The sequence below is a fragment of the Anastrepha obliqua genome, chromosome 3, assembly GCF_027943255.1.
Source record: "Anastrepha obliqua isolate idAnaObli1 chromosome 3, idAnaObli1_1.0, whole genome shotgun sequence".
Taxonomy (NCBI): Eukaryota; Metazoa; Arthropoda; class Insecta; order Diptera; family Tephritidae; genus Anastrepha; species Anastrepha obliqua.
In genome coordinates this window covers 127,805,985-127,950,163 of record NC_072894.1, presented here as the reverse complement: position 1 = coordinate 127,950,163, position 144,179 = coordinate 127,805,985, and the positions used below count along the sequence as shown (strand labels likewise).

The 144,179-nt window shown below is 36.2% G+C and overlaps 7 protein-coding genes and 1 pseudogene across 18 annotated transcripts; 2 read left to right on the top strand and 6 right to left on the bottom strand.

The window, feature by feature from the left end:
- Positions 1–3,209: 3,209 nt before the first annotated feature.
- On the bottom strand, positions 3,210–15,496 carry LOC129241662 (putative mediator of RNA polymerase II transcription subunit 26). Of its 4 annotated transcripts, none has more exons than XM_054878115.1 (4): positions 14,439–15,496; positions 5,995–6,774; positions 5,410–5,558; positions 3,210–5,321 (listed from the first exon to the last, which is right to left on the bottom strand). In XM_054878115.1, the coding sequence occupies exons 2-4, from the start codon at positions 6,644–6,646 to the stop codon at positions 4,362–4,364; spliced, it is 1,761 nt and encodes a 586-aa protein (XP_054734090.1). In that variant the 5' UTR covers positions 6,647–6,774; positions 14,439–15,496; the 3' UTR covers positions 3,210–4,361. The 4 variants fall into 4 exon arrangements, with proteins under 4 accessions (XP_054734090.1, XP_054734092.1, XP_054734091.1 ...); XM_054878117.1 differs by having other exon boundaries at positions 5,410–5,486; XM_054878116.1 differs by having other exon boundaries at positions 6,013–6,774.
- Positions 15,497–36,262: 20,766 nt separating this feature from the next.
- LOC129241661 (protein O-mannosyltransferase 1) lies at positions 36,263–41,881 on the top strand. The gene is made up of 5 exons (XM_054878114.1): positions 36,263–37,201; positions 37,262–37,827; positions 37,891–38,480; positions 39,647–39,833; positions 40,987–41,881. The coding sequence occupies exons 1-5, from the start codon at positions 36,345–36,347 to the stop codon at positions 41,742–41,744; spliced, it is 2,958 nt and encodes a 985-aa protein (XP_054734089.1). The 5' UTR covers positions 36,263–36,344; the 3' UTR covers positions 41,745–41,881.
- A 123-nt stretch (positions 41,882–42,004) lies between these two features.
- LOC129241365 (uncharacterized) lies at positions 42,005–48,849 on the bottom strand. 4 transcript variants are annotated; one of them, XM_054877637.1, is made up of 4 exons: positions 48,569–48,579; positions 48,474–48,507; positions 42,206–43,330; positions 42,005–42,133 (listed from the first exon to the last, which is right to left on the bottom strand). In XM_054877637.1, exons 3-4 carry the CDS (start codon positions 43,328–43,330, stop codon positions 42,056–42,058), a joined length of 1,203 nt encoding a protein of 400 aa, XP_054733612.1. In that variant the 5' UTR covers positions 48,474–48,507; positions 48,569–48,579; the 3' UTR covers positions 42,005–42,055. The 4 variants fall into 4 exon arrangements, with proteins under 4 accessions (XP_054733612.1, XP_054733608.1, XP_054733610.1 ...); XM_054877633.1 differs by having other exon boundaries at positions 48,474–48,849; XM_054877635.1 differs by lacking the exons at positions 48,474–48,507; positions 48,569–48,579 and adding an exon at positions 46,381–46,731.
- On the bottom strand, positions 46,966–48,474 carry LOC129241364 (uncharacterized). The gene has a single exon (XM_054877632.1). It carries the CDS (start codon positions 48,399–48,401, stop codon positions 47,034–47,036), a length of 1,368 nt encoding a protein of 455 aa, XP_054733607.1. The 5' UTR covers positions 48,402–48,474; the 3' UTR covers positions 46,966–47,033.
- A 1,173-nt stretch (positions 48,850–50,022) lies between the features above and the next one.
- On the top strand, positions 50,023–51,797 carry LOC129241791 (uncharacterized). 4 transcript variants are annotated; one of them, XM_054878301.1, is made up of 6 exons: positions 50,023–50,235; positions 50,399–50,464; positions 50,955–51,008; positions 51,061–51,131; positions 51,384–51,402; positions 51,475–51,797. In XM_054878301.1, the coding sequence occupies exons 2-6, from the start codon at positions 50,450–50,452 to the stop codon at positions 51,493–51,495; spliced, it is 180 nt and encodes a 59-aa protein (XP_054734276.1). In that variant the 5' UTR covers positions 50,023–50,235; positions 50,399–50,449; the 3' UTR covers positions 51,496–51,797. The 4 variants fall into 4 exon arrangements, with proteins under 4 accessions (XP_054734276.1, XP_054734275.1, XP_054734277.1 ...); XM_054878302.1 differs by having other exon boundaries at positions 50,059–50,077; XM_054878300.1 differs by having other exon boundaries at positions 50,023–50,464.
- A 277-nt stretch (positions 51,798–52,074) lies between these two features.
- On the bottom strand, positions 52,075–53,095 carry LOC129241790 (ER membrane protein complex subunit 4-like; annotated as a pseudogene).
- A 3,500-nt stretch (positions 53,096–56,595) lies between these two features.
- On the bottom strand, positions 56,596–59,842 carry LOC129242214 (uncharacterized). The gene is made up of 4 exons (XM_054878767.1): positions 59,816–59,842; positions 59,476–59,760; positions 58,652–58,901; positions 56,596–56,626 (listed from the first exon to the last, which is right to left on the bottom strand). The coding sequence occupies exons 1-4, from the start codon at positions 59,835–59,837 to the stop codon at positions 56,596–56,598; spliced, it is 588 nt and encodes a 195-aa protein (XP_054734742.1). The 5' UTR covers positions 59,838–59,842.
- A 13,233-nt stretch (positions 59,843–73,075) lies between these two features.
- On the bottom strand, positions 73,076–142,175 carry LOC129241132 (tyramine/octopamine receptor). 3 transcript variants are annotated; one of them, XM_054877316.1, is made up of 3 exons: positions 141,635–142,175; positions 101,151–101,443; positions 73,076–75,987 (listed from the first exon to the last, which is right to left on the bottom strand). In XM_054877316.1, exon 3 carries the CDS (start codon positions 75,782–75,784, stop codon positions 74,009–74,011), a length of 1,776 nt encoding a protein of 591 aa, XP_054733291.1. In that variant the 5' UTR covers positions 75,785–75,987; positions 101,151–101,443; positions 141,635–142,175; the 3' UTR covers positions 73,076–74,008. The 3 variants fall into 3 exon arrangements, with proteins under 3 accessions (XP_054733291.1, XP_054733290.1, XP_054733292.1); XM_054877315.1 differs by having other exon boundaries at positions 101,155–101,443; XM_054877317.1 differs by lacking the exon at positions 101,151–101,443.
- Positions 142,176–144,179: the final 2,004 nt, after the last annotated feature.

The window sequence follows — 144,179 nt, the reverse complement described above, 5'->3', positions numbered from 1 at the left end:
GTATAAACGAAAAATTTTAGAATATTAAACATTGAACTTTTAATAATATTAATTTATTTAAAACAATAATTTTTGCTATACATTTCAAAAAATCAAAATTTTCCTCTTTAATTAGCTAGGAATATTTTTAACGCATTCACCAACTTTATATAATAAACTTTAAATAATAAAAAAAAAAATATTTTTCAGTAGTACAAAAAAATATACTTAACATAGGAAAGGAAGAAAACGAAAATTATTTAGTTAGTCACTATCTGAAATATTTTCTAAATCAAATTGGTTTACATTTTCCTCTAAAATATAGGTTTTAATATCCGAAAAATTAAAAGAATGCGAAGTAGTAGTCTTTCTCAGAGAAGATATAAAGGGGTCTGATGTTACTAACAAATATGTCATAATATCTTTATTAGTGTTTATTCTAGAATTTTTTCGTGTATGATAAAGACGACTATTTCGTACCTCCTTATGCCTAGCTTCAAGTGCGTCTTCTGCCAGTTGCCCTATTGGTAAATCAAAATGTTTAATGATCTCTTCGCCATGAACTAATAATTTATGGACACTGGAAGGCATATAAAACCAGTCATATAATTCAATATAAAGCTCTCTGGTATTATTTAAAAGTTCTCGAAAATTGTCGATGTTAATTTGCTTTCCAGAAGAGAACACCTAATATTTGAGAAAATTTAGAAATCAAATTCTCATCAATGCTCGTTATTTCAGAGCTTATTTTGGGTTTTTGAAAAAACCTTCTTGCCGTATTCCCATCATTAGTGGACCCGTAACCTGGCTTAGGTGTATCCACAACTAAGCCTAATTTTCTTTTAATGTCGTTTTGAATTTTTTTCTTTTGAATATCAAATAACGCTTTTTTCTGTGCCTTTTACTTGCCAGCTTCTAAAAGGAAGCTTATAAGCAATATGTAATAAACATTCGAAACTACGGATCCACGAATGAAGAGATGGCATCCCAAAATTAAAATTTTCGATTTTGACTGGTTGTTTAAGAACTTCTTTTGTATTCATTTGTTTTGGTGTAGCTCCACAAATGAAGCAAGTTTGAGTAGAATTAGTCTCTGATAAGGTATTAATGCAACTTCCATCAAGCATTGTAAAGTGAAATTTAAAATTTACAGGGTAATTTTTGTTTTGAAAATTTATAATTATAGGTTTTAAATCGTTTATTTCTTGCTGCAGTCTCAAGCCTTCTGTTTTAACTAAATCGGAATTTTCTTTAACAAAAATAAATTAAATTGGTCGACAGAAAAATGTTGACGAAGAGCGAGGATTATTCCAAAAACTATAACCTTTTTCATCTGACAAGTTAAGGGGTGACATAGCAACCAAAAATAAATATTCGTCAGTCATTTCTGTGGAGCTAAATACTTGTTTGTACGTGCTATGCCCAGAGCTTCCATCGAATCCGTATTTACATGTCAGAGTTAAAGTTTCACTTTTTATATATTCTTTATCTAATATTGATTTCAAAATGCTTTTTAATGTATAATCAAGAAGTTGTTGTAGATTTATTTCAGATTCTTGTTCTGTGGTTATAATATCTTTTGGTAATAAACTGCCTCGAAACTGTCGCAGTTTATAGATGCTAGGTAAAAATTCTGAATGCACACTATTAATAATTAATCTAAGTAAGTCATATTTTCTCTGAGAAAGATCTAACTGAAGATAAAGCGCTAAAGTTTCCTGTAAAGTCAATGAATGTGTTTTGAATTCCTTAAACTCAACCTGACTATTACTTTTTTTAGATAATTCTTTTACCGCAAAAGAAAGCTCCTCCAAGGTGTATTTTGAGACCAGTTCTTCAATTCGCCTCGTTTTAATATAGTCTTCTCACTTGACTCCCCAAAAGCTACATAAGGTCTTCCACGAGAAGTGCTTTGTTCACCAAAAGTGTTACCTGGAACAGCTGGTTTTCTTAAAATAGCTTTTAGTGATGAGGTCATATATATTTCAGAGTTCAGCCATTTGCTTTCTTTGGCTAAAAACTGTTCTTCTCTGCGAAAATTTTTTTGCCATTTAATATTTATTTTTCCACAAAAAAAGCCAACAGATTTTCCAAATTCCCGCTTAGTTGCTTTCGTGGCAGTCTGAAGTCTCATTAGGTTTAGAACATTTTCAACTAATTTATTTTTCCTTTGTTTTTTGGGCAATGAAATCCATGTATCCACCAAATCTTTATTTTTTATATATGACAAAGTACCTAAAAAATAAAAATTCGGAATAAAGTACAACTTTGCGCAAAAGAAAACAGAACAATTTAAAATATCAAATAACAACAAATTTGGAAAGGCACCTTTTTGGACCTTTTACCAAAAATAGAGTTTTCTAAAAATAATGACTACTTTAGAAAAAAAATTAAGAAAAATACCAAACATATATTAAAATATTTACATACCTTGTTGAATATTTGCCATAATAAACGAGTAAAACTATAAAATATCGAAACGTTCAGAACGAACTACCATACAATAATAAATGTTGATCAAATCTAAAAAAAACAAAATAGGATTTTATTTAGGTAGACTTTATCATAATTTTACTGATAGGGAAACCAAAAATAAAAATAAACTTAAGGTGATTTTATTTGAGCAATATAATGAAGATTTTATTTCCATTTTAGTTTTTCTAAAATATTGCTTTTAATTTTTTGATTTTTGTCTATTGTTTAAATCACTGTGCGGCGGTTAGACTTCATTTTTGACAATTCACACTATTCGTAGCTCGTGAGAATTCTCTATCATTAACGTTCTCTGAGCTTTGCCATTAGCTTAAAAAATTTCCTTTTCTACTGTTGCCAAAGGTTTTCGAAATATTGGACGCAAGTTAACAAATCACAATACCGACTAATCGCCTATTACTGCGTCTGATAAAACGAAAATGAAAATTCAAAAATTTTAATATCTGCAGGTAATGAAGATTTGGCCTCCACAAGCAAGAATAGAAAACCATTTGCTGACTGCAGTGAGATTGGTTGTGGACAAGCCTCGAAGTGGAGGCAGCTCTAAATTTTTTCCGAAACTACTATTTCAGCTGAAGTTAGAGGAATAGACTAGTCTCTTTATTATTGCCAAATGCTATCACATCCTGCAGTGCCTCTCGCCGGGTATCTTCAGCTAGTCGTGATTATAAAATAAATTAATTACGCTAAATTATCTACTCATAAACTTGTATTATTAAAATATTGGTTTCCTTTATTTACTTTTTGTACAATAAGAAAATAGAAAATGAAAAATTTTATAGAATTATGCACACTTTTTACAATGCCATTATTGTAGGAATATTGTGCCAACATTCATACATGCATGGATGATTGAGAAGGGGCTTTGTGTACTACATGACTATATTTTATGTGTATAAATTATAAACAAAAACACGCTTACATTTTAAAATCGAGTACTCTAGTTTTATGCTATAATTTACAATTATTATTTTTCTTTAGCTTGGTTGTCTTTTTTCTCATCAAACATACAAAAATACTATATATATTTTCTTTATTCATCATACTACGGACTTACCAGCTAAATTTGTTTTTTGTATTTCTCTTTAATTTTTTAGTTTCTCTTTTGAACTTCACATACAAACGCTTCTAATATTATATGCCATTAATTTGTAATTTATAGTTCAAGAACAATGAATTAAAAACTTGCCATATTATAATTTGTATATGTGTATTAAATACATACATACGTTCTGCATATGCTTGTGAGGCGTGATCTATATATACATATATACATACTTATAGATAAACGCGACGTGCTCCATTTTTACGGCAAAGTTTAGTCTAAGCCGTTGCTTCATTCAGTATGTAAATGTTTTATTCCTATGTAGTCTTAGTTATTTTTTCGGCGGCGTATGATATTTATCATTATTTGCATAAGTCATTCTCGGCCTAAAGTATTGCGAATTTCTTTCTTCACCGTTTTGAACCATTTGATGAATGTTTATTTTGTTTGTGGGCAGATTTTAGCAAAGGGCAATTCAATGTTTTGAAGTTTTAAACGAAATATAATATGTTTTAGTAAAATAATAATATTAATTCCATGTATGTATATATGTATGTAGATGTACTAGGCACAGCAGAGCAAAGGGATACTGTGCCCTGAAATATCTGTTATATGCATACATATGCAAGCAGGTAATAAAAATAAAAACCAAAAGATTCAAATGCATTCCAAACAACTCAAATATTTATAATTAGGAGTAACATTAAAAATTAAAAATTTAGAAAGTGCGGGACGTGTCGTATGTGTTGTTCCACCTGACTCCTTACAGATTTAGCTTCCACCAAATATTGATGATTGATTTTGAATTTCAACTGACTTTACAAAAATCATTGCCGCCACTGGGCTAATTAAGCATTTGCTGTTGTTGTTGTTGCTGCTGCTGTTGTTGTTGCTGCTGTGTGACAACAACATGTTGCATTTGCTGTGTATGCATTTGCTGCTGAAGCTGCTGCTGCTGCTGCTGCTGTTGCTGTTGAGTGCTCTGCTGTTGCGCACTAGCCTGCTGCTGTTGCACCGGATTTGTGGATTGTTGTTGTTGCTGCTGCTGCTGCTGTTGTTGTTGTTGAACCTCAGCGATTGTCGTCACCGTGACAGGCTGCAACATGCTTGTCCCATGCTCGCTCTCGTTCTGCATGCTGAGTTCAGCCTTTACCCGGCGGGCTATGTGAGAACGTGTGTGCTTGCGTAGGTGATCTTTGCGATAGAAACCCTTGCCGCACTCGTGACACAAATGTCGCTTCTCTCCCGAGTGTATCACAAAGTGCAGACTCAGTTGTTCTTTCCGTTTGAACGCTTTCAGACAGACGGTACATATATATGGCCTTTCTGGGTTGTGCGATTGTTTGTGACGCGTGAGGTGGTCTTTGCGCTTCAAGGCCGCTTGGCAAATGTCGCAAATGTAGCGTCTCTCAAGATTGTGTCCAACCAAATGGATCTCGAGTAAATCGGGCTCAGGATATGCGACCTGGCATTCGGGACACAGGTATAATGGACTTCCGTCTAGTGCTGTTGTTAACCGAATTTCTCCGGGCCGCAATTTCGGTTTTCGGTCCTTCGGACGCTTTTTGCGCTTCTTCTTTTTCGACGTTGAAGTTGCGTTGGCAGCTGCAGACGTTGAAGCTACTACAATTGCGCCACTGGACGATGCGTTTGTTTGCAGATGTACCGTTGACGCTCCTTGTTGCTGGTGTTGTTGTTGTGTTTGTTGTTGTTGTTGTATTTGTGCTGTCGTTTGCTGTTGAGGTATTGTAATGGTTGTTGTCCCGCCTATCGTATTGATGCCAATGGGTGGTCCCGTTTGTACCTGTAAAACATGTTGGCCCAAGAACATCTCTCTTTTATCAACTACTGGGCCTCTTAAAATATTCCATATGTTTGTAAAGCATACTTACTACGCCTTGATTTTCTTTTTTTATCGTCTCCGCTGAATACTTGAGGAAATGATGTAGCGACAATGGCAGCGTGTTGGCTGGAAGATGGGAGAGGTAATCAGCTACTGTGGTACCTGGTGTTAGCGATTGCCATGAGGTATTTTGTAGAACTACAGAAATATATAGGCAAAGAAAAGAATTATTAATCTTAATCATTACATTAGTCTACAAAAAGAAATTACGAATTCACAATTTGTCGGTTTCAAATTTTGTCTGCGAGTTTTTCAAATCCTTAGTGAACTTTTGAACTCTTGGAAGTGAAATTAATTACTGCATATGATTGGAAAATATGACTGGTAGTCACTGTACTGGACGTAAGCCTCTACTACCAAAATGTTCTACCAACATGTATGTATATGTATACATATATAAAACGCATACATATAAGGCATTTGTTGGTTAGGCCTATCAAACCTCCTCTAAATTCATAGTTTTTTCGATCCGGCACTAAATGCGTATAAGTATATCTATTGAATATTAAATTTTTCATTCTTATTGCAAATCTTTTAATCAACCAATTTTAGTTCTGTCCCAATTTTAACTCACCAAGCTTTGTATCCACACCTTGTTGTTGCAAAATTGCGTTACACAAGTCCTGCGTTAATTCCTGCGGCGCCGACACCTGCTGTTGTTGCCCTTGTAATTGCTGTTGCTGTTGCTGTTGTTGCGTGGTGCTCGTTCCCGCAACAACTGCTGCTGCTGTCGGCGTTGAGGCGGTAATCGTATTTTGTGGGTATGCAATTGCCGCAGTTATCAAGCGCTTATCTTCCGTCTGCTGTGTACCGTAAGCTGGTATGTTAGTATATTGTGACTGTTGTTGCTGCTGTGTGCCATTTGCCCCAGCTGTCTCTATGGTTACCAAGTGCCCATTATACTTATCTCCCTGTGGATCGTCGACCGTTGTGCGAAACTTTGCTTGTATAGCGGTGACGGTCGCACCAGTAGCGATCGGTATGGTTGGCTGATTGAAGTGTGTCATACTGACGTTGGCGGCAGCTTGTTGTTGTTGCTGTTGTTGGTAACGAGCACTTGTGGAGGCAGTGTCTTGCTGCTGAGTGCCGGGTTGTGCAGTAACAGTTGCAACTGCTGCCGCCGACGTCACGGTAGATACTAGTGGCGCCGCTGTTGTTGTAAACTGTGGCAACCCAGGAATAGTGGTTGTACCGGGAAAGGGGCTTCCGAACGGTGTAAAGTTCATTGCGTTCTAAAGATACCGATATTTCTTTCTAACTCTAAAAAATCTTTGCGACTTTGCTGTTGAACGGTAAATGCCTTCCAAATACCTTCTTTGTGGAATAAAAGTCTCAGTGCCAATTGAAGAGAAATCTAAAAAAAATAATTGACAAATGCGTGGTTCAAAAAGAAATCATGTCAAGCATCAAAATACGACAAAAAAATACATGCCTACATACTTAAGGGGTAACACCACTGTAGAAATTTCAAAAAATTGATTTTTTTTTTATAAGCTTAAAAAATTCTTTAAACCTTTTAAAATACAGAACAAAAAGTTTTATGCGTTACCGAAGTCTATTTCATAAATATTTTAAGCTTTTAACCAAGCGTTAGTGACTGCTACCTAACGACTTCTCCAAATTTCCAAACTTTAAACGCGTTTTTCTCAAAACACGTTTTCTGAAATTGGCACGCAGCATAACTCAAGCAATTTTAAATATTTTTAATCAGGTTTTTCACTACGTCTGTATAATAACCTTCTTAAGAGAAGAGCGTAGGGGATTTTCGATAGATTAATTTAAACGATTGTTATTATTATTTAAGTGCCGTTTTTTTAGAGTTTTTTTCTTCAAATGCTTGCTAATTCCACAAAAATAAATATTTTTTAAATCCCCTACGTGTTTCTCTAGCTATTCTTATCTAGATTAAGAAAAAAAAATGTTTCTTTGTCCCAGATTAAAATTTGCACCCTCTGTGCTGCGTGCCGCGGAGCTCCTTCAAGAGAAACCACATTACAAAAATGTCTCCAGTGCCGCCATTTTGTAAAATTTTTCGATCAAACTTTGTAGTTTTGTATTTTAGTATATAAGTAATAATTTCCCAAATCAGAGTGATTGTTTCCCCTTTCCTTCTATACAAAAAAATTCTTTAAAAATCGTGTTTATTTTACGCGTGTACAGTGGTGTTACCCCTTAAGTACAAGGTGGCGCAAAAGTTCATCACCCTACGGAAGATGTATAATTTTTTCAAATTGCGTCTTGTGGACTAGACAGCTGCAGAATGCAAACAGACAAGCATTAGAACGTGTGTAGCTCAAACAAGATTTCCATCGCTCAAAATCAGTTTTTTTACTCAGTAAAAAAGTTATTCAAAACCAAGATTGGATGACTGATTTTGCGCAACCTTGATCTACAACAAACTTTCCTTCTAAACAGAAAATATTATTTTTACATGCACATCTTACTTGTATCGCATTGTTCGCAATCTAAGCAACTTTTTCTAATAAAGTATTTGAATAAAAAAATAATCCTTTTTTTATTACACTTAGTACATACTCTACTACAGCAACAAAAACCGTTTTTATTGCAAATACTATTCTGGTTTTTGACGTGATAACGTCTTATAATTCGATTTAACAGGCTGCACGCACGAAAAAATGTGTCGTTACCTTGCTCATTAGTGTTACCTTGCTCATTGCCGTTACCTTGAATGAACTGCAAGCGAAAGCGCGGAACGAACGACAAAGCAAACAAAGCAAACGAACGGCAACGTTCGACATCTTGCTCTCTCCTACTTAAGTGAGCGTATATGTGTATGTATATGCGCATATGTACATATATAAATTCACGTATTTGTATTTGCTTATGCCTTCTTATTGATTTTTATTAATTTGATTTACGTGAAGAATTTAAAATAAAACCAAGTTTGTTAATAATACCTGTTGTTTTAATGTTATTATTATTTTTTGACGTGATAACGTCTTATAATTCTATGTAGCCGGCTGCACGCACCAAAAAATGCGTCGTTATCTTGCTCATGCGTCGTTACCTTGCTTGAACAGCATGTTATGTTATGTTATATGTTATGTTATATGTTATGTTATGTTATGTTATGTCATGTTATGTTATGTTATGTTATGTTATGTTATGTTATGTTATGTTATGTTATGTTATGTTATGTTATGTTAAGTTATGTTATGTTATGTTATGTTATGTTATGTTATGTTATGTTATGTTATGTTATGTTATGTTATGTTATGTTATGTTATGTTATGTTATGTTATGTTATGTTATGTTATGTTATGTTATGTTATGTTATGTTATGTTATGTTATGTTATGTTATGTTATGTTATGTTATGTTATGTTATGTTATGTTATGTTATGTTATGTTATGTTATGTTATGTTATGTTATGTTATGTTATGTTATGTTATGTTATGTTATGTTATGTTATGTTATGTTATGTTATGTTATGTTATGTTATGTTATGTTATGTTATGTTATGTTATGTTATGTTATGTTATGTTATGTTATGTTATGTTATGTTCTGTTATGTTATGTTATGTTATGTTATGTTATGTTATGTTATGTTATGTTATGCTATGTTATGCTATGTTATGTTATGTTATGCTATGTTATGTTATGTTATGTTATGTTATGTTATGTTATGTTATGTTATGTTATGTTATGTTATGTTATGTTATGTTATGTTATGTTATGTTATGTTATGTTATGTTATGCTATGTTATGCTATGTTATGTTATGTTATGTTATGTTATGTTATGTTATGTTATGTTATGTTATGTTATGTTATGTTATGTTATGTTATGTTATGTTATGTTATGTTATGTTATGTTATGTTATGTTATGCTATGTTATGCTATGTTATGCTATGTTATGTTATGTTATGTTATGTTATGTTATGTTATGTTATGTTATGTTATGTTATGTTATGTTATGTTATGTTATGTTATGTTATGTTATGTTATGTTATGTTATGTTATGTTATGTTATGTTATGTTATGTTATGTTATGTTATGTTATGTTATGTTATGTTATGTTATGTTATGTTATGTTATGTTATGTTATGTTATGTTATGTTATGTTATGTTATGTTATGTTATGTTATGTTATGTTATGTTATGTTATGCTATGTTATGCTATGTTATGTTATGTTATGTTATGTTATGTTATGTTATGTTATGTTATGTTATGTTATGTTAGGTTAAAGTATATTATGTTATGTTAATGTTAACTCCTTCTCTATATCCATACAAAATATCTATCAAACAAATAAAATTAAAATTTTCTTTTGAAAAATGCAACCATTCAATCAGTATTTTCTTATGACGTTATCACGTTAAACTATCGTCAGTAAACCGACTTTAGAGACAACCTCTTTTTTAATAAAAAATACTAACAGTATTTTTTGAGGCGGTTCCTTATTTTATTCATCAGAACTATGTACTTATATGTATATTAATTCCAACCCCAAGCTAGTGAAATGCAGTTTTGTTAGCAATAAAATAATATGTGAAATTTGAATGGAATGTTTTGCATGCGCAGAATGAAAGGCAAACTATTAGGATTTCGTCATTTTAACGATACAGTAAAGAATTGAGGAGACAGTCTAATGATAGAAATAGGGTTTTAAATGATTGTATCAGCCCTTTGGGTGAAATCAATACGAAAACAGGTCTTAGCAAACCACATGCTTCAGCGGTGGGTTGGTGCGTGACTACCGTTCGGTAGTGTTCGAAATGATAATGCAGTTTTTACAATGTTAGAAGCAGTTTTTTCTAATAGCGTAACAATGGCAAACCTCCGAGTGAATTTCTGCTATGGAAAATGTTTCTCATAAAAAACCGTATATAAAACAATGGGCGTGGTTTTTCCAATCTCAACAATTATTAAGTCGGATCTAAATGAGTTGGAGCCAAAAATACTCCTAACAGAGGTTTAGGTAAGGATTTAAGAGGCAAAATATACCAAAAAATAATTTTTTACAAAATCTTGCTATAAATCGTTTAATACAGAAAAGCTCAAACTTTAATGTGGCATACAAGTTTGTATTGTTTTTCAATGATGACCAGTATACTTTTGCATTCGTTTGAACCAATTTTCGAAGCACTCTGCCCACTCTCGCGGTATCTCACATGACAACTGATTTTAGACGATCTTGCCGGAATGCGTCGGTGAGCGAACAGCGACGACGAGCAAATTTGTTGCAGCATTATTTACAGTGCTAAAGGATGGTATTAGCTCGCCGTATGACAATTTTAGTTTATCGATGCATTGTTGTCCTTCTTCTTCTTCTTAATTGGCGATATAACCGCTTACGCGATTTTGGCCGAGTTTAACAAAGCGCGTCAGTCGTTTCTTTCTCGTGCTAACCGGCACCAGTTGGGCACACCAAGTGAAGCCAAGCCCTCTCCATCAGATCTTTCCAACGCAGAGGAGGCCTTCCTCTTCCTCTGCTACCACCAGCTGGTACCGCATCAAATACTTTCAGAGCCGGAGCGTTTGTATCCACTCGGACGACATGACCCAGCCAGCGTAGCTGCTGGATCTTACGCTATGTTTATGTCGTCGTAAAGTTCATACAGCTTATCGTTCCATCGCCTGTGATATTCGCCGTTGCAAATGTGCAAAGGTCCAAAAACCTTGAGCAGAATCTTTCTCTCAAACACTTCAAGCGTCGTTTCATCGAATGTTGTCATCGCCCACGCTTCTGCGTCATACGTAAAGACGTGCACGATGAGAGCCCTGTAGAGTGTTAGTTTTGTTCGTCGAGAGAGGACTTTACTGCTCAATTGCCTACTTAGTCCAAAATAGCACTTGTTGGCAAGAGAGATTCTACGTTGGGTTTCCTGGCTGCGATTGTTATCGGTGTTAATGCTAGTTCCTAAATACATGAAGTCTTTTACAACCTTGAAATTACAACTGTCACCAGTGACGTGGGTGCTGATACGCGAGTGCGCCGACTGTTTGTTTGATGACAGGAGGTACTTCGTTTTGTCCTCGTTCACCAGGATAGTTCCATATGTAGAAGCCCACGCAAGTGGGGAAAATTACTAATCGCCATTCACTTGGGAGTGGCCAGAACGATTCTTCTGCATATGGTTCAAGCAGCTCACAACGTCCGGGATTAGCCCACGTATCCCCTGGGCAGCTTTCAAACACCCGTTCAGGAGTGAGCTAACGTGAGAAGGCGAAGCATTCCAGGATATCTGGTTGTGCGCTGGGTTTGGGACCCGCCACTTAAAAATCCCCCCAATGAAAAGATTAAAAAAAGCATTGTTGTCCTATTAATCGAATACTTGGAAAAAATACTCGCACGAAAATGTACTCGGTTTATATAATTCCCTATCTTGTCGAGATGAATTTTTAAACATTTTTAACAAATTTTTTCTGAGTGTGCTATGTTCAAATATGTTAAAATTTCCAATAGAAACAACAAACAGCGCCCACTAACACTAGAAGTGCCCAAAGCCAGAAATATGAATACCAACTCCAGTTTGACTTAAGGTGTTTCGGGTGTTTGTCTAAAAATCAGGATACCAAGAAAATCACTTGAACTTTTTAATTTACTATTCCTATTTACATTATCGGCCGTTGTAAGCGAGATGTCACGGCTACGTTTTCTGCTATCGAGAAGGAATCATCACGAGTGGGTCTGGCGGTGAACGAGGGTAAAACAAAGTATATGCTGTCTACAACGCGGAACACATGGCGTGTAGGAACGCACGTCATTGCGGACAACTATACTTTCGAAGTTGTGCCAGAATTTATTTATCTTGGCACCGCCGTTAACAGCAACAACGATATCAGCCTGGAGATCAAAAGGAGAATCACTCTTGCTAATAGGTGTTACTATGGGCTAAGTAAGCAATTGAGTAGTCGAGCCCTCTCTCGCATGACCAAACTGACACTTTACAAGACGCTCATCATACCCGTGTTGCTTTATGGCGCAGAGGCATGGGTAGTGTCACAAAGCGATGCAGCCGCTCTTGGGGTGTTCGAGAGAAAAGTTCTTCGTAAGATCTTCGGTCCTGTGCGCGTTGGCGAAGACTACCGTTCAAGAATGAACCACGAGCTGTATGAGCTCTACGCCGACATTGACGTAGTTCAACGCATCGCCATCCAACGCCTGCGTTGGCTAGGGCATGTCATGCGTATGGATGAAGAAGCCGACGTAGAGGAAGACCATTGCTCCGGTGGAAAGATCAGGTAGAGGAAACCCTATGCTCGCTTGGTGTACAGAATTGGAGAAGGCGCGCGCGGAGCAGAGGCGCCTGGAGAGAGCTAGTGAGATCGGCCGTAACTCGGTAACGGGTTGTTATGGCCACCTAAGTAAGTAAGTAAGTATTCCTATTTACAAAAATAAAGACATAATTTTTTCTAATGAGATGGCGTTAATATTTAAATAAAATATTATTATATATAATATATATTTTTTTTTTTGAATTGGGTCGCTTTTCGAGAAGCGCGCGATAGTATGTGTAGATGTGTTGTGCTTACATATGTACAAGTGCTTGCCGGTAATTTCGAAAGTAGTGTAATAGAGAGACAATACGATGTATTCAATACTTACAAATACCTATTTTTTGGGTCTGGTCAGATGAAATGTTAGCAATGAAAAATGGAGAGCAGTGAAGGATATTTACAAAAGACGCAGACGCGTCTGTATATAGGAGTGATGGCATATTAAATTTTCATATTACGGGTATTTTCAAATTTGTTCATCCTAAAAAAGGATTTTCCTAGTTGCATGTTGAAAATCAAAAACGGTGGTGAACTACAATTTAAAATTCTGAAAATTTCTGAAATTAAAGAACTGAATTAGAGAACTGGAATAGCTAGAATTTGCTATCATTGATCGTCTATATTTTCTTCTTCTTTGAGGGACCTATAGAAATTTTCAAGAATTTTCACATACAATTTATTTTTGGCCGCTCGTGCCAAATATATATTACAATCTCTCGTTTGCTGGAAGAACGTCATAACTCAAAAGATAAAAAAAAACTCTAAAAAAGCGGATTCAAAGTCTTCTATTTAAATTGTAAAAGAAAAGACATATTTCCATCTAATTATATACAGCTAATAGACGTCGCCACGCATTTTTTACACAATATAAAAGGGTAGCTAGTGTCTTTCTATATACTTAAGTATGACATTTTTTCACTAACCAGCTATATTTACATACATAAACAATACACTTTCGTTCTGCGCAAAGAGTTGAAAAGGTCGCACTTCTATTTGAAAGTTTTGAAATTTTTTCGGATAACTCAAAAATAAGTATTTATATTAGTTTGATCTATCCCACTAAAAACAAACTTTGAGAAGTTTGTAATACTCAAGATGACGTCAAAGCAAAACAAAAAAACACTCTCGTTCATATGCAGTTGACAAGATGTGACAATGGAATCATGTGGCTTTTTGGCAAACACGAAAAATGCACCAATCAAAAGAAGCAGCATTTCTATGAAATGAATAAAGAAACAATCAGGGAGGCTCTCTAGCTCAGTAAAGAGAATAAGCAGAGTTGAGGCGCAGGGCATGACGCGCAAGACTGCTACTAAGGGTTTGAAAATGTCGCACTGATAAGGGAAGAACCACTTGGTTTGCCGATAGTTATGATATGGCATGAGTTGGAAGCTAGAATTAGTTTCTTTAGCCATATACCCACACTTACAGCAAGTGAAAATACGAGGCAAGACCGAGTATTTATAACTGCAAAACTCAGCGTAAATATTAAATACCGAAGTGCAACTTTTTTTCAAATATTGTCAAACACAATCTTGCCTAATTCTGAGCAAATATATTTACTTGAAGAGTGTAAAAAATTAACACATATTAACATATAGTTATATATATACGTGCATACATATGCATGATTTTAAAAGGAAAAATCCCAAAGAAATATCGATTTTTCCACAACAAACCAAAAAAGGAAAACAATCGTATAATTCGTTTGGTAAAAAAAAAAAACAAAAACAAAAACAAAAAATTTGCAATTGAAGTGGTTATTTAACCAACCTTGAACCGCACACTTGCTCCAGGTGGGACAGCTACTTCACACAAAGCACTGCACGAACCTGTAGATGAGACTTTGAGCGCTAAGCCAGTGAAGCAGCAAGTCGTCATTGTGTGTGATGTAAGTAGCCAGGAATTAAAGCGAATTCTAGCTTTTCCCCCTTATGTGTGTATGTTTGTAATTAAGAAATGCCGTTCAGCTTTAGCTTTTGCTGTATTTTTCACTTCAGCCTTGAAAAATAATATTTCTTTTTAGTGGCTAAATTTTCGTTGCACTTTTTCCTTGAATATTTTTTTTACTATCGTCTATTTCACTGTTCCCCTTCCTGTACTTATCAGCAATTTTTAAATTTCTTTGCCTTCTTGCCACCTCTTTTAATGCACTACGTTCATTTACTCTCTTTTTTAACAGGTTTTTATAATTGTTTTTTGTACGGTTTTCGTCGGCAATATTTGCGTAAATTTACGTGGCCAAAACTTTGCTACTATTTTTAATGGTATTTTTTTCTTAGTAAATCCTCTTGCCTTTAGCAAACGTTTCATACGAATTGTAGCAATGCCGATGCAAACAAATAAAACGGCCTCCAACACCACAAACAACCACTCGGGAAGTAACATTGCACTTTTTAAGCGAAGAGCGAAGGTGGCCAACAGCACAGCAGTGTTGTATCCGAAATGCACCCACAAACCTGCAAATCGATAGGCACGGCAGAAATTGCTCGGTAAATGGTTAATGGAGTGTGTTGGGATATCACTCATGTGACCCTTTTGACTGTGATACAAATATGCATAAGTTTCTGCCCCGCCGATATTCTTAACGTAACCGCCGCTACACTTGTGCAAACTGAGGCTATTTTACTTCAATGTGCCCCATTGCCACTGTATAGACAATATAAGCCACCGTTGCATTCGTCGGGCTGTCGCGATGTGGAACCTTCCTTACTACTCTTCGTTCTCTTTTTTAACCTTTATTGTTGTTATCCTTTTTGATATAGACCCCGTTTCGCGAAACGGAAATCCATTTGCCATTAACGAATAAAAAAATGCCAAAACACCTACACACACACACACGTCTTGCTTGTTCCAACCGAAGCAACAGCAACTAACGACGTGCGGCGCACGTATGGAACTGGAAGCTTGGGGCATCGGAAAATTGGTTTGCCGTTTTCAATTGGCGAGCACGCATGAAATCGGAGGAGGACAACCGCCCTCAATAAGCTACTCAGCCGAAAGCATATTCCGAACAAAAAGAGCCACACAAAGAGAGAGAGAGACATAAAACAAAAAGAGAAATTTTATAAATTCAGTGTGAACAAGTTGAAGTCGTTTGTTGTATGCGAAGAAGAGAGAAAATGGTAGGAGATTCACTAATTTATATCTGCATATACACACAATACAAACCATAAATATATAACACAGGCATCACTTAGTTTTGCATTTAATTGTTTTCATCAATTTCCCCTGGCCGTTTGCATGTGTGTGTATGCCTGATTGACGTAAACTTAGAAGTCAGTGAAACGAAACTTACTACTGAATATACGCCATAGCAATATGTTTTTCATATATTAAATAACTTTAGGGATAAATGTGAGCTTGAACTTTGTGTCTGTAAACTAATCAGCCACAGTTAAATACAAATTTAATTAATTACTATTCTCACAGTTACCGAATTTTGTTCGCAGTCGTTCTGCGATTATGAAATTCTCTCTCGTGTTTGTATAATACTTGGCTTTCTTTGCATGCTCTCTTGCCTTTGCAAAACCTACACATACTCGTATATAAATTTGCGTCTGTGTATTTCATCGCTTGTTCTATTCCTTCCTAACTCAGTACGAATTGTATTGTTCCCTTCGAAATGTTTTACAGTAATTTTTCATCCTTACTATCTATGGCTTGCCACTGATTTCAAATGAATTTTGGACCTGAAGGCATTCTACGTAATTCATTACGAAAAATGTTTAATAAAACATTAAATGCAAAACTCTAAGAGCAAAGGGATCCATTTTAATAGCAGACTCTTATCTATTTAAAAATATATCTATCTATCTGCTTATAATTATCTATCTGTGTATAAGTCAACGATGTACTATATGTTAGAAGATAGTTGAGATCCACCTTGAATTACCCTTTGCCTTAAGGAGAGCAAGCTGTAGTTCGAACATAAATACTTGCATAGAAGTGATCATGAAAGTCTTAACAAAATATAAGTATAAATATGCTTTCAAATTTCTATATACGTATACATATATGTGGCTGTGTATGAATGAAATTGGCACAAAGTGTGCTTTGAAGTGAAATTTCACTTTCGTCGTCTCGTGGATGCTTGAATCGCGTGGCCTTGATACGAATTGCTACAAATGCAACAAATATCAACACCAATAATACTACACCAACTGTGCAACACCTATTAGGGACAATGCCTTCCTCCGCAACACCAAATACCCAACACCCCACACCCAACACCCAACGTCATCATCCACAATGACAGCAAAAGCAGCGGCAACGTAGCAGGCGTACTCAAGGATGTTTGCAACACCGCCTAGCACGAGTAAATTTACTTGCATGACAAATGAATCCCAACAACCACATTAGTATCGCCATTGCCACTGCATACGACCGTCGTGTCCGCCGCGTCTACACAACCACAACCACAACCATAAACAGTAAAGCAACAGAAACAGCAGCACCATCGCCATCGCCATCGCCATCGCCATCGCCATCGCCAAATGTTCAGCATCACGGTCAAGGACAACAGTGTAGTAAATGGGAACAACCAGGGGAGTTTACTCGGTCCAACAAACTCCAGAGTCAAACACTTCGCATGTTAGCGCAAACGGCCTCTTCGTTTATCTCTGATGGCCTCTGAATGCCATGTGACCAAGCAATGCAACGCAAAGTGGGGAAATGGTATTTGAGAGGATGGAGAGGTGGTCCATTTGGCATGCATCTGCCACATGCAACCACGCTGCAATGCATTTCAGTGTGCCGCCAACGTTGTCGTGCGAGCGTTCAATGTTCGTGGAAGTAACTGTCGCACAGTGATTTCTGTTTCCGAATTAGTATACAGAAATATTTATCTATTGCACTCGTTCATGTACCTACATATTTACGAAGCGCAAAGCTGAAACCGTTTCACCCACAATAACTTTATTTTTTGGGGAGTGAGTTTATAATATTAGGCCAAGTGAAATGTTCTGACCAGTTTTTCGCTTCATTTCGACTATGAAATTAACACAGTTAGGCTTTAGGATTAAAATACTAAATTTCAAGACAAATGATCGAAAATCTAGTTGACGGGCGTTAGTGAGTCTAGCTGATATATAATATTTAGTTTAAGGTTCCATTTAGGTCTACAGTGTTCGTTAACGAACTGTTGCGGCATTAGGCAGCCGGGTGCTAGATCAAGCGACTGGGCACAAAAAAGTGCAACATCTTCTGCGGTCTTATCTATGAGTTGGACTCTCTAAAAACTGCAATAATAGTAGTAGAATAAATCTATATAATTGATCAAATGACAACCCAATAGTTAAAGTAGTCCACTGTTGCTCCAACAAAACATTTAATTGTTTATTTTCTGTAGTCGCAAAACTCCATGCGAACGCACTTGCACGATGCTCTCAACCCAGCAATATTGCTGCAAGTTTGTAAAAGTGTACGCTTCCGCATTGAGATGCACGTGAATACACGCAAAATGTATTACAGATGTGCTTATATTTTTTTCAGAAAATTGTGTGTGAGCAATAACGAGTTCCTCGTACACACGTACTCTATCTCAGCCTCCGTCTCGTCATCAGCATCGTCGGCAATTGCATCTGCGTCATCAAAGCCAATTTAGCCACACCAAGCAGCACCGCACAACCCATTGCTACAAACACGAGCAAGAAGTAGCCATCGTAGTGGCTGACAACGCCATTCCAATCGTCGCTGAATCTGCCACGTCATCGTCTCTGTTGCATTGCCCTCGCAAATAGTCGGTTTTTGCGTTGATACGTTACGGGAACATTTTATGCACATTGCACTTTACGTCGTGTCTATGTTACTATCATTGTATCATTGTATAAGTGCATAACGCCTGTGTATAGGTATGTTCGGATTGGTACATCTACATGTCCACATTCCCATCCTTGCAGACGCAACTGCCGCGTTCGCATATTGCATTCTTCCGTTACTGGCAAGTTTGTCGTGGCGAGTGCATTTACCTCTGTGGTTAACACATTCGCACACACTCTCGTACTCCAAACTTTTTATCATACATATACAAGTACATATAAAAACACACTTGCACATTCAATGGCCTCTTTCACGGGCCCTGGTCGCTGGATGATGGGTTGTTGTGGGCGTTTTTCGCGTCATTCTGTCCACCGTCGTTGTCGTCGTCGTCGTGTCGGCGTCGGCGTCGTAGCCTGGTTTCGTCGTCGATTGGCCTTGGAGGTCGCGAGCGCAGTTGCAACTCCTGGATGGCTAACTTCACTTGGTGGATGTTTATTGGAGGCTGTTGCGTTGCACGCATATACGAGTATACAACTGAGTATGCAGATTTGGCGGAAATATGTGTGTGCTCGTAAGCACGTATGGTGGGGATGCTGCTGTTGATGCAGTTCAGGCGCTGCCTTCTCCAGGATATACCAGCTACTCGCCTTCTACAAGTATTCGCCAGTTTTGATGTAATTTGGCACTGCGTGACAGGGCCGGCCTCTGTTCTAATAACCCCACTGCACTTATACATATTACCGGTATTCTCGTCGTGGCCGTCGTGTCGTCGGCCTTGCATCCTTGCAATGTGCAATGTACTTTCATTGCAGCCTTGTAGCCTTTCAACGTGTTGTTGCCTTCTAGCCATCGCATCGCATCGCATCGCATCGAAATCGAAATTGGGTTGCCGTGAATTTTCCCTGTTTGCTGATGAACGACCTACTCCTTGTTGCTGACGTCGTTACTGCCTCTGATATTGTGTATGTTTTTTTTTCATTGTTGCTTCTACTTCTGTTTCTGCTGTTGCTGCTGCAGCTGGGGCTGTGCACTTTGGTGCAAGTGACCAAATTTCGAGTGGATTATTTTTGTTTTCCGTTTTTGGTTTCGGTGTTTTGGTTGCGTTTCGCTGTTTCGTGTGTCCTTGAGCTATTTCGTTGTTCTTCACGTTTCGTATACAATTACGCGGGCGAATTCCATAAGGGTGAATGACTTTTATAGTGGAATGTCGCAAGGTCAGGTTTATTTTGAAACTCCTGCAAGGTGTGAGTGTACAGTGCCATTAGTTCTTTAAAAAGTTGTGAATCTTTATTCGGCTCAAGACGAAATAAAAATTTAAGCCAATAATGTATTTTATAAAAGCGGTTCTCTTAGCGCTCCCTTTAACATAAGCAAAAATAGTACGTGCATTAGGTGACAAAATGAAGTTGTCAACGTAAGCCCCAAGAATAAAATTAACCTATCACTCGCTACGTCTAGACAAACATTGTGGCCACCGTAGCCGAATGTGTTGTGCGTGACTACCTTTACAAGTGCACAGGCTCGAAGCCCCGACACGAAACACCAAATGATAGAAAAGATTTTTCCTAATAGCAGACACCCCTCGGCGGGAAATAGCAAACCTCCGACTGATTTCTGTCATGAAAAAGCTCCTGATAAAAACATCTGCCGTTCGAAAACGGCTTAAATCTGCAGGTTCCTCCGTTTGTGGCAAACATCAAGACGCACACCACAAATAGGGGCTCGGCCAAACAACCAAAACGGGTAAGCGTCAATATTTACATAGATGTATATCAACTGAAATAGAGCAAAAAGAGACTGGGGAAAAATAAGTTGGCTTTCTGATAAAAACTGGTTTTCTCAAAAATGGTTCAGGTGGATCGGTTTAGATTTATAAAAAGGCAAATTTACATTTAAAGGTGTTGTTAAAGGCTCGTTTATCCTATGAGCTTTGGAGTACAAACAATTAGAATTACCACTCAAGTTCTTTTGTACATTTTTGTTCGTTAAATCCCAGCAAAAATACTTAAATTCAATTGGCTACCGAACCAGGAGCGTTTTGCTGAAATTAAGTTACATCAAGACGGTCATTCCCAAATATTTATTCCAAATCTTTCCGATAAGGCTCAGACTTTGATCTGGAATGTAGTCTCATCTTACAAAAAAAATGGCAACCCCATAAATATAGATTTCTCTAAAGCTAAGACAAACGCATAATAGAAATTTTTCGGTGAAGATCCATTTAAATCTAATTCGATATCAGCTCATTAATCAGGGGAAAATCGTACCTTCAATTTCTATAGCACGAAGACGATTACAAGAGACCCAAATGCAAATAATCTTGAAAAAATTCGTGAATTTTATGCCTATAATTTAGCAAAGTTTGATCTTTGAACAGATTAAAATACTCTAATGGTTAGTGCATGTATGGCGTCGACCTACCGAAAAACCCTGCCCACTGTCAAATCGGCTGAGCGGACTTTAATGGTCTGGGCATGATCGTGGGCTCACGAAACAGGAAATATTGTAATTTTAGAGGAAAAAATAATGGCTGCTGTGCATTTAAAGAATACTTTAAGAAAATGCCATTCCGGAAAGAAAATGGTTAACAGGGCCAATTTTTGTTCCACAAGAAGACAACGAGCCGATCCTCACAGCAAAAACACTGCGAGAAAATTTGGAAAATAATAATATGAACGTACTGAATTTGCGTCCACAGAGTCCCGATCTAATTCCTATCGAGAACGCATGAGCAACCTTAAACACGCATTTTGCTCAGGATAAGCCGTCTTAGAATTAGCAGATTTAAAGCATTGAATCTTTCGACATGGGCCAAGTTTTACTATGGATGCATGCTTGACGTTAATGAACTCTATTCCACACAGCCCTGACAAATGGATGCTCGTAACTATGGATATTCAGTATATGACAACACCACTTTGTAACGCAATTTTCTTATATTATTTTTCGCTCTTAATATTAATATTTTATCAAAGTTTCTTATGAAACTAATTTTAATTTCAAATTGTATACCACTTTGGTTTGTTGGATGCAAGTTTTAGTGAAATAAAATACCTAGCCACTTACTGTATGTGCATCGGAATGAGACTCAAATGAGCTATAGAAATTTTCTAGTTAAAAGATCGAGAACTAAAATGCTTGAATTTTTTTTATAGATTGAGCTAATAAAAACAACCACACCCAAAGCGTTTACATCTTCTATGCTTCCCAAAACAATTGTTTTAAGATTTACATGGCAATAAATTCCTCAGGGCACCGTTTTTCTTTGAAAAAGGAGGAAATTAATCAATTTTTTCCACTTTTAGAAAATACTCCCTGTATTACTCACAAATCACATTTCATTTAATGTTAATTAATTTTATTTGCATTCTTCTGACTCCATAACAGTGCATTTCCCTATAAAAGTGCTGGATAAAAGACTTAGGCCTCTTAACTATATATTAACTGCAATCTTTATATGTTTTTAATTGAATTTCGCGACATCGGCAAGAAATAGGCAATCGTTACCGGAGCGATCCAGTACCCCTAAAAGATATATGGGGAATTTTACAATACAATAACGACAAAAATTCCGAATCATATAAGTTTGCGCCCGGATTTTCTACTTTTTGGGCAAAGGTTTTGATTTAATTGGGGTTTTTAATTCAATAGCATCACTGCAATAGCATCGCTGAGAACCCATTCAGAAACAACCTTACATCATAAAATTTGAACTCGTAAACCAGTTAAATCCTTATTAGATATTAGAATACATATGTATATTTATATTTATAGCATTTCTTTGCTATTATTTATTTGCCAATATTTCGCCTCCAATTAGAACTCATCTTGAGGACTACAAAGTGTACATAAAACAAGTTTTACATTTCTTACGCATTCATAATTACAAACTTACACACAGCTCACACCGCTGGCTATGCTTGGGCGAATAAGGACATTACACTGTGCGACAGTGAAATTATACTTTTATGGAGACCTAGTTCAACTTGTAGGTATAATAAAACTAAGAAAAATGGTATAGGAGAAATTTCCAATACACCCCCAAAATCTGGTTTTATGGCCATAAAACCGTTTTTCAGTAGGTTGATGTGAAGAATCACTCCTAACTTCGCCAATTTTCATCCGATTTCGAATTTGCTTTTTTAGTTCGAAAGAACAAAAACAAGCCTTTTTGACAGTGTGTTGACAATTTTTCTGAAATGACAACTGACGAGACTGTAGGCGGAAGTATTTGGAATTTTTTTATTTTTTCTCTATTTTTCAACTTTGACATAATTTTTACGATATTATCCGATATTGAGGATCTTTTTTAGTAAACTGCTGTTATAGTAAATTTAATTTTGCGTCGAATGAGCTTTATTTGACTGTAATTGAATTAAAATTAATAGAGTTGTGTGAGTTTTAAGATTTTTTCTTTTTTTTTACTAATTTGGTATGTAGGTATAACTTTACGCTAAATGGGAATAAGGACGTGTTTTGATGCGTTATTATAGATACGTAATATTTATTGGAGTATATATGTATACATAAGAGTACACTGTACTGCATACAACAGAGCTGGTTAGAACTTACGAAAATATCTGACATATTATAGCACTTTTTTTTTTCAATGGAAATATGAAAAGGCTCCCAAGTGTACCAAAGTCCACACTGTACATTGATTAAGAAAATAAGTTTGTTATTATAATTTAACCTTATTAAAACGTCAAAGTTTTATTGTTTGTTTCATTGAAATTCAAGAGATATAAATCAAAACTTTGCCAGAAAAGTCGAATTTCTCAATATTCTCCGATGATGTGGCATCATCAGCCTTATCATAAACCAGATGATTGTTATTTTTGTAAAACGGACGTAAACGGTCATCATTATAAAACTCGAAAGCACATAAAGTATGCTGATGTTGCAACTGTTAAGAACCCCGTAGTCTTGGACGATATGATTGACTCAACTGCAGGTCATGAACTGAAGGAAGTTCAACTCATTGCTGATGATCAAACTGATAACAATAAACCTGATGATGAAGAGTACTTTCCGTCTGGTTCTAAGTCTTCAGAACGACACATTTTATCAAATTCAGATTTTCAGGATCTTTCTCGTGATCTACTTCTATCGGGAACACAATCTGAAACGCTCGCTTCTCGATTTAAACAATGGAGTTTAGTTGATGACGACTTCAGATGAGTGATGATGAGCGAATTTCTTACAGAGAAGTTTTCAAAACTGATGAAGAGAATGACAAATGTACCGTACCATACTAAACTCCAAAGGGCCATTTCCAATGCATTTTTAAGTTTGGAACCAGTTCCGTTGTGTACTGCACCGTACCGCACTGTACAGTGCTGCACTGCGCAATACTCCAATAAATATTATGTGTTTATAATGACACTTGTTATCATTTTCATGCTTCGAAACGCATACCAAATCTCGTAGTAAAAAAGAAAGAAAAAATCTTAAAACCCACACAACTCTATTAATTTTAATTCAATTATAGTCAAATATAGCTCATTCGACGCAAAATTAAATTTACTATAACAGCAGTTTACTAAAAAAAAATCCTCAAAATCGGATAATATCGTAAAAATTATGTCAAAGTCGAAAAAATAGAGAAAAAATAAAACAGTTCCAAATACTTCCGTCTACAGTCTCGTCAGTTGTCATTTCAGAAAAAATGTCAACACACTGTCAAAAAGGCTTGTTTTTGTTCTTTCGAACTAAAAAAAAAATTCGAAATCGGATGAAAATTGGCGAAGTTAGGAGTTATTCTTCACATCAACCTACTGAAAAACGGTTTTATGACCATAAAATGAGATTTTGGGGGTGTATTGGAAATTTCTCCTATACCATTTTTTTTAGTTTTTCTATAGCCACAAGTTGAACTAGGTCTCCATAAAAGTATATTTAATTTTTTTTTTTGTCACACAGTGTTATAATACAATAACCGTAATTCTCGCACAAATACACATAAACATAAATATCTTAACGAACTAAAGAACAGTAAACAAAGACACACAAACAGCAGTATGAGATTATAATTTAGTTTTTTTTTTCTTAATTTCTATTCTGCTACAATTTTGCACAGCACTGTTTTTTGGTATAACCTCTTTAAAAGCTCCGAAAACGAAATTTTCCAATACCGTTATTTCGAGAACTGGAGCTGATATTGAAAAAGGGTCACCATTGACTTTTGGAGGCACCAATAAGGTACGACGAACTATAAGAATGGTTTCTCCAATTTTAGATTGCACAGAGTAAATTATTATTGTATTACTGCAAAGCTAGTTAAGGAAATTCCATTTTATTCCAATAAAATAAAAAGGGACTATAAACACATATGAGAATTTAGGAAAGCAAAGCTAATTTCACCAGATGTATTTTTCAATGCCAGCGTTTCGGTCTGTTCGACACGCGCCATGAATTTCCCTTTGTATGATAAATACATTTCGCAGTTACCGATAAAACGATTTGTATGGAAATTGACCGCGAAAGTTGACCGTTTGCTCAATTGTTTTCTCAAAGTAACTCAGCAAAACGCGTAATTAAGCTTTCGCATAGGTTTTCCCACAAACAAATACCAAAACAGATACATTTCAACATACAGACACAGTAACTTTAAAATTTTACGACTCTACTTACTACAGTTGCATACTTGTAGGGGCTACTATAGCTATTAGCGCGCAATGAGGAATTATCGGTAGACGGCACAGCTTAATTTGTTACGCCAACTGGGGCTGCGAGGTTGCAAAACGCGAAGCTGATACTTTAAATGTGATGCACTTACGAATCAACTTTTACTTCATTGTATTGCCGTCATTTTGGGGCGACAGCAACAATACGGCTGACGGTTGCGAATGCGAATGCGGCGACCTCACGATTACAACTACTACAACTACTATAGTACTAAAGCGGCAATTCTTGGACAGTGTCAATAATATGCGGCAGCGAGATTTTGATGACGATGATGCCGACACGATACAAAACAACAAAAAACGATGATTTCAAAACGCCAGCTATGCCCATGGCGCCAGGCAGACACGAATAACAAACGTAAAACCAAAAAATCAGCAAGCACAAAACAACAACAAAACAAAGTGCACATAAACGCAAATTCGACTATGGCAGACTACGCAACAACAATAACAACAACAGCAATGTCACACAAAGCTAACAACAAAAATGCATATCAAAAAACAGTAGCAATAACAATAACAAATGTTTTAAATGTATATGCCTATGTGTAAATGCACATACGTGCTCAGACATCTAGCTAAACACACATTCTCACGCTGCAAGTGTCTGCACTTTCATGCTCCCACAAAAGCTACTCTTTACTTGCCTCGCCTGTGCAGTTAGCAAATTGCTCCTCTATTTGACCGTCGCTTATGTCCATTCGTGCCGACACTCATATATTGTGCATATGTATTCGCACTCATCCTTAAAATTTTCAAATCGCCATTCCTTTGTTTTTGCACAGATCACTTCGGCGATTACTCTTCATTTTCGTTAATTTCATATGTATCACATATTTGTACCTTTCCTCTTACACTTTTGCAATCGTTTTTATTCGCACAGACACATTTTCATTTTCCTCACTTTCATTTCGTTTTCAGCAACCCCATTTTACGCGTCTATTGCTCTCAAACATTTTAGAAGCCTAACTCGTAGGCGTATCTCTCTTTCCAAATTTCCTCTCAATGACACTTCGGTTATATTTTATGTGCGTGACGTATACGTAATTTCCTCATTTCTCACACTTGCCGCTAGGTAACAGTTTTTATGCATATTTACTCTCCATATACACAAACATGCACATATGTACAAATGTATGTGTATATTTTTGTTTCAATGCATCGAATACAGTGTATCGATATACAGTTAGTAACATTTGTGTAGTGCCAGAAAGGAAAAGTCAACTTAAACAGCTAACAATTGTAATAAGTTCAAGAATGGTTGGAGGAGTGAAATTTGGATTCATATTAAAAATGAATGGGCCTACAAATGCCTACTTTTATAAAACCCTTTTTCATGTGGAAACGTATCCAGAGGTTTCCTGTTGTCTTTCGAACGTAAAAGAAATTAAAAAAGTCGCCAAAATCATAATACCCGGACCACTATCGGATACTTCTCTACTACTTTAAGTGATCTACAAATATTTTGAACTTTAAAGTCCGAAAATTCAGCTAATGCCATTTACTATTCTTTTGTTCTTAAAAAACATTTATTAATATACTCCCTATACATATATATATGTATATAATACTTAATTACCACGTATACCCTTTTGTTAAATGGAGAGGATAACAGTTTTATAGTTTAGTTTAGACGTCACTGCCTTTTTAGATTCTGCCAAATACACCGTCAATACAATATTTCCATCCATGTTTGGTGTAACTTTGGGCTACTATAGATGTTCTACATTTCGTCATTTTCTCATAGTTCCTTGAGCTCGACTTTTGTTGAAAGCTACTTAAGTGACAGTTATTGGGCGAATATAAGCCCAGGCCGCTGTGACAACTCAGACCTGATTGTCGTGTGAAAGTGCGTTTTATTGCAAATCGCTTTATTGTCCGGTGACTTAGTTTAAACTTTTCTTTACTTTGGAGCTAAACATCTTGCCGGTGTGCGAGGTATGCAATATTTTCTTGCCGCATTACCGTGGCCACTGTTGGGATGTGCACTGTGATGCACTGCAATGTATTCAAAGACACGAGTAGAGGACGTTTAAGTGCAGAAGACCTCGAATTCCTGCGTTTATTGAAATAAGACTTGCATGGGCTGAAGCAAATTCAGAACGGAATTGGGCAAGCGTAATATTCACGCATGAATCTTCCTTTTGGGCGATTAGATGCATACGTAGATTCTGGCGATCTGCTGATAGTCGATAAATTCACGATCTGTTAAGCATCCAGGTAAGGTTCAATTAAGGTTAATGGTGGTAACTATATATTTTATTGAATATATTCTTCGTCTTAGTTTGGCGCGATAACTGTTTACGCGATTTTGACCGAGTTTAACAAAGCGCGCCAGTCGTTTCTTTCTCGTGCTAACCGGTGCCAGTCGGGCACGCCAAGTGAAGCCAAGTCATTCTCCACCTGGTCTTTCCAACGCAAAGGAGGCCTTCCTCTTCGTCTATTACCAGCAGCTGGTACCGCACCAAATAGTTTCAAAGCCCCTGGATCTTTATTCGCTGCACTTTGTCTATGTCGTCGTAAAGCTCATACAGCTCATTGTTCCACAGCCTACGATACCCCAACGTGCAAATGTCCAAAAATCTTTTGCAGAAACTTTCTCTCAAACACGGCATGGGACGCCTCATCGGATATTGTCATCGTCCAAGCTTCTGGGCATGATGAGAGCCTTATAAAGTGTTAGTTTTGTTCATCGAGAGAGAATTTCACTACTCATTTGCCTACTAAGTGCAAAGTAGCACTTGTTGGCAAGAGAGATTTTCCGTTGGATTTCAAGGCTGACATTGTTATCGGTGTTAAACCGGTTCCCAGATAAACGAATATATTGCGTATTATATCATAAACCCATACAATGCAGTTCGCTAGAATCGAATGGGTTAAATAGTTTCGAGTTTACGGCGGTCAGGCTTCTATTTTTTTATTTTTTTTTTATTCCTTGACATTTTTCGATGAAATGTTTAAGAAGAAATAAAAAGCCACTATATAAAAAACATCTCTATGCACATATTATGGCTTCTAGTCAGAGCATAGGGCTTCTACTAGACAGGCTGTATAAACAGAAATATAGCCAAAATTTGCTGATTTCCATAGTAGCCGCCTCAAAAACGGTAACTATTGACCGTACCGAAGTTTTTTCTTTACATTCGATATATAAATTATATGACACGGTAACCCAAAATTCCATATAAATCCAGTGGAAAGAAATACATTCACACACATCCCCACACGTGTCTAAGTATGCATAGTAAGCTCCAAATATTTAAAGCCCACTCGAAAATCTAATACGAATTTCTAATCAACGAAAATCTAAACAAAACTCACTTTCAGTTGGAGTAGTGAACTAAACATCCAAGGGGATTTAGAATTAGTGTTGGAAAAGGGAGTGCACTGAATCAACTAAGCCAACGCAATTGTGGAAAAAAATGAAACAACACCCCTTAGCATATTTGGGCACAAATGCATGCCTTTTACATTGTACGCCTAAGCGCAAGCTAAATATGTCTGAATACTAAATTTTATGAACTAAACTATTCAATGGAAACTAGCGGCATACATGTGCACATATCTACATATTTATATACAAATATGTATGTGGAATAATATTTGAATAAAGGTTTCGAACTCTCATTTTCCCTAGTCTTCGTTTGATGGGATAGAGCCCCCGAGGTGCGCTATCCTGACAAAATCAGCATGACAGAATTTGTGTATGTATGTATCTAAAAATATGCACAAATTTCACCACATACACATACAGAAATGTATGTACTTTTGTATGTATGGCATGAAAAATGTAAAACCAATGACAGTATCCAATTTCAAAGAGGTAGGGGTGATAGTTTTTCTAACAAGAAGCAAAAATGGGCTCGCCTACTCGAAAACTCACTGCCTGACCCACGCTTCATTCACTCCCATTAATCGGTAGCAATATAGTACCTCCACCAGTAGCATGCCTCTGTTATGAGGTGTATGCAAAACGTTCATTCATAAATTGCAGCTCTAAGCGCCAAAATCTAAAATTCTAAACAAACCCAATGCTTCTACTTCAAAAACAATATGCAGTTTGTTTTTTCTGCTGTTGTTGTTGTTGTTTCAGAGCTACTATGGGTACACCATCAAGCCCACTATGCTCAGCAGGCAATGGTAGTAGTCTCACTCACTCAGTCCCAAACACAGAAAAATGTGCAACGCCATTCTCCAATGGGCCATGCCATGTTAGCGATGCAACCTCCAGTGAGAGTTAGTGAACGAGAGGCACGGCTGGCTGTCTAAATTACAAGTATATTCAACATATGAACACCTGTTTGTAGATGTTACTTTCGAATGCACTATACAGCGGGGTTGGGGCGCCCTTGGAGTGCACCGTTCACGAGCAGCAAAGTCTAGTGGCGGCTTTTAAGAGTGCAGATGTATTGAAGCCAGCATTTGTTTATGTGTATTTGTACGTGTAATTGTACCTTAGGGCACCTCACGATTAAATTTAAGTATGCGCCTAAACCAGGTGTCTTTTGAACCCTCACGTATTTATTCAAATCTCATTGTTTCCTGCTTAAAAAAAGCATTTTTTCTGGATGTAAGTAAACTAAAGTATAGACGGGCTACTTTGTATTTGATAACTGCATATTCTGTGCATTTCCTCATAAATTCCAAATGTATTTCGATTATGCGAGTTTTAGAAAAAGGTTCTTGATTCATCCGTGTTTGATTCTACTATTCGTGGCTTGTTTATTTAACCAAGCATAGGCTGATTGGATACCTCGATCAGGTAGGCCATCCACAGATATTCCGAATTTAAAGAAGTCCGCAGTTTGGCCAGATTTGTACAAAATAAATGCTGTGGTATTTTTATTTCATATTTATTTTCCTTTTAAATCTCCCATCGCAATATAATTGACATTTTTATGTATTTTGCGCAACATCGGAATTTAAGTGCCACGCACTTGCAACTTAATGCGCCATACCAAATTTATTTTATTTATATTCTATAAACGTTTGAATATAAAATTCTTGAAGACTTGGGGAGAAATTAACCCTTTTTGCAGACAAGTTTTTGTTTTGTTTGTCATGAGGTTGCGGAACACCACACCAGCTGTCATCCTTTGATGGGGTTCCCGAACTATTTCCAAAACTGTTCATTAGACGCTCGCAAGTATAGTAGATACTTATGTTCAATATGTACATACGAGTGTAACAAAATCGTGTATGTATTTGCATAAACACCTTTTGTAGCGACTGTACATTTGCACTAAAACTGCATAAAATGCATTTTTGTGGAAATGTTTGTGCGGCGTACGGCATATGGCTTATGGCGATAACCCAAACATGACACATACATATATACGCATGTATCTGTATACTCCTACACACGTACATACATGCACATAAATTGATGATGAATTTTTTGTTGTACGTGTTGTTGTTGGTTGTGTTTTGTCTAGACTGTACGCAAAATTTATTGTATTAATTGCCAGCTCGTTTGTGTTATTGTTGTTTCTACGGCAGTTACTATCCGAACGGTAAATCAAAAATAAAGAATGACGCATAAAAACCATTTACTTTCATATATAAATTAATATAAAATAAAATAAAATAATATATGCACACAAGTACATATGCAAATGCACATCTGTACATGACTATAAACACACACGTATGTACATGCATATCTCTCACATGTGTATGTGTATTTGCATTTGTGCAAAAACCAGAGCCAAACGCACCTACACATCAAACAGCATCTACATTTAAATAAAATTGCACTAATGCGCATACCCAAATTTACGAACAAACCAACACACACTTGGTCACTAACATCCTGCACTCGCACACATACGAACTGACTTACAAAGCTTTGGCTTGTTGCATTCACTTGCATTTGAACCTAACTTCGTTGCACGCCTCAACGGCAAAAACAAAATGTTCTATGACTGCTCACCACTCACTTATGAGCAAAATAAATCGTTGCATTATTCGGCCAGTCGATAGCAGGGGCCTTTACCGTCTCTGTCAACTGGCCGACCAACTGAGCAACTAGCATTCACATCATCGGCTCAGGCATTTTGAAAAACCAACAAGTTCCACAAGGATTGAGGAATAATAATAATAGCTTTTGGTTTTTGGATAATGTAATATTTAACACATTCGATATCGTATGAACAGCATAAAAGTGCAAGGTATGCGTGTGTGGACAAACACATTTACATGACGGTTAGTAGGTTTTAAACATCAAATCAAAACCACCTGCCGCAATTTTAATGGACTAACATGTCTTTAACAACTTTGTTGTGGAAAAACGACATCCCTCCAACCACATCAGGGGTAGTCAAGTCCTGTAAATCCAGGCTGAACTATGCCGGTAGACATAATAGCCTGATGCTAACATGGGTCCCGGGACACGTGGGTATCGCGGGTAACGAGACCTCTGACTCCTTAGCTAAGATGGGCTCTGAGGCCAACTTCTTTGACCCAGAGCCCGTTTTGCCACTCCCCTCTGCGGCCATCATGGTTAGCAAAAAATGGGTAACTACCACCCACAAGCGAGCTTGGCAGGCTGAGAGAGGCTGCAGATGGACAAAACTGATGTTACCTGTCATGTCCGATCGACTGTCGCAAACCCTTCTGTCATTAGGCAGAGGGGAGTGTAGACGCCTGGTTGGACTGATGACGGGCCACTTTCTGTGGGCAAAGCACATGGAAAGGTTGAGCATCTCAGACAGTGTACTCTGCCCAGCTTGTGAAGAGGAGGATGAGACGGCGGACCACTTCCTGTGTGTCTGCTCCGCCTTCGCTCAAATTAGGTTTGAGGTCTTTGGCACTGATGTGTTAAGAAGCGACCATCTTGGCTCCTTGGCACCACAAGATCTACTCAGATTTCTTCGGAGATCGGGTAGATTTAAAGAAAATTAAAAGGGAATCCAAGTGTAGTACAATGGACTCAATTAATGTCTGAGTGCTGCACTTGCTAGTTGTAAAAAAAAAAAACATGTCTACGCATGATCTTAAACTATTTCCAGTATCTAACAGCTACGTTCACTTGTGTACGCGAATCGAAAGAAAAGAGGCGAGTAGTACTGGTAGTAGAACATTTCAAATCTTTGACCCGACTGACCCGTACGGCACCGAGTGAATATATCAGTTCTCTGAGTTCCAAAGTAACGAAAGTAACATACCACCATTTGTGGTATATGTAATCGAGGGCCAATTAATTTACAACTAACCGCTTAGAGCAGAATGCCAAACTGTTGAATTAATCACAACTGACCGCTTGACAGTAAATAATGAGCCGGCCTTTATTGAAATTATAAAATAATGTGGATAAGGGTTTAGCTTTGCTGGATTGCATCTTTAATAGTATGTCTTCCATGATGGATTTCTTTTAGTGCGGGCTCTCCATTTGATTGCTGCAGACGGTCGACATACCTATGTATGTCTGACAAAGTTAAATACGTCACTCTTTTCTGTTCACTTGTTATTGTTATTATTCCCGGCGGGGCCCATTTTTACCAAGCGCAACGGCAGTTGCGGACTGCAAATCGTGTCCGCACTTTTATACATATTTATTTGTTCGTTTTGGTTTAAAAATTTTCTAGTTATCCGTGTCGCTTGCGTGATTATCGCTCTTTGAATTTTATGGCGATCGGAGTATATTCAGAAATTTTTTCTTGTTCTTTTTGGGTTAGATTACACAGTCCTGCGAGGTACATTTTCTAAAATGGCTATGGGTGTTTCTTGAAGGTTTTTTTTATGCTGAAAACGAATATGACCTTGAAAATGCTCCAGCATGTCAGGATTTTTGGCAACTTGAGGTTAAATAGTCAAAAAATGCAGATTTTGGCCATTTTTAAAATTTTTTTTGAGCAAGGTAAAGTTTTTTTTTTAATTTTCCACAACGGCATCGCAAAGTACTACTCTTTAGCTTTAAAATCCATTTTTTTTAATATTTTTGCGATTAATATTGTATAAAAAAAGTTATACTATTTTGAGTTCACCCTTTACAGGGGCGTTAGAGAGTTAGAAAGGTTGAATTTGCATATCTAAAAGTCTCCAAATCAAAATAGAATAACTTTTTTTATATTAATCGTAAAAATATTTTTAAAAAAGGACCTTAAAGCTAAAAAGTAGTACTTTGCGATGCCGTTGTGGAAATTTAAAAAAAAAACTTTACCTTGCTCAAAAAAAATTTAAAAAATGGCCAAAATCTGCATTTTTTGACTATTTAACCTCAAATTGCCAAAAATCCTGACATGCTGGAGCATTTTCAAGGTCATATTCGTTTTCAGCATAAAAAAACCTTCAGGAAACACCCATAGCGGTTTTAGAAACTGTAAAAAAGCGAGATTTCGCAGGCCTGTGTTATTATCATTAGAGACTGCAACATCAATCAGGTATATTTGTTTTTGTTTTTGTTTATGTGTGTGATGTCTGGTCTATTGCTTGTAACTATTAAATCCGTAAGGATCACTCTGTCCCAGTAAAGCTTTACTTCCTCGTTTTCCATTACGTTTTGAGGTATTATACATATTTGTAGTAAGGTTCATTGGTGTTGTTTGTTAACTTATATTTGATGGTCAGTTGTTGATGGATTATTTTTGCTGCTATATTGCGCCTCTCAGTGTAATCGGTGTATTATTGTTATTATTAATTTTATTATTATTATTTTTATTATTTTTATATTAAAACGTATGGCTGATGCTAGCTAATATTGAGTATATCGATGTGCAATCAAAAATGGATGGCGTACTCATAAATGTCACTAGCGCATTCATTCATTCCATTCCATTGATACGGTCGCAGTCACTACGAATACACCCGTCTCGTGCACTTACACCAAAATACGACCTACATTCCTAGTTTACTCACATTAGGTTTATTGGTTCTACTGAAAATCAGTGTTATTGGGCCGCGTGTATGCCAGGCAGTCCTCTGGAAGCAGGATGAGGCCAACAGGTCAAACTTACATGCTACTTAAGTTACCAGTAACATCTGAGCCACCCCAAATCAGAGCCGCGCAGCTTTCTCTATTGAAGAGAAGGCAATAAGATTGGATGAGTTTATGATTTTGTAATTACGCGCTTTGGCTGGTTGTGGGTAATCGTCATCAGCCCGGCTCAGCCCCTGTGGATGGCGGCTATGTCCCCACTGTGTTAGTTCGCGTACAACGCTTTTGCGGTAGTTGCATCTGGGTGTTGGGAGGCGATTTTACGTGCTTACGCAGTTGCCATAAGACAATTGCACTCACCTTTCACATACACACTGTAATAAACTGCCATTGCTCGAATTTTGCACTGTTATAAACTAACAGGTGTATACGCACATATGGCACTAAGCATTTTGCTCGTATCTGAAGTTGTTTCCCAACAATTATGAATACTCTTACCACACACAGGACGCGGCTTCTGCTACGTTAACCTAATTCTAACTTTTCGTACATTAACATAAATAAAAGAAATAAAATAAAAAAAAAAAAATATTAAAACAAAGCGCAGCCCAATGGTAGACCCTCGATTTGGACCCCACTGCAGTTATAAAACATCAAAATTATTTAAAAAGTTTGGCTCTTGTTCGGAGGAGGCATACAACTGTATGTATACCACTTCAGGGTTATAAGCGTTTAAATTGTTCTTGTTTATTATTAATAAAAATAGTATTCTTTATTTATTCAAATATTCAACAGCTAAGTTGTTTGACTAACGAGTCTCAACAAAAGAGGCATAGCACTCGAGAGATACACCGTACCACCATTTTTATACTCAGACGAATTAATATAACACTTATTTGAGACAGTAAGAAGTTTGTCTTATTGAATTTAGTAGATGCTTTTTACATAAGTATGTATGTGTGCATCACAGGAACCCGATCCGATGTGATCTTAATAAAAGAGAACAAAACAACAAAAAGAAAAACATCTTCAAAGTACCAGCGAGATGCTGACTGCAAAAGATGGTTTGGTCAGTGGAAATGGACTAACAATGAGAAACTTGAAATAGATTTGTTTGTATCAAAAATGCGAAGACCCAATATCGACTTTTCAGGTGGTAGAGAGGGAAATGTGAGAGAAACTGTGCTCTGCTACTGAATGCGTGCATATGTACATTATTTTATTCAAGGAGAGAACTCGGCCTCGGAAATAAAATATTTATACATCAATATTATTTCTGTTTTGAGGTGTGGGTAATCAACTTATTTGCATACAAATTTAAATTGATTACTTTCCCCTTCACGGCTTGATCTTTCTTTGTCTGAACAATTTTGATTTGAACCACTCATTTGGCTAGTTTTCTTGGCTTGCAAACTGGATAGGAATATAATAATTCTGAAGAATAATAACAATAAATATTATTTTTATTAATAAATATAACGTTATAATTATTTAGTGAAAAAGCATACAAATAAGCATATACATACATACATATGCAAGCGGTAGCAGGTGCAAGCACACACTATCGTTGTGGTGTGCTTACTGAGCGCACCGGAGAAACTCATTAAACCGCTTTGGAGAGCCCTCAACTAGCCGCTTAGCCATATTGGCCAAAAGTGCGCACAATCAAATGGTTGACTCTTGTGTTTAGTTGTTAAATCAGAATACGTGGCGACGGTTGTACTCGCAACGCTTACGGTACGTGTGGTGGGAGACACGCATTGACAGTGAAAATCTTACAACATTCCAATGGACTGGTTGCGCATGCGCGACTGCATAACAAATTTAATAAGCGCAAAGTTGTAGTATTGTGTTAAATAATATTTATTCACACGCAAAATTGGACTATACGATTGCATGTTTGTTTGAGTAGAATGTGAATAGAGACATGTGTGGGAATTTCGCGAAGTAAGAGTGTAGCAACTTTAATAAAAGTAGATCAGGTGTAGCAAAACCTAAAACTTAGTTGTCCGGTGTGTGCGATCAACCGAATTGAATTTATATCTAGCAGTCTTTGTTTTTGTTCGTTTACTTGAGCGCCATACTATTCAAGGTGGCACAGTACAAGAGAGAAAGTTGAATTTAAGTGAAAATTTGTTAGCAACTTTAGCTGGGATTGAAGGTACAGGTGCGTAAAGATTTTGTACTGCGGTTGAGTTAAAGATAATAACGGAAAAACAAACAAAAAATAAAAAAAAAACTAAAAATTTATAATATATGAATGAATAGTTTATAGGTTTAATACAAATGTGAATTGTGGAACAAAAAGCTACAAATAATTCATTGCTGAGCAGCAATAACTGTTTTCCGTGTTTCGCCATGACCAGCTATGCTAGCACCGTGCAGCGTCGCAAAACAACTACATCAACCTCTAAAGTATCAACAAAACCTAAATCAAAGCATGCTGCTGTAAGCACAGACTCAGCCGCCGTTAACTCTAATGCCGCCACTACAAGAACAATAACTGCCACAATTATAAATTCTACAACAAACGGCTCAAACAATCCATCAACGATAGCGGCCACTTCTCCAAACGAAAGACTTCAACAGTATTCGTTAGGCGACATACTTGTTGGAATTATGCGGAGAGGAACGAAGAAGCAGCCCACCGCTAGCAACGGCAACAACTACATATCTCCTAAAACAACCAATAACACCACCTCTGCCCTAGTTCTGCGCGCCACCACTTCCACACTATGCAATGGCAGCATAGCTTGTTGCCGCGATGTGAACTGCCGTCTGAATGCGCTGAGCGAGCATTTTAGCGCGCTTGCGCAACACCAGCAGCATCAAAATATGCAGCGCGCATCAGTTGCTTCAAACGCGTTGTTATCGTCTTGTACGCCCCACTCGCAGAGCAGTCGTCGCAGCCGAAGTTCTACTGCTGCCAGTTTGAGACAGAGCGCATCAGACGCAGCGCTTAACCTGCCTTCTGTGCAAGCAGCAGCAGCTGTAACGGCTTTACGTGACAGTTCGCCCGATTCAGGTGTCGGTAGCGATGCTGTAACGACAAAGATTCACCATGCCAGTGTGAAATCCTCGGCCCCAGATTCCGTTTTGTCTGCGCCAGAACGGCCCTTCACCGTAAGCCTGCAACTGGACTTGTGTACGTGGCTTCTATTTGTTTTGTCACTTTGCACACGCTTCTATAAGCTTTCAATGCCGCGGCATGTCGTGTAAGTGCAATTTTTCCTTATTCCGATAATGCAATAATCCATCCATTGCTTCCTCTTCAGCTTTGACGAGATTCATTACGGCAAGTACATATCCTTTTACATGCGAAACATTTTCTTCTTCGACCAACATCCGCCATTGGGCAAGCAGCTAATAGCCGCAGTTGCACATGCCGCCAGCGGCTACGATGGCAATTACACTTTTCAACACATTGGAGCGGAATATAGCGAAAATGTTCCAATATTTTGGCTACGTTTTGTCCCAGCGTTGTGTGGAAGTGCCTTAGCTCCTATTGTATACAAACTGCTTCTGGCCGCACGACTTTCGGAATGGTTTGCTTTCTTGGGAGGCCTACTTGTAATTTTAGACAATGCGTTACTCACGCAATCACGATTTATATTGATGGAGTCCATGCTTTTGTTCTTCGCTACCTCTGGTCTCTACTACATGTTGCGCTTCCAAGGTGGTCGTTTCGGAAGCCCTCTTTGGTTGGTGTCAGGGTTAGCTGCGGTCTCGTGCTTCACGTTCGCGGCGAGCGTAAAATATGCCGGATTCCTAACGTACGGTCTTGCCATCTATCTGTCTTGCCGATTCCTGTGGGATAAATTATACGATTATACGCTATCAAGCAAGTTCCAGATGTTGTAAACTTGATTTATCCTTCACTGCTAAAGCTATATTTTCTCCACAGATCTTCATATCATTTTGCAAACTCTTAGCCGCATAATTTTGTTCACCGTTGTGCCACTCGCCTTGTATGTAAGCATTTTCTATATCCATTTGCAGACATTGTATCGCGCTGGGCCGCATGATAGTGCTATGACTAGTGCCTTCCAGGCTTCTCTTGATGGCGGGCTGGCCTCCATCACCAAAGGTCAGCCGGTAAAAGTTGTCCACGGTTCACAGATAACTCTGCGTCACACTCATGGCCGCACTTGCTGGTTGCACTCACACGCTCACGTCTATCCAGTGCGTTATCCAGACAAGCGTGGTTCTTCGCATCAACAGCAAGTCACTTGCTACTCTTTCAAAGACGTAAACAATTGGTGGATTGTGAAGCGTCCGAAGCGCGAAGATTTGGTCGTCGGAGATGAATTGGATGTTATACGGCATGGAGATATTATTCAATTGGTGCATGGCATTACTAGTCGTGGACTGAACTCCCATGATGTAGCTGCACCCATGACCCCGCAATGTCAAGAGGTCTCATGCTACATCGACTATGAAATTAAGATGCCTGGTGAACTATTGTGGCGAGTGGAGATTTTAAATCGTGACACGGTAGGTACTCAAAAATATTGAAATATTTGATGAACATGCATACCATACATATAACTTGGTAGAAGACTCATGGCGATATGCGAACAGTCCAAACCCAAATTAGTATTTAGTAAAAATTAGTCTTCGCATCTAAGAGCTTTTGATAAGGATATTAGTTAAAAAATGGAACAATTTGAATTAAAATCTCTTTCGTCTTTCAGTCATAGGGCCGTTATTAGGCTTACATTTGTGTATAACACCGTCTGACAAAATTCACATTTTGCGTACAAACTCGAACGAGACCTGTTCGGAAAGTAGGGCTGAAAAAAGGATACCCGTACCTAACGGTTTTTCTGGATTATTTGGTTTACGTTTTTTAAATGCAAAATGGTTCTTCATTAATATTACTCATACGGGCTTGTTTTATACAAGAACTTCTTCTGAGTCACAAATTTAAATATTCCAATTTAAAATTATTTGGAACAAATCAGAAATAAAATGAGTAGAAATGTTTTCTAGCAACTTTCTAATTTTGTAATAAAGTTTGAGTACTTATTCTGACGATTGAAAGCTTCAGGAATATATCACGGCAAAGTGACCAGAAGTACTCAGCGAGAATACCTCCAATATCGTTTCCTTTATATCGTGGCCCTGGTCAAATTTCTGTTCGCCTATCTGATGTTATAACATATAACTTCTGAAAAAATTTACATATACCACCCTTGATACAAGGTAAATTTTTCTACAAAAAAATGGGCGAGGCCAGTCAATAACAGAGCCCACCTCCCATATAATTTTAATTTCCTAAATGCAAGAAAACGTGATATTTTTGTAGTAGCAAAATTACTGAAGCATACGGAGGAACTGGTCCTTATCTCTCCTCTGATTTCAAAAGCTACATATAATTCTGATTAGCTATAAGTTTGTTGGATTATAAAAATGAACAGCCAGCCCAAATTAGAGTTTAGTTAAACGTGCGCGGGTATGTAAGGTTTGGCCGGGTTCCTTACTTGTTTTATCAATTAATTTCTTCTTATGAAACTTCCAATATTTCATGAAAAAACAGCTTACTAGAAAGTGTGCAAACATGTGTCGGACGGTGTCATATATCTTTGAGATTGTACCGATTAAACTCACGCGTTATTTGTTAATTCACCACATAAATATTTGTGTAATTTATTTGGTAGGAAGGACCTATTTGGCATGCCATTAAATCAGAGGTGCGACTTATCCATCATACAACTGGCGCAGCATTGCGTTACAGTGGACGCCAGCTTCCCGAGTGGGGATTTAATCAACACGAAGTGGTGGCTGATCGGATTGTGGAACACAAGGATGTAATATGGAATGTAGAGGAGCATCGCTACACAAAAAGTAATGAATCATTGAAAACCATTTTTTAATATGTTTGCAATTTTGCCGCGGAGAATCAGTTCTAGAAACGGGAGAGTAATGATAGAAATGCATTTGAAGTGATTTTGAGAAAACTTTATTAAAAATAGGTTGTCTGTAAAGTCGGTTTACTGACGATAGTTTAACGTGATAACGTCATAAGAAAATACTGATTGAATGGTTGCATTTTTCAAAAGAAAATTTTAATTTTATTTGTTTGATAGATATTTTGTATGGATATAGAGAATGAGTTAACATTAACATAACATAACATAACATAACATAACATAAAATAACATAACATAACATAACATAACATAACATAACATAACATAACATAACATAACATAACATAACATAACATAACATAACATAACATAACATAACATAACATAACATAACATAACATAACATAACATAACATAACATAACATAACATAACATAACATAACATAACATAACATAACATAACATAACATAACATAACATAACATAACATAACATAACATGCTGTTCAAGCAAGGTAACGACGCATGAGCAAGATAACGACGCATTTTTTGGTGCGTGCAGCCGGCTACATAGAATTATAAGACGTTATCACGTCAAAAAATAATAATAACATTAAAACAACAGGTATTATTAACAAACTTGGTTTTATTTTAAATTCTTCAAGTAAATCAAATGAATAATAATCAATAAGAAGGCATATGCAAATACAAATACGTGAATTTATATATGTACATATGCGCTTATTCATACACATATACGCTCACTTAAGTAGGAGAGAGCAAGATGTCGAACGTTGCCGTTCGTTTGCTTTGTCGTTCGTTTCGCGCTTTCGCTTGCAGTTCATTCAAGGTAACGGCAATGAGCAAGGTAACGGCAATGAGCAAGGTAACGACAAATGAGCAAGGTAACACTAATGAGCAAGGTAACGACACATTTTTTCGTGCGTGCAGCCTGTTAAATCGAATTATAAGACGTTATCACGTCAAAATTATTATGTCAATTTGAGATCCGATATAATCGTCGTCGTTACTCATCCGTTAAATAAAAGCGGTCAAAATGCTTATTGTATTTATAATATGTATGTAAAAATACAATAATAAAATTGATTTCATTGTTCTTTACGTAGCACAAGATCAACGAGAGCGTGAGCGGCAACTCCTTAAAGCCGAGATGATTCCCACGAAAAAGATAAAGCTAAGCTTTTTATCGAAATTTTTTGAATTACAAACGAAAATGATTTGGAACACGAAACAGGTGAATTCGCACATGTATAGCTCCTCACCACTCGAATGGCCCTTGCTGGACAAAGGCATCGCCTACTGGGTTGATAGTAAGACGAACAGTCAGATACATTTGCTTGGTAATGTCATCATTTGGTACACTGGAACTGCAGCACTCCTGTTCTACATCGCACTAAACGTATTCTATGTGCTGCGCCGTCGCCGCCTGCACTTCGATCTTCCCGAAAGTGAATGGAAACGGTTCCGTGAAGTTGGCGATATATTCTTGGTTGGTTATCTTATGCACTACCTGCCCTATTTTACAGTGGATCGCGCACTATTTTTGCACAACTACCTGCCTGCCTTCCTCTTCAAACTTTTGCTATTGTGCTATGTTTTGGAACACATCGACTATCTGTTGCGGCTGCGCTGTTATTCTGATACCGACGCCTCTGGGCAAGGTGTTTTGCATCAGAAGTGGATTTGGTTAGCGCGTAGCTATAGGCTGGGTATTATAGTTTGGTTTATGTCCGTTGTGTGGGTATTTTTCAAGTTTCTACCGCTTACATACGGAATACAGAAAATTACTGCACGGGAAGTGATCAGCTTGCGATGGAAGGATACGTGGGACTTCATATTGCAACGACAGCATATACTCAAATAGCTGACCGAAAATCGTGTCAATTTTACAATATATATAAAAATAACGAGATTATGAGTTGAAGACATTGGAACATGTATACATATGTATTTATGTAAGCAAGGAAAGTGACAATGGTTTATATGAATTTTTATGAAATCACTCACAAAGTAGGTAAAGTAATAAAAAAGATATAATATATTTTAAAATAAGTTGATCTATTTTTCAATAGCCGCATGGGGGTTTTTTATGGAAACAATATTAATTTTGTTTATTAATTCTTCAGCTTTATTTACATGCATGTGTATATACGTACATATGTTTTGATGTAATGATTACCATTCGCATTGGAAGCAACGTCCACAAGGCAACTTCAAAAGTGGTTCCTCAATCGTAACAAGTAACTGCTCATTCTATCGCAAAGTTTTGATAAAAGAAAAAATTTTTAATTCAAATATTTGCTAGAATTTGAATTAATTGCTTACCTCTAAGATGAGTTCATTAGCAATCGCTGTCTCGCCGCAATACAATTTCAAAGGACCATCTCGCTTTGTCTCACTCAGAACAGCATCTATTTTCTGCAAAAAGTTCCCACTAATATTCGATTTTGTTAAATTTAGTACTTCTAACTTTTTGCACCGCTTCACAATGTCCAAAATTCCATTATCACTTTCTAGGCGGCTGCTGCTGAAATGGAATTCTCGGAGTTGATTCAAGCACTGGGCCAAAATTTCGAGCTGTTCGTCCTCAATGTCATCATCCTGCAGTATGAATCGTTGCAAATTTGGCATCAGCCGTATATATGCGACATGGCGATCGTTTGACCAAAGAACACTGTTAAAAATAAGTGTGTGTATGCGTACGCCGTGCGCCTGAGCCAATTTTCCCATTAAGAAGACGTCATAATCACGTGTATAGCAAACGATCTTACGCATGCGTGGCATTCCCAGCAGTTCATCGATGAAGAGCAATAGGTGGTGATCGTCGATCTTCAGCTCTTCGAGCGTATGACAATTAGCGATCGAGGACAATCCATCATCTAGCAACGTGTTGTAGCCATAATAAAGTAAGGAAAGTTTTCGCAATTTCAAAGTTTGGCAGATTTCCGCCAAATAAGCTGTATCCAGATAATTGCAACAACTCAGATCTAACTCAGTGAGCAGGTGCAAGTTCACTATGTATTTGCCTGTTGTACTACTCATTAGCACCAATTTAGTAATATAAGGACACATTTGCGTAACAAAACGAACGTCGTCATCATTGGCCCCATTCTCGTTGTGAGAAATATTACATTCTAAAAAATTTAGCTTAGGAAATCTTAAGTGAGCAACCCATCTTAGTTGCGCGCTTTCGATATTGGCGATGCTTAGCTCTTCCAAAGAGTCACAAACACAAGTCATCAGATCAACAAAATTCTGCTTTCCCTCTTCTTTGAATGTCATCATTTGGGTGTATGTTATTGAAAGTATTTTACATTGATAACGCCATAACAACTTTACTACCAAATCCAGACGCCTACACGCGTTTTTCATTGATAACTGGTCATCCAGTTCAAGGAACGCACAAATACTATAGAGGCAGTCATCATTCAAATTCAGGAGCTGCAACATCTATGAATTAAAATTACAAATTTACAAATTGACATACTTATAATTTAAATTGTAACTAAAAAGGTTTTTAGAAAAATATATATGTATGTATATGTTGATCGCTATATTGTCATAACTCAAAAACTATAAATATATTTTTTACGATATTCATTAAGTAATGTCTCTAGGGGGCGTCCATAAATTACGTGAGATTTTTAAGGGGGGAGAGGGTCGAGTCTGATTGAAACAAAAAAGTTATACTAATTTGGTCCATTATCCAGACTGTACATGCTTAAGGGGGTGGTAGGGTTTAGCGCTAAAACAAAAACACTTTTTTTTTTGAATTTTTTACAGAAATATGGCTTAAGATACTTTAATAAAATCAGTTGCATGTTATTGTACATCTTTTCAATAAGTTTTTAAAAAATATTAATAATAAAATATTGACAAATAAGCCCATGACAGAGTTTTTTTGGAGATATGTTTTTCGAGAGGTGCTCTGCGGTGCCAATCGGCATTCGTCGTAGAAACATCTGAAACCAAAAAAGTCGAATTTTTCAGTTAAAGTATGACGTAATGCTCCCCGTAATGCATGAATAAATTTTTTTTTTTTTTCATTTTTGTAGTTTTGGTGGCAAAAAAACGTAAAACGAGCATTTTTGGCGAAAAATTTCGCCATATTTGTAAGTGAAAAACAACCTTAAAAAATAAAAAATAAAAAAAAACAGTGTGGGGGGGGGGGGGGGGGGAGGTATTTTTGATTTAGAAAACGTGTGCCAAATTTGAAAAGAATCGGTTCGGGGAATAGTTTCGGAGTTGTGATTGGCAACGACTTTTAAGAAGTCGTTTCGGGAAAAACGCGTTTGAAAAAATGACTCTGAAAAATTATCTATGCTCCGCATTCGAGGTAGAGTGCCTACAAAGGCTATAACTTTGAGAATTCTGCTCCGATCCACTTAAAATTTTGACACAACATTCTTGAAATGATTTACTATAAGATGAGTGAAGAAAAAAAATTTCGATTTTGTGTTAAGATTTAATCTTAAGCGTAATCGTAGTATGATTAAGTTCATTGACTAATTCGTTCGAAGGGAAATAATTTCATTCATACTTCGACGTTATATGTACATTACTACTGTCAAACTACCATATTTTTTTTATACCAAATAGCTCAATTTAATCTGAATTTATTGTAGTGTAGCCCGTCGTTTGTTTTCGCGCCACTATCAGCCGAACGCGCGACTCAATGAACAAGAGCGTACGAGCTGAGTGGCAGCGACACACGGACAGGTTCCAACCTTCTTTGTTTATTCTTGTAAATGTTTTACTCGACTCAGTTCATGCTCTTACTAATTTAAAATGAGCTATCAAGATTTTTATAACGCATACGTCAAAAGATACGTCTATAAGGCGAAGAAGTCCTGCCACGACGATGTGATAAAATTATGTAATACTGCGAAGCAAAAATTCCCGAAGAAAGAAGAGTTAATACATCGCATTAAACATGAGATTGAACGGCTTCTCAGGGAATCCACTGAGAGAAAAGTTCGGTCTACTTTAGCATTCCTTCAAAAGGTAGGTTAAATATATAATTTTTTAAGAAAATATTTTTTTTATATAAAGTTTATTGTTACAATTAATAGCATAAAAAAAAACTGAAACAGTGAAATTCTTGATAAAATATGCTAAAATCATAACTACAAAATATTAGCGCGGTCATTTCCTTCACTGTTTTCACATAATTCAAAATCAGCTTCTTGTTATCAGCGATGATGAGGATGAAGCTATGTCGAACACTACACCATCTAACGTACGTCCCACTCCAGCACAAGATACTATGAAGAAACAGATTGCTAAGCTGCATATGGAGCTTGACCTAAGTGCTGCAGCGCACGCCGGAGTGATCTGCATATGATTCTTCACGACCGTTTTCTGCCACCTCCATACCCCATCACTTAGGTTGATTGACGTTTGATAATTCCGGACTTTAAAGAACATGACGGAAAGTCATTTGCTCCATTTCTAATACGCCTACCGATTCAACCGCTGAATGCCTTCATCAGCACGCCTTATGATCTCTATTGCCCAAGTATACGTGATGATTTAGAGAAAATATGCTGCAGTACATGCGGTATTTACTTCGCATCTATCACAAGAGCTGCAGAGCACAGGCGAGCAGCTCACATTGCACCAGCTAAGCAAACGCGTATGTACCGCAAAGTGCGACCCTCACGGATTGTCGCAAGACGAGCTAATGAGTTACTGTGCGCAAGCGTCAACGGCTTAGAGTGGCTAGATCAGAACGAAGTTGAAGGAGCAGATGATTTTACTGAAACTCATACGGACATGTTGGTCCTAATAGTCTCTCTTGAAACAGCGCATGATTCTCCATGGACTGAATTAGAGTAGATATTCTTTTTTTAATCGCAGTAGTTACGATTTAAGTCTTCTACTCGTATTGTTAAATTTTTATTACACTTATATTTTAAATTTTGTTTTCTCTTTTTACAATAACAATCCAACGCGTTTACATAAGAAACCCACATTATCCCCCAATCTCACGTGAGATTGGGGGATGGGGGAGGGGGTTGAATAAAATATCACGACATCTCACCAGGGGGGGAGGAAGGTATAGAAAATTAAAAAAAACACCTCACGTAATTTATGGACGCCCCCTTATAAAAACGGTTATAACATAAAGATATGAAATTTAAAAACGCGCTTTTCTCTACTTGTAACACTGGGCACAGAATTGAGTTTACCATTAGATTAAATTAAACAATTGCTTTAATTAACATTTTTCAGAATAACGAAAAAATACTGACAATTTTTTCGGAGAACTAATTTCATAACAAGCGGCAACGCTTTCAATTCATACAACAAACCATCGACAAAAAATTAATTGTGAATGGTATGCGGTACAGGCCAGAAACCATTGGCATTGCAACACTGATAACAGTGGCATCGTCATCCACCAATATTCATTCATTATATACTTATTTTTATTTAATATTCTCGTTACATAAATAATATAATAACACTTTGTATTATCACTTCAGCTTTATATTAACCTTTTAAGCACGCGATGTCAGTTAATCACCAAATTGCGCGACTGAATATTGCGAAAGGAATAAATTCTTACACCACTGATGGTATTCGCACTAATGAAAAAATGTAGCAATTGAATGTGAACTAAGCAGAAATAATGGGAATTTTTGCTCACCGTATGCACTTTGTATATTTCTGTTTAGAGTCTTAGAATTTTATTTTATTTTCCACACTAACTTGTTCAGAGTCTTTAAAACATTCCTAATTAGCATTATTTTAAATATTTTTGTCTGTCAGAGAGCAAAATTAACATCAGGTACCAATTCTAAAGCCTTTACCTCGCGCGTAAGAGATACGACTATACCAATAGTAGATTACAAATTGTGAAAGTAACTTGGCTGCTGGTCATAGCGCTGAAAGCCGATGAACGATTTGGTGTTGGCCAGATTTCCTCCTTTACCTATAAACATCATATTTCTACTGAAACTCATTTGAACATTTTTGATAAATCTTGAGATACTAAAAGGATAACGGAAAGTGCTAAAAATGCAATTGTTTCATACACGTTAAATACATATATGTATATGTAAATATATTTATTTTGAAATCGATTTAGCTTTTTTGATTGTCAGAGATCAAAACATTGCGTTAGGCTCTTAATCTAAAAACTTTGCGGTCACATATCATTGCAAATGAAATCAAACTCATAACCTCGATACACATAACTCAATCCCTTTTCCGAACCGGGCGGAAATTCCGTGGATAATTTCACTAAACGCCAAATCATCGGGTCATACTTATTCACCATTTTTTCCACTTCATGTTCGAGGCCACTTCTCAGATAATAGAGATGCAATGGATATTCCTTATCCTGCATTTTGAGTACGTCCAGTATTTGATAAAGTAACTTTCCATTGATGTTAGGACAGTAACTAATGTCCAAATGTTCCAATTGTGGACATCGCTCAACGAAATGTACTACATGTTTGTTTTCCAATTGTTCCCAATGGCGACAGCATAGAATTTCCAAGCAGTTCATCGTGCTTAAGTAATTTATCAGTTCATCCGGATTAAATTCACAGTTACAAAGGCAAAATTTTTTCAATTTCTTCCCACCTTGCCACAGAGCTAAATCTAAATCCAAATTGGAATCCATTGGAAAATAGTAAAGATCTATTGCTATACCGTTTATACGCTCCTTCTGAGTTTTTAATATATCACGAAATTCAACTGTTTCGTATATTTTGAAATCATGCGTATCTACGTTCTGTATGCTTCCAATATCGATTTCAAAATCCAGCATTACATTAAGACAAACCAATTTCGGTAGCCGCAATACTTCTGAAAGGATATTTTTAAGTGGATTTAAATTAACTTTGAGCGTAGCCAAGTTGTTACAGTTTAACACAGGTTTCAAATCAAGGCAACTCTTTCCGTCATATCTGCGTACATCTAATATTCGCAAATTTTTTAACCGCAGGCATATCTCCTCAAAATGGGCATTTTCAATCTCGAAGTGAGTGTTCGATGGCACGTATAAATACAATTCCTCTAGTTGTAAAAAATCGGCAAGATGCTGTCCACTTAGGGGTTCCTTTATATCCAGTGATTTTAGATTTGGAAATGTTTGTGCTAAAATTTTCATATCGCTATCTGTAATCATGGTATCCATAGATTTTTCTGCATCTACAAAATGTCGTACCCCTCTCAGAGAGAGACGGTTACGTTCACTATCAGCTTTATTCCCAGTTGCATTCAAAAAATACCGCATATCAACCAAAAATGTATTTAAAGTTTCATCAACGACGACTATTGACATCAAGCCATCGCGTGTTGCTTGAAAGAAATATGAGAAATCCTGTGCGTCTGGCAGCCAATTACGCCATTCTGATAAATTGAGAGTCCGGTAGGTATTCTGACGGCGCCAAATGCCTATGAAAATCTCTCCAAAACGCGAACAAACTCGCGCAATGTGTACCTGATCACGGATGTCTGTAACATGCTTAAAAATACTCACCAAGCAATCATCATCTAAATTATCCATTCCTATATACTTTCAGGATAAACAAACACTAATAAGATTAGCATTATGTAAGCCGTCCAGAAATATATTTACTTGTAACGATCCAGGAGCTGCGTATCTGTGTAATCTGTGAAAAATAATTAATACATAATAGGCGTTACACAATAAATTGAACATTGCTGTCAAGCCTTATTTGAGTCCTTTTGTTCCAAGTTCCATGAACTGCCGGTTTTATTTAATCAAATCTATTGTATACATATGCAACTTTCTCGTTGAGCGTAAATATTTTAAGCTTAGTGTTTATTTATATTTGACAACAGCGATGGTACTCGGGTACCATCTGACATTTGTCGGTACCTCTTTATCTGACATTTGTTTTGTGGTTTAGTGCTAAGCACTTGTGATGCTAAAAAAATCGGATGTATAAAAAACCGAATTTTTTAAATTACTTAATTCAGTTTGTTCACGATACGATTTATTTGTTACGAATTATCAAACATTTTATGAAAACGCGTTCACAATGTCCAAAAATCGGTATTTATCTACTTTAAGTGGCACATGTGAAATTGCTAAAAATGACAAGTCGATAAATTCGTATTCGCCTCAAATTAATAATCTGAGATAGCGAATTAATTTTTTTCATCATTCAAAAATTATCAACAAAAAACACTCATAGTTTTACTCTTGTATATTACTAAATACACGAGAGTAAATACTCTCAGGGGTCAAACTTGACTTTTTCTTTACACAGGATAAAGTCTTATATACATTTTCTACAAAAACTCAGTAAATATTGGCAATAACTTAAATATGAAAATTAATTGTTATTTTCAAGTACAAGAAAAACGGGAAACGGAAAAAAGGAAAACAGGTGGTATTATTTTTAATTAATAGATACTATACACATTGTTTCTGGTTCTCGGCTTTTGAAGTTTCGGATAATAAAATGAGTTTTTCAAAATAAATTCTTTCTACTTATTGAAAGAAAATAAAATAGCCTTTTAGTAACTTTTGGTTGCAACTTTAAAGTTTAAGGGGTTCTAGAGATAATACTTGTCAAAGACAAAACCCTTTGGCGTACAGGTTTTTTTTTTGGTTCACACGTACATCAAATGCTAACGGCGTTAAGAGTCCTAGTTTTTGTGTTCAATGTAAAGCACAGTATGTTTCCTGAGTACCTCTCCAAGATGAACTCGTCTATGTCAGAGATATTCAACCTTATAATTTGAGAAGAGCAAATGACTTCAGATTAGGAAGTTTTAATAAGAGAAGCACTCAGAATTCAATAATGTATAATGGCTTAAAATTATTCAACACTTTACCTGATGTAATAAAAAATGAAAATAATTTGCTTCACTTTAGAAAACTTGTAGTGGATTTTATAAAATTAAATATAAATTAAATGAATTTAGAATTTTATATCATGTAAAATAATAATGTAAAATGAATTATAAATGTAAAAGTTATATATAACTAATAAAGAAATAATAATAATAATAATAATATGAATAATAATAATAATAATAATAATGATCGAAAATTTCGAAATGTGCATGCTTGATCACTTTCGATTTTTCTGCAATATTCAAGCCTTTAGCTGTTCGAACCAAGGGAACATATTTTAGTAAGCATTTCAAGTTTGATCAATTCTATTCCGCTTTTTTTGATTGGTTCTAAGTTTTTCTTTCTACTGAATAGTAGGCTTCTAGTGAATTTACGCAAAATTTAAATTTCATACACTGTGTCCATAAAAATTACTACCTTCTCTAAATTATAGAAAAAATCACTCCAACCAATTTAGTCAGTGATTATCTAACCTACATACTAGCATACTAGAGCTAATCACAACAACAAAGTACCTATATTAATATCTATAGAACTTTCGATTCACTCCGCAATCGTCTCACTTTCTATTTGCCCCGTTCATCATTTCCCATTCGTTATTGTCTACGCCAGCTGGTTTCTTTTACAACTTGTTATTGTTTCCGTCTTTGCTTTCGTTTCTTTTTTGTGCTCAGCTGTGCTCAGTTTTTGAGAAACTCTTCAAAGTGGCGTTTGATTTTTCAGACATGTTGAAATTTTTGGTAAGTTTTTATTTACTTGGCATACACATATACATCGCAATTTGTTTTTGATATTGCATATTAGAGTTTGGAAGTTGCTATGATGACGTATAAAAAACATCAGGCGAAAGACGCACGCAATTTTTGACGATTTGCACACATTCGCGAATATCTTTCTGCTGTGATTCTTTGTGTCTAAATAATTATATTATATATGTATATTATTTTACTACATTTGTGAATACATATAGTTAAATCAGTCTACTTGGTGGCTTTAAATCATATTTGTATAAATTAGGAATTATATAACTGGCTAAAATGATTTTAAGAGAATGCGGTTTAAATCGACAAAATTCATAGCGCAATCGAAAAAATGTATTTGTGCTCGACTATAGTGATGCTCATTTTAATATCAGTAGGTATGACACCAACTGAATATGTCTGTATACTAATTTAATGAAGCCTGAATTTGGCTATGTTATAATTTATTAATTGTTATCCTCAATTTCAGATAACTTTTGGTGCGGGTATATATACCGGAATATACATAAGTCAAAATTATGAGGTAAATATACATATTTCATTTTAACTATTAATTGAGCCTGGCATATTTTCAGGTTCCTCGTGTTGATGAGCCTGGCAAGCTGGTGGATAAAATAAAAGAATTTGCCGACGAACACCGAAAAAAGTAATAAAGAAATATTAAAACACACACTAATTAAGCATCACTTTTTAATAAACTATGATCGTGCCGTTAGTTTTAAATCCCGGCAAATACAGCTGTATGATATATAGATAAAGACAAAAGAGGAAAGCCCATAAATATTAAAAACAAAAAATACATAATTTATGGCTTTCTCCTTTTCTTATGAAAAATATTTATTAACGATAACAATGCAATAAAATGTCTAACTTTGTTTTATCCTATACGCAAATGAAGCTCTTTCGCCCATAAAAATGTAAGCCATAATGGCGTGACGCCTAGAGATCGCCACTTAAACTAACTTTCTCATTCGTAAAACAATTTGCAGACGCAAAATGTGCCCAGATAAAAAGTCCAAAATACCCTGATAGCAAATTCAAACTTTAGAACTCAAATTAACAACAATCAATCACACAACTTGCCAATTTTATGGGTCTTCAAAACTAAAATTGGTATGCAAGCAATAATCTATTAAAGCAGAAGAACTTACAAGGGGAATCAAATTGTTTATATTTTCAACAAGAAAGTTTATTTAGTGCAGCATCATTGAAATTTAGGTTCGGAATGATCTGTTACACATACATACATACATTTACTATTATGAACTTCAATGATATGGTAAAAATAAATATTTCACGTTTCTAACTTTAAGTTCAATTTCGAATACTTTTCGGAAAAGGTTTGGGTTAGTTGTATTTAAAATTAATGTACGAGCCGAGAGAATACAACATGACAAAGAGAATAATGTATGTTAGCGGTTTTGATCAATTCAAACTTTTTCAAATAAAGTACTACTAAAATAGCATAACATTTCTAGCTTAAAAATTCTCTTGGAAATTACTGCTTGCAATTATAATTTTAGACAATCTCACACTGATCGTTTAACTTTAGAATGTTTATATTTTCAGGTCTGTGGTCATTGATTAACTTATACACGGCTCGTTCCTACGTTGATTTCATATAAATACTGGAAAGCTATAATTGTTTTAATTACTTTACTTTTATTATTTTTATTTGCATTCTACCACTTATATTTTTATTTCCCCTTTAGCATTGCCGAGATACTCACATAACTTAAATATAGTATACTGAATTTAAGAAAATAAAACTATTGCATTCAGTTGACTAAAAATTGTAGGTACATCTTGTTATTTATCTTAAACAAATGATACTCCACCGCCATAGTATTCTCGACGCGTTTGTGGTTCCACGAATGCTAGCCAATCAGATGCATGTGTCGGTAATAGACCCATGCTGTGGCACTTGTACAACGCGACAGCAACGTTTGCCAAATTACCCAACAAGTATTCAAGTTCCTGACCGCTACCTTGGGTGCCTTCTGCCATTTTTGAAGTCACTGACAGTCGGTTCTACGTTACCGAAACGACCCGGATTTATTTCCGGCCAAGGACACTGTCACTCCAGCAGCATTCACCGTATATAAGTATGGGGATGTTCATGCTGCTACAACAACAATAATATCGAAATGGAGACCTGTACATGATGAATATATTCATTGGGATCTATTCAATAAAATGTAATTGATTTGGTATAGAAAAAATTTTTACGTATATTTACATGCCTGTTTCAATGGACCAAGCGCTAGATCCCACTATTTCTTAATGACCAACCTCTGGTCTCTTACAACTTCAGTGTGATTAACTAGTACCGAGGCATTGTAACCTGGAGGTGAAGGCAAATCAGAATTTTTGCTGAAAAAATTTATTGAACGAGAGCTCAGTTTATCCAAACGCATACACATAAAAATGTTTACTGTATAAAACCAACCTATTGTTGAATTCCAATGCCCAATTAAACTTTTCCGCTGATTGCTTCGATGACATTTTCTTTTCTTTTATTAAACAAATTTTCTTAGAAAGTAGCGACTGCAATTATTGTATTTAAAGTTTAATGCTAAAAATATTAAATACCTGATAAATGAGCAGAAGTCAGCTAATTTGACAGCTGTCAACAGTGCGCTATTGTGAATGAGGGATGGTGAGTATACCTATTTGTTGAATGATGGCGAAAAGTGGGATGACTTATAGTCTCTGGCTCCAGTCCAGCATTGCTTGTCCAGCACTTTATATGTGTGCGTGTCGGGTGCTTGTCGTTTGCCCGGTAACGTTCAAAACAAAAAGCGATCAATCCACAGTTGTATTTAGAAGTAAATATGTCGTCATCGCACGATGAATTTTTATTTATGTAAATTTGTATTTATATACGTAATTATTCTATAGCTGAAAAGCGTAAGTAAGGGAATTAAATTTGAGTTTGGGATATTTTACAAAAATTAAAGGTTTGAGAATTTTTTTGTTACCCACTTTCTGTGTTATATTAAAAAATCGCAATATGTCATGTTTTTAATTATAACTTATGTTTTTCGGGTTCATAACTTTATTATTATTAAATTACTTATGTATATCAGTTTTAAATAATTTCATTTACATATACATTTTTAAATTTTTTGCTTATTTATGTACATATTTCATTCGGATTGTGCTTATTTTTAGTATATGTAGATGTTTACTAGTAATATACTATTGGGCAACCGCACACTAAATACTAACCTCAATGTTAAATACAACCCTGCTGTTTTGTCCATCAGACTTCGACACGATCAAAAAAGTAAGCGTCAAACGAAAATATCAAAAATTTTTGATTTTCATTAAGCATCGTACGTGTAGCCGACAACAAATACGTGTGTCACGACGCCACCCGACTGCACTAACACATACAATGCGCAGTCAAGCATGCTGGATGGTAACCAGGGGCTAATTATGAGCAACATTGGATCTTCGACTATAGTCGAAAGTGCTGATCAAGGCGAATTTATTACAGGTGACAGCAAACACATATAAGTAAACCCCTACATGTATTTGTTGTTGCGTTTGGTGCAAGCATCATGCCAAAATCAGCAAGCAAATGTAAACATACGAATGTAAACATACCAATACATACAAACAAAGCATATCATTTCGACGTAAGCCATCCCTACGGCGAAAAATTCAGCTGGGTGAATGCTGTCACCTTATTAAATCCACCTTGGTGCTGATCGAGCGAATTTTCATTTGGTATTATGGTGCTCATTCGTTGAAGAATAGGACTATTGTGAATTTCGATCGCTCGACGCATTTACAATAGATAATTTTTTCTCAGCTGATACAGCAAATCAAAATAAAAGAAAAACCGATTGTGTTGAAATTCATTGCTAACAACATTTTTAAAAGTTAAAAAAAGTATTTTTTGCGAAAATGAGTACAACGGAGTTGTGGTTCGACGATTCATCGTTCGATGAAAGATTAGTGGAACTAGCTAGGTGTAGAAAACAGCTGAGGGGCTCATCCAACCCCCTAGACATGGCTTCCACTGAGTAAGTTTAGTATTTTCAAAATGTGTTGACGTACTTAATATTACAGAAATTTCCTTACAGTTTTTTAAAGAACTTTAGATTATCTAAAGAGGCGTTTATGAACCTACTCTCCAGTACAGAAAACCAGTTGCAGCAGTGCACCCGAGCCAAGAGCTCTTCACTATTCTCCAAAAAAAGCAACACAAATTATTAATGTGTGTGCAGCTTTGCACAACATTGGCTTGTTTTATAATGTTCAACTTCCGGATGAAGAGTTATCCGATGAGACCCATAACGATGATGCTGAAGATATTGAAGTGGAGCCAAATAACGGAGAAGCAGAAAACATAAGAAATGAAATTCTTAGAATATTATACAATAGAAAAATCTAAAAAGTATTAAATAGAAACCTTTACGCCACAGTTTCTGTTTTATTTTTGTTATAAATTTTCTTTATTCAATTATTCGTAATTCGAAAAAAATATGTATTTCAGTTCCTCTACGTATTTCAGCCCATACCTGCCAAGGGAAAATAAAAATGTATTTCTATAAACATCACAAAAAAAAAAACATTATTAACCTTAATCCATTTTGCTGCCGTTCTAACTGGTGGTCCCAAGCAATTCAGCTCCGTTCTAAATTCCTCCCATTTTTTTGCTGCTTGTACTTTGGTGGAAATCCCTTTTGCGAATTGTGGATTCTCTTCCATTAATGCAACTAGCCTTTCTAATTGCTGTTTGGTACTCACGGCTTTCGAGCTGCATAATATTAACAAAATTAGTATATATTTATTATTTGGTTACTATAAAACAATGAATAATCGCAAATAACTTACATTTTAGCAAGTTTTCCCACAATACGCTACACAATCGAAAGCAAAATTGCATTCGACTCTAAATTCGGTATACAACGAAAATTTCGACAGCGTTGCACCGCTTATAATAAAGGGTGTTTTTTTAGAGGTTAGGTTTTCAAGTTGGCACTACTTTTTTCGTAGATGGTCTTTATGACAGCTGTCACTTGATTTATGCTCAGTTTGGTTTGCCATTTCATAATGAATAGACTTACACCTGAACAACGTTTGCAAATCGATACGGACCGGTACGGTCCATTTAACAAGCCGTCCCGTTTTGGGGTTATGTGAAGTCATTGGTCTACAGTAACAAGCCGACGACGATTTGTGAGCTCAGAGCCAATATTGAACGTGAAATTGCTGGAATTTCGGCCGATTTATGCAAAAGAGTGGTCGAAAATTGGGTTCAACGATTGGACTTCGTAAAACGTGCACGCGGTGGTCACGCAAAAGAAATCGAATTTCATACTTAAATGTGTATGTTCAAACTCGATAATAAAAAAAAATATTAGTTCAAAAAGTCAAACCGTTTGTGTTTTATTCAAAAAAGTTCAAAAGTTGAAGCGCTCTTACTGAAAAACCCTATATATACCCACGTTAAGTCCTAGCATGCATACATACACACGTACCTACTTGCCTTCTAAACTTCCTACAAAATTCCATGCACGTTCAAACATAGATGCATATATGCGCGATCACAGCGCTCCCTTCTTGCTTCCGTGTACTTTTGTTTTCCACCAGTCGATATTCCGAATATTGTACTTACAAAACCAAAATAGCTTGATTTACGCAAAAGCAGCAGCAAGCGCAACGTGAAGGCCGCTTTGGCACCACGCCGCATTCACTTTATGCCTCAATATGCCTACGTCGTCAAAGCCCAAAATCTAAGCCTAGCGACTACAAAAACAAAATACATTCGTAGACGCAGTCGCAGCTGCCATGATTCTTGTAGTCGCGACGGCGCTGAATAGAATAGAATATTATATGGTACAAAAACAAAAAAAAAGGAGAGGTGAATAGCCTAAAGTGTATCTAAGATATATATAAGGTATAGCTCTCTCCTTTTCCTCTACGTTATATTTTTTTTCTCTCTCGCGGAACGAAAATGCCCAAAACGTTGCATGGCCTTGAAATTTTACTCTCCATTCTCGCTCGTCCATCGACGCCTCAGAAGTTTCAATTCAAAAGCTAAATAAAAATAAGTTTTCGTGGATCTTTTGCGAACTCATATCAAATAATATCTTTCATTCCGACTCATTGTCAGCAACCAACTTTCTGTGGGTATTCATACACAAACTTTAAAAGAAAAAGTATATTTATAACCATTTATATATTTAATATATTTTTGGTAAAAAATATGTTTTAAAAATTAATTTATTTACCATTTAGGCGAAACTCTGTCATCATGTTCGTTCTCAACCAAATTGTCTTCTTTTTGGTTTCTGAAAAAACGTTCCACAGGGCATTGCAAGCAAAATTTCAAGAGCGTGAATGATTTTTGGGTGAAATTCCGTTTTTCGCGAACAGACATCCGTTCACGAAATTGAATTCGGGTGCGTGCAAAAGTTGACAAAATTAAAAGTTGAAAAATTAAGATTATATAAAGGGGTTTTCAATTGGCGCGGGTCGATTTTGGCGCCTTGTGGCAGCCATTTTGTTTTGGTGACATCTGTCAAATCTTTTGTTTATTATTCAGTTGTTTATGCCAAATCATCATGGCAAGTTACACGATTGAACATCACGTTCAAATGATAAAACTTTATTATCAAAATGAGTGTTCATTAACGCGAACGTTGCGCGCATTGCGCCCATTTTTCGGTAGACGTGGTGGCCCTTCCAATTTCTTATGGCCCATATTGAACCATATGGACCTAGACGACATGTGGTTCCAGCAGGACGGCGCTACGTGCCACACAGCAAACGCCATTTTATTCCATTTCAACATCTACCCGCCCTTATTGAAAAACCCTATATAATTATATTGGCGCTTACACCCTTTTTGGGTGTTTGGTCGAGCTCCTTCTACTATTTGTGGCGGGCGTCTTGAAGTTGTTCCACGAATGGAGGGACCTACAGTTTTAAGTCGACTCCGAACAGCAGATATTTTTTATGAGGAGCTTTTTCATGGCAAACATACACTCGGAGGTTTGCCATTGCCTGCCGAGGGGAGACCGCTATTCGAAAAAACGTTTTCTTTGGTGTTTCACAGAGATCCGAACCTATGTCTTCCAAATGGTAATCACGCGCCAACCCTTTCGGCTACAATAAATACAAACGAAAATTTAGGCAACTGAAATCATTGTAAATAAATTTTGCAATTGAGCCCTTGATTTTGAAAGTCGACTAAGTCATATTTTCCTTGTTTCGAGATAATTAGAGTTTTGCGTTTTAAAGGATTAAAAAATATTTTTGCACTATGGAAAATGATTTTTCGACAGTAAAGTAGTGCCAACAAACAAGAATTTATTATGGTTGTGAAATTTATAACCATTTTTAACTGGATATGTGCTTTTGAAAGGTTGCAAATGACTTAGTCGACTTTCAAAATTAACAGAATGACTTTATAAATGACTTATTCCAAGGAAACATTTTTATTAGTAATTAACATTTTATTCAAACTCATTTCATTCTAACAAAGTAAATTATTTGTTAATACATATTTAGGGAAGTAAAGTGTTTGTGAAAAATTGGTGGGATATAGGGTAGTAAATCCATCATATCTTTATGTTTTTCTTTTGTTATTGGTCTAATAGTTGTGTACAATGGAGGCAAATCAATATTTTTGTATATTTTAGGTCTTCCTATTTTAGTTGAGAGGTCTAATATTTTGAATTCGGAATTGTCATCCAAGGAAGTTTTATAAAACATCTTATATTTTTCTGAGCCATTTGTACCACCAAAAATGGTTTTTTTTTTTTTACATACTTCTACTAAATTATAATAATGCTCAGGTATGTATAAATAATTCGATTTTTTAATTTTAGTTTCTATCATACCAAAATCGCGATCATTTGGCAAAAAAGAATGGCCGGATACCATAAATTTATGATCAACAGTTTCAACATTGTTATCAGATGACTGTACAATTTTTAACCAAACTAAAGCTATATTGATGTTACGATTTTGTCCTGTGCAGGCATCACTGTAAGCTATGACGTGCTTTTGAGTGGCAATGTCCTGAATGTGCTTTAAGATGCAGGACGCAACTTCCTGTGATCCTCTTGAAGCGATTGTTTCATCCCATACATACATTTTAGCATTTCATTGTGGAAATTATGAAACCCCAAATTGTATACATACATGTTGCGCTTATAATAAGCTACCGAAACAGAAAGTTTTGGATACGCAAGTGCTTTCTGTAAATCAAATGTGAAAGCGTAATATTCACTCGGGTTATCTTTTGCTTTTTGTATGTCATCTGTTAAACTTTTTCTGGCCTGTTCGGCACTGATAAGATGTGAATCACGAATTTCCATAAGATGCAACTTCTCGTCTTCGTTACTGGATGCTTCTATTTTTAGTTTTAGTGAATCACACTTTTGGCAAGTGTCTTTACGAGGAGTATGAAAATTTAAGTTGAACTCCGTATTGAAAATTTTCCTGTAAGTCCACTCCCTCACACGTGATATATTATTTTCATCACATTTTTTCACATACAGCTCATACATTTTTCGGATATCTAAGTCAGCACTTAAATACTTTCGACCTGAAGTGTGATGTGATCTCGTGTAATGGCTCTCACATGCTGGAAAACTCAGAATATGTTCTCGTACCACTTTAATTTTGTCTTCATCTGTTTTTCTAGATGAACCAAGCATTTTGCCACGTAAATCCATTCCAGGTGATTTGGCATTTAAGGCACCGTTTAATCTTCCGTAAGATATTTTAAAAGTATCCAAAAAAAAAGTTCTACAAATGGAAAGTTCTGAATTCCGTAAATTTATATGATACTTATAACTACATTTTCTCATATATCCTTCTTCATTTCTGGGTCGTCTTTGCTTTATTGATAGTTTTCGAACCAAACCGTGCAGAAACAAATTCTGTTTTTCAAAACTTGCTAATTTCCAAAAAAAAAAAATCAAAATTTGCTTTCCTATCTTCATATCCAATTGCATTTATACATTGTTTGGAACAACGGCAATCTTTATGTTCGAAAAGTTTACCACTCACAAGCTTAGACTTTTTTGTTTCATATTCCTCTCCACTATTTCTCTTCATTTTTCTTATATTTTGTGCATAATTAAGTTGATTTCGGCTCCTCTTTCTTGATTTCATGTTGATTTCTTCCATTTGTAGGGGTTCCGAATTCACTTTCACAGTATCAGTTGATTCATCTGAAGACGATATTGCTCTTATTCGTTTCCATTTCTTGGGAGCATTACTTAAACTTCTTCGCAGTACAATGTCTACAATTAACTATAAATAGTACGTTTTTACATTTAAATGATTACTTGATCATACCTGAATCGTTATCTGAAGGCATTACAAAATTATTATTTATTTTCCAAAATTTCTCAACGAACTGACTTAGTCGACTATCAAAATGAACAGTTTCCGTATTTTGTTTAACAACCAAAAAATACACTCAATTTTACGAGTTAATTTTCATGGCATACTGCTAATCTCTTCAGATTATGTTAGTTCATTAGGATTAGATAACAAGTAGCTGATAAACTCGATTTTTAAAAATTTTGACTTAGTCGACTTTCAAAATCAAGGGCTCAATTGTAGTACTAATTATAACAATTGGAGCACGAAGAAATACGAGCTACAGAACGGTCGATATTATGGTATTTCACAGCCGGTGCCAGGACATAATCTAAGGATATAATCATTGCCTACTGAGTGATTGCTAATTGTAGTACCGGACGCAACACCTTGACACCTGAATATTTCAAATTAAATTCCTCCAGAATATATCATCTGTCAAAAGAAAATGTGCCGCGGAACTTAAAAGACATTACGATCCGTTTGCATTCGTATGTCATCATCCCATTCAGATAATACGAAACTTATCGCCTAATTTTTTTGCACGATTGCTAATACGGATGTGACGATTCTAAATTTGATTGCTTTTGATAAGTATTGTACCTCAATTCTATTCCAATTTGCATACCTTCCAAAATAGACCAAAAATTGGGCATCCTAAATTTTGGTTGCTAGATCATCAAAGACTCAGTTTTGCAACGAAATTCTGGTGCAATGCATCTAAGAAAATTGCTTCGAAAACCAGATGTTTATTTATGGATATTAAGAATTTATACCCATCATCATTAGCATCGTATCTTATTCGACATGGACCTTGTATTGTTCGCAGTATCTTTCTTTCAAACCTCAGCATTTGGTCGATGTCTCTTGTTTTAAGTACCCTTACTTCGCTGCTGAAGTTACGTGTATTTTATCAATCAATACACGATCTCTCTCCTTTCGGGCATTTCCTAGGTTTGCTTATGAATTTTCTTATGTGGAAAAGAAATGCTGTTTAACCACAGCCCGCTGCTAAGTCATACATTTATTAGTCGTGTATTATTTTTATTCGATTCCTCGTTTATAGAGTGCCTTCCACTAACGTCCTTGCTAATATCGACGTTTCCCACCTTTGAATTTTAATCTCTGAGTAAAATTTCTATGCCATATTTACATGATTTTGACATCACATCTTTCAGTTTTGTATAGAAAGTGTATTTTGGAAGATCGACATAAACATCGGTAGGCGCGTACACAGCTTCAATTGTAAAGTTTTGAATATTTGAATTAAGGTATCCAAGTAAGGCAAAAAAACAAAAAACATGGCTCGCTGATAAAATACGGATGCAGTTGTGAAGGGAACATTTGCTCTAGGATCGAACCGTGACACACTGGGCCAGAAGACCCGAGTGAGTGGCCAAAACTCATTTTTTTTAGGAAAAGGCCATAAAACCGATTAAAACCACGTTTATTATAGTTTTTTAACTCTATGAATGCGAATCTGAAGTCAAAATTAAAAAATTCCAAATGGCGGACATGAATTTTAAAAAATCCGTATTTTTGCTTCAAACTCAGAATCTAGGGGCTTAGAACAATGCACATTACGAATATAATGTCAACTTTGAGAAATTCAAAATGGCGGACATAAAATTTAAAAAATCAGTCTTTTTGTTTCAAACTCAGAATCTAGGGGTTTAGAACAAAGAAAATACGTCTAGAATTAGCTGTACTCATACACCCAGGATACACCGCGAGGAGGATTCTAGTACGATTTAGTATCCCAATTTTTTTTTGTAATTTTTGTAATTTTTAATTTTTTTTTTTGTAATTTTTGTAATTTTTAATTTTTTTTTGTAATTTTTAATTTTTTTTGTTGTAATTTTTATAATTTTTAATTTTTTTTAAATTGACTTAATTTTTGAATCTGCATTTAAGCTCAATTTATTCAGAATCAGAAGTTTCTTCTTCTGTTCAAGTTCATCTAGAAGTTTGTGAACGTCATTAGACGCAATCATTTCATGATCGCGTTCGGCCTCTGTTTCATCTTCCGATTCATATTCGTCTTCATTTGCACTGGCACTGCTATGATCATTTTCCATATTTTGAGTATATAACAAAAGTAACTGTTTAACTTCTGCTGAAAGTGGTAAACGTCTTCTGTTATTAGCTCTAGACAACCTGTTCATACTAGACAGTAATGGATCAGAAGTATCTAGTAATCGATTAAAGAGATCCTCTAAGTTTGTTTTCCTATCACATTGTCTACTGTGCCTGAGTCTGAAGTTTCTTTGTTTCTCGATTCAGATGCCTCTTCTCCATATACACCAACTGGTAAAGTACAATGTCTTATTATTTCTCCAGCATGAATCAAGATTTTATGAAGAGTTGCTGGCATTGGATACCAAGGATACAAGGTAACATACAAGCTTGCAGTGGTTAAGCAGAATTCTTCAAATTTTTCTGTGTTGATTGGTAGCTGACAAGAAAGGCAAACTAAAATAATTTTCAAATTATTTACGAACTGGCAATCAATCTTTAAGCATCAAAAATCTCTGCATTTTGAAATGCCTTACGTGCGGAATTTCCGGCGTTAGTTGTACCAGAACCACCTGCTTTTGGTATATCAACTAATAGTCCCAACTTTTCACGTAGAATTTTTTGAATTTCAGCTTTCCGATCTGCAACAAGTTTTTTATCCTGAGGCGTACTTACCCTCCATTTCTTAATATTAATTCTGTAAGCTATATGCAAACAACATTCATAAAATCGAATCCACGCATGTAATGGGCTAATACCATATTGAAGTGCATTTTTATCTGGAAGGAATACGCTTGTTTTTTTACTAATATTTTTAGATTTTATTTTAGTGACTATGAGCTCCTGTGTAAAACTACGACGCAATTATTTTTCTACTATGACTCTGACTGTTGCGCAGTTAGAGTCATAGCTTGGAGTCCTAGTTTGACTTGTGCACTATCAGCTCTACTCTGTAGCTGACAATGTTTAACTACATAGTTAGAGCAGAGCATTATTTGGGGTACTACTGCTGCTCTGAAGTAGTAAATGCAAACACTGAATTAAACTCGATTTTCCCTCGGTAGTTTTGGCTCAAACATTAATGGGTCAGAATTATTTGAGATTTCTCTCACACTAATATCGATATTTCAGACATGTTTATGAAAAGGCGCAAAAAGGCGCATATATACCTTATTTAATACTTCTTTACGAACAATTTGGCATAAAATTTAACTCATTTGATAGGGGAACTTCGGGGAACTTTGTTTTCAAAGTAAGTCAGATTTTGTTGATTAAATGTTAAAAAAAAACTTATTCAACATAAATACACATGGTTTCAATTATAAATTATTTTTTGATATCCATAAAGAAAAGTTATGGACGATAATAACATCTTGAGTAGTATTTTTCACAACAACTTATTGATAAACATTGTTGGAAAGTGTTAAAAATCGAACTAAAACTTTGACTTTGAACTGTTACATAAAAAAAACTAATTGATAAAAACTAATGAAACTTCATAATTTGGTGTAAAAAATTACTCAAAATAAGATTATGTTATAAATTTCCTGTTTAAATTAAGTCGAAAATTTTTATTTTTGGCCACTCACTAGGGTCTTCTGGCCCAGTGTGCGTGACGTCAAGTTATTTTCGGATCGTTTTCAGTGAGTTTGAAATGTCATTCGGACTTTAACAATCAGTCGAGCGCCAACGAATTCAAACAAAATTGTGAGTATAGGTATAGCTAAAATAACACATGGGCTCAAAAGTCCCTGCCCCTGTTTTTTTTGTTCAAAATTAGTTTTATTCATCAACTTAATTTCCACCAAAAACAACGCAATCATTCCAGCTCCGCTCTAACATTTCAGAACCTCTTTTGTAGAACGATTTAACTTTAGCCTCAAAATAGGTCTCAGTTTCATCGATAACCTCTTGATTCGAACGACATTTCTTACCGGCGGGAGCGAAATCTGGCGAATAAGGTGACTGTGGGAGCAATTCAAAGTTCAATTCATGTACGAGTAGTTTTGGATTGACACGGTGTGTTTTCTTAATGAAACAAAACAGTGAGCAAATGCAGCAACCACTTATTACCTAAATTTATACATACATATATGAAATATATATGCAATTGTCTATAAAATATGTTTGTTGCATTCAAATATATTATTAATTTATATCTAGTTTTTAAACCGTTCGCAGTTCGTTCCCATTTAACTAGAAAACCTGTTTTACCAAAAGATATTTCATTTTTTCGAAAAACCAGTTTTGCCAGACACTCCTTTTAAAACGAAATTACATACCTTGCAATATTTTAATTCAGCATCATTAAGTTACGACTTCCAAATCCCCCGCAGACGTTTTCGTGGAACCTTAAAAATTACCTGTCATGCATTTACGCGGTGTGGCGAGTTTCGATTTTTTGTTTTATTGTATTGGAACTCATGGGCTGCACATATCGCTCATTTACTTCAGTATCATAATCTAAAAATCTGTTGCCCAAGTGTATTATATCTGAGTGGAATTACTTTGACGAGGATATATTGATGAATATTAAATACTTTCCGAGAAAAATAATATTCTTTGAACACATATCTTATATACTTAAGAATAATACTTTGAATACTTACAAATTCCTCATTGGGTGCATTCAAAGGTGCTCCTTGAATGAACCTATCTAAACTACGAATGACAAACCTTAAATAACAATTTTACACATGCACATAAATACACCTCGAACCTCACTTAATTCCACAATATAATTTCCATTTAGATTTAAATTGGTCGCGCGCAAATTTCGATTTGAGTGGCTTTGACATCTTGTTAGCGTTGCCCTGCTGCCGAAATATAAAAGCGAATGTCAGCATAAGTCAGTTTCAAAACAGTATAAAACATCTAACAGACAAATATTTATTTATAAAAAATTCTAAAATCGTAATTAATAAATAGTTGCATTCGATACAGCCATGTTGTTGTTGTAGCAGCATAAACATTCCCCATACTTACATATGTATATACGATGAATGCTGCTGGTGTGACAGGATATAAATCCGGGTCGTTTCGGTAACGTAGAACCGACTGTCGCGGAAACGGTCGATACAGCCATAGTTGCATTCGATTCACTCAAAAATTTAGAGAGCAAAGCGACAATTCGAAGTAAGAGAGACGTTCACTTTGTGCTGGAGAATTTGTAGTTAGGAATCTTGGAATCTTGTTCTCTGTGCACGTCTGCCTGTTGCCTGACTTGTGCCGGCTTACAATTTGCAGGTTATACCATACATATAATACGTTCACATGATTCAATTACACAGGCCGACAGCATCTCAGACCCAGAAGCCGGACTATATATTTTCGAAGGATTTTGATGCGATGAATCGAAATCTGGCCTCAGAATTGCTTTATCAGCTCTGGTTTTCGAGATATTCTAACCTAAATGTGCAAAAAACACCGTTTTTGCCCATATTTGAGGTTATGTAGCCTTGCAGATGTTTTCTTTCACCAAAATTAAAGGATGGCATCTTTAAATACAAGCCTTCTTTTTTCAAATGGCGTTGAGTTTGCTCAAATATCATTTTTTTCGCTGAGATATCGCATTTTGAAATTTTCATGTTTCTATACTTCGTACGCTGCAGAAATCGAATCTAATATAGAAGCGTACATTTACACCTTCGGAGATATATAGTCTGGTTTCTGAGTCTGAATGTTGGTTAAATTTTGTCGGCCTGTGTTATAGAAGGTTAGGTAAGTAAGCAGCTTTATCGCTTCCTCTTGACAAATCGGCTCCCTTATTTGAAAACGTGTTGCTTCTTTATAAAAAACTTTTAAATTGTAGTAAAAATTAAACTTTTTGTGCAAATTATAGGGTCGGCAACACCGTTTCCACTTTGACGCTTTGCCTTCTTATTATTCGTTGAAAATCATTTATCTGTCTGTAAACCTTCAAGTAAGTATAATAATAAAAGCTAATTATTTTGTAAATTAATGTCGTTTTTCACTATTTAGGTCGATTATGTCTTCCTTATGGTGGTAGTCGATTATTTGGAGTCGCCTTTCTGCTGCAGGAAAGCACCGGTTTGTGAATTTTCATACACGTAAATTCAGATCAGACATTTGTAAAAATTCATATACAACTTTTTCATCCATAGGTTTTTGGAACAGCGTTTTTGCAAATATAATAGTGACCACCTTACATACAATACATAAACTACAGTTAGTAAGTTATGTTAGAATATTTGCTAATCAATTGTTTTTAAAAGTTTTTATTTGTAGGACTTCACAGAGGAGCAAGTGCAGCGGAAGGTGTGTGTTGAAGAGCTAGGCGTGCTGTGTATGATGGTGCAAATACCTAGTTAAGTGTTTGACATGTGACGGTCATTATGTGCCTAGTGCTGCTCCCACTGAAATCAATTTGGTTTCCGAACTGGCAGTCCACGTCGATACCTTACGCGGCATTGGAAACAATTTTAACTCTTCTAACTCCAATTTTTTTCTTATGTTTAGAAATGATCGACTGAACTTCTGTTTTCGCAATGACTTTACGGTAACATATATACATGTATTGTTATGCCCGAAATACAAAATAAAACTTTCTGTTTTATCCCATTCCTGTCGTTTAAATATATTTTGACATTAATATTTTTGGTGTATTAAATGACTTGTAGTATTATAGAATTGTATTGCAAATATTCCTGTAGTAAATTCAACACACTATATTCCTTTGATGACTATTTTTTGTTGTTTCCCACAAAATATACACAAATCTATTGTGAGATTAGATTCTTAAAATGCTCCTCGGAAATATTCCTGGTTATTTTTAACGTATCATGGCAGCCACATCTGTATCAAATTCAATGCATTTCCTTTTGACGTGATAACGTCTTATAATTCGATTTAGCCGGCTGCACGCACGAAAAAATGTGTCGTTACCTTGCTCATTTGTCGTTACCTTGCTCATTTGTCGTTATAATTATAATTTTTTTATTATATTGTATATGAAGGAAAAAATGTATGGTAATATTTACCATATACCTTATAAGATATGTTGTATACTAATATATGTATATAAACATGCATACATACATATACTCTGATGCAATTTTCCTAGACTAATATACATAGGTTCTATGACAAAACATATAAACATGCATATACTATACATATACAATTTCGCGCAATTTTCAAAAAGAACAAATCTATATGTAAAGATGCATACAAATCATATGGACATATCAAATATACGAATCTATTCCGTACGCAAGCAAATGTAAGCTAATGTGCTTGAACTGCAAGCGAGAGCGCGGAACGAACGACAAAGGGCACAATCGACCCCCGCGTTCGGCAACGTTCGACATCTGGCTCTGTCCTACTTGAGTGAGCATACATAAATATGTATGTATATGCGCATTTGTATATAAATTCACATACTTGTATTTGCATATGCCTTCTTCCTGTGTGCATGGTAATGAACCATTTCTCTGTTGAGAATAGGTCGATGATAGAAAAAGTAGGAAATGAAAGGGAGTGTTTCGAGTGTAAAGTGTCTTGAAAAAGGCAAATCGATGATGGTGCCTCTTAGTGTTGTTGACTTATTAACGTCTGATGCACAATCGAAATTGAACATATCTTTCATGAATTTGATAAATGTTTCGTCATTCTTCACGTTTGTGTAAATGTAACTTGACCTATTCCATTGCAATTCCATTTACCTCCTCCTCTATATCCATACAAAATATCTATCAAACAAATAAAATTAAAATTTTGTTTTGAAAATTGCAACCATTCCATCAATATTTTCTTATGACGTTGTCACGTTAAACTATCGTCAATAAACCGACTTTACAGACAACCTCTTTTTAATGAAAGGAAAATACTCCTTTAGAGACTCCATTTTTTACTTTTGTCTCGTTTCACATATAACTAATATTTGTTTTACAACTACGAACTAACTTAAAACACATACATAAGTAACATCACATAGTTTTGCGTGCTCTTGTGTTAAATAAACATCGAAAATATTCTAAATAATTATTATATTTGCTTTAAAAAAAAAAAAAAATATATATTTTTCTGTTATTTTGTTTTAATGTAGATTAAATAACCAATATACTTAGTTTTTCCCTATTACAGGACTAATTAGCTTCTTTAAGTACTTTTTTACTACCTTCAGGTAAGAAAGGGAACACATTTTTCCCTCTTTCTCCATCCTTCGTAAATAAAGCCCTAAAATAAGAGAGTGTCAAAGCGCCCTTGTCATTACTTACCTAACCTTCTATAATTGAATCATGATACGTTCACATATGCATTAATCATCTATAAATCCACCAAATTAATCTACCCGTTCACATATGGCAGATTACCCGCAAAATTGACAATCAGCTGTCAATACTGTTGGGAAAGGTTTTTCTTCATAGTCTTCTTAGTTGCAGATTTTGAGTTAAGCACGAAAAACGCGATTTTGGTCGAGTTTAACAAAGCCCGCCAGTCGTTTCTTGCTCGTGCCAACCGGTGCCAGTTGGACACACCAAGTGAAGCCAAATTCTTCTCCGCCTGATCTTTCCGACGCAGAGGAGGCCTTCCTCTTCCTCTACTACCACCAGCTGCTACCGCATCGAATACTTTCAGAACAATAGCGTTTGTATCCGCTTACCCACTGGATCTTTATTCGCTGCACTATGTCTATGTCGTCGTAAAGCTCATACAGCTCCGTGCGTTAACTTTTTGATTTTGCCCTTGGAAGAGAATCTTTCCTTATATCCTTAATTTGGTGCTGGGTAATTTTGTTAACGAACAATGGTTATAAAAGCGTCCACTCATGATTTGACGACTACGTCGTCCCAGTGTCAACACTAGGCTAATGCGTATGAAAAATTACAATTATAACAATTAAAACTACACATTTTTCATTTCATTCATTTAAATGAAGAGTATTAAGGTGTATTTTTTACATAAATCAACCAATTTTGTTGTTTTTTTGGGTCCAGATGGGGGAAATTTTCTTTTATAATAATTTCGAAAATGCTAATTTCATAACACTTAAATATAACTCTTCAATTTATTAAATACATTAAGAGCACATTGTTTATAATAAATTTAGCAACAGGTCTCTATCAGTAATGTAATATTTTTTACAATAGAATTATAGATATACATACACTGCGTACCTCATTGAAATTCGTATTGATTTACTAAGAATGGCTTTACCATTTTCTACCACCTATGGTTTTTAAGTAATAAATTAAACTCTTATAAAAACTCTGCGTGTGTGTAAATGAAGAACTATTTATTTAGTATCCACTTCTTTCGTTTAGCCATGGATAAGAGGGAAAATAGTATTAACTTCTAATTTAATCACATAATTATATAGACATCCTTTGTTAGATGTTTGGACGAGGTTTTCATCTAATTCTCTACGGCATTTAACTAATTTCTTCCGATAGTTGCATGATCATGAACCTCTTTTAAATTCTAACAAGATATAAAAAATCTTAAAACATGTACATATAACTAAATGATAACAACAACAAATTGAATATAAAATTTCAAACTCCTCTTTTAAGCTGTTGGCATAAAAAGTAGGGTATTCAATTTGTACTAACAATCAAAACAATTGTGATAAATCGAAGGAGAAGCGAGAGCTAAATCTGTGAAGGCCGTAAGTGCTAACAATTTTTATTATTACATAGATATGACTATTTATTTTCATCATTTGGTGAGGTCTGGAAATCTGATGAATACGGTGGATGCTCCAACAATTCGAACTTTAATTTATGGATTTTAGTCATTGTCAAAATGCTCTTGTGACACGGTGCATTGCCCTGATGCAAAATAATTGTTTTCCTTTGCAAACTGGGTATTTTTTCACGAAATTTTTCCTTCAGCTGCACAGTGCGGCCGATTCCCGAAAAACTGGCCAAAACTCAAAAAATTAAGTAATTGATTCAAAATTTCTTACTCGGGGGTTGTCGGGGTCGCTGATTACGAATTTGATCTTCAGGGTCGCAAGGTAGCAAGTGGTAGCAGCTGAATCTTGTTTTATTCAGTAACCATTACTTTTTTGAGTAACCTTTAATAGGTTTCAAAGCAGCATATGACGGCGTTGTATTACTATACAGTTTGAAAACTCAAATTTTATAAAAAAAATTGCAAAAAATGTATCTACGTATTGCTGCAGCTAAAAATTTTGTGTCGAGGTATTGATATGTACTAAAGATTTCTCGTATTTTACTAACCTTCCGAAGATGATTCCATTTGGTTTTGTTCAATTTACTCCATTACAAAATCTTTCAAATGCGTACAACTTTCACTATTCATCGACAGTAATACGATGCTCAAACGAAGGCCACGATGCGACTGAAAATACAGAGGATACTTAGGGTACAGGACGTTGCTATGAACGGTTTTCACTACTCAAGGCATTACTGTAGCCAACCCAAAGACAAAAGAACTCTATCTAGAAACTTTTTTTTCGACTTTTGGCCAGCTTTTTGGGAATCGGCCGCACTGTGAGCTGGTCTCAAAGGTTAAAATAACATTCAGAACTTATTATTTAACTAGTTTGCAAGTAATCCACAAACAAAACTCCTTTCGCTGCCCAAAAAAATTATGCTAAAATCTTCTTGGACGATTAGACGATTGAAATGCCTAGGACTTCTACTAAATCTCTTTCAGTCACTTGACGGTTTTCCAATTATATTTTCTGTATTTTTTCTATGATTTCTTGTACGAGTACTGCTGCTGTTTTTGGACGTCCTTGACGTGGGTTCTTCAAGGGTTGCACGACCACGTTTAAACTCAGCAACCCATCCTTCTAGTGTACTAATTGATGGCGAAAACTCCTTATACACTTTCAACATTCGTTCATAAATTTCCGTTGGTTTTAAACCTTCCTTGCTTTTTTCCATTGCACATTGTGATACGTCGGTTCTTAATGGATTGTAATCAAAGAATGAATTGTCAGATTGAAATTAAACTTCACATACGTTTATATGAAGAGTGTACCAACAAAAAAAAAATTTAGCCTGGTAGCAATAGTTAAATTCTTTTGTTGAGTTGCAAAAGAACACTCGTTTAGATAGCCAAATACATGCAAAGCAACAACACAAACTTGTGAAAAGAACGTGTTGAGCCAAGGTGTGTTGTTGATTCGCATGTATTTGACTAACTCACAGAGAGTTCTTCAGCAAACTCGGTAATCATAGAACGCAGCTAATATTGGTTTTGTAAGTACTATAAAAAAACTCACCAAAATTCTAACCAAGTGGTAGAATAATAATGTAATCGTGGAATCAAGTAAGCAACACTTTTCGATTAATATATATAAAAAATATATGAAAAACTAATAAACCACACAAAGAAAAAAAACCGTATACTAATTGCTGATTCTAGCGTTTTAACAAAGAAATCTCTCTTGATAACTATTTAACTATCTTGACTGTGCTTTTCAAGTTGACACTTTCATTTTTATTTTAAACTATCTTATGCTCGGTGCGCGTTGCCACTACTGTTCTTTACTGACTTAAAAGTATAAAGAATTTAATTTAAGAAAACAAAAAATTCAAAGCACTCTTTTCGATAATTTCGGAGTAAAAGTCGATCTGTGTCTGCAAGGTCACGGTACAAGCAATACAGGAAATGTTGCTCGAAAATGTCTAAGACAACCCGAAAAATTTGGGAAATGTTTGGAGCTCGGTGGAGAATATGTCAAAAAATTAACAAGTATTTTACTGTGCTTTAAAACCAAAAAAAAAAATTGACTTGGATAAATTAGAAAAACTTTGTTTTAAAACGTATGAAGACCACTACACAATATATCCATGGGCCAGACTAAGTCCACCAGTACATAAACTTTTAAGGCATGGATGTGAAATTGCCCGTCAATTTAGTCTTCCTATTTCATATTATTCGGAGGATTCAAGCGAGGCGTGGCATAAACACAACCGTAGAAACATGCGAGATCATGCTCGACAAAGCAGCTGCGTAAACAGAATTACCGATGTCTTTAATTACGCAATATACTATTCTGACCCAAAAATATCGCTAACATTCCTCAATAATCGATTAAAATTTCAAAAGTTAATGGAAATCCCTAATGATCTGGAGGAGTACATTTTAAGGTAACATACCTAAGCTTAAGAATGTAATTTTTTCAAAGATTATAACTTCTAAAGAATTATATAAGATAGTTTTGAGAGAAAATTCAATTTTATGTATATTTTTAATATTTTTTTCAGTAGTACCAGCAATATAGAGGATTTAGAAGATTAGTCATAACAAAAATTTTGAAATATTTATAAGAATTTTGTTGATATTTTGATCGCATATTAAGCGTTGTGGTTCAGTTTTGGATAATAACGAAAAACAAATTAAAAATGAAAAAATCGACATCTTTAAAGTATCATAACTTTGGGTCTTTAGCACCTAAAGACATGAAAAAACTATCAAATTAAAGCTTTTTAACTGAACTTTAAGAAAATGTCATCATTTTTTTCCAGAACTTCCATTTCACTAATACTTTTCTTAAAAAAAGAAAAAAGGGCTAATAAATCGTCACTTTGGGAGAATTTTTTAACTGTTTCTTTATTAGAAACAAAAAATTCTATAATTTTCCATAAAAGTACATTTAATTACCTTTCAAATGATATATCAATCATATCCGTAGCTCTTCTCTAAGAGGCGGAAATTAGATATGTCCCTCGCAACCCCGTTTGAGACTACTGTGCGGCATATGTAGAGATATACTTTGAACGACTGACAAATCAATCCGCAACCGTTTTTTTTTTCATTTTTGTAATCACTAACCTATAATCTAGAGCAGACTAAGACAATATAATAACATTTCTTTTAATGGCTCAACCCAAGCCAATCCATCTGATGACATTACAACTCGTTTGACTAGCTTGGAGTTTACTATAGAAGTCTATTGGATGAACCTGGAAGTGACATTTACGATACAGACGCCTTTGTTTAACAAACTTTTCATGGTGTGTAGCAATTAAATTCGAGTACATTTAAAGGTTAGTGAAAAAATATCAAGAAACTGGTTCTGTCGAGGCTGCTGAACCACTTTTAACATCGATATATCGAAGTTCTCAACAATTAGACATTCGGGAATCGACGGATTTGGCGGATTTCACCAGTAGAAGAGGACATTCAAATGATTTTTCATCTGCGACCATTTTTCACATACGAGTATATTTGTTAAGAGCCGTATTTTGACAAAAAAAAAAAATAGTGAAACTCGAAAGAATCTAAATTTTTACACTTTTTATTTTAAAACATAATCTAGGGGCGTATTTTGAAATACCCTTCACAATTAAGGTACTGAATACTTTATTATTTTCAGACATATCATATTTGTATCCTCTTTCAAATGATCTATTATATTGGAGGTAAAAGTAGTTGTATTTAGATTTCGTGTATTCCCAAATAATGATTACAAAAGATCAAATAACATGAGATCAGCAACTTCTGATCAGTTAAATAAAGTGTCATTTTCATATTTACTTAAGTGTACGTGGAACATGTTAATTTTCTAAAAATATTAAACAATCATGCTTCTCTCTTCGTTCGTGACACCAAAACTGAGTAATTTTTTTAATTAGATTATTGTATATACATATATATATATTTTTAAATTACCGCAACATGGAGGGTATGCATCGCAAATAACGAATTTTCGATGTTTATTAAGCTACGCTACGAATATTTAAATTTTTACTCGAGTTATCTGCTGCACAAACGGTCGAGCAGAGATGGCTAAATCGGTTATAAGTTCTTAGTGCGATAGTGCGCCGGGCATTAAAAACCGTCCGAAAACGTCAGTTAATGTTGCGACACCCAATATGTATCAATGCAAAATAACGGATTCATTATAATAATTCGTTTTGGCTCTTTACTTACTATGCACATAAACAATCTCGATTACTTTTTTGGTACATATGTATTATATAATATGTTGAGTTATATTAAATGCTATTATATATTAAAAGCTTATGAACTATTAAAGATAATGGTTGATAATATAATATAAATACATTTTGCTATTTATTTGCTATAAGTTTAACTCATTTACAATCCACATAATTTTTTAGTTATATACATACATATATTTGTGGATCAACAACTTTCACTTATCAAGAATAACATCATCAACGATCACAAATAACACCGTTTTCACTTAAATCCGAGAAGTCTTTTGAACGCTCGCCTGTAGTCCAAATTAAATATTGTGTAAATGACAGGATTTAACCCTGAATTTATGTAGCCCAGCCAGGTAATAAAGTTCTTGAATTTATTCGTGGGGCAGCAAGTTTCACAGAAGGGCAGGATAACGTACATAAGGAAGAAAGGAAGCCAACAGATAACAAACACTCCCATTATAATGCCCAAAGTGCGTGCAGCTCGGCGTTCCTTAGACAATGATATCCTCTGTTTTTCCTCTATGAACTGGTATACACCGGCAGGTTTTTTTTGTAGTGGCATAGCCACAGTCGATGTGGCGCCTGTCGATGATTGTGGTGGTGTTATTTTTAATGAAGTGTTTTCGTCATTGTTCACATCGACTGGTCCCATTCCTCCTGAGGCTCCTTTATGATCACTGTTACTACCAGTAGAAATTTCGCAATTTTCCAAGTCTTTATTTTCGGCCACCATGAGCAGTAATTGCTCTGTCCCAATTGCATCCATAGAGACGGTTTTTTTTCCACCACTCGATTCATCATCAATTTTTTGCTGCTGTTTCTTCCGCACTCGCATTTTGCCGTGCTTAATAGAGTCTTTTATTTTCGCACGACGAGTTTTCTTTCGTTGCGCCACCACTACGCGCTGTTCCAATTCTTGTAGATTATCCCTACTCAGCGCTTCGTTATTACCATGTGTCTCACTGCTGATGGAGTCCTGATCATTTGATGTTATAACTGCAGACGTTGATTGAGATGAGGCCTTACCACAACTCAATATGGTCAAACATAGAGAACTCATAGCATAACTTTCTCGCCTTGCATTGATGTTGCTCATGACCGGTGCCTCCACATCACCACTTTTCATTCCGATGGTGTTTATTTTCGCAGCTTTGGCTCGCTCCCGTAATCGCCGTCTTGTTGCAATATAGATTTCGAAGTATACGAGAGTCATTATTACTAAGGGAATGAAGAATGATCCCAATGATGAGTATATCACGTAACCACGATTTGACGTTAATTCGCAAGGTGTAGCACTCGTAAATTCATCTGGCCAGTCGTTCCAGCCCACAAGCGGTGGCGAACTGATTACTAGAGACAGAATCCATACACCGGTTATTAATAGTAAAACTCGACCAACTGTACGCTTTTGGGCATAGTTAATGGGGTCGGTTATGGCCCAGTATCGATCAAGGGCAATTGCGCATAAATTAAGTATTGACGAAGTACAGCATAAAATATCACATGTTAGCCACATCTTGCAAACATGAATACCGAATTCCCATCGTCCAAGAATCGAGTATGCTACGTTGAATGGCAATACAAGTAATGCAACTGTGAGATCTGCTACTGCTAGTGATACAATAAAGAAGTTTTGAACTATTCGCAGAGGTTTATAGGTGAATACGCTTAAAATGACTAGAATGTTTCCAATTATTGTTAACACAATTATTATGGAGAGTATTATTGTAGTGAGAATGGCTTCCCACTCAGGAACGGCCAACTGTATGCCAAAATGGCTCCAGTAGAGCTTTTCAGCGACTGCAGGAGTGCCACATCCATCGACGGTTTCCACTTTGCTATCGTTAGCTCTAGCTGTAGACGTAGAGGTAGTCACGAAAGCGGTAGCTGTAACAGTAGCTGTTACTACTGTGTTGATTGAGTTGGAAATGCTCGTTAACTTAACATCGGTGCCATAGTTCTTCGGTGTTGCGTACATACCATTGGAAATGTTTAGCAACAACAATGCGTGTTGCTGAGTTGGCGGCATTTTGCATAATCCTGGATTTCTATTTATTCGTTTCAAACTGTTACAACATTTATGATTTATATTTTAGTTTGAAGGAAAAGTCTCAGCGAAGGGAAGACACCTGATTCTGAACTAGACTCTGATGAAATATGGATGACCACATCCGGTGAGTTGATGAGTATTGAGTTGATCAAGTCTTTGCCGTCTATTACTGAGACATACATCTGCAAAAGAAAACATCAACAGAAAATAAATTAAAGAATCATCACGTCTATTATAGGGACAAATACGTTCATTCAATTTAATATTTTTGACATTTCAAAGCAAAATTATTCCAAACAAGAAGTGTCATTATTAAACAATCGCAATTCTTTATCATATAATATATCATATTTAAGCCTTAGTATTAGTAATCTATTTGAGTTGTACTTTAATAGATGAATAAATAAATACGAGTAACTAATACTAAAATGCTAATGAGCTCTACGACGACACAGACATAGCGCAGCGAATAAAGATCCAGCGGCTACGCTGGTTGGGCCATGTCGTCCGAATGGATACAAACGCTTCAGCTCTGAAAGTATTTGATGCGGTAACAGCTGGTGGTAGCAGAGGAAGAGGAAGGCCTCCTTTGCGTTGGAAATAACAGGTGGAGAAGGTGGTGTGCTCAACTGGCGCCGATTAGCACGAGAAAGAAACGACTGGCGCGCTTTGTTAAACTCGACAAAAATCGGGTAAGCGGTTATCGCGCTAATTAAGAAGAAGAATACTAAATTCAAAATTAAAAAATGTTTAATTTGGAGGTTTTGTATTGCGAGGATAGCTTCAAGGAGCAGACCACGGTTAATTTGCTACGACAACGTCGACTTATTAGGGATAAAGTAAAGGGAAATAATGGATTTACTGCATCGTCGTTTCGGTGAGCAATTTATCTCTCGTCTCGGATTTGTGGATTGGCGACCAAGACCGTATGTTATCACACTTTAGGACTCATTTTTGGGGGGCTGTGTAAAGTCGGCCGCCGTAGCCGAATGGGTTGGTGCGTGACTACCATTCGGAATTCACAGAGAGAACGTAGGTTCGAATCTCGGTGAAACACCAAAAAGAAGAAAACGTTTTTTCTAATAGCGGTCGCCCCTCGCCAGGCAATGGCAAACCTCCGAGTGTATTTCTGCCATAAAAAAGTTCGTCATAAAAATATCTGCCGTTCGGAGTCGGCTTGAAACTGTAGGCCCCTCCATTTGTAGAACAAATATTCAGTATTCATTGATACCATCCAGATTAAACTTTTTTATCGGAAAAAATTATCTGCAAATGGAAATTTGATAAAAACTTCAGTTAACAATTTTGTCAAAAATTTGTTGTTGATTTTTACGAAATCTAAATGCTTGTACTCGTATTTGTGTCACTGTGTCTGCTTTTTTTAAATGTAAATAGCCTCATCTTTTTTCTAAATATTCCAAACAGACTGCCTACTATTTTGCCGATGTTCTACGGCTTGTATTCGTATTATTACCTATTTTTCAGCACCATAGCTAATTTATACACCTTGTGAAAGCAGTGCTTCATTTTGTCCTCTTTCATATTCAGTATGAAGGGTTCCATGAGGCATTAAAAAAAAAATAAGTCTTTATTAACTTTTGGAATACACACTTTTAATCACATGACTTGAAATACGCCGAAACAAATCGTTCTATAGTTATTTTAAAAGCAAAAAAAAAAAAACACGACAGACAGTTCTACATTACCGGAACGACCCGGATATATATATATATATATATATCCGGCCAAAGACTGTCACCGGCACGCATCACGGAAATTTTTCCCTTTGGTGGAAGCCAAGCTGCAGACTATCGGACGGGTCACATCAAGCCAAAACACAAACTCCACAGTGTATGTTCCAGAGAGAGCGGCTGCAAACAGCGTCTGACTTGTAGCATGTGACTGAATTGTAACTGTTGCTCTCTCCAGCTAAATCAAAGATGGGGCTGTCCATCGTGTGGGTTGGGACACTGTGCTAACAACTTATCGCTTATGAAACTGAAAAGAACAGCAGAAAATGGAACAAATTTGCGACTGGCAGCAGCATTATGTCCTTAGATTGTAATCCACAAGGCTCACGCCAGAGAGGTCGGCCCAAAGAATTTCGGAGACGAAGCCTGTACGATGGATTCACAACAGCTGACCACTCGCTGATATGTCCGCCAATAAAGCTCAAAGCCAGATGTCGAGCCTAATGGAATTTATTTGTTTCGGCACTTAGCGCCCCCAGCCGACGCGATTGGGCTGTCAGTTCAGCAGCATTCCCCATGTATGTATTATCCATATCGATGACTCATCATCGTCTCGTTAATTGGATGTCTCATTCATAATTATCACTGCACTTTTCATTTGGTTCCCTGATAGTTATCCCTGAAAGAAGCAACACTCTCCATGTCAATGCGAACTGGAATTTTCACAATTTGCAGCAACGCGCTGTGAAAAAAAAGAAGTAATATTGGTTCTTGAGGTTTCTACATCTTCTTATATAGTAACAAGAAAGGGGCTTGGCTACTTTAAAGAACGAGCGAAAAAATGTTTACTGTTCAATCGAACAATTAAATTGTAGCAAATATGTAGAAGAAGAACTACAGATTAGCAAAGAATGAATTGAAGAAATTTAGAAACATAAGCAATTGCCTATGACACGTAAGGCAGTTGTATATATGACGGGCGAAATGCTGCTTCTGCTGTTCACACCACTCGGGTTGCGAGGAATACCTGCGGGACTCACAGAAAGGAATCATCTACCCTAAAGTCCGAACCTGATTCCCAGTGACTTCCCTTTTTTTTAACTAAAAAAACGGAGTTACAACTACAAAGACCGACCGACAGCGAGATACAGGCGGCTAAAGGGAATCATTATGCGGTATATACGTTCCGCAAGAAACAGCATAAATAAATAAAACGTGTGTTATATTATTAATCGCTAAAAAATATTCTATATTCAAAAAAAAGAAAACTTTTATGCCTTTTAATTGAATATTGTGTTCCTGAAAAACACTTGCATACACGTAAATACACTTATATGTACACAGATGGACAAAAGTCACCGTCATTTTGTATCTAGAAGATTCTAACATTTCCCGTACCCAGAACATAATGGAAACATAAAAAGTACTATATTTAACAAAAACTATTATTTATTTAAATTCTATTTCAGTTTGAACATAAGGCTAATTCAAGAAGTATTTATAAAAAATGGCATATAATGGTTGCTGTGTGTATTTCAGGTAGACAAAAGTCACCGTCATTTAATAAAGTACCTACTTAATCAATTTAAGTGGTAATATTATTTTAGTATGATGTGTGTTTGCCAATTTTTTGGTAACATCCGGGCGTATTTTGTGCCATTCCCGTAGCAGCGTTTGCTTAAGCATATTTTTTTAGGTAAAGTGATGCTCCCGAATGCGCTGATCTAAATGGTCCCATAAATGTTCTATTGGATTCAGGTCGGGTGACTGTGCCGGAGTTTTCAGGGTATGGGGAGTGGTGTACAAGACCCACAAGCGAACTATTTCTGCGGTGAGCTTGGAGCCATTCTAATGTCGAAAATAATAGTCTAATTCAATGCCAAGCTTTTGAGCACTTTTTTGGAGATTTTCTTTAAGGATATTCAAATAAAGTCCTTTGTCCATTAGTTCTTCGCTAAAGACGAGCCCTCCAACACCAGCCGCCGACATGCATCCCCATACCATGACTCCAGCACCACCGTGTTTCACAGTTGTTTGTATATGCTTCTCTGCTAATTCAACGCCAAGCTTTCTCCACGTTAAAACACGTCCGTCTGATTTATATATGCAAAATTTACTTTCATTAGAGAATATCACTTTTTCCCAGAAATGTACTCTCTTGCTTAAATGCTCTTTTGCGAATGAAAGACGCTTCGTTTGGTTGTCCTGGCTGATCTGGCGTTATCGCCAGCGGAATTCAGCGCCCTGCGTGGGTTAAAAACCGTACCAGTGTTTTCGTTTATCGATGCAGCAATTTCTGTTGACGGAGTTTTTGGCTCTTTTTTAACTGGCCGGCGGTCGTCCTTGCCAAATATTTGCACTCTGGTTCATCTTTAAATCTTTTTGTTATTACAGTAATAGTGGTGCGTGGACGATTTACTAAAGGGCATATCTTCCGAATGGTCTTGCTTTGATTGTACGCATTTAAAATAATTATTCTCTTTGCAATTGTGGTTTCTTTCCTTTTTTGATTAATTTTTAACAATCACGCGGCGTCAGTAAAATTTTTTAATTAAGTACCGTTATAAAATTTATACAGATCGGTCTTAAAGCTACCATAATAAACGAACTCACTGAAAAAAGGAGCCAGATTGGCTTAAATTTTTGTTAAAATTATTTCAAAATGCAAGCCGAGCTGACCTGACGGTGACTTTTGTCCTCCAAAAAGGTGGGCAAAAACTATTTTATTTTTCATTTTTATAAAAATTAGGCTAGTAAGAAAAAGATATTTAAACTGAAATAGAAATTAAATAAATCATAGTTTTTGTTAAATATACTACTTTTTATTATTCCATTATGTTCTGGGCACGGCAGATACATATTAAGCTAAATACACACCAGGCAACCGTTGCAGCAACACGGCCATGTTGAAGCAACTGTTGCCTCGTGTGTAGCTGTGTTGCCAATTGATTTTCGTGTTGCTGCAACCGTTGCTTCGTGTGTATCATTGTTTACTGCTTTTACTCGTTCAGTTCGTTGAAAACAAGCGAAGAAGAAGGTTCGTGCGGAGTAAAATAAAGTGAAAAAGGAAAAAATGGCAATTGAAAATAATGAAAATTATGTTAATTTTATTAACGAATATGAAAATTTGAGAGAGCTGTAGGATATAAGTAGTGAAAAATATAAAAATAAAAATTTTAGAAAAAAAGCATACGAATAATTAAAAAATGAATACAATAAAATTGATCAAAATTTCAAGTCCGCAAAAGAGTTTCCTGTTGCAGGATACCGCAAAGTTATTGCCAGTCTAATTTCTGCTGATATTGCCTCTCTCATTATGGTATCTTGTTTCGTTATTTTGGTCTTTACGAAGTCCAACAATTTTCTAAACAGGGCTTCGTCCATCCTCATGTAATTTTTATAGTCCGCTGGCTCATTTTCCTTCAATTCTTTCAGCAGCCTCTCGTTCGAAAATTTGATTTTTTTTAAAAGCCAATTTTTGTACCAAATTTTCTTTCCCTTCTTTTGTTGCATCTCTTCTTCCTCATTTTCGTACAAAAGTTCGTCAATTATAATAAGAGAAGTAATTTTTCGTATTTCGTCGATCATTTAAAAAATTTAATTTTACGTATCTTCCGCTTGTACCTTTCCTGCACCACAGTTATACACAATACTGAGATTGAAGCAACGGTCGCAACGTGTTTCTTAAACAAAGGCAGCACGTTGCTGCAACCGTTGCTTCAACGGTTGCCTGGTGTGTATTTAGCTTTATAATCTTCTAGATACTAAATGACGGTGACTTTTCTCCATCTGTGTATGCATGTTAATTGCCTTAGATATATAGCACTCGCTAAACAAATATTTTATGATGTGGAGCATATGAAAGCATTTTGAAATCCCTTTGCGTATACAATTAAACGTTTGCAGTTACATACATATGTACATACATACTCGTATGTATGGGTTCTTGTCTGTGGCACATCATAATACAAACGAATTTTATCGGAGCATCATGACTGTAGTTCATTAAGAATGGGGAAACAGGGTATATCAACAATGAGACCATCTGTATTCATTCATATGACTACATTAGATGGCGTTTGACTTAGCTATGCAATAGAGCAGATTTGAAATACATTTATGAATGTACATATGTATATATGTAGTATTTTACTATTGTTTGTATTGATTAATCATAATAAAAGTCGTGGCAACAATTAATTCCTTCCTCTTCAGTTTGCTTTATTTTTAGCACCCAAACACTCTTCGCAATAATAGGTACCTTCACTTAGACATCAGAATTAAATATTCACGGCATGTGTACGAGTACGCGGAAATGTGCATATGTATGTATGCACGTAGAAGTACACACAAGTTTCAAATCATAATTTGAGTGCAGTTTTTGTGCTTTCACTTTTGTCCGACCATTAAAAAGATTTTCCACGGGGAATATTCGAAATAACACAAACGAATACTGCATCATACGACACAACGCAACACAGCTACTTCGGCCTACTAGCATCAGCATCAGCTCGCGAGAAACATCGCCGGCGTCTCTACTAGTACTATCAGTATGCGGTGCCAGAGTTTCCTCAAGTAGGTGCCCGCGCAAGCGAAAATTGGAAACAATGCCCATGTACATTTGTACGTAAATATGTAAGAACTTTCCCATAGCTACAGTAAAAATCTTTTAATTTCGATATCCACAACGTATTTCAAATTTTGGCCACACTTCTTGCACAAAATCACTTTCAATGGAGGAAATTAAATTTCACACGTGTATCATACATTGATTTTTTTCCGGTTGTTTTTAGTTTTGAATACAATTTATGAAAACTTTTAAATGCATTTTTTTTACGAAAATTCAAAGATTTGAAAGCAGGAGCAGATGATTCCCATGAAATTATTTTCAAATATTTGGTAGAATTTCTTAAACCTTCTACTTAATAATAAAAACAATATCTTCAAAAAACTGCGCAATATTATAACGAGCAATTTTGCAGCCCCTGTAAACTTCTCTTCTTCTTAATTGGCGCGATAGCCGCCGCGATTTTGGCCGAGTTTAACAAAGTGCGCCAGTTGTTTCTTTCTCCTGCTAGCCGTCGCCAATTGGACACACGAAGTGAAGCCAAGTCCTTCTCCACCTGATATTCCCAATGCTGGTACCACATCAAATACTTTCAGAGCCGGAGCGTTTGTATCCATTCGGACGACATGGCCCAGCCAAAGTAGCCGCTGGATGTTTATTCGCTTTGCTAGGTCTATGTCGTCGTAAAGCTCAATTCGCCGTTGCCAACGTGCAAAGGCCCAAAAATCTTGTGCAAAATCTTTCTCTCAAGCACTCCAAGCGTCGCTTCATCGGATGTTGTCATCGTCCACGCTTCTGCGCCATACGTTAGGATGGGCATGATGAAAGTCTTGTAGAGTGTTAGTTTTGTTCGTCGAGAGAGGACTTTACTACTCAATTGCCTACTTAGTCCAAAGTAGCACTTGTTGGCAAGAGAGACTCTACGTTGGATTTCAAGGCTGACATTGTTATAGGAAAACCCCCGGTCTTGAAACCTTCCGTAAGCCTCCGAACTTTCTGGTAGAATTTTCGGGCGTTCTTCCTATTGGCCAGCATCTCAAGCTACTCACACTCTCGTATTTCGGTCTCTCGTTTCTTCTGTCGGATGATACGTTTCTCTTCCTTTCTTAGCTCCCAGTAGCGATCAAACATGGCTGCAGTTGCGCCCGATCGCAGCGTGGCTCTATAGGTGGCATATTTTCTTTCTGCGGTAGCATGACATTCCTTGTCGTACCAACTGTTTTTTCGGGCTCGCCGGAATCCGATTTCTTCTTCAGCGGCGGAACGTAGTGAACGAGAAATGTTGCGCCATTGTCATCCGAGTCGATGTTGGGTCCTCGGATCGTGCGTACATCTAAAACACTGGAAGCGCATCTTCCATCTATCACAAAATTATCGATCTGGTTTCTCGTTTTCCGATCAGGAGACAGCCAGGTAGCTTGGTGTATTTTCTTATGCTATAATCTGGTGCTGCAGACTACCATGTTTCGGGCTCCGGCGAAGTCGATCAGCCCCTGTCCGTTACCAGTTGTTTCATTGTGCAGGCTGAATTTTCCGACTGTAGGACAAAAACCAAACCCAGTGCACAACCATATATCCTGGAAGGTTTCACCTTCTCACGTTAGTTCATTCCCGAACGTGTGCTCGGAAGTTACCCAGAGGATACTTGGGCTAATCCCGGGAGTTAGGAGCTGCTTGAACTATATGCAGAAGAATCGTCATGGCCACTCCCAAGTGAATGCGTGGACTTCTACATATGAAACCATCCGCCACAATACTTATACATACATATATGTATTTTACAAATTAGAGGAGGCTGTATATTCAGTGTATATCACTTTTTTAACTTTGCTTTTTATATTTACCGTTAATGAGCCTTTATAGATAGTATTTAGAAGGTATTTGGTACTTATAAGGAACAATTTTTACGAATGAATGTCGATTTTGTTAAAAACCAGTGCTCAAGGAATCTCTTCAATTGAAAGTGAAAACAAATGAGTTACAAATTCCCTCTGCAAAAGAAGCTTTTGCAAACAGCAATAAAGTCATTACGTATGCTTTGTCACATTAATGTACTTTACTTATTATGTTCTTGAAGGTTCTCTGATTTTAACAAATATCATCGAGAAATCACCGTATTCACCTGGTATGATTCTTCCTAAATCACAAATTGTCATTTTGCGGCGAAAACTGAAAAACCGGAAAATGTGTTTGAAAGTAGTTCTGATGATTGCAGTATTCGTTGGCATAATTTGACCGAATAATAGATATTTATATGTTTAATTTTCAGTACTTTTATGACAGAAATGTAGACAGTAAAGTACCCATAGTCGAGAACGTACTGTACTCTCGTAAATTTTGCTTTTAATTGTGTTTGTTATTGTTTGCATTTCCATATTGTATACTTTAGGGATTTCTTATTTTAGTTTTTGTTTTCGGGCACTGGTAGATACTATTTCTGTTGTTTCTTGGCTGTCCGGTCTGCTTTTGAGTAAAAATGGTATTTGCTTCCGCCAGTATCGATTTGCAATTATAAATTCCGTACACGTACACAAATAAATACACAACTGCTTTTACTTTCAAAAACCTTGGTGTGGTTTTATCGAGATAATTATTGATAATATTTACAAATCATTAAAATTCTGACGAGTAGTGTAGGAGATTTATTAATTGAAAGAGTCTATCATTATGTGGAGTAGAACGGAACCCCTATATGGGGAAGTAATATATTTGTTTTGCCTGTATTCACAGTCCCTAACCAAAAATTGTTAATGAAATATTTAAATTAAGTAAATATTACTTTCAAAAATCTTTCAAATTTTATAGTTGCGTGAGCATTAAGGTTGTTTCTCCTATACATTCGTGTCATTATGGCAGTTAATTTGGCAAGCATCCAGAATAGCTTGAGCATTACTGAGCAAAAACTGAGCCCCAACAGCTTTTAAATGCTTTGAAAAGTAATTTCAAAATTTAAATCCAAAAAATAATTCTTACATGAACACGGAAAAACTCAATATTTGTGGATTTGACTTAAAATCTGGTTATGCGTCTTCAAAAATAAATTAAAACGAACTACCAACTACAAGCATACCGACATGCTCAAAGGTATTTCTGTTTGTAAAAGGACGAGTTCTGGCCTTTCAAATCTTTGAGTTCAGCTGAGCTGTGCCATATGTCAAGCTGATCGTGAATCCGTCGATTTATTGAATGAAGTATTTGGTGCTGAAAACGTGTTTAGAAATTGACTTGTACACTATCCCTCTAGCCTTCTTTGCATCTCTGGGGTATTGAAAAGGATTGGTTTACGCAAACAAACCAAAACCAGTCCTTGGAAATAAAAAATTGTGACTTGCCTCTAAGCAGAAACTCACTTGTGGTCTATGTGAGATCTTATGTGAGATCTTTTCAACCCTGCGGTTTTTTCTTCAAGATCCCTCAATCTTGACTTAAAGCTTTGTATTTGGGGGAGTAATGAGCTTGGAAGTTAGAAACTGGAACAAAACAGAATGGCAGATGTTGTATCAAGGTGAATTCATACAAGTTGGTGGGAACAGTACAAAAACAAAATTTACATATAATATATTTTGCTTTTGCTGTTTGGTGGTTTGAATGTACAATAAAAATCGAATTACCGAATTCTACGAGTTTCAATCAGAATGTAAACGAAATATCAATATAACTTTGACATTCTGCCACGAAAACAAAAGTAAAAAACTAAGTTGCTCTAGGCGTAGGTACCACTTTGAATAAATTCGCATTGGTCAGAGAACTACTTTCAAACCACATGGGCAGGCCCAAATTCGAGTAGAATACACCTAAAATTGTGTAATACACGTTTTTCATTATGAAATTATTAACGGAAATTATAAAAAAATTACAAAGTTGCAAAATATACAATAACACTGTGCGACAGTGAAATTATACTTTTATGGAGACCTAGCACAACTTGTAGGTATAGTAAAACTAAGAAAAATGGTATAGGAGAAATTTCCAATACACCCCCAAAATCTCATTTTATGGCCATAAAACCGTTTTTCAGTAGGTTGATGTGAAGAATAACTCCTAACTTCGCCAATTTCCATCCGACTTCGAATTTGCTTTTTTAGTTCGAAAGAACAAAAACAAGCCTTTTTGGCAGTGTGTTGACATTTTTTCTGAAATGACATCTGACGAGACTGTAGACGGAAGTATTTGGAATTTTTTTATTTTTTCTCTATTTTTTCGACTTTGACATAATTTTTACGATATTATCCGATATTGAGGATTTTTTTTAGTACACTACTGTTATATTACAATAGTAAATTTAATTTTGCGTCGAATGAGCTATATTTGACTGTAATTGAATTAAAATTAATAGAGTTGTGTGAGTTTTAAGATTTTATTTTTTTTTTTTACTAATTTGGTATGTAGGTATAACTTACGCTAAATGGGAATAAGGACGTGTTCTGATGCGTTATTATAGATACGTAATATTTATTGGAGTGTATATTTATACATAAGAGTACACTGTACTGCATACAACAGAACTGGTTAGAACTTACGAAAATATCTGACATATTATAGCACCTTTTTTTTCAATAGAAATATGAAAAAGCTCCCAAGTGTACCAAAGTTCACACTGTACATTGATTAACAAAAGAAGTTTGTTATTTTAATTTAACCTTATTAAAACGTCAAAGTTTTATTGTGTGTTTCATTAAAATTCAAGAGATATAAATCAAAACGTGGCCAGAAAAGTCGAATTTCTCAATATTCTCCGATGATGTGGCATCATCAGCCTTATCATAAACCAGATGATTGTTATTTTTATAAAACGGACGTAAACGGTCATCATTATAATGCTCGAAAGCACATAAAGTATGCTGATGTTGCAACTGTTAAGAACCCCGTAGTCTTGGACGATATGATTGACTCAACTGCCGGTCATGAACTGAAGGAAGTTCAACTCATTGCTGATGATGATCAAACTGATAACAATAAACCTGATGATGAAGAGTACTTTCCATCTGGTTCTAAGTCTTCAGAACGACACATTGTATCAAATTCAGATTTTCACTATCTTTTTCGTGATTTACTTCTATCGGGAAGACAATGTGAAACGCTCACTTCTCGATTTAAAGAATGGAATTTAGTTGATGACGACTTCAGATGAATGATGATGATCGAATTTCTTACAGAGAAGTACTCAAAACTGATGAAGAGAATGACAAATGTACCGTACCATACTAAACTCCGAAGGGCCGTTTCCAATGCATTTTTAAGTTTGGAACCAGTTCCGTTGTGTACTGCATCGTATCGCACCGTACCATACCGTACCGTGCTGCACTGCACAATACTTCAATATATAATATATTATGTAACACTATTAATGACACTTGTTATCATTTCATGCTTCGATGCCTACATACCAAATTAGTAAAAAAAAAGATAAAATCTTAAAACTCACACAACTCTATTAATTTCAATTCAATTACAGTCAAATATAGCTCATTCGACGCAAAATTAAATTTACTATTGTAATATAACAGTAGTGTACTAAAAAAAATCCTCAATATCGGATAATATCGTAAAATTTATGTCGAAGTCGAAAAAATAGAGAAAAAATAAAAAAATTCCAAATACTTCCGTCTACAGTCTCGTCAGATGTCATTTCAGAAAAAATGTCAACACACTGTCAAAAAGGCTTGTTTTTGTTTTTTCGAACTAACAAAGCAAATTCGAAATCGGATGGAAATTGGCGAAGTTAGGAGTTATTCTTCACATCAACCTACTGAAAAACGGTTTTATGGCCATAAAATGAGATTTTGGGGGTGTATTGGAAATTTCTCCTATACCATTTTTTTTAGTTTTTCTATAGCCACAAGTTGTGCTAGGTCTCCATAAAAGTATATTTAATGTTTTTTTTGTCACACAGTGTAATTTATTTGAAAATAACAGTAGTTTACACCCAAACAACCCAAGAGCCCATCCCTATGCAAGAGTGCCGTAGTCCAAAAAACGGAAATGCCGAGAAAAAGAGTCTAAAGCTTACAATTTAATCTGCCTGAATAAGATACTCTTAATTAATATGGCCTTGAATATCTTACACACGCATAAAATAGGAGATTGTTGTAATTTTTGCCTGCTTATCCAAAAGGATGAATGTCAATAACACAATATTTCACGCAAAATTAATTAATATCACAGAACACCGTCAATGCATTTTTTCAATATAAGCCCCCATGCGATCTGAGCAAAATTTCTTACCTTCCATAATTATCCTCTTTGTTTTTCATAAAGAAATGTTATTTTTGTAGCGATTTCTTCAAAAATAGCTCATTTTGTGGCTTTAGCCATTGAATCAGTAATTAACTTAACTTATTACTTATTCAATGCTTTAACACTGTTTTCTATAAGAGCGCAATCTCCCAACACTTTGTCTCTCACATAAATAAATACATACAATACATATGTGTATATATATAAATAGAGAGGTGCTGGTCTCCAGTTCGCTCATATATTATACACCGCATACTGTCAGTTCAAAGTTGTGGGTGGGTTGTTGGGCACAAAAATTTCACGACATTTATTTATTGAACAATAGAATGATTCTTATTACTAAATTAAATATATGCATAAGTCAAGACGTTTATGGTATATTGGAAAGGTCCTGCTATTTCACCTGTTACGTATGATTTTCTGAAATAGCAGGAAAAAATACAATGAGCGAAAATAGTTCGACAAACTTATGCTAATGCTGTTGATTATTGGGCAAAAACAATGCATAAAGGAAGGTGCGAAGATAGTGGAAGTAAGAAAACGGGAGCTCCAGCGAAGACGATAGCGACGTTAGAAACAAGGGCAGTGATGAGAGAGTGTTAATGTAAATTTGATAGCTGTAACGACAATTGGAAGTACAGGGGCGGTGACGATGAATTATAAAGAGGGGTGCGAACACCATTCTTACAACAAATGAGCGATATGTACTCAACATACATATGTACATATATCCAACATGCGAAGAGCCCTTTACGAAATGAGGAAATAGTTACACTTTCTCCCTTAAACCAACTGGTGTAACATTCCTTCTCTTGAAGACAAGCTATAATCCCATATGACTCTTCAATTTACATATGTATATAGTAGGGGAAAGTGGGGAGTTGTGAGACACAGGGAGTTGTGAGACATTGTTACCTTTCGGCATTATTCATTTGTTTACATTCGATTTTAAGTGTCAACAAGTGTTCTCGATGCGATCTCACTTTTCAGCTAGCATTGGTCATATTTACACGCATTCGACGCGTCTCTCCAGTTACTGTGTTTCGGAATTTCTCGGTAAGTTTTTTTTATCATTTGTTTTGCGATACATTCGATCAGTTGTTGAAGCAAATTGCAAATGTTAATATATACAAATTATTAATTGTCCTATTAGCTTTGAATTTACACATTCACTTGGGCATGAACGTTCGATGTGTTTATGACTACGCGGCCATTTATAAAAACAACGATTTGGGGAGTTGTAAGACAACAAATGTGGGGAGTTGTGAGACACCGTTTTTTTCGACGTTTTAACGCATCTTTCAGCAGCAATAATTTCAAGTTCATCAGAATTTAAAGAAGAAGAAGATTTTTGCATCATCTGCAAAGGTGCAATGCCGAAAAAGTTAAGCAGAAACAACTCCATTCATTGCAATGTATGCGATCTAGTTGTGCATCTAAAGTGTGCCAATTTACGAACTGGTATTACACATGTTCTCACTGCGAATCATCAGATTGATGGCATTGCATTTTTTATACACTTTTTTATAACAATTGTCTTTTCTTTTTTATTTTTCATCTTAATAAAGAACTAACAACTAAAATAAGTCATTTTTATTGATTTAAACCATGGTGTCTCACAACTCCCCACATTTTTGTATTTTGTATTATATTTTATATTATTATATACAATTTTAATTTTAAGGAAAATTGTAGTTTTGTTAAATAGGCCATACCAATAGCTTCCAGTATTCATTGACTAAAGATTCCATCGTTGACATATGCAGAATATTAAGATTTTGAGTAATACGGTCCAAAAACAAAACCCGTCTCACAACTCCCCATTCTCCTATACATATAAAGCATTTTAAATTTTTTTTACATTTTTATGAACTCCATTGTAAGGATATACACATATGTGCATATATATGTACTATGTTAGTTTACATACACTTGGTGTCATAAGTCTACGTCCTTTGTGGTTAGTTGAAAAAGTAACACAAAAAAGTTTTTAAGTGTTTGAAATAATTTTTTTTATATATAACGACATTTAAATTTTTAAATAAAACGCACAGCTAATTTAATACACAACATTTAACAAATAAAATGACAAACTCTAAGAGTTTTCGCTCGTTTATAAAAATTTCAAATAATCAAAGAACTCTCAAAAATATGCACTTTTACAGTAGTTCTTGGGTGCTCACGGCGTTTCAACACTTCTTTAAGTTAATTGGAATAGATTTTACCAATTTGGAAGTCTATTTGACAGTAACCTTCCTCCACTCCGCACAAAAAGTGTCTCAATACCTCTTTGCTTGCAGCTGCCAGCTGTCATACACTCCATCCCCACCCCATCCCTCACCCCACCACTACCATATTACACAGTTGAGAAAAAGAAATTTTTCCGAAATTTTGGTCCTTTTCGAAAGCAATTCGTTTTTGTCAATTTATTAGGGAAATAAATGGCTTCTTCCTAGCCGACTTTTCTTAAGACTCTTCTGGCAGTTGAATCCTTAACATATTTCAGAATTCCCTTGAAAACCGATAAACTAACAGCGTATTGAATATAAATAATAATTTTCCTTACCAAAAGATCGTCCTAGCGACACAAAACGTGAATATGCAAATGATGAGCGTCCACTTTTGATATGTCGGCTTACTACTACAGGGTGGCTGATGAAAGCCGCTACCAAAAAAAAAATTGAATAACTTTTTTTCTTTTTAAGTTATCTGTTCCATTTTTGTTTTAATTTGCAGATTGATCTTTAAAATTTATTAAAATGGATAACTGGGACACGCAAACAAGAATTTGGATAGTCCGCCGCTATCACGCACTGGAGTCCGTAGTTTTGGTACAGAGAGAGTACAGGCGGATGTTTGGCGGCGATCCCCCGAGCAGATGGACCATAATGAGACTGGTGAATAATTTTGCTGAGCAAGGAACAGTCGCAAGAGAAGGCCTTATCATCGAAACCCACCAGTTCGGACGGAGGAAACGATCGCTGCTGTAGCTGCAGCTATACAAAGCAATCCAAGGGTTTCAACAAGAAGCTTATCTGCTCAACTTGGTGTCAGCCGACAGTCTTTGCAAACAATAATGCACAAAGATTTAGACTTATTTCCCTACAAAATTCAAATGGTTAACAAACTGAATGCAGCAGACTTGCCGATTCGCTTGGAATTTTGCCAGAAGATCCTGCAAATGGTGGAAGAAGACCAAAACATGTTAAACTACCTTTTCATGTCTGATGAGGCCCATTTCGATTTGAACGACAATGTGAACAAACAAAATTGTCGAATATGGAGTACTTCTAACCCACAGATACTCCACGAGACGGAATTGCATCCTCTTCGCGTGACAGTGTGGTGTGCGGTTTCTTCACGCTGTATTGTCGGGCCTTATTTCTTTGAAGAAAATGGTCACACCGTTACGGTTACTGGAGACCGTTATTTGAAAATGCTGAAAGAATTTTTCTATCCAGAACTACGCCGAAAGAGAATTCCTTTCAACTCTGTGTGGTTTCAACAAGATGGGGCAACGTCTCACATAGCCCAGACTGTTACGACAGAGTTGCGACGAAAATTTCCCAATAAACTGATTTCAAGAAACTCCGAATTTCGTTGGCCCCCCATGTCGCCTGACCTTACTGCACCTGACTTTTTCTTGTGGGGTTTATGTAAACAAGAAGTTTATAAAACAAAGCCAACAAATTTGGATGAACTAAAACAATCCATTCGGGCAACAATTGCGGCTATTCCTGTCGCAACTCTCAAAGCAGCAATAAACAACTTTTTACTAAGATGCCGCACTTGTGTCAACGAGCATGGGGGGCATTTAAATTCAATTATTTTTAAAACTAGTTAAGCTACATTTAATAAAATTTAATGACCTTCAACTTGAAAAAAAAAAATGAATTCCATACACTAAAAAAAAGTTATTTGAGTTTCTTAATGTAGCAAAATTCATCAGCCACCCTGTATTACTGAAAATATATTTCGTCGCTCTCATGACTACTACGATGGTAAACAACGATGATGATGAATTTAAATTTGTATCGTTAAAATTTAATTCACAAAAATTATTTAAAAATATAAGGAGCGTGGAAATGTGGCAGTTAGTGTATATGAGTATGACCTAATGAGAATGGTATTATTTTTATTCTGGTAACTACATTTCTCCAAACCCCATTTTACAGAATTTTTACATTCTTATTTGCTTAATAAGTAAATTTAATTCGAAGGTCTCGCAATGTAATTCTCAATTGATGCGCTTGGTTACTGAGTAAAAAGAAATTCCAGCCACTAGGTACTTTTGGCAAACGGTAGCAAAGTTGCCTGATCTCAACATTTTTGGCATTCATGAGGTGAAAAAAATTTAACAGTCCCACAACGAGAAAAAATTGACTGCAAGCAGAAACAGTTTGAAGAAGAAGACATAAAGTGTATGAAGTATCCGTACAAGGATGCTAGAATACTAGGATGCGTCTTCCAAATTCGCTGTGTCGTCAGAGTCCATGAATAAACAAACAAAAGGAAGGGGAACTACTTGTTTCTGAAGGGGAAGAGTAGGCCTGAGCAATGGAAACTACCAAACGCAAGAAATTTTAGGCACACAAGCACTTCCTTGCCACTGTGTCTTCCGCATAAAAACGCAAAAGAATTGTATTTTGAGGTAATTTTGTAATTCGTGTTTTCGGCCCTTCGTTTTCATTAGTTTGTTTAGTTTAAATGTCATAAATCTCAATATTACCAAGCCATTCACTGAATTTTAACACACATGTAATAGGTAAGGGACCTAAGGTAAGGCTTGTCAAAATCGTGAAAAATATAGTAACTTTTTTAGGGAGAAGCCACCTATGGTACTCAATTCGCCTTGGTATCCATATTCTCAAATCTTTGAACGAAATTTACAAAAAATTTGTAAATTTCAAAAAACCTGCTCAATACTTTAAATTTTCTTTCAACAATCTGTAGAAAGCTTCTGAGAGTGTAGTTTTATAGCTTATCCAATTTTAATTGCCATAAATAAAGTGAAAGTTCGGTGTTGCTCAACAATCGCGTTGCCTACGATATTGAGAACTTCATATAAGACTTCCAAACATGTGCCGAAGTTTTCTACAGATACCGATTAAAAGGTTAAAAGACATTTTTTTGAAATTTGTTAAATTTTTGTGATTAATGAGGTTCTTGTTATTTAATGAACTTCTTCTTTTTGATTGGCGCGATAACCATTAACGCGATTTTGACAGTCGTTTCTTTTGTCGCTAACCGGCGCCAATGGCAAACCTCCGAGCATTTCTGCCGTGAAAAAGCTCCTCGTTAAAAAATAAAACATCTGCCCTTCGGAGTCGGCTTGAAACTGTAGGTCCCTCCATTTGTGGAACAACATCAAGACGCACACTGCAAATAGGATGAAGAACTCGGCCAAACACCCAAAAAGGATGGGCTGCATATGGCAAGCCTTAAAAGACGCACACATTTTGACAAAATTATTTTTCAACTCAAACGTTTTATTGATAAATTAAATTTAAAAGAGCTAACAAATGTAGTAAATGGAGTTATTTTCTGTATATTTTTTCTTCTCGATAACAAAATATCTGTCAACATTTTCTTTATTAAAAAATTACCAATAGGCACAAAAGAAAATAAAAAAATTAAAAACGTATGCAAAAAATTCAGTTCAAGCATTAATAAATCTCAATGCTTTGAGTCATTCATACGTGATTTAACCTGTTTTAGAGGCCTCCAGATACATATTTAGTTATTGTATTTTTATTTTGTGAGCATGATCCGGATTATAATATTACGTTCGTCGAAGAAAAATATATTTGATTAATTTGGTTAATACCGTTTTTTAATTAATACGCAATTGTAAGCCTTGATAAATGGAAATGCTATTACAGGGTCCGGCACCCAAAGTCTAACCAACTTCACACCGCTCGCGCAGCTGATGCCCGTGCATCAGCTGTCTGTTAGTTGGCTAAATGACAGTTTAGAGTATTGTTTATAAGCGCAAGGAAGCATTTTGCCGAAAGTAAACGCGAAAAAAAGAAAATCAATAAGGATTTCAAACGTAATAGTGTGATTGCATTATATTTGGCTAGAGAATCACAACCAGCTCGAGCACCTTAAAGTAAATAAAGTTTTTGTTTATCGCACCATTACTTAGCATCGCGAAACGTCATGGAAGTTGTCATCAAAAGACTGCAACGTCACGTGAAATGGTTCAAAAAGTGAAGAAGCGACTTCAGCGAAACCCCTATGAAGCGCCAATCAAATGGCAAAAGAACTGAACACATCTGAGCGTAGCATCCGCAGCATACTGAAAAATGATCTCAAAGTCAAGTCTTACAAGATCCAAAAGGCTCATGATGTCACACCAAAGCAGCAATAAGTCAGACTTGAGAGAACGAAGGAGTTGCTTCTCTTGGCCTAAAGTCGTCAATTTCCGAATATTGGGTTTTCTGATGAGAAAATTTTTCAAATTGAGCAATTCATAAACTTCCAAAACTATAGGATTTATTTGACCGACCGTTCGTACGAGAATCGATTGGTCACCAGGAGGCAGCACCCGCCACAGGTAATGGTTTGGGCCGCTGTAACCGCAGATGGGAGCTCTCCAATCGTTTTCATCGAGCCTGGCGTCAAGGTAAATGCGAAATATTATCGGGAAAATATTCTGGAGTCTGATTTGAAGCCGTGGGCAGACAAATATTTTGGTGGCAGACCATGGACGTTTCAACAGGACTCGTTACCGTCTCACAAAGCTCGAGTGAACCAAGAATGGCTAAAAACCAACGTTCCGAACTTCATAACGTCCATACAATGGCTCTCAAATTCACCAGACGCGAATCCGATGGATTGGTCTCTTTGGCCCATTTTGGAGAGCAAGGTCCGAACTAAAAGATTCATCAGTCTCGAGGCGCTGAAAAAAGCCACTGTCCGCGAGTGGGCCAAAATACCTGCAAGTCACATTCGGGCAGCTTGCGATTCATTTCTCGAGCATCTCAAGGCCATAGTCAAGGCAAAAGGTGGTCATGTCGAGCAAAAGTAAATTGTTGGTTGCATTTTGAGTGCCGGACCCTGTACATTCCGAAGGAAAGTTATGATGGCATGAGAAACTTTAAAGAAGTCGAAGATATTCTTGGGTGAGGATAGCCAAGCTAAAGAATGGCAAGACACTTCAAGAACCATTGCTTCGTATCGCCACATCTTATGCACAGTTTTTATGACATGGTCGGCTTGCCCTTGGCTGCCATTTTTTAGGCATGACACTTGCTTCCGCAATTTAGTCAAATGGTGCAAGGCGTCAAGCCGAGATTCAGCTCCTCTTGGGAGTAATGCGTGAATGCGCAACATAATTATGAACCTACATATGTACAGCTATATGCGGCCCACACACATACGAGTATGCATTTAATATAAAAATATATAAAGAACATTTAATTAGCCAAGCATTCGATCACATGATTTGCTTTCCGATTTTATACTGAATTTTATTTCTATTTTGACAAATCTCAATAGCTGCGGTTATGTTTTTTTTTTGGTATGGCATAATGTGTTTAGATTGATGAATGTTTGATACATGTTTTATACATATTCAAATTCGTATGCACTTAATATATGTATGTATGTATAACTCATATGCCCTGCAGAGAAACATAAGTAATTTTTTTATACCCGTTAAGAGATTCTTACCTAGAATGATATATATATATTATCAGGCTTTTCCATCTCAATCAAAATTGTGAGAGTAAACTCAGCTGCCACCTCACCGGGTACTCGGCAGCGGAGTTCTGTCCGCTCATCTCACACGTATTCACACCAGTGCTCAGACTTCTACTACTAAAGTAGTAGATCCACTACTTTTTTTGAAAATGTGTACTTTATTCTCTGTAAGTATGTATTTCAAGTATTTCTTAAAGTTCTGCTATATAGCGAAGAAAAAATATTAGATATTTTACAAAATGTAGCAAGAAAATTATTGTAACATAATATTTATAAAGGCATTCTATTAAAAAGCTGGCAGTTCTTAATTTTTACAAACAACTTGAAAATAAAACTTTGGCAGCATTGGCGTTTGCAATGATTTGCTGCGTGTGGTAGAATATTTGAACACACTTAAAATCCAAAAGGGCCAAATGCCAATAATTTCAACCTTGCTAAAGAATTTCCGCTTTCTGGTTTTGAGTTTTATGTGTCAAACAACAAATGGAGGTCTTTAATTGTCTTCAGCAAAGAAAGAATTAGTGATATCTTTGAAGAGAACATCGTCAGCAGGTGGAAATCTTTAGGCAGGGAGGAAAATGTTTACAGAAAATTTTTGTTTTGCAATTTAAGTAAATACATGAGTATTTCCTTACAGAAAAGAGGAGTTCCATAAAAATTAGTAAAATTAATAAAATTATATTTTTCAAAGAAATGTGCCATAAATAGAAAGTATTTATTCCTCCAAAAGATTTAATAATTTTTTGCAAGAAATCCAAGTTTCAAATGGAAACTTTGTTTCATTTACATAAATGTTTACTATAGTTGTGTTATTGTTCTTGAAAACTGAAAGAAATCCATTATTTTCTCGGTAGTCATGACTCCGATTCCGTCAGCCAATCAGCTTCAAAATCGCTAAGAGCCGATTAACGGTCCAATGTTGACCCCACCTCTGCATTATCTATATCGTAGAGCGTACACTAGGGCGGGTCGATTTAAAACTCGCTCATTGCTCTGTGAAAATCGTATTCTAGGGATCAAAATAAGGAACTTTGCCGAAGGAACCATACCTCTAAAACGTATTCTGATGTCCCCCAATTTGGGTCGAACGAAAAATCCCACTTTGACCCATTTAGAGTGCTCCAATCGAGTCCAAATGTATGACCGACCCCCACTAACTTTGGACGGCCGATCCACCCATGCCAGTGGCACACCCACTGGAACTCCCCTGGGGGGTTCCCCATACAATCATTTCAAAATATCACCATTTTTGGCCTTTACATGAGAAAAGAAACTAAAAAGTCCGACCCAAATTGGGGGACATCAGAATTCGTTTTAGAGGTATGGTTCCTCGGCAAAGTTTCTTATTTTGATCCCTAGAATATGATTTTCACAGAGTTATGAGCGAATTTTTTGCCTCCCCACAAATCGACCCGGTCTAGCGTACACCCTATTTGGGTATCTGGTCGAGCTCCTCCTTATATTTTTGGCGTGCATCTTGATGTTGTTCCACAAACAGAGGGATCTACAGTTTCACGCCGATCGTAGATATTTTTTATGAGGAGCTTTTTTATGGCAGAAATACACTCGCAGGTTTGCCATTGCCTACCGAGGGGCGACCTCTATTGGAAAGAACATTTTCTTAATTTTGGTGTTACACCCAGATTCGAACCTATGTTCTCTCTGAATTCCGAATGGTATTCACACACCAACACATTCGCCTACGACGGCCGCTGTCTCAATGGTGTATATTGGCATAACATTTACTATGCCCCCCGAAATAGAACTTAGCAGTGCGGAACCCGACATTTTATCACTTATTTAGATTTTCCCTGCAGGGATAGTAATATGTACCAGTACATATGTATATAAATATTCTATTTTACTCCTCGTAGACATATTTTTGGCACATAAATATATTTCTAAATCGGCAAGTTGGAAACTATTCAGGCCGATATAATCAATAAAGAATAAGGGCATGCTGTGTATGTATACCGATACCAAAAATAGATTTGTACGTATGACTTAACTTAAGTTAACATACATACATATACATTTATTATTTAGTTCACATTATATGCTATCTGGCGTGCTAATCTTAAACAGTTGTGGAGGTTTAAAGCTCGAGCTTGCGATTTTTTCTTAAATAGAACTTTAGTGGAATTGTAAGTTAATAATTCACCAAAGTTCTCCTTATGACAGCATCCATATATACTTGGCTGTTTAATAGAAAAACACAATTTTATTGTTTGAAATTCAGTATAGTCTCCCTGAGATTGTTCCAACAAAACTCCAGTTTATGAATTCCATCCCTGAAGTGAGAATTTGGAAGGACTGCAAAATACACTTCCACAGCTGTTGACCCCATCATTTGATAAAAAACGCTTTCCATGCATGATTTTTTTAGGTCTGAATGGAAGTCGCTAGGGGCTAAATGTGGTGAATACGGTGGATGCTCCAACAATTAGAACTTTAATTTATAGATTTTAGCCATTGCCAAAATACACTTGTGACACGCGTGCATTGTCCTAAAGAAAAATAATTATTTTCTTTTGCAAACAGGGTATTTTTTCACGAATTTTTTTCTTCAGTTAGTCTAAAAGTTACACTAAATTCAAAATTTATTATTTTACCAGTTTGCAAGTAATTCACAAACAGAATTCCTTTCGCATCCCAGAAAACTGATGCTAAGGGATAAAAATCGATTTTTTTGTTTTTGCATGTTATTGTAGTAAAACATTTCAAAAATACCGTGTTAAAATTTTAAGTCAATCCGAGCAAAACTTTTTAAGTTATAGAGCATAAAGCCGAGCCGCCTCAAACATCTGCCGAGATAACTTAAAACTTTAAACGCGGTTTTCTCGAACTTTTTTTTTTAAAGTGCGTAGTCATTGGCATTTGAAAACTACTCAACCGATCCTTTTGAAATTTTGCACACATATTTTACATATAAAAAACCTCCCGCCAACGTTTTTTTTCGCCATTTTTTTTTATATTAAGGTGGTTTTACACCTACAAAATGGCGGCATTTTTTCGTCAAAAATCACTTTTTACTTCAAACGACTACCAAATGGCTGAAAATGAAAATAAATCGTCAAAATAAACGTTGGGGGGAAGTTTAACTCATACTTTAACTAAATTATTAGATTTTTTTGATTTCAGATGATTCTACGCTGAGATATGCTGACTACTGCAAAATGTATTTTTGAAAAGACGTCTACGTAAATGTGCTCTCATTCGCTCATTTTGCAATATTTTTACATGAAAATTTTATCAAATATTCTTGAAATGTTACTGTAATATGAAACAACTTTTAATAATCTGACTTGAACCGTTTCGCTAAAATAAATTCATGAAAAAAGTGTTTTTTTTTTAGCGTTTATCCCTTACCCCCCCCTTAAGCGCTTTCAACATTCTTTAATCAATTTTCTTTGCTTTAAACTTTCCAAAAACAAAAAATTTTAGCACTGCACGATACTTGATTTTTTCCATTGTAAAAAATATTCTAACACGTCGATTCTAAATGGCTTGTAAACAAAGAATGAATTGACAGATTGGAATGAAACTTCACATACGTTCATATGAAGAATGTAGTAACATAACCAAAAACAAAAAAAAAAAAAAAAGAATTAGGCTACAATTAAATTAGTATATAATTCTTTAACTATTCTCAAACGTTTCCCCGTAAATTCAAGCTTTGTCTTTCAGATAAATAGTCCATCATGAGTTGGAACTCTCGAGTTGTATTTAAAAAATGAGTATGGACTAAAGCTTATTATGCATAAGGTCTAACAAAAAGATCTAAGGATTAAATGCTTTATTATTCCATGTTTATTTTACTCCACTATAGTACATGACGATTATTTCATTACATCCTGAAAACGGTTTTCGTGGAAGTTCGAATTGGTGAGACCTTTGAGCCTTTTTGGGAGTTTAGCCGAGTTCTTCGCCGTCTCCGAACGGCAGATATTTTGTATGAGGAGCGACCGCTGTTAGAAAAAACTTTGTCTGTTATTTTCTTATTTCATGCACGGGGATTCGAACCTCATATAACCTAGGCTTTATTAACTAGACTAAGAACATTGAATTGAAACTTTATGGGAACATCCATTTTATCATTGAGTACCAGGTAATTCTCATATTCTAAAGGACGGAATATAGTTTATTGCATGCACCTTGAATTACGCGATGTTTTAATCAGTTTTTACTCCTTTTCTTTTGTTTAACTAATATATAAAACTATAGTTCATTCTACAACAGATATGTACCATATAAGTCAATGTTGCAAACTTTGTACAACATTTATAAAAATTCGAATAGTTTCCATCAAAATTTCGCACTATTTAATCAGAACTAAGAAGACAAAAATTGATGTAGTCTAGTAAAGTCTATTTGATAAAAAAAATCCTGCATTCATCACACAGAGAAAATACGCAAAACCGTGAAAAAGTAGAAATAATCAAAAATCAGAGAGTTTTGAGTCATTTCTTGTGTTTGGCCGAGCTCCTCCTATAATTAATGATATGAGTCGTGATGTTATTTCCAAACGGAGGGACCTACATTTTTATGGGGACCGGCAGGAAGAACTTTTTCGTGACAGAAATACTCTCGGAAATTTGGCATTATCTGACGAGGGGCGGCCGCTTTTAGAAAAAACCTTTCCGATCATTTGGTGTTTCATGCCCGTAGTGTGTTTCGTACCAGCCAACCCATTCGACTACAGGGACAGAAAATACCGTATGCCATTAGATACTTTAAGGTCTGGTAGTCTGGTAGATATTTTTTAGGAATTTTTGTTTTAAAGAAAATAAAATGCGATCATTTTGATTTTATAGTATGTTATTATTGACATCAAATAGTATACAAAAACTTTTTTTTTTACATATTTTTTTGTAGTAGTGTGGCACCAAAATAGCGGACTTTTGAAAAAAGGCATGTTTTTCGGGGGCAAATCAGACTGTAGTATTGAAAGTTAGGGCTGAAAAGAGACGAAAGTAGCTCTTGTCAGAACTACTGATGTGTGGAATAACTGATGAAAATTTCAGATCAATCGGTTAAATAGAATTTGCTGTATGTTGTTGACAGACCAGAAAAACGTTGTTTTGAGAAAAACCCGTTTAAAGTTTTCAAATATTTAGATTTTCTTGACAAAATTCGTACTTACATACATTACTCGTCTATGCCTGGTGCGTATAATAATCCTTCGGTTTTTTTGTAGACATCATTTTCAGCAAGTTTTGCTGCTTTACGACTTGACCTGGCCGCTTTAGAAGCCTTAACTGCGTCTATATCCGCCTTTGATACCCGAGCGGCATTGTACATTGTATTTCGTAGCGTAGCTAGCAGCGTGCGGACCGATTGTGACTGCCATAGTGTCCATAACTTTCAAAATAGGATGAAATCCTTCATTGAAATGGCATGCAGCTGTCAATGTAGCAATTTCAAGGGTCTTTTGTCCTGCAAGATTATAAAATTAAATATGGCCGCAAGAAAAATAGAAGAATTATTACATAACATTAGGTACGTTAATTTAATAAAACAGGGGATATCGCTCTACAGCAAACGCAGAATAGATTTTCTGAACGACGCTCCTGCAATTTTTTAACCCAAATTGATCTGTGTAAGGTAATCACACCTAATCATCCTTACATGCTTGAAATTTCAATCCTTTGAAATGTTTTTTTTTTCTTTTGAGAAGGATTTCGGTCGTTTTGATGGCGTTTTCTTACAAATGAAGGGCTTTATTGTCGTATGCTACTTCCTAACTGTAGAATTCTTTGATGAGAAGGTTTTCCTGCACTATTAGAAATTAATTTTTGTATAATTATATCATTTTGCCCGCTGTCGATTTTGAACCCAGAATCAACTGGTACTAATTATTTTAAATTTAATAAAATCGGAACTATGCCCGTAATAACATATTTTTGATCTTACTTTAGGGTGTGTTTATTTAATATTTGCACCCATATTTGTTTTGAACAGAACTGCACTAATTTGTTTGGGCATGTAAAGACAAAATATTTCATATACATAGATATGATTAGTTCAAATAAGTTTGGAATCTTTAGGTCCTACCTGTTTGCTTGAAACATCTGTCATTGACATCGCACGATGGTGGCCAATTGCTAAACAAATGCGATGCCAAAATTGTTTTCAAGTAAATGTCGCGATAGCAACTCATCTTTTATATGGTGTCGCGGACTGCCGCACAAATAAACATATGGAATTTTTTAATACTTTGTCCACGCTTTCTTCCTTTTATCCCGCTGGCAAGAGTGTATTCTACCAGCAAGCAGTTTTGTCGCAATGCCAAGAAAAAATGTACGGTGAAAAAACGAAAAATGTATCACTTAATGTTTTTAAGTATAAGTTTTGCAGAGAACTGCAAAATTAAAAAAATGCGTATTGGCTTTTTGTTACAATTATATCGTGTTTTTATTATTCTAATAATTCAAAACACTACAAGAGTATATAGGCTTCACATTCATATACGTATATATGTAAATAAAAATATCCCAATAAGCATAATTCGTTTTCTCTGATAACACAAATTTACGAATTTTCACTTTCAAAAATGGTCCTCGACCAAAAGGCGTTTTTTAGACTAATTTGAGGTCTCTGAAACCAAAAATGAATTTTTTTTTTTTTCAAAGAACGGTTTCCGAGATATTCCCAAAAAACCTGTTTTTTGGGCAATAGTGCAGTTATTACCTGCAATCTCGAGAACAGTGCGCGCCATTTCTTCGAAGTGCATTAATTTCGAAAGGCACACATATAACCTACATGCCAATATATAATTCGTGTCAATGGAAGTCGTAGTTTTCGCAAAGCAGCTGTTGAAAGTCAAAAAAAAAGCATTTTTGACGTTTTTTACTAAATTAAAAGTTTATTAACTTTTTTCTGGAACAAACAATTTTTTTATATCGACATAAGATAGGTTTTCTGAAAGAAAATTTTGTCACCTACATTTTAAGCCTAAGTTTGTCTGAATCGACGAAAAATTGTAGAAGTTATGACCCATAAAGTCAACACGTGTGATTTTGCAACTTTTGACTTGTTTGAGGTCAAAAATACGCTTTTACTCTCAAACTTCTTCTTTTATGTTGCACGGAATCTTCACGAAGTTGCATCCAGCAGTAGTCGCTCATCATTCCTTGATCGAGGACCATTTTTGGTGTAAACTAGTGTAATATATGTAATATTATCGCGGCAATACTTTGCGACAATAGGTCGATGGATCCGAATACCCAGGCGAGTAAGTAACTGGGAAGTGAAGAGTGTCGTTAGAGATTTCAGTTTTTTTTACTTTCTCGAATCGTTGGAAATTCGAGATTTTAGTTCATTGGTGATTCGGTAAAATATTTACTACTAGGCTTAAATATTGATATGAAATAAAATTGTATTATTTTTTTTTGAAAATATTATTAAAAACAAAAGAGAAAACAGAAACATTCAAATAACACATATTAAATGACGCTTGTTTTGAATCTGGACCATTATTATCATTAGCTGTTTCAGTAGTCCGTTTCGTGTAACCATATCTTTTCTGCAGTCTGCGTAATATTGAGATGTTTTGTTTTGAAATTTCCTCAACTAAACTTGTTGAAGTTCAAATTTAGTTGAAATATATATAATAAAAATGTTACCAGTAAAGCAAATAATAAACATTAAAGAAACAAAAAAAAAAATAGCCACAGCTGATCAAAGTGTTTATGGCGGCCGCCGTAGTCGAATGGGCTGGGGTGTGGCTACCATTCGGGAGTGTTTAGGTTCGGATATCCGTGCATGAAACACCAAAATGATAGAACAAGTTTTTCTTAACAACGGTCGCCTCTCGGCAGGCAATGGCGGACCTCCGAGTGTATTTCTGCCAAGAAACAGCTCCTCATAAAAAATATCTGCCATTCGGAGTCGGCTTAACATTCATGTGCCCGGGATAGAAAACTTACGTACCCGGTCGGCTTACTACATTTGTAGTAACTACGTAATTGCATGCAAAACCAATCTAATGTTAAGAAAAAAAGACTTGTATGGTTTTTTTTTTTTACTTGTACGTGTGTAATAACCTTTTTATTTAAAAATATTGAATTCAGGTGATAATTTAAATACAAAAAATGTTTTAATTTTCAGGAGTTGAACAGCATTTTCCTAAAATATATGTTTCGGCATGTGCATTACACACTGCTTTTTTGCACCAATTACAGATTTTTCGTGTGTTGTTACGACATCCTATTTCACAGTATTGACAAGGTACAGGATATTTTGGTTGTTTATCGAATGTTCGAATGAACATTAGATGTAGCAGAAAGGGATCGATCCAGTGCCATTTCGATAGCTTTACGTGGTTGGTGGAATCCCAGCACCCGGGGAACTTGAGAGCGCTGTTCAATTGCTGGCATAAAAAGCTGCTTAGACAAGCTCCGCAAGAACTTTCGTCGCGCGTCTGTGCGACGGTTATATGGATTGTTTTCCGAGTAAATGATGAATGATGCAAGTGCACTTATGTCCAGCATGTTATAAAACATGGCCAAGGGCCAACGCAATGTTTTGCGTTTCGTTGAATATGCAGAAAGCATTTTATCCATTACGTCGACGCCTCCTTTGTTTGCATTGCAATCAAGGATGTATTGCGGCTTGTTTTTCTTTTCAGCTACAATTGAATTTGTCAAAGGTGTGCTGGCAAGTATTATAACTGATCTGCCTCTTTTTGGAACATAAGGTACCAAAGAAAACTTTAAATCGAGAAACCCGAAAATGGAAGATTCTTCAGCACGATTGCGGTCAGCCTTCATTTCATATGGTACAAACGTTTTATTTTGACGAACAGTACCAAGAATAGCAAGACCTTTGGACATTAAATACTTGCCTAAGTTTAGCGATGTAAAAAAATTGTCACAAATAATAGTCCTTCCGGTGTTCTCCCAATGGCATAATAACCTTTGCACAACACCTTCACCTACGTTATTTGCTCGACCAGCATTTGAGTTTTTTCCAGTATATATTTCACTTTTGAGTGGATAGAACGACTTAGCATCGCATGCAAACCAAACCTGTATCCCATACTTGGCAGGCTTAGAGGGTATGTACTGAGTAAACCTAGTTCGACCGCGATAAGCAAATAATTGTTCATCTACAGTAATTTCTCCAGAGGGTTGGTAATATTTGCGCAGATTTGCGTTTATTTGTGTCCACAATTCAGATATTGGAGCAGCCTTATCGGCTTCTAGCCTAACTGCTCTTGTACGCTCGCTGTCAAATCTAATGAATCAAACAATTTCTTTGAAGCGTGACTTAGGCATTACTGCTCGATAAAAGCAAATGCATTCTTGGCTCCATAGCACATCCACATCTTCGTCATTTGATTTATTTACACCTGCTAGTAACACAAGACCTATAAATGCTCTTAGTTCAAGCTGAAGTCAACTATAAAATACTATTTTGCATACATTTTATATGGTTACTAATTACAAATGTAGTAAGCCGGCCGCAAGATGATGTTTTTTCAAGTAGGGTCTAGAGGTCAGGCAAATAATAGTTCGAGTGTTATTATACTCTTAATTGACTTTGATTTGATAATCAGGAAGTTACTAAAAAATTCGGGCATTGTTGTTTCGGAAAATTTTTTTTTATCTCACTTTTTTTCACAATTTACTACAAATGTAGTAAGCCGGGCACATGAAGGTTAAAACTGTACGCTCCTCTATTTATGGAACAACAACAAGACGCATACCAAAAATAAGAGAAGGAGTTCGGCCGAACACTTAACAGAAGTGTACGCGTCACTTATTTATTTTATTATGCTGCCACCACTATACATACAATCATATATGTGGCCAAATATTAAAACCTCTAGAAAAAATTTTGAAATAATTTTTTGAAATTCCGTTTTTCCTAACAGTTTTAAATTCTCTTAATTCACACCAATTCTGTTCCTTTGATTATTCGTTTGTTCGTATTTCGGTAAAACTTTTAACTGAACTTACCTCATGTGCACCTCCGAACGAGGTTTTACTTTTTATGTCGTATTTGAGGGGAATTGCCGCGCAAAGTTTTTTACTCTGCGGTGGGCATTTTTTTTAGTTTCTGTTTGACGTATAGAAGAAACAATCTTTTGCTTTGTTGTTTTATAACTTTGCTTTGTTTGCTAATGACAACCCTACCACCGCCTTCACACTGTTGCGTAGCCTTTGTCATCACACCTTTGTCTGTTACTAGGCATTGTTTATTTTGTTAGAAAATTCGACACTAACGTAACTCATAAAGTAATTGTGAGAAGATGCATACCCTCAAATAAAAGTAATTGAAACGAGCTATTTCATTGCTTTCAATTGTAAAATCCTTTTACGTGGCTGGAATCAAACAAATTAATGGGCAGCTTCTGACTTTTGGGCAGGTCCTGCGATTTTAGCCCAACTTTGAGCCAAAAACTGCGCTGTGAAGGATATTTATCCTTTTCACCATACTGCGATCAATGATCCCTCATGGGTTGATTACGGTATGGTTGTGAAGACAAGAGTTGCTCACATTGCTTAAACACGGGCGTAAGGGTCGGCATTGAATAGTCGCGCAACAGCTGTTAATGGAAGCTCGAATAAGTTAAAACCGATGTGTATAGCTACGTAACCATTTGGTATTTGGAACACTTTACTTATAGCTTGACTACAAGATGTTATGTGCGCACACACACATGCATACATATATACATATGCATGTAGTTCTATAAAAGATGACAATTCGCAAAACCCATTTTTAATTTTCAGCTGTTATTTACAATTTACTTTACATGTAAGCCACTTACTTTATGCATATCTATAAATTGTCCTTGTAGAAGAGGTTTACAAAATGGTATTATGAAATTCCTGAGTCAACTGTTATTTTCGCATAAATATCTGAAAAGCATTTTCGTTATCGCAGTGTTGCAGCAATTAAGCTGAACTTGAGTTTGCGATAAAATGGCGGATTGTCAACTTTATTGCAGCTTGCTATTACCTGCGTTGCTAGACTTCTCTCAGGCTTTACGACTGATTGCGCACCATTATGATTGTGGGGCACTTCTAGTTAATGACCGATGGATGCTGGCGCTGAGCTTGAATGCAAATGCAGATGTATGTATGTATGTCAGTAAAAGCAATTGCCGTACATGATGGGAACATAAAAGGCAAAGAATGTATAAAACACAAGTACATATATAAAGGGTGTTTTATAAAGTGCATAGTAGGATTATAAATTAAAACTGAAAGCTGTTAGGAAAATGAATTCTAGATAGAAACTTTTCTGCAATACTTCATTTGCTCCTATGGACCAATTGCTTTAAATAGCTCTACAAAATTACTACTACTACTGACTTTTTATATAGCATAGTCGGATCGTTGAATTTGGATCATCTTCACAACGGCGAAGATATTTATAATGCACTTTAGGCATTATCTTTAATGAAGAGTAAATTGTTTCAGTTGGCCCATGGGTACAAATGGCCTAAATTGCATTATAAAACGCCAAAAAACACTTAATGAATGGCCCAATCATCCAATTTGTATGGCATGGCATTGTTATGCGGGGCGATTGTTGCAACATTTTTATTGATATATTCAAATTCTTAACTTTACTACGGCAGCCGCCAATTACCAAAGAAAGCACATAGCCGAGAGTTTGCTGCTCTTTTGCCTGTATTAGGTTCTTTAAACGAGATTGAAACCAGTTTCTGAAATAAGTTGTCTCCTGAAATACGATATCTTTGAAATTTAGGCATTCATACATGAAATGTGGAATATCTCCTGTATTTTCATCAGCTCCTGTTGTGCCTCTAAGCTGACGATAATAAAGTCAATGGTCCAGTGCCCAATGGTCGCATGAGGGGTGGTATTCTAATTTTGGAAGCATCAATAATTTTTCTGCTCTTTATTCGTTGATTGTGCTCCAAAGTAAATACAATACTTTTCAGGTGTCAAGTTTAGTTCATCTGCTGTTTATCAGGTAGTCTGGCCCTTTCACAAAGTGTGAATAGTTACGGGACTCTAAAAGTACTTGAATATATAGGGTGATCAATCATGAGGTGCTTTTTTCAATAGTTAAAAAAAAAAAAAATGTAAATTATGTTCAAAACCTTTATTTATCATTTGAAAGGACATTCTTTGACATTTACTTTTTGAATATGACTTCATTCAAATGTTGGCCGCAACTACGCTTAAGGTGGTCCATTCTGAAGGTCCAATTTTCAATCACTCGTTCGAGCATTTCGACTGGTTTGTCGTGAATAACACGCGTAATGTTGGCTTCCAGAGCTTCAATCGTAGCTGGTTTATCAGCATAGAACTTGGACTTCACGAATCCCCAAAGAAAAAAGTCCAAAGGTGTGATATCACAAGATCTTGGTGGCCAACTCACAGGTCCTAAACGTGAAATCAGCTGCTCTCCGAAATGACTTCTCAATAAAGTCATTGTTTCACGAGCTGTATGGCAACAGAACGCTGATTTTCATAATACAGTTGAACAATTTGTAGACGTTGTTGCGGTGTGAGTCTTTCCATGATGAAATGCCAAACGCTGTTCAACAAATCCACGATGACAGTTTGCCACAACTCGCGCCGATCTGTAAAAAAAACGCAAATGAAAAAAACTCCTCTTGATTGATCACCCTATACATATGAAATGTTGTCATCAAGGTTATCTAATAGCAGGGACATTGTTTTGACGGCGTTGTGAGCATATAGAATTTGAATGGGCATGTGAAATGGTTGTTCAATATAAAATGTTCGATATGTCGTGGCCTATTCTCAATAAGCAGGAGTTTATATATATATAATTGGCGCGTACACCTTTTTTAGGTGTTTGGCCGAACTCCTCCTCCTATTTGTGGTGTGCGTCTTGATGTTGTTCCACAAATGGAGGGACCTACAGTTTTAAGCCGACTCCGAACGGCAGATATTTTTATGAGGAGCTTTTTCATGGCAGAAATACACTCGGAGGTTTGCCATTGCCTGCCGAGGGGCGACCGCTATTAGAAAAATGTTTTTCTTAATTTTGGTATTTCACCGAGATTCGAACCGACGTTCTCTCTGTGAATTGCGAATAGTAGTCACGCACGAACCCAATCGGCTACGGCGACAGAAGTTTAATCTACTGTAATATCCAGAACCTAGTCGTTGAAAGTATTAGGCGGATCTTACAAGGCAACTCGATATTTTTGTCTGCGATGGGTGTAGACTGATCACCGACAGCGGCATTTCTGCCAATAATATTTCTTGACTTCTCGCTGTGGGATAGTACTTTAGCTTCATAAACTGCGACCAGGCTAGAATAGTATGATTTAGTATCGGCCAACTATTTTACTTTGTATCGGACTTCTTTTAAGAGTTTGGGAATGAATGATAATTCAAAACAGAAATATTGTTGGAATGATTTTTTTTAATATAATGTGGTAGATGATTTCATGGCATTTATTATTTGACCTTACGACGTTATCGATTTTTAAGTGTTTTGTATGGTAAGTTGCGCTGTATTGTTGGAGCCCAAGACACCGATATTTAGCTCGGATTAATTGTTCCAAACAAAAATTCAGTTAGCTTGGGTCGATAGCGCTCGCCATTCACCGTAACATCAGATCCTCCCTCATTTCGAAAGAAATGAGGACCGATGCTGCCCTCAGTGCGTTATAAACTTCGCGAACAGATTTATGTTTCTCAAAGAAAGTTTCAACAATTTGAAAGCGTGGCTCTGGCGTTCATGATGACTTATTAAACCTTACTGAACAGAAATACCTATAAGCACAATTTGCCATTCGCATGCCAAACCATAGTTATCGATAGTTCTCATGCAGCTAAAAAACTCCCTATATTTGTCCCAATAGCTGCCGCCTACCGATTTGAAGGCCTTTTGCCGCTCTGTAATTTACTTTGTGCTTTGCTTCCAACAAAAATTTCATGAAACTCGACTTGTCAGAGACTTCAGTGATCTGGAAATTTGTGCTGGGAAGAAGCATAAAATCCTCTTCCAATCCCAGCTATTTCTGTTGGTGAAGTGCAAATGACATTGTGTTGGAAAAGGATTGAGTTTTCAAAAAGTATCCGCAGGCGCTGAGCGGACTGCTCTCCCATTTTACTGAAAAGTTTGGGAATGTGATTTATTTCCAGATGTTCCATTCATTTGGTAGTACAGCAATGAAACTGTTCGTTTATTATTTGTTTTTATGAGGGAGTGGTGGTGGTGCTATGGAGTCAGCTGTTTCTTCTACATTGTTACAGCCCTGAATGTGAACGTCGCTTTCTAGAAAACTTGAAGCGATCGATATATTTCTAATCCTTTCGAGGTCTTCGCACAAGTTTTTAGCCCTCTCTATGTATTTCTGCCAGATTGGGTAGTTATCCGCAGCCAGCCACAAGCTCAACTCTTTTAGTTATTGGCTTTAGACGACAAGTGAACGCAGAAATGTAAAATTTAAAAACATTTTTTTCGGTAGGATTTTTTCAACAGGAATTATAAAATAAACATTTTAATTATTTAATTTACCGAAAGTCTATAATGGTTAAAGTATTTTGGTTTTCTAAGGTTTTATTTTGTAATATAATATTATAATTAAAATCGGAGTGTATATTATATTATAGTTAGAGACGTCATTGGAATGTACTTCTAGTTGTAGTTGTACAAATCGACCCAAATAGTGGCATAAGGCATTGTTAGCATAGCCCTTACATATATTCTATGACATGTGTAAAGAATTTGAGAAGAAAATTGGGCACATACAAATATCTTGCACTTCCAAGGCGCATCGCTTCCCCAAACTTTAAGTGCGCAAATATGGAGGTCTCGTGTGCACAAAATGTCCTTCCGTTTTATCCGCAATTTATTGCCACATCTGTGTAGAAGTGCTTGGATTGACGCAATGTGCACGAAAATTACGAATCTCATCTCAGCCTTTCTTAAGGAGAACAATGGCGAATAAAGATGACATATTCAAAACTAACAAATGTACGTATATGGGAGTACTTAATCAAAACTTTTACTTCCATTTCCTACAAAATGCTACCATTACGCTTTGCTTACTACGGGCCGTTGTATACGCCAAATGCTATCATTCATTTACTTATGCTGTGAATTATTGTGAGGTTCTACAGAATAAATTACGGTCATTGTCCTTTTAAATGACTGAGCTAAAAAATGTATTATATATGCTTTTCAACTAAGCCTTTCATTCTGCTTGGCATATCTCGGCATTCCCAAAATTATGCGATTTGTACTATAAAAAAGGGATGGAAACAATTAGATGCCCACAGCAAATTGATGGAGAAGGCTTAAAATAGAAGAGAAGATGGATATCATAAACTTATATTTATGTATTTGTTTGTTAATTTTTTTTAAAGCTTCTGAATGCGACTACTTTTAAAGAAATTATTGAGGAAGATTCTTAGTTTGTAGAGCAGACCCTCGCGCCGTACCTTGCAAATGCTTGCGCTATGTCTACGAAATCACAATATACTCTATCTTCAAATGCTTCTCTGGCGAAATTATGTACAGAGTTGATCTGCTTAAGGGGGTCTTCTGGTCTCCAGCGAAAAAAAAATCGATTTTTTTTTTTTGCATAATTTTGTTGTATGTGTATGCGAGAATACGCCACAGAAAGGATTTTTTGAAAATCGCATTTTTTCACATTTTTCTGGGCACCGAAGTGTACCCTCCTCCGGCCGTTTTATCATAAACTTTATCTTTAAACGCGTTTCCCCGAAAATCGTGTTTTTTAAGCATTTTGGTCACACTTTTCATAGTAGTTATACTCCGATTTCAATGGTTTTGGTCTTAAAAGGTTCGGAAAACTTACCGCTAAGTTTCCCCGTGTACGATTTTTGAAATTTTTTTTCATTCCATTTTTATAACCTTTTAAAGTTCAAAAAATGAGCAAAAAAAATTTTTTTTTGCAAATTGTTGCATAACTTTTGAAAAAATTTTTTAAAAAAAAATCTGTCACGGGAAAACTTAACCAGGGCAACTCTGAAGACAACGCATATCTAATTTTTGCTTTCTGATTACCCAGGTGGAAAAACCGTGACCAAAATGGAGACCTGTTTCGTTTGGAGGTGGACGTCTTCAGCGCCATTTCAAGGTCGCGGGTGTTAATTTTTTTCAAAGTCAAAACCATTTTTTAAAAGCCAAGACATGTACCTTTAAAATAAAAAAATTTTTTTTTTTAAATATTCACAGGATTTGTCACAATCAATCCCCAAAAAAACCCTTCATTTCAGGGCCTCGAGACCAGAAGACCCCCTTAATGGTGGAATGATGTTTCCTGAATCAAAATTGATGCGAAGGGATAAGATTTCTTTGTGTAATTATAGGGTTCAGCCGCTTTCGTACAAGCTTTTCGAAGCCTTCAGATAAAATAGGAACTACACTTATTGACCTGTAAGAGGACGCAATATCCAAGGGTTTCCTCAGCCTAGCTATGTCTGATACTTTCCATTGCACTGGAAAATACTCTGTTCGAATCATCGCATTAAATAGAAAGTATACGTGACGAGCTAGGTAGTTAGTCACAACTAACTTAGTTACTTCAGTACTTTGCTCGTTATGACATCGTATTCCAGTGCTTTGTTAAGCTTTAATGCTTTGCATAAAGTGCCTTTTATTTTCCTCCAAGTAAATTTGGGAATCGGAAAATCCATTTGCATTTTAGTGGATGGACTTCATAATGTAATATGGAATTTATTACTATTCTTTTGCAAGAATTTTTGGGAAAATATTTAGAGTTTTTCATCTTGCCACGTTTTTTAGTTCCATTGGGCCAAACGCCTGTGGACAGTACTTTTTCACATAATTCAACAAGTATTCATTGGTGCTTTTTTGCTCTTCTTTTAATAATTATTAATCGTACTATAATAAATTAACAGATTTTTTTGGTGAAAACCAGTGTTTTGGCTTCCAAGTGCCACGCCAAATTGAAAAATGCTACTGCTACTCGCTCAGTTTTTAATATTTTATAATGAAAATTTAGGATAAAGATGGTCAAATATTGTATTATTATATGAAAATTGGCTGAATAAACTCACATAAACTCAACAAAAACTCTTAAAAACATGCCTTTTTTCACCGAACAAACCTTAACCTCCTCTTAATTATTGGTGGCAGTTGTGAAAGAACTTCCTGAAGATCCTCACAGTTCCTATATGTCGGGATTAGAGAACAAAATATGTCGGGATTAGAGAACAAAAACAAATTTTAATCATCGAAAATCACTTTATTGTTTTTCAAAATATTCTCCATGAAGATCTATACACTTTTGCATGCGTTTGAACCAATTGTCGAAGCACTTTTGCCACTCTGAATGAGGTACCTCCAAAACATGCATTCTGAATGCCGCAACCGCTTCTTCAGGTGTCGAAAAACGTTGTCCTCTCAGTTTGTTTTTTTTGCGTACGGGAATAAAAAGAAGTCATTCGGTGCCAAGTCAGGACTATACGGCGGATGACCCATTAATTCGATGTTTTGGGTGCTCAAAAATGCTGTTGTTTGAGTCGATGTGGGAGAGCTCTCATTGTCCTGGTGAAGAGTGATCCGTCTTTGGCGATTGGTTTTCCTAATTTCTTGGGAGACAACTGGCAAACAAATGGTTGTGTACTACTCAGAATTTACTGTTCTGCGTTGTTCTAGTGGTACGGTTGCGACATGTCCAGTTTTTCCGAAAAAACAGGCGACCATTTGCTTGGAAGTGCTTCGTGCGCGAACAACTTTTGTTGGATTTGGCTCATCTTGAAACACCTATACAGTCGATTGCTGTTTACTTTCGGGCTCATACGCGTAAATCCATGATCCATCACCTGTCACGATGTCATAGACGTGTTTCGAAGCCCCGTGATCGTATTTTTTGAGCATTTCCTTCGACCAATCGACACGGCCCTTTTTTTGAGCGATTGACAAATTGTGTGGGATCCAACGCGAACAAATTTTTTTGACAGTCAAATTTTTATGCAATATTGAATGTATGCTGGTCCCAGTAATGCCTAAGATTGCCTCAATCTCACGATAGGTCACATGACGATCTTGCAATATCACTTCGCGCACAGCATCAATGGTTTTCGGAACAACAACTGATTTTGGACGACCTTCACGAAATTCGTCTTGGAGTGAACTACGACCACGATTGAATTCACCACACCATCGATAAACACTGGTCCTTGATGGAGCTTCATCGCCAAAAAATGAATTAAGTTCATCCATGCAATGTTGCTGAGTTAATCCACGTCGAAAGTTGTAAAAAATAATCGCACGAAAATGTTTACGATTTAATTCCATTTTTGGACCGAGATGAATCTTTTAAGTTACTGTAAACAACACAAAGAGCGCTGGTATTTCAAAACGTTCGGAGTACGTAAAAGCCAAAAAAATGTCAAACTTTGCGATACAGCTGTCAGTTGCCAGATTGCAACACCAAGGTTGCCAAATCCCGACACATACAAGGCACCCCTCATAAAATGTATGAGAAGAAACATGTCTGTTAACTTTATAGTGAAGAATGCAAGTGACGTTTATTTCTTATTAATTCATTTTGGCAGTTCTATGCTGTCATAAATCATTTACAGTGTTGGATATGTTAATGTATGTAGGTATGCGCAAGCAAGTGATGTGTACTTCAACTCTGCTAATAATACATTACATCTTCCCCTTCTTATTTCTAAAATCTAATGATTGTTAACAACCAATAGGTTTTGCACGGCGTTCGTTCCTGCGTAAGAAATCAGAGATCGCTAAGTGATTGTCACCACTTATAATTACATCTTCATTTTTCGATTTCTTTGTTTTTATAAACATCATCCTAAATACAACTTTCAGAATCATGCTGAGATCTCACATTTTCCTTTAAATTTACAAATTTTTTTGAAGTTTTCTTTTTTCGTATTTGGTTTACATCAATATGATTATTTACTCTTAAGTTAGATATCTTTTTTTCAATGACAGCAGGTATCCATTTAACAAATTCTTTGAAATGGTTTAAATAATATAATATTTCCCCTACTTTATAATCATGATTTGCTCTTTTTACATTGGATTGTGTAGTACTATTCTTGTTTCATTTACAATTTCTTTTATTAGTGTTTATAAGCTTAAGTTTTTTTCACTTTTCAACAAATCTAATACAATTCTATGCTTGTATGCGAACAACATTGCTGAAGGTGACTGACCGGTTGCTGTAGTTGGTGTATTACGATAGTAAAGCAAGAACTTTTTTACTTTTTGTTCCATGGATAGTGCACTTTCTTTACTCAAGCAATATTTTTCGAAAACTGTTTTTATCGTACGAACACAGCGTTCCGCTAATCCGTTTGACTCCGGATGATACGGTGGACTCTTACACACATTAATACCATTGTTTCTATAAAACTGAATGAATTATCTACTTCGAAATTGTGGACCATTATCACTAACTATATTTTTAGGATAAACAAAGTATTCAAATATACTGACTAATTGATCTATGACGCGTGATGCTATGGTAGTACTCATAATTTTTATTTCAAAAAATTTCGCAAATGAGTCTACTATTAAGAAACATTTTTTTCCTACGAAATCAATGAAGTCAGTATGGATCCTCTCAAATGGAAATTCAGATTTTTTTCAAAGTGTTTCAGTTTTGAGTTTATTTGGTGTTCTAGTTTGTTGACATACTTCGCAATTGCTAACATATTACTCGATGCCTTTATCGCAATTATTCCACCAAACATAAGATCTTGCTACCATTTTCATACGAATAATGCCCATGTGACTCTCATGAAGCATTTTCAACATACGATTTCGCAAACATTCCGGAATAATTACTCTTGAGAAGTAGAACAGACAATTGTCTTCAATTGACAATCTGGATCTATTAGCAAAATATTTTTTAAATTTGTCTTCAACTTTAATTGGCCATTTGTTTTTAACGAAATAATAAAATTGGTTCAACCTTTGTTTCATTGGTTATTTCTTTTAAATTTAAAGGTAATTCATTGGAAACATTTAAAAAATTTATTGAAATATTTTTTATTTCCGTTTTTTTCATTTTCCAATGGTAAGCGATGGTAAGAACAGACAATTGTCTTCAATTGACAATCTGGATCTATTAGCAAAATATTTTTTAAATTTGTCTTCAACTTTAATTGGCCATTTGTTTTTAACGAAATAATAAAATTGGTTCAACCTTTGTTTCATTGGTTATTTCTTTTAAATTTAAAGGTAATTCATTGGAAACATTTAAAAAATTTATTGAAATATTTTTTATTTCCGTTTTTTTCATTTTCCAATGGTAAGCGATTTGCTTAGCACTCTTATCGCTGCAAACGTGCCTCTGCCACCGCACTATTCAACTTTGTTGGGCTGAAATTTTCTTTAATTACTGAGTTATCTGTAAAAATGGTGAATGGTTGCCCAAACAAATACTTATGAAACTTTCGTACAGCAAAAATAATAGCTAATCCTTTACGGTGAACTTGTGAACAATTTTGCTCTGCCGCCAACAGTGTGGATAAAACAAACATGACCGGCTTCTCAATACCATTTACGATATGTGAGAGAACTGCGCCCACGCCGTATGGACTTGCGTCAGTTGATACAATAGGTTTCTTAGGGTCATAAAGTTGTAATAAATTATTTTCAACAATGAACTGTTTACTTTTTTCAAAAACCCTTTGACATTCTTCACTCCACTGAAAAGGAGTTTCTTTTTGCAGCAGTCGATACAAGACATTTAGTTCAGCGGACATGTTTGGAACGAATTTCCTATAATAATTTTTAAGACCCAAGTACGACTGTAGTTGTTGCAAATTTGTTGCTGCTGGGGCACTCACAATGGCCTTGACTCTATTTGGATTCGGTTTGACCCCACCATCTGTTAAGCAATGACCCAAATATTCAACAGGTGTTTTTAAGAAACGACATTTTTCAATATTAATTTTAGCATTGAATTTTGACAGACGATCGCAGATTCTGTAAACATTATCAATGGCTTGTTGCTGATTTAAGCCTCCAATAACTATATCGTCCTGAAAGGCTCTAACGAATTGCAAAAGGCTCTAAAATTTGGTCTATAACAGATTGAAATATAGACGCAGCGCAGTTTACTCCAAAGGTTAATCGCTTGTAAGCATACAAACCATTTTGGGTATTAACTACGAGCATTTTTTTAGAATCATTGGATAATTTCAATTGTTGGCATGCACCTTTTAGGTCTATAACATAAAAATACTTACAGTTTGCAAATTCTGCGAATATATCTTCTACCAAAGATAAAGGATAATGAGCAAATTCGAGGCATTTATTTGGCGATGCTTTTCCATCGAGACAAATCCTTATTTCCCTGCCGATTCATTACAACTTATCATTCACCTGCCGATTCGTTGCAACTTAAAATCGAGTTGTTGGCTTTTACTTACTTATTAACAGTTTTCGTTTAGGTCTGCCACCCCAGTGCAGCCCTGAATGTCGTTTTGCATTTACTTCCTATCGACTTTTACGTTATTTCCATCGCAGCTCAAAGTGCCATCAGGTTAAAGCAGATTGGCCCCTGGAGGCAATCTCTCAAGGGATATGGCAGCATTTTTGGGCAGTTAAAGCCGCATTTCTCCAAACTTCGGATAGATCTCTCCATCCGCACTCTGGAGTTTGAGGTTCGTGTTAGGGCAATCTTTCCAAATAGGCAGAATTGGATCGAGGTGGAAATCTGCACCGAAGCTTTCACCTCTGTCTTCACTGATGGCTGCAAAATAAAATCGGGAGTCAGATCAGGGAGTCTAAATCAGCCAATTTATCTATCTCCTTTAAACTGCCGAATAGTTCTAGTGTTTTTCAGGCAGAAGTCTTTGCGATCATACTGGCATGCAAAATGCTTAAGGAACGTGGAAGCGACCAAAGCTTTGACAATGCGATGGTGCAGAACTAAACTACAATAGTAAACTCCTATAAGGAGGAGATCAAATGTTTTGGGTGTGCAGGTAACATTTCTCTAATCTGGGTTCCAGGACATAGGAACATAGAGTGAAATGAAATTGCTGATGAGCTTGCCAGGAAGGGGACTGAATTGGCCTCAGGGACTTCCTACCCGGTCATCGGAGACCTCCTGACAGTTGTTAAAGGGAAACTGCACAAATTATTTCCCAGTAAAGCGCAGAAAAGATGGGGCTCTATTTCTTTATGTACTATTTCGAAAACCCTTTGGCCCAGTTACAATATACGGAGGACTCAGAAAGTCCTGGCGTGGAGTACATTCAATTTTCAAACACGTAAGTGTGTTTACCGGTCATTGCACTATCAGTACATACGCGGAAAAGCTAGGTTTACTATTTCACCTCCATTGCAGAATCTGTGGGGACCCTTCAGAGAAGGAGATTGTTGAGCACTTTCTTTGTAAATGTCCGGGTTTGGCAGCTAGACGATTAAGGTCACAGCCTGGGGCAGTGCGCCAACCTAAATTCCTTCAATTTCCTGCAATTTCCATTATATTAACAGCTCTGCTTGACTGTAGATATCATCCCGTTGGAGGTCTCATAATGGTATCAAAACGGCGCTTTAGTGCTACTTGGGGAGTGCCAGAGTGGTACTTCAACTACTTACTTATTTGAAGTATAAATACAAAATAGCTTTACAAAACAATTATGTGACAAATTTTAATATATATATATATATAATTGGCGCGTACACCCTTTTTGGGTGTTTGGCCGAGCTCCTCCTCCTACTACTGTGGGCAAAAAGTAAGGGGAATTTGGTTGTAAAATGAAAAATCTTTATTTATTCTTGTAAATCAATTTCATCCCCTTCCAAATAATCCCCTCTCGATGAAATACACTTATGCCAACGATTTTTCCAATCCCCGAAACATGCCAAAGAGTCCATTTCCGGTATAGCCATCAGCACCTTCTTCGATTCAGCTTTTATCTCCTCAATCGACTCGAAACGCGTTCCCCGGAGCGGTCTCTTGAGTTTTGGGAATAGCCAGAAGTCACACGGAGCCAAATCAGGCGAATACGGTAGTTGCGGAACGATATGCGTGGATTTTTTGGCGAAATGGTCACGAAGAACGAGTGCAGTGTGAGACGGTGCATTATCGTGATGCAAAATCCAAGAGTTGTTGGCCCATAATTCTGGTCTTTTTAGACGAATTGCTTCACGTAAACGACGCATAACGTTCAAATAATATTCCTTATTAACAGTTTGGCCAGGTGAAAGGAATTCATAGTGCACCACACCACGAAAATCAAAAAAATTGTCATCATGACCTTTATTTTTGAAGGACTTTGACGTGCTCTTTTCGGTCTGGCCTCGCCTTTAGCACGATATTCGCTTGATTGGTCGGTTGTTTCAGGGTCGTAAGCATAAATCCAAGTCTCATCTCCCGTAATGATGCATTTGAGCTTGTCCTGATAGTCTGAAAGCATTTTTTCGCACACATCAAAGCGACTACTTTTTTACAAGAAATTGAGAGTTTTCGGTACTAAACGAGATTTGACTTTTCGTAGGTCCAAATGGTCTTTCAAAATGGTTTTCACAGATCCTTCTGATATTCCGATCATATCAGTAAGGTCTTTAACAGTCAACCGACGATTTTTGAGTACTAACTCCTTCACTTTATTGACGTGTTGGTCATCTGTTGACGTCGATGGTCGTCCGGAGCGCTCCCAGTCATCAACACGTTTTCGACCCTCTTTGAAGTCTTTGTACCACTTATAAACATTTTTCTGCGATATGGTCGAATCACCAAATGCCTTCTGCATGCTAAACGTTTCCGCAGCCGAAATTTCATTCCGCAAACAAAATTTGATGGCACTTCTCTGCTCAATCAAATCAGACATTGTAAAAATCAAAAAATGCACTCTTGGTCGTTTGGTAAACACAAGGGTAAATATATTACTGATAATGACATTCACATGAAAGTTGGCCCAGATGTTATTAACAGTGCTGCTAACTCATGAAAAAAATAACTAGAGCGAAATTTTAATCCCGCAAAGTTTGACAAATAAATTCACCTTACTTTTTGCCCACAGTAGTATTTGTGGTGTGTGTCTTGATGTTGTTCCACAAATGGAGGGACCTACAGTTTCAAGCCGATTCCGAACGGCAGATATTTTTTATGAGGAGCTTTTTCATGGCAGAAATACACTCGGAGGTTTGCCATTGCCTGCCGAGGGGCGAACGCTATTAGAAAAATGTTTTTCTTAATTTTGGTGTTTCACAGAGATTCGAGCCAACGTTCTCTCTGTGAATTCCGAATGGTAGTCACGCAGCAACCCATTCGGCTACGGCGGCCGCCGTTCTGATTATATATACACACATTGTTAACTTTAGTCTCAAACTAAAATATTTGGTTTATAAATAATCTTAGTCGATAACAGTAACCCTTAGTACACAGAAAAAGCTTAATTGATGATCATATATGTATTGACCCACGTACATAAATACATATTTAAATTAGGATATAATTTACATATTTACAACACGATATATAGTATTTATCACAACTCTATTCTCAAGAGCGCACTGCATGGATCAATAATTTTGTTTATAAACATAGAAGCAAAACTATCCAAACATACAAGGAGGAAAGCTGGCAAAGCGGAATTAAAGACAAATGCAAAGAAAAGAACTTCACCTGGTTGACATATTTTTGCTGCCCTTCGGGCTTTTCTGTTATTGCTGACGGTTTTATTCAAATCTTTCTTGTGAGTACATACGACCATTTAATTACGTGCTGGTGTAAGTATATGTAACGGGTGATCAATCATGAGGTGCTTTTTTCAATAGTTAAAAAAAAAAACAAAAATGTGAATTATGTTCAAAACCTTTATTTATCATTTGAAAGGACATTCTTTGACATTTACTTTTTGAATATGACTTCATTCAAATGTTGGCCGCAACTACGCTTAAGGTGGTCCATTCTGAAGGTCCAATTTTCAATCATTCGACTGGTATGTCGTGAATAACACGCGTAATGTTGGCTTCCAGAGCTTCAATCGTAGCTGGTTTATCAGCATAGTCCTTGGACTTCAAGAATCCCCAAAGAAAAAAGTCCAAAGGTGTGATATCACAAGATCTTGGTGGCCAACTCACAGGTCCTAAACGTGAAATCAGCTGCTCTCCGAAATGACTTCTCAATAAAGTCATTGTTTCACGAGCTGTATGGCAAGTGGCTCCGTCTTGTTGAAACCAAATGTCGTAGAGATCATTAGATTCAATTTCAGGTAGCAAAAAGTCCGATATCATGGTACGGTAGCGAGCACCATTCACAGTTACGTTGCGGCCATCATCATTTTTGAAAAAATATGGACCGATGACCACACCAGACCGTTGTTTTCTCTGGGTGTAAAGGTAGCTCTTGAACCTGTTCTGGTTGCTCTTCATCCCAAATACGGCAATTTTGCTTATTGACGTAACCATTGAGCCAGAAATGCGCCTCATCGCTGAACAAAATTTTGCTCGAAAACAGCGGATCTTCTTCAATCTTTCCAAGAGCCCAATCAGCAAAACGGTGACGTGCAGGAAGGTCATTTGGCTTTAGTTCTTGTACGAGCTGTATTTTGTATGCATTTAAATGAAGATCCTTCCGTAAAATTGACCAAGTTGTTCCATACGACAGTCCAAGTTGCTGAGAACGGTGCCGAATCGATTCATCGCGGTTTTCAAGTACACTCTCTGCTACTGCCGCTATATTCTCAATGCTTCTTACTGGACGTGGTCTATTCGGTCGAGAATTATCCACCAATGAATATTCGGATTCAAATTTGTTGATGGTAGGTCGAATAGTGTTTAAGGCAGGCCGATTATGTTGACCATAATGCGGTCTAAGGGCACGAAAAACATTTGTCACAGAACGCTGATTTTCATAATACAGTTGAACAATTTGTAGACGTTGTTGCGGTGTGAGTCTTTCCATGATGAAATGCCAAACGCTGTTCAACAAATCCACGATGACAGTTTGCCACAACTCGCGCACGATCTGTAAAAAAAACGCAAATGAAAAAAACTCCTCTTAATTGATCACCCGTTATATGCACGCAAAGTTTTGCGGCTATTGTTGTTGGTTTTGTTTTCGTGGCTGTAAGTTGGTTTGTTTGTTTTATTCTTGAGCTCTGCCATGCATAAATTATTCAGTATTTGCATTTTTGTTAACTAATTGAATTATTCCTGCAATGACAACGATAAACTTTGTAAAATTTTCCATTCTTAAAACAACAAATTCGGCTACAATAATTGGTATGTATTTATTTGCAGGTGCATGTACCCTTATATGCTCATGTATACGAATTTATGTAAATATGTACGTATGTAGATGCATATAAGCAGAAGAATATTTTACAAGGTCTACAGAGTTGTATTGCTGTGGAGCCTCGTTTTAACTAGTAATCGCGCTCAATTCATTTTTCCGCACACTTTACTACATACATATGTACACATGTATTTATGCAAACTGATGTCCGTTGTTGTTGTTGTTGACTATTTCGATGCTCACACGCCTCACCAGTCATGTATCGAAACCGCTGTTGTGGCCACATTTCCCAAGCACCGCATTGTTCCGCTTCATCTCGCCCCGCTCGCGGTGATGTCAGATACTGTCAGTGTGAATGAGAATTAATGCACCAATGCGAATGCAGATAAGGAGCGAATCCAGTCACGCACATCCATGACTCGACAACCTATGCACACACGTGCATATGTGTGAATGTAAATCCGTATGTGTTTGTGTAGGACAAATTCAGCAGGATCCAGTAACCATGCGCCATCATTCCGATTGAGATTCGCGCTCACACATACCCTGCAGGGAAACATACGAATTGCGAACTAGAATACTACCAGTTCACTTTTCCGCTCAACCAGTTAGTGTTCTATTTGCTTTCCATGTTAAAGCTAGCACTAACTTCACCGGCGTGAAAGTTCGCCAGAAACATTCATTTAGCTTGCCGTGAAATGTTGCTAACAACGTTGATTGTCAAATGAGAAGACCATCGCCAAATCGTAAAATTTATTTGGTAAGAAAAATGTTTTTAAACACAAAATTTCACGCATATTTCACGGCAATGCAATTTGTTGGGATTTTGACAAATTCCACGTGAAAAGCGAACTTGGTACTATGGCTTAGCAAGTGATATAATATTTTAAACAAGGCGAAATTTTACGGAATGTCAATTGTTCGGCTCAGCATCAGCAAAATACTAGCCAAAAATTTTGCACTACTTCCTCTTCTTCTTCGCGATAACCGCTTACGCGATTTTGGCCGAGTTTAACAAAGCGCACCAGTCGTTTCTTTCTCGTGCTAACCGGCGCCAATTGGACACACCAAGTGAAGCCAAGTCCTTCTCCACCTGATATTTTCAACGCAGAGGAGGCCTTCCTCTTCCTCTGCTACCACTAGCTGGTACCGCACCGAATACTTTCAGAACCGGAGCGTTTGTATCCATTCGGACGACATGACCCAGCCCACGTAGCCGCTGGATCTTTATTCGCTGCGCTATGTCTATGTCGTCGTAAAACTCACACAGCAAATCGTTCCATAGCGTGCGATATTCGCCGCTGCCAACGTGCAAAGGTCCAAAAATCTTGCGCAGAATCTTTCTCTCAAACACCCCAAGCGTCGCTTCATCGTATGTTGTCATCGTCCAAGCTTCTGCGCCATACGTTAGGACGCGCATGATGAGAGCCTTGTAGAGTGTTAGTTTTGTTCGTCGAGAGAGGACTTTACTACTTAGTTGCCTACTTAGTCCAAAGTAGCACTTGTTGGCAAGAGAGATTTTACGTTGGATTTCTAGGCTGACATTGTTATCGGTGTTAATACTGGTTCTTAAATAAAATAATTCTTTTACAACCTCGAAATTATAACTGTCTACAGTGACATGGGTGCCGATACGCGAGTGCGCCGACTGTTTGTCTGAAAACAGGGCACCTCCTCGTTTTGTCCTCGTTCACCACCAGACCCATTCGCTTTGCCTCCTTATCCAATTTGGAGAAGGCAGAGCTAACAGCGCGGTTGTTAAGGCCGATGATGTCAATATCATAGGAATACGCCAACAATTGTACGCTCTTATAAAATATTGTGCCTGAGCGATTAAGCTCTGCAGCTCCTACGATGCTCTCCAACATCAGGTTAAAGAAGTCACTCGACAGCGAGTCACCCTGTTTGAAACCTCGTTTGGTATCAAACGGCTCGGAGAGGTCCTTCCCAATTCTGACGGCGCTGCTGGTGTTGAGCAACGTCATCTTACATAGCCGTATTAGTTTTGTGGGGATACCAAATTCAGACATCGCGGCATACAGGTAACTCCTTTCCGTACTGTCGAATGCAGCTTTGAAATCGACGAAAAGATGGTGTGGGTCGATTCTCCTTTCATGGGTCTTTTCCAAGATTTGGCGCATTGTGAATATTTGGTCGATGGTAGACTTTCCAGGTCTAAAGCCACGCTGATTAGGTCCAATCAGTTGGTGGGTTTCAGTCTTCCACACAATACGCTCGCTAGAACCTTATAGGCGATATTTAGAAGACTAATGGCGCATTTATTGGCACAGATTGCAGGATCGCCTTTCTTATAGATTGGGCAGAGCACACTTAAGTTCCAATCGGCAGGCATGCTTTCATCCGACCATATTTTACATAGGAGCTGATGCATGCACCTTACCAGCTCCTCGCCGGTTGGTTGAATAGCTCAGCCGGCAGTCCGTCGGCGCCCGCGGCTTTGTTGTTCTTTAGCCGAGTTATCGCTATTCTCACCTCATCATGGTCGGGTAACGGAACGTCAATTCCGTCGTCGACGATTGGGCTAACGGGATCTTCACATTCTCTGTGACATGCGCAGCTATCACTGTTTAACAGGTTGGAGAAGTGTTCCCTCCATAAGGATGTCAGTCACCAGTCCGCCGAAAACGCCTCGGTCTTAAAACCTTCTGTAAGCCGCCGAACTTTCTGGTAGAATTTTCGGGCGTTGTTCCTTTGGGCCAGCATCTCAAACTCCTCTCACTCACGTATTTCGACCCCTTGTTTCTTCTTTCGGATAATATGTCTCTCTTCCTTTTTGAGCTCTCTGTAGCGATCCCACATGGCTCGCGTTGCGCGGCATCCAGAGCAGAGCTTGGTTAGTTTTAGATGGGCTATGTCCGCTACATCGGTTAAAAATGCTGTATCAAGAGGGCACAGCGTTCTCATAGCTAAGCTTTCACACTCACATAAAAGGTGTCTGACTGTTTCCCCTTCTTCTGTATTAAGACAGCTTCTACAGAAATCGAAGTACGGACGTCCTAACCTTTAAGCGTAGCTGCCTATTAAACAATGACCAGTTAATACCCCTATCATTTTTCTTATAGCTTCTCTGTTAAATCTTAGCAAGATCTTCGATCGACCGCTGTTCCAGTTCGGCCATATCTGTCTGCTTAGCTCGCATGTTGTGAGATTTTCCAGCTTCTATTTACCTTTTTGATGGTTTCCCTGTCTATAAGTAATTTACAAGTGGCTATAGGCATGGGTATCAGCGCCTTATCCGGTTTGAGTTCGAGCGTTGTGCCGGTTCGAGCAAGTTCATCCGCCTTGCAGTTTCCTGCTATATTCCTGTGGCCTGGCACCCAGATAAGGTGCACTTTGTAGCACTTAGATACGTCATTTAGTAGTTTAAAACATTCTAAAACTGTTTTTGACGAGTGTGTGGATTCAAGCGCTTTTATTGCCGCTAAATGAAGACTTCATTTGTGAATAATACTCTCGTTTTTATTTCCGTAAGTCCCTCTTTTATGGCAGTGACTTCCGCCTGAAATACACTGCAATGATCAGGTAGGCGAAATGATTGACTAACTCCAAGTTTATCGGAGTAAACCCCTCCACCTACTTTGTTGCCCAGTACTGAGCCATCTGTGTAGATGTTTAATTCATTTTTCTTAACAATAAGCCCGTTATCCCATTTCTCTTTGGAAGGAAATACTGTGACAAAGGATTTATTTAAGTTGATGTCCTTGGTCTTACAGAAATCCGTTATGCCAGGAATGCAGGGGAATTTTTCTAAAATTGAAGAGTGTTCTCTTTGGTCCGTTCTGAGTAGACCGATTTCTCTTAGTCTGAGAGCTGCTTTGGAAGCTGTTTGCTTACCGAATTGCTCTATTGGTAAAATGTTAAGCATAATCTTTAGTGCATTTATGGGTGTGGTCCTAAGGGATCCGCAGATGCAAAGACTGGCCATTCTTTCTACATATACCATGGTTCTTTTAATGTATAACTTATCTAAAGCCGGCCACCATACTAGTATGCTGTATGCTAGGATTGGTCTGACAATTGCTGGGTAAAGACAATATACGATAGATGGGGAGAGACCCCAACTTAGTCCTATCAGCTGATTACAAGAGTATAGTGCTATTGTCGCCTTTTTTACTCTATCTTCGACATTTGCCTACCAACTTAGTTTTCTGTCTAGTATTAGACCTAAGTAGCGAGCCTCATCACTAAATAACAGTGCCGTTCCACCTAGAGTCGGGGGAGCTATATTTGGAATTTTATGTTTCCTGGTAAATAGGATGAGTTAACTTTTATTGGGGTTGACGCTTAGCCTATTTTCTTTTGACCAGTTTTCAACCGTGTTTAGTAAAACTTGCATCACTTCTCTAAGTGTATTGGGAAATTTCCCTCTTACTACCATTGCAACATCGCCCGCATATGCTACGACGTGTTGTCCTCTCTCCTCTAGGCTCTTTAGCAATGAGTTTAATGCCAGCACCCATAGGAGAGGGGACAGCACACCGCCTTGAGGTGTTCCTCTGCTAACATTTTTCTTGATCTTTGAGGTCCCTAGGGTTGCGATCACAAATCTGCTCATGAGCATGTTTTTAATGAACTCAACCAGAGCGGAAGAGATCCCGAAATCTGTCAGTGCCTTTATTATGGTATCCGGTAGGATGTTCTTGAACGCGCCCTCGATATCAAGGAAGGCTACCAGTGGGAATTCTTTATAATAAGTTGTCTTCTCTATTTCTGTAACAAGTGAGTTAAGTGCTGTTTCAGTATATTTCCCTTTACAGTACGCATGTTGTGAGATACTAAGCTTATAAGGCTTAATATGCTTTTCTATTATTCTTTCTAATGTTTTTAGCAAAAAAGAGGAAAGGCTAATTGGCCTAAAATCCTTAGGCACCGAATTTGCGCTCCTTTACATGGCAGCTGTAGTAGACTTCGCAAGGTCCTATGGTTTTCTTGCCTTGCCCCGTCCATCGCATCTCTTGGATGGCAGTGAAGTCAGCCTTTACTCTCACGAAGACATCAATCAGCCGGGCATAGGCACCTTCCCCATTAAGGGAGCGGACATTCCAGGTGCATGCCCTCAAATCATATTCCTTATTTCGTTTGCAGGGGTCGTCATCAGTAAACGTAGTTCTCATCAGAGGGTTTGTTGCTGTTTTCATTGGGGGGCTTTTTAAGTGGCGGGTCCCAAACACAGCGCACAACCAGCTATCCTGGAATGCTTCGCTTTCTCACGTAGCTCACTCCCGAACGGGTGTTCGGAGGCTACCCAGAGAATAAGTGTGCTAATCCCGGACGTTATGAGCTGCTTGAACCATATGCAGAAGAATCGTCCTGGCCACTCCCAAGTGGGCGATCAGTAACTTTCCCCACTTGCGTGGACTTCTACACATGGAACTATCCTACACACCATGCTAAACTACTAATTATAAAATAACCAGTTTTAGACCGGTTAAAATATTAAAAAAAACTACATCTTTTTCATTCCATTCTAATGTTTTAAAATATTCTATTTTATATTAAAAATGTGTTTAGAATTTGTTTTTTCTTAAAACTAATACAACTTCTTTCAGTAGTTAGTTAAACATTGGTTCAAATTTACATTACCAGTACATCCTAAAAAAATTGAACAAATTCTTAAAAAAAGCAAATAAAAATATAAAACTGTAGGTATTCACTTTAGAAGCATAAGAAAAATAAAATTTCGAACTAATATTTCACGTGTTTGGTTGCTGCGAGCATTTTTCGCGAATAAGTAGGAAAAAATTGCTTCGAGTGTTTGAAAAAAAACTTAAGTTGTTGCAAAAATGGCATTGCTAAATACGAATATGCCAAGAATGTATATGTAAATAGTGTCAAACATTTATTTGTTTTGACGTTTTAAAGCTTTAACTGAAGCTAGTATAACAATATTGTAAATCCGAGCCTCTAATCTTACTGACTTTTCACTACATAGAAATGAATAAATTCTACGCAAATATTAACTAATTAATACCTTTATTGTATATACCTGATATAGTGTTTTTCAAATATAATAAATGTACTCATCAGTATCTGCTTATACATAATCCTCTAGTCATCGCGATGCATTGGTGCGTTCATTGACAAGTCTTAAATTTTCTTATCTAAAGAAACAACAATGAATTTGCAGACAAACTGATGATTTTACTACTGGTTGGATTTCTTCTATTATTAAATACCAGTATCTGCAATTGAATATTTCCGTGCAAGATTATTTTTCCTGCAGGGTACTGACATATATGCATACACACGAGAACGTATTCACATTAATGCTCAGGAACAAAATTAAATTAAGCTCGATAATTACCAAATATTGCCGATATCCCAAATGCGTTAGGGTAAACCTTATCTTTAAGAATACGAATTTTTAACTCCTATTACGTCAATGATTACTAACTATGAAAAAGTACGATAATTGTTCTCAAATTGCAGAATAACCTTCTCATACAGGTCGAACTATTTGGGTCGAGGTGAATGGTATTGACAAGGGTTTGACTGGAAAGCATGAAAAGATATATCAATAAGCAAGTCTGTCAAGAGAAAGCTCGTATGCGGCATTTCAAAGTAAGTAAAATATACACCCATACATACATACTTACCAACATACCTGAATACATTTGCATTGAATTGAATTAATTGCATTACCCAATATTGAGTGGAGTTTTTTATTTTCCAGGTAGTATTGAACGGCCGCCGTAGCCGAATGGGTTGGTGCGTGATTATCATTCGGAATTCACAGAGAGGTCGTTAGTTCGAATCTCGGTGAAAGCAAAATTAATAAAAACATTTTTCTAATAGCGGTCGCTCCTCGGCGGGCAATGGCAAACCTCCGAGTGTATTTCTGCCATGAAAAAGCTCCTCATAAAAATATCTGCCAACATCAAGACGCACACCACAAATAGGAGGAGGAGCTCGGCCAAACACCTAACAGAAGTGTACGCGCCAATTATTATTTTTTTTTTTTTTATTGAACGGAATGTAATAGTATTTTTAAAAGTCAAAGTACATTCGAAATTTGTTTCGTATTTCTTCACTTAACAATAATTAACATTTTTAATGTTCTAAGTGGATATGGGCCCTAAGAGGTATAAGCTCGCGCACTCTCATACTATACCTCCTTCTTTATAGACAAATTACAAAAAGAGAGCTCAGATTTTATAAGAATCTAATAAATTTTAAGGATATTTACTCACTTCTTGCAATAAGTAGATTGCCACATACGAGGTGTGTTCAAAAAGTATCGCGAGTTTTGTGCTTTTTCAAAAATTGTTTATTTATTCATTAATATCTTTGGTCCCATGCAAAGTAATCCCTATGAGATATTATGCACTTGTGCTAACGTTTTTTTCCAATCTTCGAAGCACTTCAAAAAATCAAGAACTCATGATGCACAACGCCCCTGTAATCGAAAAAAACGGTAAGCAAAATTTTTACATTCGACCGAACTTGGCACGCTTTTTTCGGTCTTGGTTCGTGCGGCAGCTTCCATTGAGATGATTGAGCTTTGGTTTCCACGTCATAACCATAAACCCACGACTCGTCACCAGTTATGACCCTCTGGAGCAAATTTGGGTCGTCGCGGACAGAGTCCAGCATCGCATTGTCAATGTTCATGCGATGCTGCTTTTGGTCGAAATTGGAGTTTTGGTACGAATTCTGCGGCGACCCGTCTCATGCCCAAATCACTGAAAAAAATCGAATGGCACCAGCCAATCGACGTGTCGCAGGTCCTCAGCAACTTCTCTAACGTTGATTCTACGATTGTTCAATACCATTTTCTTCTCTACATCAATTTTTTCGACTGTTGTTGAAGTGCTCGGGCGTCCGGCACGCTCCTCGTCGTTTACATCTTCTCGGCCTTCTGAGAACAGTGTGTAACCTTCGAAAAAAGGTTCCGTCTAAGAACTATTCACTACTAACACCTTTTATTTACCCAATGTATTTATATATTCATCTTAAAACTAAGATTTCCATACTTCTTATTAATGATAAAGTGTTGAGTTTTGTTAGGTGGCCATTAACGCTCTAACATTTTATATTAAATGGCGTATATGAAAATTATTTACTTATTTTCTATGTTTATAACTTGTCGAGGGGTCGATTTTTTTGCAGCCTCCTTTTTGATGTCAGTTCTTTTATTGAGAGTAAATTAACTGCCAATACTGTCTAGGGACTTTTGTATATCATTTGTGGCAGTGGAAATACTTTTACCGGAAGTAATGAGGACTGTGTCATCATTAAAAGCTTAATAGCTAGCATCGTATGTTCCCCTTCGGGTGCTGGGATATCACTTGTAAATAATTTATACAACGGTGAGCCTAGCACACTGCCTTGGGGAATTCGGGCTCTTATCTTCCTTAGTGTTGAGCTGCCATCATTGACCTTGACATAGAAATATCGTTCAGTAATATCTTTTTAGAATTTGAAAATAGATTTTTGGCAGTAACCGTTCTAACTTCCAGAGAAGACCATTGTGCCAGACCTTGTCGAATGCCTTTTCTATGTCAAGATAAACCCCAATGCAAAACTTCTTATTGTCAAGGTCAGATAATATTTTATGCGTGCTGGACAGTTAAATGTTTGCATCTAAATCCAAATTGATGGTCAGCAATCGCTTTTTTATTGTGAAGTATTGACCTTAGTCTGTTGATTAATAGTTTTTCAAATACTTTGCTCATTGCTGGCAATGAGCTTATATATAGGTCTATATGATGATGGAATAGTAGAATCTTTCCTGGTTTAGGTATGGCTATGACTTCCGCTATTTTCCATAGTATGGGGAAGTATTGCAGCCGTAGCAGAGAGTTGTAGAGATTTCGGAGATATTGAAGTCCTTTTAAGGTTAGCTCCCTTAAGAGGACGCTGGTTATCTGATCGTAGCTTGGAGCTTTATTTTTCTTTAATTTAGTTTTAATGCATTTTTTTATGTTGCCAGCTGTAGTTTTTTGATAAGTAGTTGTTGTATCAGAAGATCTGTCAGGGTCCATTTCTGTTGGATTAATTATAGTCGCATTGCTGGATGAAAAGACTTGTTCATAGTAGTCAGCTAGTATAGGGTTTTTCAGTAAGAGCGCTTCAACTTTTGAACTTTTTTGAATAAAACACAAACGGTTTGACTTTTTCAACTAATTTTTTTTTTATTATCGAGTTTGAACATATACATTGAAGTATGTAATTCGATTTCTTTTGCATGACCAGTGCGTACACGTTTTACGAAGTCCAATCGTTGAACCCAATTTTCGACCACTCTTTTGCATAAATCGGCCGAAATTCCAGCAATTTCGCGTTCAATATTGACTCTGAGCTCACAAATCGTCGTCGGCTTGTTACTGTAGACCAGGGGTGGCCAAACGGTCGATCGCGACTATTAGTCCAGTCGATCGTGGCAAGTCAAAAAAATATAAATACAATATACATACTTGGAACAGACTGCGCAACACTGCTGCACGCATTAAAGGTGGTAAACTATCGACACTATCGATGGTTGAGCACTATCGAGTCGACCTACTATTGTCAGCAATTGCGTGATTTAGACTGGCAATGTTATTTAGCATTTTTAGCAGATTTTACTGGAAAACTGAGTATATTAAATCTGGAACTACAAGGCAAGAATAAAACAGTAACAGAAATGATGAGTTCTATTGCAGCATTTCAAAGTCAAGCGGCGTCTATGATAATTGACATCGAAAAGAAAAAATTTCAACAATTTGTAAACATCAAGGATTATGTTGAGAAACATACTACTTACAATTTCATTCCTGACAAGTACACGGCAGAAATTAAGGCAGTGGTATCAGACTTCGAAATTCGCTTTAGTGATTTCAAAAAAATTGAGAAGTTGGTCGAATTCATCAGTTATCCGTTTAATAACTCCATTGATCATAGTGATATCTATGAAATAGCTACAAAATTTGCAGATACATTTCAAGTGGGCCACATGATACTTCAAAACGAAATTATAACTCTGCGCTGCGACATATTTCTAAAAGCAAGATCATCCTCAGGTCTAGATTGCTGGGCAGTGGTTTCCAACGAAAAATATCTAAATTTGAAGAAATGTGTTGAACAACTGCATTCGTGTTTTGGTTCAACATATTTATGTGAGTCAACATTTTCGTATTTAAATCAAACAAAAAATTAACATCGTTCTCGCTTGACAGACGCTCATACATTGGACTCTTTAAGGTTGGCAATTTCCAACTACAAACCTGATTTTGCTAATCTAGTAGAAGATGCTCAGACCCAATGCTCACACGAATGCTCAACTAAATAAGTAGTTTTTTAGAGTAATTTTTATGTTTTTCTTCTTAATAAAATAAAAAGACTACATAATTGTGTACTGAACTATGCTGTTTTATTAAGGTTTTCGAGAAGTATGTAATTGGTAGATCCCAAAGGGTGTCGTCAGTGAACAGTAGATCTTGGGTCTAATCAAGTTGGCCATCCCTGCTGTAGACCAATGACTTCACATAACCCTAAAACGGGACGGCTTGTTAAATGGACCGTAAAATGGCCGTAATGCTCTTAAAGTAGCAGCAACAGAACGATTATTTTCATAAAAAATTTGCACGATTTGCAATTGTTGCTCAAGTGTTTAGCGTTCCATGATGAAATGTATACTAATGAAGTTTACAAATGACAAGCGAAAAATAAAAAATATTGCGTCGTTCGCCCTCCCTATCGGAAAAAAGTTGAAGGGCACCTATTGAATAACCCTATATATCTGCCATGAACTTTTCGAATTGCCGGCTGATGAAGAGTTTTATTGAGCATTTTTCCCGTTGCTTTCCATAGCGAATAGTTTGCATCTATTGTGGGACTCAGTTGTTGAGGATATCTTGAAATTTTGGTGTTTTCTTTAAACTGAAGTACATTTTTTAGTTCCTTTGCAGCTTTGTTCAGGTTATTTTTGTCTTCTGGTGATCGCATCTGTTGCCATTTTCTTCTCAGAGATGCCTTTGTCATTATTAATCTTTTTATTTTTGGGCAGCCATTAGAGTATGATGGTCTTGATACAATTGGCGGAGTAGATTTTATGGCTGCTGCATGTATGAGTCTTTTAATGGTACGTTTAAATTGAGGTTTGTGTTCATTATACTCTCTATAAGAATTCCAGTCAGTTTTGCTGTTACGAGTATATATTGCGTACCGTGTAGATGGCTCGTCGATTTGTCTTAGGTACGTAAGCAGTAATGGAGAATGGTCAAATGATAGCTCAAAAATACTTTTAATTGTCAGTAAGTTATAATTATAGTTTTTGGCGATGCAGAAGTCAATGAGGTTAGGAGTTTTGTTTTCGTCGGTAGGCCAATACGTCGGTTTACCTTTGCTATATGTCCAGCTTTAGTAGTCTGGATTCCTTTCAAGAGCTTTTTGCCTTTGACAGTGGTTGCTTTTGATCCCCACTCTCTGTGTTTGGCGTTAACATCTCCTGAATTTTGGACCAAGTGTTTTAAGATAATTCACATATTCGTCTTCAGATATCTTGTGCTTAGGTGGACTATAGAGAGCAGAGATTGTGAAGTCACCATTTTTTTCAGTAATTGTTTATTTATTTTTTTTTTTATTTTATTTTATAAAGGTTTACATAACAATAAAATTATTATACAAACTAAAAGTAGTTCAGCGCTAGCATCGGAGGCTTTATTATTTATTTATTAATAATGAAATATAATTATAAATAACCATATTACAAAAAAGAGGCACTAGCTACTGAGACTATCGGCCTGTCAGTAATTGTTATTTTTGTCGATTGTATGTGGCTTGTTTGAAGGTAGTAGTCTGGTCAAATACTCATTTTTTATAGATATTTTTTAGGAATTTTTTTTAAGAAAATAAAATACGATCGTTTTGATATTATAGTATGTTATTATGTATTACTATTTGTAATAGTTTTTTGTAGTAGTGTGGCACCAAAGTAAGCGCTTCTTTTCAGCTCTAACTTCCCCCCGAAAAACATACCTTTTTTTTCAAAAGTCCGCCAGTTTGTTATTTTTCAAAAAAAAATTCCCATTGTAGCACCTGCAGAATGACAACTTACAGAATAATAATCTGTTTAACTTTTTTGTTTCAGATGTCCTGAAGAGCCAAAATCCTGTTGACAAGCCACCTATCTTTTTTTAAGGCGTTTACTTTGGTGCCACACTACTACAAAAAATATGTAAAAAAAATTGGTTTTGTATACTATTTGATGTCAATAATAATATACTATAAAATCAAAACGATCGCATTTTATTTTCATAAAAAAAAAAATTCCTGAAAAATATCTATAAAAAATGAGTATTTGACTAGACTACTACCTGAAATGGTTCCAATACTGTATAGCTTATACTCCTTATAATAATTGCTGATCCACCGTGGCCAGTCCCATCAGGATGATTTGTATTTATAAGTGCGTATCCTGGAATAGTCATATAATGCTTAGCGGTAAAGTGTGTTTCGAATATTAGGGCTATATCCATGGTATTATCTTCTAAAAATTGTTTCATCATTTTTTATAGTCAATGTTGTTGCTTTGAAGTACTATGTTTTTTGCTTCTTATTTGAATTGTCTTGTGTTACTGCATTTGCATAACTCAATCCAGGCTGTACTTCACTTACAGGAGTGTTGGAACTTTCTGTCTGGTTTATCTCCTTAACACGAAGGGAAGGAAACCGTTAGATTTTACGTGCTTTGTATATTTCACATCCTTTGTAATTGGCGGTATGATTGTCTGAACATAGTGCGCATGTAATTAGTCCGTTGTTTACCGGCATGCCACAGTCAATCGTTTTGTGATTTCCTGCGCACTTAACGCAAATAGGGTCACGCGTGCAGAAATTTTTAAGATGACCATATTTCTGGCAGTTTGTACACTGAGGTATTGCACGTTTGTGGTGAGAAGGCTCAAATATTACATATTTATGTTTGCTGTAAAGTTGTGAAACTATAAATATCTTTATTATTGCTGTTTTGTTTTAACTCGATAAAGAAGAGTGGGAGTGGTTTCTTAGTCTGTCTTTGTTTAACATTATAAATTGATATTACTTCATGGCCATGACCTAGCAGTTCATCCTTGACCTATTCAGTATCTGCTGATGGGTGCATGTTTCGAAGAACAACTTTAAAACTTCGTTCTTCTTTTAATTTATAGGTGTAGTATTTTATACCTTTTTGGCGTAGCATGTTTCTAACTGCAGTATAGTGGAGTGAGGAAGAAGTTTGTATGCGCACTTCATTGTTAGGCAAATGTCCTAAAACATACAATTTTCCTACTGTATCTGTCAAGGCATTGTTTAGTGCTTTAATATGCTCAGCACCCTGCATATAAATTGGAGGTGGCTTGTTTTGTTTAGCTGTTGCTATGGTTTGCGTGGCTTCATTAACTTCATCTAGGTTTTTACCACTCTGCGTTTCCTCCTCTTGATCGAGGATATCACACTTGATGAGCCACTTAGCCCGTAGCAGTTGATGGTCGTTTGTTTATGATCAGCTACTTTGGTTTTCTGTTTTTTATACTGGTCACTTCAGGGTTTTTTTAATCGTAGTGGAGTTTCGAATTCTTTTAGCTTGCACTTTTTGGCTTACCGTTTCATTCCTTGATTTGTTGTTTGCATTTTTGTTTTTTGAAGTTGATCTTGCATATTACAATATTATTTTCTGGATTAATAGTTGTCGATGACGCGATCGTAGGGTATTCGTTGTTGTAATTAGGGTCTGTTTGTAAGTTTGATGTTAGTGTCAGTTTTTGATTGGTTGATGATGTCGTGATATTTGACGCAGTGTTTACAAAATGTTTATTATTTACGTTTGAATATATTTTTGTTGTTGTTCATTTAGTTGAAGCTAATGTTTGTGTTAATGGAATTGATGAGTGAGTCGAGAAAACTGTTGTTGTTCCTGTTGGGTTAGCAAAAGAGCTTACTGTTGTTATTGTGGAAGTCGTAGCCGATGCAAAAAAAAGTGTAATAATATGGGAGAAGCACATTGAGCACTCCAAGAAAGAGAATAATCTTTGAGTTTATTTGGCCCTGCAGGAGAGCAATTATTCTATGGATGCTCTGGTGTTGTTGCAGTCAAGGTTGATTTAGTGCTGTTGTTGCTGCTTGACTGCTAACACCTAGGCGTCACTTTTGAATAACCCTTTATACTCGACATTTATAAAAAAGTAGTTTGATTATTTCTTCTAAATTTACATCAGAACTTAACATTTCATTAAATTTATTAAAAACTGTTCTCAATATTTTTATCATAGATTCACAAGAAATTCTGGGATACATTTTATCAGACCAGCATTTGAAATTTGGTCCATCCATTTTTAAGGGAAGGAAGTTTTCTCTTCATATTTCGTAATAGATAATTTTTGTGTAATAAAACCACCTAGGTACATACATATGTATTGAACCCACACACATCACACCGGTCGCAAATCCTTTTTTATTTTATTGTTTAAAATCAGCTGCACAGGGTACCACTTGAAATTGAAATGAATATAAATAATAATAAATCACGAATTGTAAAAGGTTAAAAATTGACATTTCAGTCACAGTGCACGTGTCATGTCGAATGTGCCTTGGAAAGAAATTTAGAAAAAACAAAAAAAAACAAATTTCTTTCAATAAAGTGCATCTCACATTCTCTAGAATCAAACGCGTTATGCACCTATTCAAAGAACTCTCAACAGCAAAAACTTTCTGGAGCTCATAATAATTAGCTTGGGGTGAGTGGGAGAACCGAGGATAGTGGAAGTGTTACCTACTGCGTGAGTTCGGATAAATTTATTGAGTATTTTTGCTCGGTGTCCATGAGTCGCTGTAATTGGAAGACCTGGATACGATGCACGTAATGTACGCTTTAAGTTTACCCTTGACACACATTTAAAGTTTCGAATACCGCAATGTTCTATCTGACAGCGCTTTGATGAGCTTTGGCATTTCAACTTCACGCGTCGATTCGTTTGTTGTCGCTTATTCTGACCAATGACTACCGTTTGAGCATATAAGCTTCCAAGTAGAGCAAAGTTAGTAAAGCCAGTAAAGCAAGTCTGCACTGGGTCAGGGCCTATACGCGTAATGAACTTGAGATTTATAAGCCAAACACGCACATTTTTCAATAGTACGAGATTCCCCGAGCTCAGCACAAGCCTATGCTAGTTATATAAAAATAAATAATTTTGCAAAACATAAGCCCGCGAAGTGACACAAATTTTAATAGTTCTTCAAATACTTTAAAGGACCTGAGACATAAAAAAAAGCCTCATCGTGCACCTCTTAGCCGACATAAGAGCCATAGCTATGAATGAGCTAATGGTCACCAAAAGTCGTCATAATGTTGCATAAGCTGACATTAGAGTGAAAATAATATACATAAAAAAAAATAAATAAATAATTGGCGCGTACACTTCTGTTATGTGTTTGGCCGAGCTCCTCCTCCTATTTGTGGTGTGCGTCTTGATGTTGTTCCACAAATGGAGGGACCTACAGTTTCAGTATTTTTATGAGGAGCTTTTTCATGGCAGAAATACACTCGGAGGTTTGCCATTGCCTGCCGAGGGGCGACCGCTATTAGAAAAATGTTTTTATTAATTTTGCTTTCACCGAGATTCGAATCAACGACCTCTCAGTGAATTCCGAATGGTGATCACGCACCAACCCATTCGGCTACGGCGGCCGCCGTAATATACATATGTACATATAATTCTACATGTAATTCTTTACAATTGGCACATTTTTCGAGATTTAAATGAAATATTTATGCAGAGGAAATATAATTTTCTGATTAGTAATATAACCAAATTTCATTCGAAATCCGAAACGCATCATATCAAACTTTTTTGTTAGATAGTTTTTTGGAAAACATTCGTCGAAACATGCGATGCGTATAGGTATTGCTTCAGATAGTATCGAATAGAAACAATATTTGAATCAATCGTCGTAACAAATTTTGATAATATGTGCACTAAATATCTCAGCCAATGTATTACCGTTAAAGAAGAATGATTTGAATGTGTCATGCAAGAATAATTGTGAAGAAGGAGATAAAGAGGCACTGCCAACCAAAGACTGGTCTAATAGCTGTTTCAGACTATGGTGCGTTTCATAACTATAGGACACATAACATGAATATTTAATCTTTACTCCAAAAATATGTAGGTACTCTGTAAAAATAAATGAATATATGGAATAATACCGTTATTCTTCTTAGTATCAATAAACAATAATTAATTTAAATCGTTTTTTAAGTAAATAAATATCAATATGCCACGCGGTTCAAAACTTACCGAATTAGAGAGAGATAAAATTACTGCGTGGGAGGAGGAGGGTCTCTGCGCCTCAGAAATCGCGCGAAAATTATGTAGCAAAATTATATAGAAACACGTAAACCTTTCATTTGTAATTTATGATAAATTGTCATTGTCAAACATTTATTGTCAATACATAAAGAATGCAGTGATTTTTCCAAGTAAATAATCATTAAAGACAAAAACTATGGTTCCACAAATGGATAGATATTCAAGGCATTTTTTTCTATTTACGGAAAACTAGCGTAGTTTACGCAATTTTTGTCCGATTATTGAAAGTAATACATTAATTTCTTCGTTAATAAATGCACTCAAAGAATATTAACAAACATCTTTAATTTTGTAGTAAAATTATGCAATAAAAAATTGTTAAAGTTAAAAAAATGATAAAAAAAACACTTTCTCCAGGTTTAATCAAATAAAAATCAGAACTAACTAGTTTGAATAATTACTTGTTGTACATCATTTGAAAGGTCTGACAATATCATTTTCAAAACATATAAAATATTGAAAATCGGTGAAAAAATGACTGAGATATCCGTAGATTACCGCGCAAAGTCTGAAAAAACGGTTTTTTATAAATAAATAAAAATTGGAGGGTACAACAAAAATAACAAAAATATTTTTATGCATTATTCGACCATATAAACAACCTATAGTGTGTAATTTGTCAGGTGTATTTCGTTTGTTTTTTTTGTGGCACAGTGTTATTTTTGTATAAATAAAAAAGTATTGAATTGAAATATTAAAAAAAATGTTAATCAATAGAAACACAGGTGGTATGAAATGGTCGAATTGTGGCGCTGGTCGAACTCTAGTTTCTATAGGTATAAACTTTCTGCTGGTAATGTAAACATTAAATTATATGGACTGTACTATTGATTTAAACAAACATTTCAGGCATTTTTCTGAATTTTACGTGTGTTTCTTGAAACACTTTCCTGTAGCTCTTAAAAATCACCCTTTACTTAGAATTTTACTTAGATATTTTTAATGAAAACTGCTCAAAGTCAAGTTTCGGAGAAAAATGTATGAAACTTTCTTAACAGAACACGCATTTTTATAATAAAATTCAATGATTTGCAAGCGTTGTTCGTTTGTAAGACTATTCATGGTTAAATTATAGACCAAACTGAAGATGTTTGACAGTGAAACAAAACACGAAACGTGCGTGAGCTGTTTAAACCAACTGTTTAAAAAGATAATAGCTAAAAAATCACCCGTTAGGTATTGCAATGACTTCCATTGCGGCTGCAGGAACGAGGAGGAGGTGGAGAGCATTCTCCTACTGCCGCAGTCCAGCTCATGTCAGAACGCGAAATTGCTCTCTAAACTTAGCTTAAAATTACTTTGGAAGCCTGGAGGACTTAAGGTGACTAAAATAATGCACGCTGGCTTTGCTTGCTGTACTTGGTTTGCTTGGCTTTGAAAATTTGTTTGGCCAAATTGGCACTTTGAACGCTGTCAATACAATCAGCTGATTCGCTAAGCCAAATTAAATTAAATGAAAGACAGGAGTGTGCAATTACTAATGTAAAAAGCGTTGCAAATTGAACATTGAGCTAATTGAAACTATGCGGTGCTTCAAGCGCTTCAATCAGTATTTCTCATATTTTATTCATTTTTGAGAGTATTATTATTATTATTTGATTAGATACGCGATATGATTTCGCCACATTGGGAAATAGAGGAGAACTTGCGTCAAAACTAGTGGTATTACAACGTGCCTTCAGACTTAAGGCGACCCCTCTACACCCTCATGGAAAGTGGTAACCACCATAACCCAACCTAAGTAGGTATTCTACGCTTCCTGGCAAAATTCTAACAAAAGACCACGGGAAAGCTCCCGCCATTTTGTAAGGTTTTCCCGGATTCTCATGGCTCACACTTTCAAAATTTGAAATCCTTACTTATTTGAGTATTACTGAGGGTTTGACTAGCCTATTTGACTACTCAAAAGTAGGACACACACCCGAACATAAGTTTTATGAAAGCGAATTTCATTTGTTAATATCAAAATAATTATTCGAAGATAACTGCAAATTTTAACTTTTAGACAAAAATGTTCACAAAAGAATGCTCTATAAAAAAGCTCTTAAGTATATTTTCCATAAAATCTAAAAAAAAGAAGATATTACGCTTTAAAACAATTCATCCCTTAATTTTTCGCGTAATTTTGTTTATAACTTTTTTATTATTAATTTTACAATAAAAAGTTTTGAATAAAAGTTGTAGATAATATTATTGTCTACAAAAAAGTATTTTACAAAATGTTCGTAACTTTCGGAATTCACGAGATAAACGCAAAAAACCAGTTGCACCCTTATTTCCAAGATGGCGGCCGCGGGACCCGACCCCGAAAACTCAAATTTACGTTCACAGTGATGGGTTTTACATAATAAAATCATAAACTCACATACTCCTAAAATTACTTAGTTGGCTATTTTTTTTGTCTCTTTTGACTGGACTACTAATGTTATATTTTGTTTAAGTTTCGAATTTATTGCTTCATTGCCTTTATTTTTAAAACTTTTAAGTACTAATGAGTTTGATTTTTGTGTGTCCGTGTCCATGCAGCTGTTAGCACAGAATAAAACAAGGCGAATTATTTTTTTTTTTCTACTTCGCCAATACCTTGCCGTGACAACCAACCGTACAAAACCTTCTTGTTGGTCTTGTGCCACCACCTTCAATAAATGCGCCTTGGAAAAAACCAAAAAAATTAAAAATCCGAATCAGTGTTAATCCTTTCAAAATAATGTTTTGTCATTTGCCTTTTTAAAGATGAATATTAAAAACTAAATACCATGGTTTAAAAAGTGGTCTTTTAGATGTCCCGCTGCATTTACATACACACTTGTGCATGTTTCGGTGCTCACACGCTTTACCGCAAATCACTGTAGTTTTGTTTATTTGTTGTAATCAATACGATAATTTGAGCTAACCAATTTGAAATGACTTATAATAGCAGTGTCAACAAGTCCCAACCAAACCAAACCACTCAATTATTGCTGATCACTAACACACCGTCGGTTACGCCAGAGGAGCGAGTAACAGCGCAAGGATTGGAAAAGAAATGTGAGCGAGAAAATTTCAACACCAAACACACACACACAAATTTGTTCATTAACTTACAATGTCATAGGTAGGAATTGTTTCTTGATTTCAGCTTCGTCTGACTTTCGTTTGATTAATTCTTTTATTTTGTATTGTGTAATTTCAAACCAGCACACTGGCGCCGAAGCATGTATCGGGAATCTTCTGTCCACTGACAATATCTTTAGACAAACAACAAGTGATTGCCCCGAACAGCGTCCAACGCCTCAGGCAATCAATCATTTTAACTTAGACAATCATCTTTATTCATTTATTTACTTTTCACAATCACTTGGCAAATAGTCAACCAACAGTTTGGCGGAATCTAAATTTCCGAGTATATACATATGTATATGTTAGACCATTATTTTAAATCGCAATAAATTTCCTTCTGTTCCGCAGACTTATTTGCACTAGCAAAGTTCTCTACTGCACTGCACTTGTTACTGATAAGGCGATAACTTAATTTATTTCGCGCTTTTTCAACAACGATTTAAGTCGAATTTCTAGTGTAAAGGTGAAGTCGGTCTAATCGCGTCAGAGCCAAAGTGACTACTAATGACAATACCGTCGAGCGCCATGGCTGATGCCTTTCTAATTTCTCCGCGGCTAACTCTCGCATTTAGCCGGGAGCAAACAACAATTGTATAATATTTGGGCATGCGCTCTCTGGCATAAGGGTGTCGATAAAGCAGAGTAACCACATTTGAACGGTGCCTCGATGAGTTGATGTTGATTTACTCAAGTATTATACATACTTATGTGTGTATGCGCACACACGCACATATATATATAAGGAACAATATCAATTTGATTTTCATTATCTACCTCCAGGCTCTATAATTGCTGTCAATTGCAATACGTTATCGTAGATGGAAATTAGTTGTCCTCTCTCATATGCCAAGACACTTCTTTTATTCGCTTTTGTTTTTTGTGCGTTCACTGCGGATAAGTGATGGAGTTGATAATTATTGCCAATTCAGGATCAACTATACCAAGATTTAGTATGCACAAAAATCAATGGGCTACATACATTTTTGGATATACTGATATACATTCGCATATATGTACGTAGTATTATTTATACGGTAGTTGTCTTTTTTGCTCTCTATAAGACTTTTGTGTTTGTGCTTGCGTTTGTATTAACAAGTGTACAAGGCTATACATTTTAGCCCCCGCTATAAAGTTAAAAGTGGTATGAACAAACTTTCCAATAAGTAATATGCATGCGTAAGAAAGTAGGGACACATTATATTGTGCTTGTAAAACTATGCAAGCACTTTCCTTCGCCCTTAAATAAGCGGGTGGGTGAATGGGTGGAAAAAAGAACTGCCTTATCAGATGCAACAGAAGCATAGACAATGCAAATGGCTCTGAAAATTTCGACATGATCTGTGTTAACATGAAAATTAAAATAGTTTCGTTCCTAAGTTTACCGATGAGCTAAAGTTTTGTAGCTTCCTTTAATGCTATGCACAAAGGCAAGAACACGACAGTCGGGCGCCATTTTAGTAACGTGACTTCACGAATAACGAGAAGAATACCGCTGAAAGAAGCCAAATAATAGTCGCCCTACAGCCATTCGCCACCACAGCTACAATGCCATATACCAAGTATATGGTCATACAAAAAAGCGAGTTCTGTAATTTTAATGAAATTGTTCCTCTTTGAGAAACGGCAATGGCGAATAAGATACCACGGTAACCACACCACACCAGTGGCTTTACTTTAATGCCACCAGCTGCACTATCTGCAGCGCTACATAAAAACTATTTTGTACAATAGCTGCATATGCGTAAGAAGTCAATCATTAGTCTGTGCCAAAATTATATGAGAATTTTTTTTGTATTTATTTATTTAATCTAAAAAATGTAAACAATATAATTACAAATTACTTCAACAGTTCATTTAATAAGAGTAAAAATTAGGTTTCGATAAAGAAACATCGATAGCAGGAGAATTTGAGGGCAAATTAAATACTTTCAAGTTTTTCAGAATTGGAGAATTAGAACCTTAATTTTTTTAGTAGAAAAATGTCTTGAATTCGAAGGCTTCTAATATGACTACACCAATATAACCAACTCTCAATGGAATTGTAGCAATAAGTCGCGAGCCGATCAGGGTTAAGTGAAGTGTTTGAACTTATTAATCCGCGCGAACTCATGGATCGTCTCATAATTCAAAAACTACGTCGTTAATGCTACGAAAATTCGAAGTAGCTTAAGTCTTAAGGAAAAATGGCAAAGGAAGGAGGAAATAATGGGTTACGAAAAAGAATGTGTATATGTACATAAGTACATTTATACATACTCGCATTATTTTAAATATTGTATTATGACAACCATATCTCTGCTCTATTAGAAATACATATATACACAGTAAAAAATTATGGTTTATATTTAATACTAGCGTACCCTCGCCCGCTTCGCTAGACGATAAATTCAATGATTTGCTGAAAGAGAATAAAATTAATACGAAACAAAGCAAATTCTTTGATACAATTTCATTCGAACTTTATTGTAACACTTTTTGGTAGACAACGTTTTTGGTTTTTTCATCTTTCGCGTGAATAATGACGATGGTT

Coding starts and splice junctions, on each gene's coding strand:
- LOC129241662 (XM_054878115.1), bottom strand. CDS start 6,646: ATGAACTTTACACCGTTCGGAAGCCCCTTTCCCGGTACAACCACTATT. Junction 5,559..5,994: donor AGGTGTGGATACAAAGCTTG/GTGAGTTAAAAT, acceptor ATATTTCTGTAG/TTCTACAAAATACCTCATGG. Junction 5,322..5,409: donor AAAAAGAAAATCAAGGCGTA/GTAAGTATGCTT, acceptor CATGTTTTACAG/GTACAAACGGGACCACCCAT.
- LOC129241661 (XM_054878114.1), top strand. CDS start 36,345: ATGACCAGCTATGCTAGCACCGTGCAGCGTCGCAAAACAACTACATCA. Junction 37,828..37,890: donor ATACGATTATACGCTATCAA/GCAAGTTCCAGA, acceptor TTTTCTCCACAG/ATCTTCATATCATTTTGCAA. Junction 39,834..40,986: donor GGAGCATCGCTACACAAAAA/GTAATGAATCAT, acceptor TTCTTTACGTAG/CACAAGATCAACGAGAGCGT.
- LOC129241364 (XM_054877632.1), bottom strand. CDS start 48,401: ATGGATAATTTAGATGATGATTGCTTGGTGAGTATTTTTAAGCATGTT.
- LOC129241365 (XM_054877633.1), bottom strand. CDS start 48,557: ATGTTCAATTTATTGTGTAACGCCTATTATGTATTAATTATTTTTCAC. Junction 43,331..48,473: donor CAGCTCCTGGATCGTTACAA/GTAAATATATTT, acceptor TTTAATTCATAG/ATGTTGCAGCTCCTGAATTT. Junction 42,134..42,205: donor CTAATGAACTCATCTTAGAG/GTAAGCAATTAA, acceptor ACTTTGCGATAG/AATGAGCAGTTACTTGTTAC.
- LOC129241791 (XM_054878299.1), top strand. CDS start 50,817: ATGTATTTGTGCTCGACTATAGTGATGCTCATTTTAATATCA. Junction 50,859..50,954: donor TGATGCTCATTTTAATATCA/GTAGGTATGACA, acceptor CCTCAATTTCAG/ATAACTTTTGGTGCGGGTAT. Junction 51,009..51,060: donor ACATAAGTCAAAATTATGAG/GTAAATATACAT, acceptor GCATATTTTCAG/GTTCCTCGTGTTGATGAGCC.
- LOC129242214 (XM_054878767.1), bottom strand. CDS start 59,837: ATGCCTTCAGATAACGATTCAG. Junction 59,761..59,815: donor GCCTTCAGATAACGATTCAG/GTATGATCAAGT, acceptor AGTTAATTGTAG/ACATTGTACTGCGAAGAAGT. Junction 58,902..59,475: donor TTGCCGTTGTTCCAAACAAT/GTATAAATGCAA, acceptor CTCCTCGTAAAG/ACACTTGCCAAAAGTGTGAT.
- LOC129241132 (XM_054877316.1), bottom strand. CDS start 75,784: ATGCCGCCAACTCAGCAACACGCATTGTTGTTGCTAAACATTTCCAAT.